Here is a 144,179-nt window from a genome sequence, read left to right as displayed (position 1 = left end):
TAAGTGCAGTCCATGATTTCTCCTGGGGGGTGGGGAGAGTGCAAGCATGGTTAATGAGTGCCTACCTCCCCCAGCTTTGTAGGATACTGAACAAGATGCCCACTTTCTCATCTTATCCAAACTACAATGGTGATTGGTATGGTTTAGTGGTTGGAAGAGAACAGTGACAGGGAAGAGAGGTGGGGATCTAATTTATTGCCCTCTGACTGCATCAGGAAGTGCATCTATAAGGCACTTGGAATACGTTGTGTTTGGACCCCCTGAGCTAGTGCATAGGCCCTCAAAATGTTTGGCACAACTCGCTCCCAAGATTGGTTCCCTAAATGCACCTGTGTGAACAGCAAATGCAAGCATTTCATGCAGATATCTGTATCAGCTATGCAGGATTGGAGGAAGACACACAAATTTGAGCATTTCAGTGCACCACTCTAGAAAATCAAAACAGGAAGCTCTCGGCACTGGCCTAGCTTTGCAAGATTGAGAGAAAGTATATAATTTTAAGCATTTCCCTCCCCCAAAATGGGTAAGATGTGCGGAGTGGGTGAATTCACAGAAAAAGTCTGAGAGAGCCTCATACTCACTAACCAATCTGGTTGGTGAAGGTATTTATAGTAAGCAAAACGGAAGGAGGTTACTCCTCCTTCCAATGGAAAGACAGCAGCAGAAGACTTCAAGAAACATGAACAATCAAGAAAACTTGACACCATCAAAGGAACACAATAATATTCTGGAGACCAATCCCAAAAAAATTGAGATCCACAAATTGCCTGACAAAGAATTCAAAATAACTATTTTAACAAAGCTCCGGGAGCTACAAGAAAACAATTAAATGAAACAGAAAATAGAAATCAACAAAAGAATTCCAAAGAATAGATAGAAATCATGAAAAGGAAACTGAACAGAAATCCTACAGCTGAAGAACACAGTGAATGGAATTCAAAAAATGCAATAAAATCACCAACAGACCTGATCAAACAGAAGAAAGAATCTGTGAACTTGAAGAAAAGTCATTTGAAAATATCCAGTTAGAAAAGGAAAAATTAAAAAAAATAAAATAAAACGGAATGAAGAAAACTGATGAGATTAGTGGAACACCATCAAGACAGCTAACATTGCATTATGGATGTTCTAGAAGAAGAACAAAGACAGAAAAGGGAGAAAGCTTATTTAAAGAAATTATGGCTGAAAACTTCCAAAGTCTGGGAAGAAATCTGGACATTCAGGTATAGAAAGCTTGCAATCGTAATAAGGTTCGATCCAAAGAAGGCCTCACAAGTCACATTACAGGTTGAGCTTCTCTAATCTAAAAACCTGAAATCCAAAATGCTTCAAAATCTGAAACATTTTAAGAACTAAAATGATGCTTAAAGGAAGTGCTCATTGGAACATTTCAGATATCAGATTTTCAAATTAGGGATGCTCAACTGGTAAGTATAATGCAAATATTTCAAAATCTAAAAACAATCTGAAATCTGAAACACTTCTGATTCTAGGCATTTCAGATAAGGGACCCTTGACCTGCATAATGAATTGTCAAAAATCAAAGACATAGAAATTTGAAAGCAACAAGAAAAGAGGCTTGGCACATACAAGCAAACTCTGATAACACTATTAGCAGATTTCTCAGCAGAAGTCTTACAGGCCAGAAGATAGTACAATGATATAGATACATTCAAACTGGTGAAAGAAAGAAAGGTATTGGCAATCAAGAATATTTTACCTAATAAAGTGGTTCTTCAAAACTGGAGAGCTAAAGCCTTCTAAACAAACAAAAGCTGAGGAGTTTACCACTTTAGACCTGCTTTATGAAAAATGCTAGAGTTCTTCAAGATAAAATGAAAGAAAGCTAATTAATAACATGAAAACATATGAAAGTATAAAACTGACACATGTAAGTTTATCAGAATACTCTAATAATACTCTAATAAACTCAGAATACTCTAATACTGTAATGGTGTGCAAATCACTCAAAGTTTAAAAACAAAAGTATTAACAAAACTGTAAATACAACAGTCTATTGGTAGATACGTAATATTAAAAAGATATAAATTTTGACATGATAAACAAAAAATAAGGTGTGTAAAAGTATAGAGATTTTGTATGTGATCAAAGTAAATTTGTTATAAGCTTAAAATAGACTTTTATAACTAAAAGGTGTTTTCTGTAAGCCTCACGGTAACCATAAACCAAAAACCTCTAGTAGATATATAGAAGAAAAAGAGAAAGGAATCAAAACATACCACTTACTACAAAAAAACATCAGTTCACAAAGGAAGATAGCAAGAGAGGATGAAAGGAACAAAGAATCTACAAAGCATCTAGAAACCAATTAACAAATTGGCAATAGTGATTCCTTACTCAATAATTACTTTAAATATAAATTGCTTAAATACTCTAATGATAGACTGCTCAGTGGATTGAACACACAAACACACACACACACACACTATATGGTACCTACAAAGGATTCACTTAAGCTTTAAGAACACACTTAGGGTCAATGTAAGTAAGGAAAAGTTATATTCTATGCAAATGGAAACCAAAAGAGAGTAGGAATAGCTACATTTATACAAAACAAAAGTTAAGTCAAAAACTCTCGTAAGAGACAAAGAAAATCATCATATAATGATAAATAGGTTCAATTCATCAGGGGATATAACAATTTCAAATATATATGCACCCAACATTACAGCACTTAAATTATATAAAGCAAATATTAATTAATCTGAAGGGAGAGACAGACTGGATACAATAATAGCAGAAAACTTTAATACCTCATTTTCAACAATGAACAAATTGTTCAGATAGAAAGTCAATAAGAAAATATTGTAATTGAACTGCATTTTAGACAAAAAAGGGTCTAACAGACATATACAATGCATTCTGTAAAAAAGCAACAGAAGACATATTTTTTCTTGTACATATAAAATTATTTCCAGTTTGCTTTAAATATTAGGCCACAAAACAAGTTTTAACAAATTTAAGACGACTGAAACTGCATCGAGAATATCTTCTGATTACAATGGTATGAAACTAGAAATCAATAAAAAGAAAAACTGGAAAACTCACAAATATAGGCAAATTAAACAACATTCTTCTGAGCAACCAAAGGGTAAGTGGTAAATTTTCCACAAGGGAATTTTTAAAAGATCTTGATACAAATCAAAATGGAAACACAGCATACAAAAACTTATGGGCTAGGCCGGGTGTAGTGGCTCACGCCTTTAATCCCAGCACTTTGGGAGGCAAAGGCAGGCAGATTATCTGAGGTCAAGAGTTTGGGATCTGCCTGGCCAACATGGTGAAACCCTGTCTCCACTAAAAATACAAAAATTAGCTGGGCGTGGTGGCATGGGCCTGTAATCCCATCTACCAGGGAGGCTGAGACAGGAGAATCCCTTGAATGCAGGAGGCAAAAGTTGCAGTGAGCAGAGATCATGCCACTGCATTCCAGACTGAGCAACAGAGCGAGACTCCATCCCAAAAAATAAAATAAAATAAGAAACAAAAACAAACTTATGGGCTAGAGCAAAAGTAATTCTAAGAGGGAAACTTTGAGTGATAAAATCCTACATGATGAAAAAAGAAAGACTAAATAAGTAAGCTAATCTTATACCTCAAACACTAGAAAAAGAAGAACAAAGTCTAATGTTAGAAAGAAGAAGGAAATCTTAAGGATTAGAGCTGAAAAACATGAAGCAGAGACTAGCAACACAACCGAAAAGTAAACTGAGTTTTTTTTTTTAAAGACAAACAAAATTCACCTTTTGCTGGACTAAGATAAAATGTGACAGGACTCAAATACACAAAATCATAAATAAAAGTGGAGACTTTACAACTAATACCACAGAAATAAAAAGGACCATAAGGGACTATGATGAACAATTATATGCCATAAGAAAGATAGCCTAAAAAAGTAGGTAAATTCCTAGGAACTATGTCTTACCAAGTCCGAAGCATGAAGAAATGGAGAAACTAAACATACCAGTAATGATTAATGATATCGATTTGGTTGTTAAAAATCTCCATCAAAAAGAAGTCTATGGGCCAGGAACAGTGGCTCCTGCCTGTAATCCCAGCACTTTGGGAGGCCGAAGCAGGTGGATCACTTGAGGTCAGGAGTTCAAGACCAGCCTGGGCAACATGGTGAAACCCCAACTTTACTAAAAATACAAAAATTAGCCAGGCATGCTGGCAGGCACCTGTAATCCCAGCTACTCAGGAGGCTGAGGCATAAGAATCATATGGCTTCACTACTGAATTCTATCAAGCATTTAAAGAAGAATTAATGTAAGTATATCCCAATTGTTTCCAAAAAAACTGAAGAGGATGGACCACTTCCAAACTCATTTTACTATGCCAGCATTACCCTGATATCAAAGCCAAACCCAGAACACTACAAAAAAGAGAAAATCACAGACCACCAACTCTGATGAAAATAGATCCAAATATCTTCCATAAAAGACTAGAAAACCAAATTCAATATCGCATTGAAATGGCCACAGTTCTGCAGGCTGTACAAGAAGCATGATGCCAGCATCTGCTTCTCCTGAGGGCTTTTGTGCTGTGTCAAAACATGGTGAAGAATGTAAAAGGGGAGGCGGGCATATGTGAAACGAGAACAAACCCAAGGGGTATCCTGGCTTTGTAACACCTACTCAAAGGGGAACTAATTTATTACCCCCAAAACCAATCCAGTCTTGCAAGGTGAGAACTCAGTATTCCAAGATGGCACCAAGCCATTCATGAGACCCCAAACACCTGCCATGAGGCCCTACTTCCCAAGACTACCAAATTGGGGATCAAAATTGAACATAAAATTTAGTGGGGCCAAATAAACCAAATCTATATCACAACTACCATGATGAAGGAGATTTATTCCTGGGATGCAAGAATGATTCAACATACAAAAATCAATAATTGTGATACATCACATTAACAGCATAAAAGATAAACATCATATCATCATCTCAACAGACGCATAAAAAACATTTGACAAAATTTAACATCCTTTCCATGAGGAAAAAACTCTCAAAAATTTAGGTATAGGAAGACTTTTGCTCAGTCGGGCGCAGTGGCTCACGCCTGTAATCCCAGCACTTTGAGAGGCTGAGGTAGGAAGATCGCTTGAGCTCAGGAGTTCAAGACCAGCCTGGGCAACATAGTGAGACCCTATCTCTAGTTAAAACAAACAAACAAACAAATAAATAAAGACACATTTCAACTTAACAACGGCCATTTATGACAACCCCACACCAACATATTTAATGGTAAAAAGCCTTCCCCCTAATACGAAGGACAAGGCAAGGATGCTCATACTAGCCTCCCTTTTTTTTTTCAACATAGTACTAGAGAGAAGTCCTAGCCAAAGTGATTAGGCAACAAGGACCAATACATGGCATACGCATTGGAAAGGAAGGCATATAATTGTGTGTTTGCTGATGTCGTAATCTTCCATACAGGCATACTTCACTTTACTGTGCTTTACTTTATTGTACTCTGTAGATATTGCAGTTTTTCTTTTTTTGTTGTTTTTCATTTGTTTTGTTTTACAATAGAAGGTTTTTGGCACCTCTGCATTAAGCAAGAAGATCACCATTTTTTTCCAACAGCATGTGCTCAACTCATGTTTCTGGGTCACATTTTGGTAATTCTCACAATATTTTGAACACTTTCCATGACTTCAAAACATCAAACTTCCTTCTCAAAAGAAAAGCATCCAATGCACCCAAACACACCACGTCCAGGGTTGTTCTAGGCCTGTTCCCATGTTCTTTCAGGAGCCTAGAATATCTGCTTTTCACCTGTCCTCATCTGACATCTCCAAATCCAGTCTCTTACCTTTCTAGATTTCCCTCAAAGCTGTGGTTCCTTGTTTATTATCTTGTGATGGGAAAATGAAAGGGTTCATGATCTTTAGTACAAACGCTGCCTGACCCATGGAAAAGGTTTAATGTTTTCATGCAGTTTATTCCACCTCAGCTAAACTGCATAAAAACATTAAACTCTCATTCTTTTTCCTTGTTTTGAGAGGGAATCTTGCTCTGTCGCCCAGGCTGGAGTGCAGTGGCGCGATCTCAGCTCACTGCAAGTTCCACCTCCTGGGTTCACACCATTCTCCTGCCTCAGCCTCCTGAGTAGCTGGGACTACAGGTGCCCGCCGCCACACCCGACTAATTTTTTGTATTTTTAGTAGACACAGGGTTTCACCTTGTTAGCCAGGATGGTCTTGATCCCCTGACCTCGTGATCCAACCGCCTCGGCCTCCCAAAGTGCTAGGATTATAGCCGAGAGCCACCACACCCAGCCTAAACTCTCATTCTAATTGGACAATTTTAAGAAGTATTTTTACTCCCAGACTTATAAAACAAGGTTTACAGCCAGGCACAGTGGCACACGCATGTAATACCAGCACTTTGGGAGACCGAGGTGGTGGATAACTTGAGGCTAGGCGTTCAAGACCAGCCTGGGCAACAGAGCGAGACTCGAACTCTACAGAAAATGTGAAAAATTAGCCGAACGTGTGGCACCCACCTGTAGTCCCAGCTACTCAGGAGGACTGCTCGAACCCAGGAGTTCAAGGTTGCAGTGAACCGTGACCACGCTACTGCACTCCAGCCTGGGTGACAGTGAGACCCTGTCTCAAACAAACAAACAAACAAACAACAAGCCTACAACACGACTTCTTTAGTTCTGAAGCACTCTAAAAGTATATTTTACATTAATAATTTCCAAACCAAGAAAATGAAAGCCTAAATTAATTATAAGACCCCAAATAGAAAATATATTTTAAAACAATCAAGACCGTAACATTCACATACCTTCTATTTGGTCAATCCAGAGACACAGATCTTTGTTGCAAAATCTGAATGGAAATGCAAAGCTTCAGAGCCTGAAAACAATTAAAATTATACCCATGACTGACAACTGGCCTAGGCTCAATCTCTTTGGAATTTGCTCTACTAAATTTGCTACCGTTTGAATGTGTTCCCTTCAAAATTCAGGTGTTTCTAATGTGATGATATTGAGAGGCAGGACCTTCAAGAGGTGATTAGGCCAAGAGGGCTCCTTCCTCCTTAATGGTATTAAGGCCCTGATGAATGAGGCTTCACACATGGGACTAGCTTGCTCTCCTGCCCTACCTTGCTCTACCATGTGAGGTTGCAAGAAGAAGGTCCTCAAACACCAAATGTTGGTATTTTCATCTTGAATTTCCCAGTGTCCAGAACTGTCAGAAAATCAATGTCTGTTCTTTATAAATCACCCAGTCTCTGGTATTCTGTTATAGCAGCATAAAACAGACTAACAGAAAATATCTTCATGATTTTTCAACAAGAGACAGGGTCACTACTTCTGGTGAGTAGTTCCTAACATGTTCTCAAATTCTCCTTTTATGCAAACAGAACATTTTTTAAACTTAGTAGTTCCTCTTCCTAAAAATTACCAAATACAGGTTAAGGACTGATTAGTATTAAATATAAATAAAGCTTTGGTGCTAAAAGTTAAGAGCTTTTGTTTTCCAGAAAATCAAACCCAAAGAATTCAGATAAAGCTATTTGCTCAAAGGTGTATCATCAGGTAGAGGTAAAAGAGAGTTGAGAAATTATACGCCATTCCAAATACAATGTGCTTTCAATTTTCCCACATTAATAGTAGTTTACAAAGGAGATTTAGAGAATTCCTCAAATCAAAAATGAGGACATTTATGAAATGTCATTCTTATATAAAATACCTACTTCAGTTGTGTCCTCTTCTTCCTCTTCCTCTGAAGTCACTTCCTCTGTTGTCCCATTCTGAAATAAGAGAAAGAATCTGCCAGGGTTACACAGGCTGAATACAGGCTAAGTCCATTAGAAGACTGGTGCCATAGCTTTAGGGAAAAACTTTCAAACATCTGTCACTGCAGTGCCGCTACCAGAGAGCCTACTAACATTAAATGTTTATTTTTAAATCCAACTTTGATTTGACAAACAACAGTTGTCAGCTTTTAAAAACAAAACAAAAAAATAAAAGATTAGGAATAAAAAAAAGCAATCAGTCAAATATAAAGCAAAACCGAAAAAAATGTTAAAACAGAATCTAATTTAAAATAACACATTTTACTTATATAGCTATGTGTATAAGATCAATGGCTTATCTTGCTTAAAATAAATATCACAAACTATCCATTCCTTAAAATAACTACCTTTTTAACTTTGAAAAGCCTAAATCATTACATAAATTCAATTGCCTTACATTTTAAAAGATCAGATGTCTTATTTATAGACACTTCACAAAACTAAGAATGATGAAATGATTACTACCTTAGTAAAAAGCATATTTTAGTCTTAAAAACATGTTATTTACTACATAATACCTCTCTACAAGACAGAATTTACCACCTGACACAATTTACAATGATCAAGTTTAGAAATGAATTTAATGGGGTTTTAGGAAGGGCCTTCATACCCAGTTTGGGCCGAGTTCAAAAGATAAGCTCATAAGATACTGGCCATGGCACAGTATACAAATGCATCTTTAACCACAAAGGCCAGTACAGGTTAGAACCCAGAATACGTAGAAGATCAAGAAACTAGGATTCGGAGATCCGGTAAGACCAACAAAGGTCTCAGCACTTTCTAAGCATCTGTTCTCGGATACTCTGACGGGGAGTAATACTTAAGAAAAACAAACCCATCATCACAGAGGGTGTTAGAACTCTTCTGGATTTGTGAGCTGGAGAATGCCATGTAGACAAACATACCCATGCAGAATTAACTTGTATTTCCTTTAAATCTGCATCTCTTTAGACATTCTTTGTTTTCTAAAAACTAAATGGAAAAAGGAAGCAAACAGCAGCTTTCAAAATGTAATTCACCCCTTCTTCATTTCCCTAAATTGATACATTCCAAATCAAACTATTCTGGGTATCTAAAGAATATATACTTAGCCTACAAGTCCCAAAGACTTTGGTTGCATCAGTGATTGAAAGAGCATTTTTGAAATGCTCATTTCAAAGCCTACCCAGAGAATCTGTTTTTGTTTATGTTTTTGTTTTTTTGAGACAGAGTCTTGCTCTGTTGCCAGGCTGGAGCGCAGTGGCACGATCTTGGCTCACTGCAACCTCTGCCTCCTAGGTTCAAGCGATTCTCCTGCCTCAGCCTCCCGAGTAGCTGGGACTACATGCACGTGCCACCACGCCCAGCTAATTTTTGTATTTTTAGTAGAGACAAGAGTTTCACCACGTTGGCCAGCATGGTCTCCATCTCTTGACCTCAGGATCTGCCCACCTCGGCCTCCCAAAGTGCTGGAGGGAATCTGTTTTTAAAAAGCTCTCTGAGGTGATTCTGACATGCATCCATGTCTGTAACCATCAGCCCAGTTACTATCTTTCATTTTACAAAGGACAAAGCTGAGCCCCCACCCCTCAAAAAGGGTACGTAATTTAAAACAAAAAAGTGAGTTAGGGTTGTGAAATCCTAAGATGAATTTCATTTCAAGATGTGGCCTGGTCCTCCTTCCAAAATGTGGCCTGGTCTTCCCACCAAAACGACAGTATTTTATTAAAAAGAGTAAGTCTGCCACAGCAGCAAAAAAAATAACAGATACAAGGAGAATACCCTGAGTGAACTAAAACCACAGGGACGTGCTGGAAGACACAAAGCAGATGGAGTCAGACTACTGGGCTTGACAAAGCCACAAACCCAATCCAAATAATGGAGGGACCACTTTTTTCCCAGAAGAATCAAACATTGTTTACTGTACTTGTCTCAACAACAGTTGGTAAGGATCCCTCTCCCATACAGGAAGCCTATCTTGATGGCCTCTTACTATGAGTGTGAAAACCAGAGAGCAAAGACAGAATGTTTTTAATATAACTCAACACAGCAGCAAATCTTAGACCCCATCTCTGCCTTTTAACTCAGGAGCTAGAAAGTTCTCCTGCTAGCACCTCCCCCATCCTCGTGCCCCAGGAGGGGCATGGGTCTGCAAACCAGGAGAGGGAGGCCACAACAGAAAAGAGTGACAATTCTGAAGACACTTGTGATGGTTAATACTAAGTGTCAACTTGATTAGATTGAAGGAATCCCAGCACTTTGGGAGGCAGAGGTGGGTCATTTGAGGTCAGGAGTTTGAGACCAGCCTGGCCAACATGGTGAAACCCCATCTTTTTTTTTTTTTTTTTTTTTTTTTGAGGCGGAGTCTCGCTCTGTCGTCCGGACTGGAGTGCAGTGGCCGGATCTCAGCTCACTGCAAGCTCCGTCTCCCAGGTTTACGCCATTCTCCTGCCTCAGCCTCCCGAGTAGCTGGGATTACAGGCGCCCGCCACCTCGCCCGGCTAGTTTTTGTATTTTTAGTAGAGACGGGGTTTCACCGTGTTAGCCAGGATGGTCTCGATCTCCTGACCTCGTGATCCGCCCGTCTCGGCCTCCCAAAGTGCTGGGATTACAGGCTTGAGCCACCGCGCCCGGCCGAAACCCCATCTTTACTAAAGACATAAAAGTTAGGCAGGCGTGGTGGCAGGAACGGTTTTTTTTTTTTTTTTTTAGAAGTCTCCTTCTTATCCCCCAGGTTTGAGTACAATGGCACCATGTTGGCTCACTGCAACCTCTGCCTTCCGGGTTCAAACGATTCTCCTGCCTCCGCCTCCCAAGTAGCTGGGATTAAGTCGCCTGCCACCACGCCCGGCTAATTTTTGTATATTTTAGTAGAGATGGGGTTTCACCATGTTGGCCAGGCTGGTTTCGAACTCCTGACCGCAAGTGATCCGCCCGCCTCGGCCTCCCAAAGTGCTGGGATTACAGCCGTCGGCCACTACACCCGGCCAAAACCCCGAAAATCTTAAAGACCTTTCCCCTTCCCCGCCTGGGCTCACAACAACGCCGGAGCCGCCCTACCCTGCCCTGTCGCGCTCCCGGGAGCAGGCCGGCTGACCCTGACTGTGGGCGACCATGGGTCCCGAGAGGGCGACGGGGGCCGAGAGAGGCCAGTAGCCCCCAAGCCACCCCCGTGCGAGGAGCCTGAGGACGCGCGCTCCGTCTCCTCCCACCCATGCCTCGCGCAGTCGGGGGCCGGGCTGGGCCAGTTGCGGGAGAAAGGGGCGGGGAACCGGGGCCTCTCCGGGGCAGGTTCCTCTTTGTCCCGGGACTCCGGGCGCCCCTCCCTCTCTGCCCTCGCCCTGCCCCTCGAGGCCGCCGCCGGGCGCCTCACCGTCATGTTGCAGTGGAGCATGAGCCTCCGCTGAGGCTCCTGGTTCTTGTGGAAGATAGACGCCAGCAACTTCAGTTTGGCCTTGAACCCTGACACAGACATCTTCCCCTCGTCTCCCGTAGGAGGGACGGGGAACGGAAGCCGTCTGGAGCTGCTGTCACGGCCACGACCACCCGGCGGGGCCGCCTGGCCCAGGTCTCCTGGCTCCGCCTCTCCCCGCCGCCCAGACCCTCCTAGGAGCATCGCTGGAAAATGGCAAGGGGCAGGAAGGCCTTGGCAGGAGCTGTGTGGCGGCCTAGGGGGCTGCTCCCTTTGTAACCAACTCCACCAACAGGAGGCGTGACTCCTGTCAAGCCGCAGCTTAAAAGGGCAACAGGGCACCAGCACCACTGCCTCCGCCACCGCCTGGGAAAGGGCTGCCCTTCCCCTGCCCCGTCGCCCCTCGCCCCTGGGCGCACCCTTTTTGGAGGGTGCGCAAGTCTACAGCGTGCACGCGCTCCGGGCTGCCCCCTCCTCCCTTGACCCAGCACCTTTCTGCCTGACCCATCTGGTCCCTTCATCACACTCACCGACTGTAGCCTCAGGGTGGCGCAACCACCAACTGTGTGTGTGTGTGTGTGTATATATATGTGTGTGTGTGTGTGTGTGTGTGTTGTGTGTGTGTGTGTGTCCCAAGGGAACAGAACACTGCTGAGTTTAGGCTGATTATTAGCTCGTGGACTGTCAGCAAAATAGGGTCACGAGAAGGCTATGTGCTGTTTTATCTTTTGTGGTGACATCATGTTGCTCATGTTTTATATTTTTCAGTTCATTCGTTTTTTTATTATTATACTTCATGTTCTAGGGTACATGTGCACAACGTGCAGGTTTGTTACATATGTATACATGTGCCATGTTGGTGTGCTGCATCCGTTAACTCATCATTTACATTAGGTATATCTCCTAAAGCTATCCCTCCCCCTTCCCTCCACCCCACAACAGGCCCCAGTGTGTGATGTGCCCCTTCCTGTGTCCAAGTGTTCTCATTGTTCAGTTCCCACCTATGAGTGAGAATATGCGGCGTTTGGTTTTCTGTTCTTGCGATAGTTTGCTGAGAATGATGGTTTCCAGCTGCACCCATGTCCCTACAAAGGACATGAACTCATCCTTTTTTATGGCTGCATAGTATTCCATGGTGTATATGTGCCACATTTTCTTAATCCAGTCTGTCATTGATGGACATTTGGGTTGGTTCCAAGTCTTTGCTATTGTGAATAGTGTCACAGTAAACATAGGTGTGCATGTGTCTTTATAGCAGCATGATTTATGATCTTTTGGGTATATACCCAGTAATGGGATGACTGGGTCATATGGTATTTCTAGTTCTAGATCCTTGAGGAATCGCCACACTGTCTTCCACAATGGTTGAACTAGTTTACAGTCCCACCAACAGTGTAAAAGTGTTCCTATTTCTCCACATCCTCTCCAGCACCTGTTGTTTCCTGACTTTTTAGTGATCACCATTCTAACTGGTGTGAGATGGTATCTCATTGTGGTTTTGATTTGCATTTCTCTGATGGCTAGTGATGATGAGCATCTTTTCATGTGTCTATTGGCTGTATGAATGTCTTCTTTTGAGAAGTGTCTGTTCATATCCCCACATTTTGATGGGGTTGTTTTTTTCATGTAAATTTGTTTGAGTTATTTGTAGGTTCTGGATATTAGCCCTTTGTCAGATGGGTAGATTGCAAAAATTTTCTCCCATTCTGTAGGTTGCCTGTTCACTCTGATGATAGTTTCTTTTGCTGTGCAGAAACTCTTCAGTTTAATTAGATCCCATTTGTCAGTTTTGGCTTTTGTTGCCATTGCTTTTGGTGTTTTAGACATGAAGTCCTTGCCCGTGCCTATGTTCTCAATGGTATTGCCTAGAGTTTCTTCTAGGGTTCTTATGGTTTTAGGTCTAACATTTAAGTCTCTAATCCATCTTGAATTAATTTTTGTACGAGATGTAAGGAAGGGATACATGTTTCAGCTATCTACTTATGGCTAGCCAATTTTCCCAGCACCATTTATTAAATAGGGAATCCTTTCCCCATTTCTTGTTTTTGTCAGGTTTATCAAAGATCAGATGGCTGCAGATGTGTGGTATTATTTCTGAGGGCTCTGTTCTGTTCCATTGGTCTGTATCTCTGTTTTGTTACCAGTACCATGCTGTTTTGGTTACTGTAGCCTTGTAGTATAGTTTGAAGTCAGGTAGTGTGATGCCTCCAGGTTTGTTCTTTTGGCTTAGGATTGTGTTGGCAATGTGGGTTCTTTTTGGGTTCCAAATGAACTTTAGCTTTTTCCAATTCTGTGAAGAAAGTCATTAGTAGCTAGATGGTGATATCCCCTTTACATTTTTTATTGCGTCTATTTGATTCTTCTCTCTTTTCTTCTTTATTAGTCTTGCTAGCGGTCTTTCAATTTTGTTGATCTTTTCAAGAAACCAACTCCTGGATTCATTGGTTTTTTGAAGGGTTTTTTGTGTCTCTATCTCCTTCAGTTCTGCTTTGATCTTAGTTATTTCTTGCCTTCTGCTAGCTTTTGAATGTGTTTGCTCTTGCATCTCTAGTTCTTTTAATTGTGATGTTAGGGTGTCAATTGTAGATCTTTCCTGCTTTCTCTTGTGGGCATTTAGTGCTATAAATTTCCCTCTACACACTACTTTAAATGCGTCCCAGAGATTCTGGTATGTTGTATCTTTGTTCTCATTGGTTTCAAAGAATATCTTTATTTTTGCCTTCATTTCGTTATGTACCCAGTAGTCATTCAGGAGCAGGTTGTTCAGTTTCCATGTACTTGAGCGGTTTTGATTGAGTTTCTTAATCCTGAGTTCTAGTTTGATTGCACTGTGGTCTGAGAGACAGTTTGTTATAATTTCTATTTTTTTACATTTGCTGAGGAGTGCTTTACTTCCAACTATGTGGTCAATTTTGGAATAAGTGTGATGTGGTGCTGAGAAGAATGTATATTCTGTTGATTTGGGGTGGAGAGTTCTGTAGATGTTTGTTAGGTCTGCTTGGTGCAGAGTTGAGTTCAATTCCTGGATATCCTTGTTAACTTTCTGTCTCGTTGATCTGTCTAATGTTGACAATGGGGTGTTAAAGTCTCCCATTATTATTGTATGGGAGTCTAAGTCTCTTTGTAAGTCTCTAAGGACTTGCTTTATGAATCTGGGTGCTCCTGTATTGGGTGCATATATATTTAGGATAGTTAGCTCTTCCTGTTGAATTGATCCCTTTCGCATTATGTAATGGCCTTCTTTGTCTCTTTTGATCTTTGATGGTTTAAAGTCTGTTTTATCAGAGACTAGGATTGTAACCCCTGCCTTTTTTTGTTGCTTTCCATTTGCTTGGTAGATCTTCCTCCATCCCTTTATTTTGAGCCTATGTGTGTCTCTGCACGTGAGACGGGTCTCCTGAATACAGCAAACTGATGGGTCTTGACTCTTCATCTAATTTGCCAGCCTGTGTCTTTTAATTGGAGCATTTAGCCCATTTACATTTAAGGTTAATATTGTTATAGGTGAACTTGATCCTGTCATTATATTAGCTGGTTATTTCCTTGAGCAGTGGTTTGTAAGAGGTCCTTTACATCCCTTGTAAGTTGGATTCCTAGGTATTTTATTCTCTTTGAAGCAATTGTGACTGGGAGTTCACTCGTGATTTGGCTCCTAGGAATGTCATCCTGGGCACGCCGTACCTGTTGTGCAGTCTGAGTCATGCTGCCAGGGCAGGGCATCCAGCTCCCAGCCTGGGAGTGCTGAGAGCCAAATCCACTGCAGAGGAGGGGTGAGAGTCAGGGTCCCACCTCCTCTATCTGTCGGCAATCCAGTGGTGATCTAGGATAAAACCTCGAGAGTCCCATACACACGGTCAACCCACAACACACCTCACAGGCCAGACAGGGACACACGGCCCCGTCCCTCCCTCCCAGGTACCATCATAGCTGCCAGCGTGTGACTGAAGGCAGGGTCCCTGGCCCCCGCTGAAGCACTATCGCCGGCCAGCAGGCTCACGCACCTTGGCCTGTTGCTCCTAGAGGTCGCCTCTGCTATTCAGACAAGGGGACCACCGTGCCTGCTGGCCTGGCTGAGCCCACCCACCTCCCCTGCCATGGACTCTCCCTCTTCTACTTTTCCCAGCAGGAAGGACCCAGCCTCACCTATGCAACCTGCAACCCCCAACAAGCTGAGGCTCCCCTCTTAGACTTACAATTCTATAGCCAGTGGAATCCGGCTGCCTGCCCTCCCTGCCTCCCCCAGGGTCCCTTCAGAGGGTCCCGGGCTTTCTGACCGCCCAGAGCGGGCTCCAGCGATCACTCCAGCCACCCATCCCTTTTAGCTTCATCATCCTGGTTCAAGCAGTGTTCCTTCTCTATCAGGCCTGGTGGCTGTTGCATTGGGTTCCCCAAGGCGAGAGGTGGCCCCGGACCAGGGGTTGGAAGACCGGGTGACCAGAGAAGAGGGAAGCCTGAGGGGGCCGAGCATTGGTCTGAACAGTGGGTGCTCTGCCTGCGTGCCGTGCACGAGGGCAGCGTGTGTGTGGTGGGGAGGGTGACCATAGCCCCCAGGCACTACCTGTGAAGCTCTGGCTCCTCCCTCCATCTTTCTCCCCTTTCCCTTCCAGCCCCGCTTTTCCAGGAACCTTGCCACACCCACCCCTGTGCCCTCTGCTCCCCAATCCTCCCGCAGCTGCGGTGGCACACCTGTGCTCTGCACTTGCCTCACCAGCTCTCTGCTCGCTTTTCTCTCTCCTGTTTTCTCTCTGTTTTCTCTCCAACTGCCAGCCGATCAAGTCAGGCAAGTCCATCCTATTCTGAGAGCCCCAGGCCCTCCTTTGACCTCTAAACAGATCCGTCCTCTTCTCGGAGACCTCCCTTTCCAGGCCTGCCTGGGAGGCTGTTCTGTGACGTGGCAGTGGCTCCCTCAGCCCCAAAGCCAGCCCCCTTCATCTGTGACTTGGTCTGTTGTAGTGGTGAGCTGACACCTCCAGGTGTGACCATTGCTGAAAACTTGTGCCCCCCGCTGTGGTATGCTCCTGCCCTGTTCTATAAATATCTATAAATACACACACACGCACACACACCCCTACACGTGGCCAACCAACTCAGCTCTTGCGCTGGGAATCAGTCACCGTGCTGTCCTTTCGGAGTCTTGTGGCCCTATAAGACAAAGCTGTCCCCTGACATTGCCCCTCCAAAGTGCAGCACCTCCAGTGAGCCTCCCTGACCTGCCCAGCCTATGGACAGGCAGCCCCCGCCATCCCTCCCGCCCCCACCAAGCATGGGAGTGCTGTGCAGGCAGCTGTGTGGCCTGACAGTCTCTACCAGTCCTGCTGTCCCTCAGCTGAGAATCAAACCCATTTCTGGATGGCGGGGAAATGTGTCCTCTGCTGGCTGTGTTCTCTGTGGAGCTCAGGGAGGGGAAAGGCCCAGCCATTTCTAGGGTGCTGTTGGGAGCGGTGAAAAGGCCATACCCTTTCCAAGGTTCACTTTCCTGGAAAGCCCCTGGAGCTTCCCTGGCTCTTATCCTGTGAAGCCGGCTCTGGCCACCAGGGGGCAGGGCCATGAACTCAGCCTGGAGGGAGCCTGCTGGGCAGCTGGCACTCTGGAGGGACAGACAGAAGAGCCCACCAGGTGCAGACAGGAGAGGGAGGCAAGGGGACGGAACGGAAGACGCCTGGGGTGGGTGGAAGTCAGTGCCCTTAGGTGCTGGTGCCTGTCTTCCCGGCCACCGCTAGATCCGGCTTCTGAGCCTGTTGGCTGTCAGGGCCGGACTGCGCCCCATAGGCGCCATGGCAGTCCCCGTGGAATCCCCCAGGAGCCACCAGGCAGCATAGAGGTAACAGGCCTGGAAGGTCCCCAACAGCCTCGCTGGACATGCTCAAGACACTCTGGGGCTCCTCGTTTGGTGGCACAAACTCCGGGACCCAGTGAGGGAAACGGGTACACAGCAGGCCGAGGAGTATGGCTAAATCCGTTTATTCCAAAATAAAAAGCAAAATAAACAGGAGTCGCATCATCAGGGAGCCATGACCCCATCCCCACCTCCTTCTTCTGTCCTATGCTAGCAATAAATAAGTTTCCAGCCACAAATAATCATTAGAACCTCCTCCCCATGTGCCAGTTCCAACCACCACTAGGTCCGATACAGGGGCGGCCCTACCCTCTGGGATATACAAAACGTTACACAGACACAGTATATACAGCAGGGAAGAAGGGCCACCCCAGCAGCCCGTGCTCTCGCCTGGTCCACAGTTAGCCCCACTGTCCTGCCTCAGCTACCTCTCTGAATAAGAAGATGGGAGCCCCCTCGAGGGAAAAGTTGCTATGGTGAGAGAAAGGAGGCCATCAGACCTCCTCCAAACAAACCAACTCCACCAGCCTCTGGCTCTTAAATAACAATCATCGGCCGGGCGCGGTGGCTCAAGCCTGTAATCCCAGCACTTTGGGAGGCCGAGACGGGCGGATCACGAGGTCAGGAGATCGAGACCATCCTGGCTAATACGGTGAAACCCTGTCTCTACTTAAAAATACAAAAAACTAGCCGGGCGAGGTGGCGGGCGCCTGTAGTCCCAGCTACTCGGGAGGCTGAGGCAGGAGAATGGCGTAAACCGGGAGGCGGAGCTTGCAGTGAGCTGAGATCCGGCCACTGCACTCCAGCCTGGGTGGCAGAGCAAGACTCCGTCTCAAAAAAAAAAAAAAAAAAAAAATCATCGTCATCCAGAAATTTAAAGACTCAGCCCTGGTCAAGGTGGCAAAGGGTCTGTTTGTCTTTCCCCATTAGACAGAGGTCTTGTCTTGCTACCTTAATTGTAAAGGGGTGACTGGGAAGGGGTGCCAGGGACATGATGGCGGTGGAGACTCCAGCCCAACTTCTCCAGGGCTTGCTGTCAGGGGCCTGCTTTTAATTTTATTTTTGCCCCATGACTTTAAAATCCCGTAACTTCTTTTTCGTAAGTTTTTTTTATAACTTCCCATAAAACTTTTTTCTCCTTTTTTGCCACAACTTTAAAAATTTTTTATCCCATAACTTTTTCACCCCATAACTTTAATCCCATAACTTTTTATTTTGTGTTCTTTTAATAAACACTTGCAAAGTTATATTACCATTTTGTAAAAATGAAACAGATGATCTCATGCCAAGGATGCCCGGCATTTGCGCACTATCAATACCTTTAATCCTATAGTTTTCAAGACTCGCAAAATAAAATTTTAAGGAAAAAACAGCACTTTGCAACCATTGAATCATTTATTACATTAGAGTAGCATCACATGAGCAGTCAATAATGTCACTTTAGGGAAAAGTCTTTCAGTATTTCCATTATAAATTCTGTTTACAAGAATACATAAATTGGTAAAATTCATTCTAAGAAAACTCGGCAAATAAAGCTTTGGGCTGGAATTGGCATTTCTTTCTCTACTTTTCCTTCCCACCGTTTCGTTCTTTTAAACTACAGCGTTCACATTTTAAAATGTTTTAACTTACTTCAGAACATTAAGATAGCAGTTACATTTTTTTATAGTCATATTATTTTAAAACGACTCTTTAAGATAAAGTTTTAGAGAAACTATACTATGGATAGGGCTGATTTACATTTTCCAATTTTCTAAAAGTCAGCTTAGAAAAGTTTTAGAGCTGAGGTTTTTCCATTTCTGGAAAACCTATCAGGTTTAATCAAATACTTTCCAATTTATTCAGTTGAAATCACATATTAAAATTCTATGTTTCTGATGAACTCTAACCTTCCAATGTTGCCTTCTAAGCAAGTTGAAAGCTGCCTTACACTGAATGAGGAAGAGCACAAATACTTGACTGAATGAGGTATCGCAAAAGACTACGTGCACTTTGAAGGCTTACGTTATTGTCATACCATCTCCATTCTTTTTAGCTTTTACTTAAATATATGACAAATACCTACACAAAGAGTGGTATTTCAGTTAATATAGTAAATTTATTTTCCAGACTGACATTCCGCTGAAATATGCCAGTGTGTGATTTAATCCATAGGCACCTGATGGACACAGTATTGTCAGATTCGGTACAGATGCTAAACACTATCTGAAGGTCATTCCCAGTCACTGATGTTTATCAGGGTAAAAGTGAAGTGATTGCAACGATAAAAGAACCTTTGAAATAATTGATCCATGGATTAGGTAAACCCAGTTTCAGAGTGACAAAGAAAAAACCTTAGACTAAATAATGTGGCTAATTAACAGTGGTCCAATTTCTAGCCTGAGGGTTTAAAATGGACTTAAAGTAACTGTCTTTAAACTGAACTCAAACAATACAAAAGCAGCAAGTTCAGAAAATAAAAGGCAAGAACAGGACTTTAAGTCCATTTTAAACCCCCGGGCTAGAAATTGTACCACTGTTAATTAGTCGCATTATTTGGTCTAACATTTTTTCTTTATCATTCTGAAACTGGGCTTATCTAATACATTGCTACATTCATACAATTTGGAAGAGTCAGTTGAAGTCACAAGGACCCGATATTTACGCTCTTTCAGTGAATGCGGCAAATCTGTTATTCCATCGGTAAAATCGTATTTTGCTCTCCTGTTAGAATGTCATATGTATAAAAGTGTCATAACAATGCCAGATGCTAAAAATGGAGATGGCCTAGTAACTAGAAATCCCCACCCCAGGGAGCACACGTACATTCTCTCTACATCCTAATAATGTGATGTGTTTTGGACACAGACATTAGAACCTCATGAAGTTTTAACTGTTGAGTCTTTCCCAAGCATCAACAAAAGTTATGATTTAGGCAATGTGTGACTGAAATTCATTCATTCATTCCTCGTGCATAGGCACAATCACATAAATATTGCACAAAATATGTCCCTAACTGAAACCGAGAGGTACAAAAACATATTTCAGTCTTCGTAAAGAAGTTTGTGAGGATATATACCTGATTGTACAGACACGTTTCCTGATAATACACTGACATTCACAAACAGTAGATTGTACTGCAGTTTGTAAATATCTTAAGTTGCATAAAGTTCTCCTTGATTTTCAAAGAGAGTATAATACTGTCTACTAAAACTCCTTTTTGTTTCAATTAAGTACTCTCACATATATTAATTTATAATAATATTTGTTATTATTTTTTAAAGTGTTTCCATTCAAGGAAAACAAGTAAATTCCTATGTCAGAGTAACTAAGGTGGTTGAAGAATAGGTATTAGCCAGAGAGGTCTAGATGGTAAAATCAATCTTCAAGCCTCAAAGAATCTCCGTGAACAGACAGGAATGTCAGGTGTTACACGGCTTCCATTCGCTCTAATTCATTCTTGACTAGAGCCTGTATGCCTGTTCCTGGGACATTTATACTCTTAAAGGATTTCTTATGATCTTTACTAAATACATTAAGAAGAATGCCAGCCAGCGTCCTTTTATGAACTGGGACACGTATGTAGTCATGTAATTAAAACAGGTAACATGAACTGGGACTTTAAAATGTATTCCAGATAGAAATGCTCTAAGCTAGGAAAGGTTTTCCACATCCACAGTCAGCGATGGGAGACTTTCATTCCTCAGAAATAATCCCTTTTTAGGTCGTGGAAAAAGAATACAACTGCTGCAGCTCGTGAGGCAGTATCTTCATGAGCCCAGCGCGCACACAAATCCTAAGGGAACTACCATAGTGCTGCGCTCATTCCTGGCACCGGAACCAAGGAAACACGCCCTGTCCCGCACGTACCTGCCGGAGCAGGCCACTGTCCTCTTCCGCGGGATTTAAAAAGCTCCCCCAGAACGTCATTACTCCCATCACCAGCACACAGAAAATGGGGGAAAGGCTGTTTCCAGTTCTCGGCCTTTAAACAACTGTAATGTCAGTACTCATGGTGGCATATTACAAAGTAATCAACAGTGCACACTTAGGGGCAAACCACATATTGAGCTAATGAAGAGCTCACTGTGATTAAGATTGGATCAAATAACAGTAAAACCTAAGCAAATTTTATCTGAATTCTGTAATGAATATACACGCTGCAATAACATTAAAAAAGCATGGCAGCCTATTCCAAACAGTAAGAATAGTTTTGTGCAAATAGTGGGTCTTCGTGTGTTTGAACTCCCACCACGTGAGGGCAAACTCCATATGCATGCTAATGACCTACAATTATGAAATTAAAAAAGAAAAATGCTAAAGGATGCCAGAGTGAACCTCAGTGAAGGCCACAGAGACCCACTCTCTTTTAACTTTTTACAAATAAACTTAAAGTATAAATTAGAAACACAAATAAACATGAATAGCTCTAACATTCCAATGAAGGAAATGGATTGTGTAGCAGATTCACCACATAAGTTTGTTTCTTTTTAAAAAGTTTGTTGACCAGCTCTTTGATGATGGTGATGTTTATCTCCTCCTTCTCCGCAGCCAAGCCCAGCAAAAGAATGGCCCAGAGCGCTTGCTGCCCAAGCCTGGGTGCTCCTGGCGGTCCTGCACGATGGGCTGTGCAGTAGGGTTGTCGTTGGGAGAACCCTCCTTGGCCTCTCCTTGCGCAGGCTCGGCGCTGTCGGTGAGGCTCACCTCACAAAGATCTTTGGAGAGAGGGAGGCGGGGATCTGAGCACAGTGCGAGCGCCCCCTGCTCCTGCCTGCCCGCCCTGCATGGGGGCTCTACTCACCACCACGCTGGTTGGCAGCCCCAAGCTCCTGGGGGGGTGGGGCTCCTGGACTGGGCTCATGAGCAGGGTTCTGGGCAGCGGCCAGGAATTTGCTGTGCTTGTTGTTGAGGTCAGCACAAGCCACAACCGCATCTCCTGCAGCGCCAGCAGCTTCACCTGGAGGGAGGAGTGCTCAGGTGTCACGCTGCTGCCGGCGCCCACCCTCACGCCCACCCCCACCCCCCACAGAGATGTTGCACACCCTACCTTCATCTCCTCCCTGTGCTGGACCAGCCTGATGATGTCCTCCTCCCATTGCTGCATCTTTGGCACTGCCCCCTGCCTCTATTATAAGCTGATGAACATTCCTGCGGGAGGACAGGGCTCAGACGCTGGGGCCCCTCCGAAGGCCCTGCAGCTCCCCCTGCCGTGCCCTGGCCTCCCACTCACTGATGGCATCTCTCTCCCCAGTACTGGATTGATGGAAGTTCCTGTTTCTTCACCAGCTCACTCAGGACCGCCTTCTCTTCCAGGATATCCATAAGGCCGCTCTGGAGCCAAAATAATCGGGTCACAGCTCGGCAGCAACCTGCCCTCAGGTGGCATTTTCAAGTAAGTCATGGAGAAGCTGGAGGTGAGTCCTGGCATGGGCCAGCTTCCCTATGACTTCCTCAGGGCCCGGTGGGTCTCCCCACTCACAGACTCGCCCCCAGTCCCTGGGGCTGGGACCACTGCCTCTGGCGCCTTCTGGGCCGAGGCCACCCAGTGAGCCAGGCGCTGGCAGCACACCCTCTGCTCTTTCACCCGCTCTCATAACCGTGCCTGCTCCTCCTGGGCACTGGCTCCAGCAGAGTTGAAAAATGCCACCTGAGGGCAAGACGTGAGCATTCTTGTAGGGGCAGACGCAGAAGAAATGGGGCAGAGGGGTGGAGCACAGCCCCTTCCCTTGGGGCCTCAGAGAGTGCACCTGTTGCTCACAGGGGAAATGGGGTCTGACCCCTGGCTCTCGGAAGGGGTGAGGGTGCACAGAAATCAGAAGGCAGGGAAACTGAGAGAATAAAGGGGTTCTCGAGGGACCAGAGAGGAAGGTGGCAAAATAGGTGCAGGGGCAGTCAGGCTCACCATGGCCTCCCAGCTCTCCATGTCCTCTGGGATGCTCGGCATGGGCCGAGGTCCCTCCTCCTCCTCCTCACTGTCCAGATGTCCTCCTCCATCTCCTGTGGGGGGTGGCCAGAGGGCTCCTCAGACAACCCAACAAGGCAGGTACTGTGGGCCCAACTCTGCCTCCACCCTCACTATGTAACCCTGAGCCAGCTCTTCCCAGAGAGGAATGAGCTGCTGTTCTTTATTTTTTCTTTTAAGAACCAAGGTCTTGCTATACCGCCCAGGCACAGTCCCACTACCAGTCGGTGTGGGAGTTCTGACCTGCTCCCTTTCTGACCTGGCCCAGTTCAGCCATCCATAGGCAACTTGGTGGCCCCCCGCTCCCAGGAGGTCACCATATTGATGCCGAACTTAGTGCAGGCACCCAGTCGGCACAATGACCAGCTGTTCTAAAGGTCTCTTCCAACTCCTCAATCCTACGCTGCTCACAGTCCCCCCTTCCTCCTGGGGCTCTCTCCTCTTCCTCTGAGCGGTCTCCTGTACCTTCCCCAGGGAGAGCCATGAGGTTCAATGGGGCATTCAGCTGCTGGCTCTGCTGACTGGCAGCTTCCAGGCGCTCCTAAGGGGCCAGGAAAGAGTGAGAAGGCACAGAGTTTGCCAGGTCGTCCCCCTCACAGCCCCGTCTTCAGCAGCTCCCTCCCCTAGGTCTCCTGCAACTTTTGGCGGGCCGTCTTGGCCACCGGTTTGCCCCAAGCTTCCTGCTGCTGCAGTTGGTTCATTAGCTGGGTCTGCTGCAGTAACTGCCTGTGCAGCGCCTCCTTCTCAGAGGTCAGCTGCTGATAGGCGGCCACCTGCTGCTGATAGGTGGCCACGGACTGCTGCAAGTGACCCAGGTAATGGTCTGGCTGCTGCTGCAGACTCTGAGCCTCTTGCCTCTTCAGCTCCACCTACAGGAAGACCCTGGGCGTCAGGGCACCTTGTGGCTGGCTTCCAGATTCTGGGCCCATTAATAGGGTCGCGAGGGCACTGTGGGGCTCTGTCACCTGCCCAGGACCCTCGCCCCTTACTCCAGGCCTAAGTGACTGCCTCCCTTTCCTAGAACACCATGTCTCCTTCCCCAGGCTCAAATCTCATACACTCTTCTCACCATTTAAACTGTAGGCCACAGACTGCTGGAAAAGCAGTGGGAGCCAGCCGCCACCTGCTAAGTGTGCTACAGGCCTAGTGCTTTCCATGTATTATTTCATTTAATCCTCAGCACCTCTGTAAGGAAAATGCTAACTTCCTTTTAAAGTTAAAGAAATAGAAACTTAGAGATGCAAAGTACTTGAATGGTGACCAGTGAAACCAAGGCTGGAATCCAGTTGTAACCTAAGGAGCCTTTTTGTTTTGTTTTGAGACAGAGTGTCACTCTGTGGCCCAGGCTAGAGTGCAGCGGTGCAATCTCAGCTCACTGCAACCTTCACCTCCTGGGCTCAAGAGATTCTCGTGCCTCAGCCTCCTGAGTAGGTGGGATTACAGGCATGCCCCACCATGCCCGTTTTGTTTGTTTGTTTTTGTAATTTTAGTAGAGATGTTACCATGTTGGCCGGGCTGATCTCAAACTCTGGACCTCAAGTGATTCTCCTGCCTCAACCTCCCAAAGTGCTGGGATTATAGGTGTGAGCCACCGTGCCTGGCATAAGGAGCCTCTTATACCACTGTGTCTTCCCCTATGACTGGGGGCTCCATGCCTCTAGCTGGGATGATGATTTCCAGACCTGGGAGTAGCCCAGGGCTACCCACCTCTAAAAGTCAGAAGGCAGGAGGAAGAAGCAGTCACAAGACTGCCCTGGAGGGTGCTGGGGTCACCTGCCCCCCAGGCTGCAGCTGCCTCTGGCCTGGCACACCCCTCCCCAGAGGCTGGTGCCCGCCTCCCAGCCCTTCTTGGATGGGGCAGAGGTTACTGTCTCCTTCACCTTGTCCAGCTTCTCCAGTAGCTCCTCTACTTGCTGCTCCACCTGCAGTGCGCACATGTTCTCGTTGTTCTGGACAGAGAGAAGCAATCAGCAGCCACCCACTGCAGTTGGAGACCCCAGAACTTGGTGTCTGCCTCCCATGGCACCGGGAAGGGTGGAGGCAGGTTAGAAAAATCATCCCCTCTCTCCCACAGCTACCAGAGCAGGGCTCTGGCTCGCAGGTGCCTTTAGAAGTAACATTTCACATGAGGGCTACACTGCCCCATTTTACAAGTTGGGAAACAAAGGCCTGGAGGACTAGGGAGGAGGGCAGGCTCCCCAGCTGGGGCAACGCACCAGCTCCTCGACGCCGCTCTGTGGCTTGGCCAGCTGCTGAAGCCTCTCCTCCTGCTTTCGAAGCCTCTCCTGCTGCTCCTGAAGCCTCTCCTCCTGCTCCCGAAGCTTCTCCTCCTGCTCCTGAAGCCTCTCCTTTTGTGCCTGGTTCAGGAGACTTACGTGCTGATGGTTTTCCACCTGGGCCTGGAGCTCTGCTGACACTCGCTCTAGTTCCTTCCTCAGGTGCTGCAGCTCCTCCTCAGGGGCCACTGCTGGGGGCTCCGGGTGCAGGGGTTCAGCTGAGAGAGGAAGCAGACAATAAGGGCCTCTGGATTCTCAAAAACAAAAACAAAACCAAACAAACAACAACAACAAAAAACACCCTCCTCTTGGTGCAAAGCTCCTCTCAGGCTCCCCACACTTGGCCTCACTGCTAATGATTCCTCGCACCCGGATGGTAGCCAATCTTCCAACCACTTTCAGATGGAGAGCACTGTGGCTGGCTGACAACGGGCCCGCTTCGCTGATGGGGACCCTCAGGCTCATGGAGATAACAAGATTTGCCATCTCCCGGCACAGACCTCTTTCCCTCTGCCTCAAAGCCCTTCCATCCACCCACCTCCGTGGGGCATTCTAAGCCCCCCCACAGCCCTCTGATGCCAGGCCTGCTCCCAGGTCACGCCAGCCCCATCTTACCCATCTGGTTTTTGAGTTGGGACAAGCTCCTCTTCAGCTCCTCCACCCGATGCATACCATCCTTCTTCTCTTTCTTCAAGGTGCAAACCTGCCCAAAGCACAGGGGAAAGGGGCCCTGGAGAGAGGGGCTGGTGGCTGGACAGGCTGCCATCTCCCTCTCTGCCCCCACCTCCACAAAGCCCAGACCCATGACCACCTCTGGCTGTACTACTCCCATGTTACAGATGCCCAGAAAGATCCAGTGACCTATCTAAGATGGGCAGGCTGAATGGTCAGACCTCACCTCCTGCCACATTTTTCTCATCCTCTCCTGCCACCGGGCCCTCTCTCCTTTTAGATGTTGAGCAGATTCATCTCTCTGTAGCTGGGCTTGTTTAAGCGACTCCCTCATCTGCAAGAATGGGCACAGAAGTTAGGAAGGGCTGTCACTGGTCCTCACCTGCTCCTGGCCACTGGGATCATTTTCCTTCCACAGCTCTCCCTCTGCAAAACCTTACCCGTGTCACACGTTCTTTCAGCCGTGCCTTCTCCTGTATGGACTGCTCTAACTGCCTCTCAATAAATGCTTGACTGCGGCTTGAGAACTGGATGGTGAAGAGTGAGAAGTTTCCATCTGGTGAGCCTGGGCCATTCCACACAGTGCCCCTTAAAGGGCTAGGGCTGGGCTCAATATACAACTCGGTCAGTATAGATCAAGGCATTTCCAAGCCCATGGTCTGGTTTTTAAAAGAACTCAGTAAGCTTGGAAGGGACAGGGAAAGAGATCGAATTCACAGCTGGCAAACAGAGGCCCAGAGAGATCAGATAATATTGCTATTGTTATTACTGTTATTACTACCACTGTCTGAAGCTTTATGGACTACTTCACCAGCTACCATGCTAGCAATCCCATTTAATCCTGGCAACCACCATAGGAGACAGTTACTATGATGACCTCTATTGTGTAGATGAAAAAACATGGAGTATTTGAGGTTAAATGCTTGCCTAAGATTACTTAGGCAGAGTTGGGATTTGAACACCCAGCTCTATCCGATTCTCTAAGCCCATTTTTCTTGCTGGGGATGGGGGCACAGATAGGAAGGGGACAATTAATCTTTTGTTTACTTTCTGAAAGGATGATACATTCGTATAGTCCAAAACTCAGAAGGTAAAGAAGGGAAGTATCTCCCAGCCACCCCATTGCTCTCTCCTGAGTTTATTATGAACCTTGCAGACATGTTTTATGTATATTATCATAGTATGTACACACACACACACACAGTTTCCTCTCTACAGAAATGGTAACATACTAAAGGTACTCTTCTGTACCTTCACAGTACAAGTACCCAATACCCCACCTAGGACTTGGCCAAGACCACAGCCAGGTAAGGGCAGGGCAGGCACTTGGCCTCCAAGCTCTGCGTCCAGTGCTCGCTCCCCACCGCACCCCCCAACTCACTCACAGCAGCTGACTCCTCCCCAGGCTGCCTCTAACAACCAGACACAAAAGCAGCAAGAAATGGCCATGATGCCTTCTGGGCAGGACACTCCATCCTGCAGAAGGGACCTTGAGGCTCACTCCTCCATCTGTAAAGCTGGGCTCCCAGGGGACAGGGCAGGTGGTTGAACTCACCCTGATCTTCTTCTCCTGTGTGGCGGGGACAGCAGAGAGAGCCTGCTCTAACTCTCCTATACGCTGCACTGTACGTTGCAGGCGGCCAGACAGATCCTTGGACTCTTCTGTAATGAGAGAGTTGAGATGGGGCCCAAAGGGCTCTCCCTAAAGACCTTTCAGGTTGAAGGATAACAGGGTGCCCAGATTCCCACCTTTAAAGTATCTGAGAGAGCGCTTCGTGTGATACAGGTCTACAGTTAGTTTCCTTTTCTGTCTGTTCAATCTCCAGATTTGAACCTTTGGGAGAAAAGCCAAGCAAGTGCTGAAAGAGAAGGAAAGAAACATTCTCCGGAGGACAGGAGAAAACTTCACACCCTCCACTCACCTCTAGCTGCCTTTCAGTTTTCTGTTTCACGATGTTTGCCTTCTTTTCCTACAGGAAGAGGAAGACAGAGCTCTTACCAGGGGGAGGCAGAGATGGCACAGCAAGAGACATGTCCCAGAATGTCATCAATGCCCCAGGACAGGCCCATCCATGGGACCAGGTTATCAGGGACCCTGTGGGGATGGGGTGGAATCTAAGGGGTGAGCCTTCTTCCCCAGGCTGGGAGTGGGCGAGATGAGACTGGGGCCTCTACATCTGAGTGTCCCCCAAACCCAGCAGTCATGTTGTGAGTAAACAAAGAAATCACGTTACTTCTTCCAGCTGATGTTCCACTTGTTTCTTCTGTTGTTCCTGTGGGGAGAGTCAAATGAAGGTGACGGAGGGTGGCTCCCTCAACTCTATTCCCCAGGCCAGGAAGCAGTAGGCAGGGGCCAGGGATGGATTTTAAAGGTAAAGTTCTCAGACCCAATGGGAACACGAACTGGTCAACTCTCCTCAAGCTCCCAAGGACAGAGGATTTGGGTCTTTGTTGGTTTTTGCCCACAGCCACAGAACTCGAAGTCTGAATGTGGAATCTCTTGAGAGGACAGGAACATAAACCTCTAGAGTTGGAGTTTGAGAAAGGCCCCCGCTTCTGCCCGCTTGTGATTTAGAAAAGTGCGTTCATTCAATAAACATTTACTGTGCACGAACCGGCCAGGTACGGTTCTTCACAGCAGGTATAGGCTAACGGAAAAGGACAGACAGGAGCCCTTGGCCCTGAGGTTTCCATTCTAGGGGGCCTTTAAATCTCAGACTCTCACAGCTAACAGACACCTTTGATACTCACTACCTCCTCTGGAAACACGAGTCCAGAAAGGAGAGGCGACTTGTCCAGAATCAAAGAGCAAATTAGGGACTGAGTCATGGCAGAAATACGGGGCCCCTGACAACCAGTCAGGCTCGCACTCCCCCGAGAGGCCACAACCCCAGGGCGTGTGTAGCCAGGACTCGAGCAGGGGTGTGTGGAGAGGAGAGAGTCGGCAAAGAGGGCAGCAAAAGAACAGCCACACTGCGTGCTCTGGGGTCCCTCCAAGTGAGGTCAGGGTGCCCCAGCTCCCTATTTGCACTTGGCACCAGGGACCCCCAGTCCCTTTCTTCAGGGCCCCAAGCGGAAACCGGAGCCCGGGATTGGCAGCCTGGAATCAGGGGACCCCACTGGACTCTTACCAAAGATTTGATGATGTTATTCAGTTGATTGATTTTGACGGATCTCGAGTCCAGGGCTGCTGGTAGTTCTTGGCACGGGCTCTGAGGTGCATGTAGAGAAGAGGAGGTGGGAGGAGTGGGGGAGAGGTAGAGAGAACAATCATTAGGGCTGGGGTGTGTGGGGCTGTCTCAGCTGGCAGAGGGGCACCCACTCCCCCTGTGGGAGGAGGTTGGAGGGCTGGCCTGCGGGGTCACTGCACCTCCGCCCAGAGCCTCTTACCTCCAGATCCTTGAGGGGTGCAGATGACGTAGGGCCCTCTCCGTCGATACCTGTTGCTGACTACAAGAGATGAGAGTGCACATGGAGATGTTCTGTCCCCCTCAGTGTCTAAGCCCTCTGACTTTCGTTCTTCCCCATCAACTGGCAACATTTTCTTTTCTGCTTATGTTGGACCCTTTGTCCCATAACTCCTTTGTGCCAACTTCTCTCGTGGTTCTTATCTCCCCACCATCCCACCCTGGGGCCCTTTCAGTGACTCCTGACGGCAAGTGGCTGTTCTCATTGTCCTGGCTTCCCCTTGAGACTGGGGATGAGGAAAATTAAACAGCAATGACCATATCCTGGTGTCCTGGGTGTTTACAGCAGGCCATGTACTAGGGATTAACATAAAACACTAACAAATCTCATTTAAACCTCACAAATGGAAGTCAAACAACAATAATCCCACCTCTATTACACAGATGTGCAAAGAGAGGCCCACAGAGCTCAAGCAACTCACCCTAAATCCTATCCCTAGCAGATGGAGAGGCAGGATTCAAACCCAGAATTCTTAACTACTACCCAACAGTTCATCCACAATCTTAACAATTACCCTCTACTGCCCCTTGGGCTCCCTGTCCCCAGGAGCCTGGTCAGCCAAGACTCACATCCGCAGGTGAGTGGCAACCACCAGAAGTGGCTGTCTCAGGGACACTGCCATTTGTTTTCCTGTCCCTCTTTGCTCCTGCTGGACCACCAGTGCTGTTTCTCTGCCAATATTCTTTTAACTGTGGGAAAGAAGAGCAGTAATCCTCATGGAACCATTAGCCCCTACAGCCACATCCTCCTTTACAGTTTTTACAAAATACTCTTATACACCATCTGATTTAATGACACCAACAACTGTATAAGGTGTTGTCACAATCATTTAGTGACTCAGAGGGATTGATATCATGGCTAGGAAAGAAAAAAAAAAAGGAAAGGAAAAGGTGATACTGGAACTTTGAAATCAGTCTTCTGACTCCAAGCTCTGGGGTTTTGAGAAGAATCAGCAGCTGCCTGGGACCAAAACCAGAGGCAGAGGTAGAAAACTAAACATTAAGTAGGCAGGAACTCTGTGCCGTGTGGTTTAGTCATACATCCTGACATGTCTGTTAGTGTGAAGAAGTGCACCAGTACCTCGCAAACTTTTATATCAATGCATCCTCATGGCAGAAGGCAGCCTTTCTGTGAAATCTGGGAATTTCTCAGAAAGAGGACAACCCAAGCCTCATTTCAGAGAGAAGTCTGATATACTCTTGGAAACCTGTGACTGTCATCCCTAAGTACATTCATGTTTTTTCTCCTGATCTCAAGAGAATCAAGGGAAACTGATGCTTCAGAAAAATGTCCCATATTTATCCCGTGGCACTCAAGGTACACCAGGTTGAGATATGAGGAAGACTCAAGCTGTCAAGTTCAGTTTTCCAAGATCTATTCCACAGAAGATGAGCAAATGTCACTTCAGAGAACACTGACTGAAGTGCAGTCTGGTCCCAGAACCATGGAGAATTAGAATATGAGGTGGAGAACTCAGAAAAAAAGTTAAAGTCTCTCTGTTGAGTAGAAACCTGGGAGAAAACCAAACCCAACCCATTCTCCCATTGCCACCCAGAGATACTGTCAACATTTTGAGCTCATAGGCAAAGGGCAGGCTTTTCACACTGTCAATGTCTATGTGACGGGAGTAAGGCAGCCTGAAACCTCTTGCTCCTAGGTCCCACAGTCTCCATTCCCCTTTCAGCTGGAAATTTGGCTGTGACCAACGAGGAAGGAACCAGAAATGGGGTAGAACGCTTAGGGGACTGGGTCATAAGATCAAAGGCCAGTCTTCCAGTAATGACAGTTCCTAGGCAGACTGTGACATCACTACATTCCACTCCTGGTGAGGGGGAGGGACCACATCAGCGCAATGTCCTAGTCACCACTCCACTATGGGGGAGGGAAACACAAGGTTGGGACCCAGGTCCTTGGAGACGCCAGTGCAAAGAGCCCAGGGAGGTCGACCTTGAGGCAGCAGGATGGGAGGGCAGAGTCTGCAGCAGGGAGCCCCAGGAGTCACCAGCCCAAAGTCACCCGGGGATGACTCAGGAGGGCAGGGCCTGGGGCTGGGGGACCAAGGTCCCTAGAGATGCAAGCCCAAAGAGCCCAGGGAGGTCGAGCTTGGGAAGCAGGATTGAGGGCCCCGTAATGCAGCAGGAAGCCCCAGGAGTCACCCGCCCAAAGTCACCCTGGGGTACTTGGCAAGGCAGGGACTGGGCTGCTTGCTAAGGGTTGAGGCTGACTGACAAAACTTTGATGGGGGTAGCCCAGAGGCACCAGGGTTAGCGGGCCCAGTCCGGTGTGCCTCAGGGTGGTATGGACTCTGGCAGTGGTCTTGTTGTCAGAGGGGATCTGTGGCTGGTTGGGGGGCCATGACCTGGTACGTTTTTACCTTTTTCTTGGCCTCAGCCAATATGCTCTGTCGAGTTTCTTCTGCCATTGCAGAGTGGGGAGGGAGGCGGGGTTGGGGCCACATCAGCAAAATCCCAGCGAGCACTGATCAACACCTCCAGTCACCTACCAGGCAGCTGTGTGACTGAGCCAGAGGAGGCGTAACCAGGGTTGCAGTAGAATGCCAAATAGGGGCGTGGCCTTAAGGCTCCGAGCCCATTGGTCAATTAGAAAGATGAAAGGGAAGGGGGCGTGGCTAGACAGCAGTGTGTCCAGAGGGACTCGTGGCTCACAAGGAAAGCTGCCCATGCAACTGCTGTCCCCACCCACTCTAAGAAGGGGAGAGGTTGTCCCTCTGGGAGAATGGAGGGGCTTTAAAAGCTTTAAACTTTAAAAAATATATTGTGTTTGTACTTTATATATGTGTGTCCGTGTGTGTGTCTCATGTTTACTTCCAGAGCTGTCTTCATTACCCAGTTTCCATGCAAGATCTGTGATTTTGGCCTCTATTTTTCATCTTCAAATACAGTACAAAAATTACCAGTATTACCTTGACTGAGATACAGAGCCTATAAAAATGGAAAATCCATAGCATGCTTGATGATTAATGAAGCAGACTATATTATCCAACATTCCAAAAAGAACAAATAATCACAATGATTTCTCTATTTTGGAAAAACGTTTCTCTTCTTCTATGTTATTAAGATTTTTTTTCTTAAACAAGAAACATGTCTAATATCTGTAAAAAGGCAAAGCTTTTGGGTCAGGCGCAGTGGCTCACGCCTGTAATCCCAGCACTTTGGGAGGCTGAGGCAGGTGGATCACGGAGTCAGGAGATCGAGGCCATCCTGGCTAACACGGTGAAACTCCATCTCTACTACAAATACAAAAAATTAGCCAGGCGTGGTGGCAGACGCCTGTAGTCCCAGCTACTTGGGAGGCTGAGGCAGGAGAATGGCATGAAACCTGGAGGCAGAGCTTGCAGTGAGCCAAGATCATGCCACTGCACTCCAGCCTGGGCAACAGAGCAAGGCTCTGTCTCAAATAAATAAATAAATAATTGTTCACTGTACCAGTTGTTCACAAAAATGAACCAACATATCCATTAACAGGGAACTATTTAAATTAATCAAGTTCATTTACACGATGTAATACCATACAACTATTTCAAAGCACCTGGTAAATCAATACACACTGAGATGGAATAGTGCTATTAAAAACAGCAAGTAGTAGAACACTGTGTTGCCTACGACACCATTTTTATTCAACATTTAAGCAAATTTATAACAGCAATATATGAGCAGTGAGAATGGGGTTTATGAGACTTTTCATTTTTATGTGCTTCTATTTTTGTTATGCTTCTGTATATACATCCATTTATTATGGAGTATTATTTTTGAAAAACACAAATGGGCCAGTATTGTTTGGTGTTGCAAAGCGAGAGTATAGCTTCTGATATCAACTTTTGCATATTGCTTCTCATTTTAGGAAAATTACGAACCTCCCTTATTCTAACTAACTTAGACCCAGCATTTCAAACATACAGAATGGATGACAAAAAGAAAGAAAGAAAGAAAGAAAAGACAAGGTGCTTCAGATGACAGTGACTCACACTAAATGATTTATGCTGTAACGCTTGTTAAATAGTGCCATATTCTGGACATACTTGGTATTACAGTCCAACTCCAGTTGATCGCTTTTTACAGAGATGAGGAACAAAGGAAAAAATATTCAAGAAGTGAAAAGTATGGAGTCATGGAAAAATTGCTGTGATGCAAAGCCTATGGTCTTAGGACAAGAAACAAGAGAACTCCAAGCAGCAAGCCACTGCTGTTCTATTAGCATCCAAACCTCCATACTCCTGTCTGCCCCAAGGCTTTTTTAAAAATGGAGACAGGGTCTAACCATTTTGCCCAGGCTGGTCTTGAACTCCTGGACTAAAGCGATCCTCCTGCCTTGGCCTCCCAAAGTGCTGAGATTATAGGCTTGCATCACCTTACCTGGCTATTGAAATTTTCTTAACTCTCCTGCCTGGCCTATAGCCATAAGTGCCTAAATTGTACACGAAAGGCATCCATGGATCAATTACCCCCCCCCTCCCCGGGTGGCCAAAAGAACTGCGCGAACTTCCCTCCTTGGCTGTCTGGATCAAGCTTCCCACTAGGTCCCTTTACTGAGTGCCTCCCTCATCTTTAATTATGGTGAAGTCTGGGATAACAGGATTGGCACAGGGGAGGGGAAAGCTTCCTCCAGAGTCGTTCTACCCTCTCCTCTACCATCCTATCTCCTCACTTCTGTCAGCCAGGGAGTCCAATCTGTCCTGAACTCAGAATGTCAACTTAATGTATAACTTCAAACATCACATCCTTTAATCCAGGATGACATCTTTTAAATTCATCAACATTTGTGTAGATCAGTAGTTACAGTTCTTTTCTTTTGGCACTTGAAAAATACTGTGCCACTTCCTACTTGCCCCCATGGCTTTAGATAAGAAATTCCCTGTCATTCCAGTGGATGTGCCCCTAAAGATAACAAGTCATGTTTCTGTGCCTACTTTCAATATTTTCTTTCTGTCTTTTCAGAAGTTTAGTATGATGTGTCCTGGTGTGTATTTCTCTGGGTTCATACTATTTGGGATATATTAAACTTCTTGAATCTGAGTGTATTTCTTTTACCAAATTTGGGAAATGTTTACCCATTATTTCTTCAAATACTCTTTCAGCCCCACTCACTTTCTCCTCTTCTTCCCCAACTCTGACAATATTAATGTTGGATCTTTTGTTATTGGTATGTGAAGTTCTGTTCATTATTTTCAGTCTATTTCCTCTGTTTTTCAGATTATGGAAATTCTATGCATTTTAAAGTTCACTGATCATATCTCCTGCCTTCCACCCTCTCTTACTGAGCCCACCTAGCAAGCTTTTAATTTCTGTTATCGCATTTATCTGTTTCATGAATGAATTTTGTTTCTTTTTTATAACTCCTATTTCTTTGCTAGGATATTCCATTTTTTCATTTAAGATAATTTTTTTATTACTTGTTGAACCATTTTATGCTGGTTGCTTTGAAATTGTTGTCAGATAATTCTGACATGTGATTTATTTCACTGTTAACATCCGTTGATCGCCTTTTGTCATTTCAATTCCCGTTTCCCTGCGTCTTGCACATTTTATTTTTTTATTTTTTTATTATTATTTTTTTTTTTTTTGAGACGGAGTGTCGCTCTGTCTCCCAGGCTGGAGTGCAGTGGCCGGATCTCAGCTCACTGCAAGCTCCGCCTCCCGGGTTTACGCCATTCTGCTGCCTCAGCCTCCCGAGTAGCTGGGACTACAGGCGCCCGCCAACTCGCCCGGCTAGTTTTTTGTATTTTTTAGTAGAGACGGGGTTTCGCCGTGTTAGCCAGGATGGTCTCGATCTCCTGACCTCGCGATCCACCCGTCTCGGCCTCCCAAAGTGCTGGGATTGTCTTGCACATTTTTTATATGATGTTAGGAAATCTGGGTTCTATTTACATTTTGTTTAATTTTAGTAAGCATTCACCTTTTTGGATTCAGCATGCCAGTCTGGACCTAATTTGAAGGATTTGACTCCTATGACAATTTAATTTTCAGTTTCGCAGAGCTATTTTAGTTGGCTTTTTTAAAAAATATCATTCCACTGGGGCTCCTACTGGTTCCTGATGGAGCTTCCCCAGGATCAGTTGTCTGTATCTCTAAGTGAATGAACGGAGTCTCCGTCCTACAGGGGCAGAGTACTTCCCTGGCCAAGGGCACACTGCAGTGTGAATCCCCCTCCCTGTGCCCTTGGCTGTGCAGTGTCTCTGGTGAAGGAAGTGAGTTGCATTCTTTGTGGGAAAGAACTGGAGAGTTGAATTTTGGCAATTCCACTTGCTAGTGCCCTCAACCAAGTGCTTGGGAACAGGGGTGGAAGGAGAGGAGTACAGAGGTAGAGAAAACGGTGTCTCACACTTGGTGAAGAAGTAGAGCTTTCTGCAGCTTACTGTTAACAGGGCTTCTCATCAACCCATCTCCATTGCTGGTTCTCCTCTGCTTGCCTGCTGTTTCTGGCAGAATTCTCATTTGTTGCAGAAGAATGAGCCTACTTGAGCCACCTTCTATTACTACATTGGGAGTTGGGAATTGCTGAGCCTGGATCACCTCTCTTGTTGGATGGGGGTTGTATTTTGTTCCTCCAGAACTGAGGCCCCGACCAATTCACCTTCCTCTTACCACCTTTCAGAATTCTCCTGTAGCTGTTCCTTTTACTATTCCTAGTATTTATAATTGTACTTAATAGGGAGGGGCAGAGAATGACAAGTCAAGGTGACTTTGTCCACTCTCAAAGTCTTGTCTATTCAAATTTTTAAAAGTGAAGATAGAATCTCTGAATCTGGCAAATATGTATCTGACAGTGGAAGCCTATTGCCCATTTTCCAGGTTTGGTTCAGTTCCACAGATCTGGATGTTGTATGATGAAGGAGAATCCATGTACAGTTAAGAAATGAGTTTGCAGGCCGGGCACAGTGGCTCACGCCTGTAATACCAGCACTTTGGGAGGCCGAGGCAGGTGGATCCCAAGGTCAGGAGATTGGGACCATCCTGGCTAACACGATGAAACCCCGTCTCTACTAAAAATATTTAAAAATTAGCTGGGCGAGGTGGCGGGCACCATTAGTCCCAGCTACTCGGGAGGCTGAGGCAGGAGAATGGCGTGAGCCCAGGAGGCGGAGCTTGCAGTGAGCTGAGATGGCACCACTGCACTCCAGCCTGGGTGACAGAGTAAGACTCTGTATCAATTAAAAAAAAAAAAGAACCAGACCATGGACTAAGTATCATTATATAGCTTGGACAAATGGCAGAGCTTATTGCTTTCATTTATTAAAAAAAAAAATGCATAGAAGTTTTAGAAATTAAAAAATGTTATTCTTGAAACAAAAATCTCAATAGATGGGTTAAATAGCAAAATGGATTCAAGAGTAAATCAGTGAACCAGAATATCATGGTAATTCTCCCAGAATGCAGTGCAAAACAATAAATGGATGCAAAGAATGAACAAAATGTTATGAGACATGAATGACAGATGTAAAAGTTCCACTATCTGCTTAATATGAATTAGAGGAGAGAAGAAAATTAAGGAACGAGAGTACCTAAAACAAGGCAAAAATTTAAGACAATTTCTTAGAAATTGGAAATACTGATATTGAGAGGAACCAGTGAATATTTACAGGAAGAATGTAAAAAGACTGACTTGTAAGTAAATCGTGATGGAATTTCATTCAGGACACTAAGGATAACGAGGAAACTGGGAATGTTTTCAGAATGAAAAAAAATTGTGTGGGATGGAATAAGAATAAGATCGATACCAGATTTTACATTTGCAACATCGTAAGAAAACAGCATAATATCTTTACAGTTTTCTGGTGAAAATACTTGTGGATTTATGATTCTTGTCAAAGTGAACTAAATATGGCCTGAGAAGGACTCTGTACTTCTGTATTTGAGTCCTTGTGGACGAACCATAACCTAACTTAACAGACAAGATTGAAAACCTATCTTAGGAGTACGCATCTGTAACAGCAGCTGAGTCTTGGCCAATCCTAGCAACCATACTTCAATCACTCATACACTGCTGAGCATTCAAACTGTGTTCAAATAAGGCAAATGTCAACCTGTCACCAATCCAGCTGTTTCTTTACCTCACTTTCAATTTCTGCATGTCACTTTCCTTTTTTTGTCTATACATTTGTTCTGACCGTGAGGCATCCCCTGAAGTCCCTCTGAATCTGCTGTGGTTCTGGAGGCTGCCCAACTTGTGAACTGTAATTTTTCTTGCTCAGTTAAACTCCGTTTAATTTGAAATTTTCTTTTAACATTCTTTAACCAGCCAAAATGCAAGTGAATAGGAGGGCATCATAAAGACATTTTAAGACACAAAAATAGATTTAAAAAGTTTATAATTCACTGTCCACATAGACTAACCTTTCTCAACAGGGTACCACCGGCATTTGGGGTGGAACATTCTTCGCTGTGTAAGACTAATCCACACATTGCAGGCTGCATAGTGTCCTTGACCATCATCCACTAAATGCTGGTAGCATTTCTCCTCCCCGTGACAATACACAAAAGACTGATCCACACATTGCAGGTTGCATAGTGTCCTTGACCATCATCCACTAAATGCTGGTAGCATTTTTCCTCCCCGTGACAATACACGACAGCCCCACATTTGGAGACAGTGCTGTATCACCTCTGGTTGAGAAACCACGGTGTAGAAAATATAGTCAAAAAGAAAATAAATCTGGGGGGAAAAAAGGGATATAAGAAGCACAGGTGAGCAAGAGAATCAGTAAAGTTTACTTTTAAGTCTAAATAAATTATAAGAATAAACCTGGCCAGGCGCGGTGGCTCAAGCCTGTAATCCCAGCACTTTGGGAGGCCGAGACGGGCGGATCATGAGGTCAGGAGCTCGAGACCATCCTGGCTAACACGGTGAAACCCCGTCTCTACTAAAAATACAAAAAACTAGCCGGGCGAGGTGGCGGGCGCCTGTAGTCCCAGCTACTCCGGAGGCTGAGGCAGGAGAATGGCATGAACCCGGGAGGCGGAGCTTGCAGTGAGCTGAGATCCGGCCACCGCACTCCAGCCTGGGCGACAGAGCAAGACTCCGTCTCAAAAAAAAAAAAAAAAAAAAAAAAAAAGAATAAACCTATAATAATAAACTAAAATCTGAGATCACTCAGGATGGAAAGTTATGAAGTCTGGAAAGGAGGTAGGAGAGAGAAGTAAAAGCATGCTAGGAGTCCCATTTTATCTACACAATTAGCTCTGGATATCAATTAATATGTGTAGCTATGTGTATAAAAATATAAAGATACAGGAACTAAACATATACTTTTCAAGTCATTAGAAGAAAAATTAGTTGGGAACAAGTAAAATGCCAGCAGCTAACCGAAGATCAGGGATGAAAAAGAAACACAAAAACAGCATATAAAATAGAAAGCACAGGCCGGGCGCGGTGGCTCAAGCCTGTAATCCCAGCACTTTGGGAGGCCGAGACGGGCGGATCACGAGGTCAGGAGATCGAGACCATCCTGGCGAACACGGTGAAACCCCGTCTCTACTAAAAATACAAAAACTAGCCGGGCGAGGTGGCGGGCGCCTGTAGTCCCAGCTACTCAGGAGGCTGAGGCAGGAGAATGGCGTAAACCCGGGAGGCGGAGCTTGCAGTGAGCTGAGATCTGGCCACTGCACTCCAGCCCGGCGACACAGCGAGACTCCGCCTCAAAAAAAAAAAAAAAAAAAAAGAAAGCACAGCCGGGCCCGGTGGCTCACTCCTGTAATCCTAACACTTTGGGAGGCCGAGGCAGGTGGATCACAAGGTCAGGAGCTCGAGACCAGCCTGGCCAATATGGTGAAATCCCATCTCTAATGAAAATACAAAAATTAGCTGGGCATGGTGGCGGATGCCTATAGTCCCAGCTACTCAGGAGGCTGAGGCAGGAGAATTGCTTGAATCCAGGAGGCGGAGACAGAGCGAGGCACTCTGAAAAAAAAAAAAAAAAAGAAAGCACAAGGTAAATTGGTAGAAAATGTGCAAATATATCAGTAACCATAATAAATATGACTATGTCAAATTCGCTGCTAACAGACAGAGACTTTTGAATTGAGTTTAAAAAGAGCTGAACCATGTGTTGTTGTATAAGAGACAGCAAAGCAGAGTAATACAGAAAGACTGAAAGTACAGAGATGGAAAAGGTAGCTGGGAAAACGCCAGAAAAAGGAAAGCAAGTGGTACAAGCAATCTTACCATTCGACAAAACGGATTTTAAGGCAAAAATAATCATTGTTATTCAAAAAGACAAAAAATAATGTTTCGTAGGAATAAAATACTCAATCTACTAATAAATTTAGCCTTATGCTTGTATGTATCTAGTAACACAGGATTGAAATATATAATACAAAAACTGAGAATTATAAGGAGAAAACAAATCCATGGCTTTGTGGGAAACTTTACCTTTAGAAATCTACAGAACAAGCAGTCAAAAATCAAGTAAGAAACATGAAGATCTAGTACCACGATCAACAAGTTACTATTATTATTACTGTTTATTACTATTTTATTTTATTTATTACTATTGTTCTACCACTCAGGCTGGAGTGCAGTGGTGTGATCTCACTGAAGCCTCAACTTCCCAGTCTCCAGCGATCCTCCCATCTCAGCCTCCCAAGTAGCTGGGACCACAAGTGCACACCACCATGCCTGGCTAATTTTTGTATTTTTGGTAGAAACGGGGTTTCATCATGTTGCCCAGGCTGGTCTCAAACTCCTGAACTTGAGAGATTTACCCACCTTGGCCTCTCAAAGTGCTGAAATCACAGACATGAGCCACTGCACCCAGTCCACCAAGTTTAATCAAATAAATTTATATAGAGATAAATGTTTACACTTTTCTTTTTTTCTTTTTATCTTATTTTGAGATGGAGTCTCTTTCTGTCGCCTAGGCTGGGGTGCAGTGGTGCAACCTCGGCTTACTGCAAGTTCCGCCTCCTGGGTTCATGCCATTCTCCTGCCTCAGCCTCCCAAGTAGCTGGGACTCCAGGTGCCCACCACCAAGCCCAGCTAAGTTTTTGTATTTTTTAGTATAGATGGGGTTTCGCTGTGATAGCCAGGAAGGTCTCCGTCTCCTGACCTCGTGATCCACCCACCTCAGCCTCCCAGGGTGCTGGTATTACAGGCATGAGCCACCGTGCCCGGCCATGTTTGCCCTTTTCAAACACACATGATAACTTTATAAAAATTGTCCTGACTTGAAATAATAGTTTTTTTCCTTTTAACCTTTTCTTTCCTCTTTTCTCCAGTGATACTGCCTGCTTCTCCTCTTCCCAGGTAAAATTGCTAGCAGAGTGACTGTATCCATCTATATCTTTCTTCATGCTCTTAAAATCATATCTCTATATATACATATATGTAGATTTTTCTTCCTATAGCTTACAAAAATAGGACCATAAGGCGGGGCGTGGTGGCTCAAGCCTGTAATCCCAGCACTTTGGGAGGCCGAGACGGGTGGATCAGGAGTTCGAGACCATCCTGGCTAACACGGTGAAACCCCGTCTCTACTAAAGAATACAAAAAACTAGCCGGGCGAGGTGGCGGGCGCTTGTAGTCCCAGCTACTCGGGAGGCTGAGGCAGAAGAATGGCGTAAACCCGGGAGGCGGAGCTTGCAGTGAGCTGAGATCCGGCCACTGCACTCCAGCCGGGGCGACAGAGCGAGACTCCGTCTCAAAAAACAAACAAACAAACAAACAAAAAAAACAAAACAAAACAAAAATAGGACCATAGTTTATAAATTTCTCTGCATCTTTCAGAAATGTAAGATGGAAGTGCTCTCAAGTCAGTTGACAGAAGTTATAAGTTATTTCTATTTTTTATCTATTTTTTTTTGTGAGATGGAGTCTTGCTCTGTGGCCCAGGCTGGAGTGCAGTGGTGCCATCTCGGCTCACTGCAAGCTCTGCCTCCCGGGTTCACGCCATTCTCCTCCCTCTGCCTCCCGAGTAGCTGGGACTAATGGCACTGCCACCACGCCCTGCTAATTTTTTAATATTTTTAGTAAAGACGGGGTTTCACCATGTTAGCCAGGATGGTCTCCATCTCCTGACCTCGTGATCCGCCCGCCTCGTCCTCCCTAAGTACTGGGATTACAGGCATGAGCCACTGCACCTGGCTAAAATATGATAAATTTTATAATTTGACAGCTCTTATTATTGTCTCTCCTACTCTATTTGTATTCCATTTCTCTCATTCTACTTCAAAGGAAAATGGAGAAAAACAATTGATCAGTAAATATTACTGATTCTGAATTTAAATAACAATAGTTTCTGGTAGAAACTGTAAACGTGAAGTTTTGGGAAAGTTGGTAGTTAAGTAGTCTATAATAACAGAAAATCTTGCTTTGGCTGGACGCAGTGGCTTACCCCTTTAATCTCAGCACTTTGGGAGACCGAGGCAGGCAGATCGCGAGGTCACAAGATCGAGACCATTCTGGCTAACACGGTGAAACCCCGTCTTTACTAAAAATACCAAAAATTAGCCGGGCGTGGTAGCAGGTGCCTGTAGTCCCAGCTAGTCGAGAGTCTAAGGCAGGAGAATGGTGGGAACCTGGGAGGCGGAGCTTGCAGTGAGCTGAGATACTGCCACTGCACTCCAGCCTGGGCAACAGAGCCAGACTCCGTCTCAAAAAAAAAAAGAAAAGAAAAGAAAAGAAAAAGAAAATCTTGCTTTAGCGGAGCATGGTGGCTTATGCCTGTAATCCCAGCACTTTCGGAGGCTGAGGTGGGCAGATTACCAGAGGTCACGAATTGAAGACTAACCTGGCCAACATGATGAAACCTCGTCTCTACTGAAAATACAAAAATTAGCCCTGCGTGGTGGCACATGCCTGTAATCCCAGCTACTTGGGAGCCTGAGGCAGGAAAATCACTTGAACCTGGGAGGTGGAAGTTGCATCGAGGCAAGATCACACCACTGCACTCCAGCCTGGGTGAAAGAGTGAGACTCCGTCAAAAAAAAAAAAAAAAAAAGGAAAAGGAAAAAGAAAAGAAAATCTTGCTTTGTGGGTAATAAGAGGTCCTGTCTTAGAAAAAAAAAATGTAATTAGCATAATCAGAAAATAAATCCTTAATAAATTAAAATTCTTCTGAAAGAAATTTCAGATAACGAAGTAAAAATTTGTCATACACTTGTTAATAAAGTGAAATCCAATTAATTATAAGGGAAATAGAAGTTAATTCAGAATAAAATATTATTTTACTTTTATCCTTTTGATGAATATGCAAAATCAATGAATAAAATATGAAGAAAAGTGTCTGCAAAGATGGGGAGCAGGAGAAACTGTCATTTCTGGTGAGAATATGAATTGGTACAATAGCTTTGCAAAGCAGGTTCACATACCTAGTAAGGCTGAACATAGGCATCTTTTGTTTTGTGGCACTGCCAGGCTACTTCTAAGATATCCTGCATGCTCTTGCACATGTATAGCAAGAGATACTTTCCAGATGGTTTAGAACATTGTTCATATCATCCCAAATGCCATTGACTGATATCAACTCCATTATTCATCAACCATAAAATACATACATAAGTGGGCTATGTATTCATAAATTAGTATACTTTGGAAAAAGGAAATGAGGGCTGGGTGTGGTGGCTCATGCCTGTAATTGCAGCACTTTGGAAGGCTGAGGTAGGTGGATCACTTGAGGTCGGGAGTTTGAAACCAGCCTAGCCACCATGGTGAAACCTTGTCTCTACTAAAGTACAAAAAATACAAAAATTAGCTGGGCGTGGTGGCACATGCCTATAAATCCCAGCTACTTGGGAGGCTGAGGCAGGAGAATTGCTTGAGCCTGGGAGGCAGAAGTTGCAGCGAGCCGAGATTGCGCCACTGCACTCCAGCCTGGGAGGCAGAGAAAGACTCCATCTCAAAAAAATAATAATAATAATAAGGAGAAAAGTATAGTAAATATGAGTAAATACATATAAAAGTTTGCATAAAGATGATATATATGAGCTTCCTTTTCTGTCAGAAAAAATTAAATTTCTTAGTGTTATCTTTTTATGTATTCATGGATTTTTAAAAATTAAGAAAAAATCACCAAATATAAGGCCTGAGGTTAGCTGAATATTGTTATCTGTAATTGTTTTGTGTACTGAATAATTTACAGTAAAATATATTTAGAATTATTATAGTTGTTTATTAGAAATAGAGTTTCTACCTATTGTGTTTTTAAAGTACCTGTGCTCCAGGGGCCATGGCTCACACCTGTAATCCCAGCACTTTGGGAGGCCAAGGTGGGCGGATCACTCAAGGTCAGGAGTTCAAGACCAGCCTAGCCAACATGAGGAAACCCCGTCTCTACAAAATATACAAAATTTAGCTGCACGTGGTGGCACATGCCTGTAAACCCAGCTACAATCACTTGAACCTAGGAGGCGGAAGTTGCAGTGAGCCAAGATCATGCCTCTGCACTCTAGCCTGGGTGACAGAGCAAGACTCTGTCTCAAAAAAATAAAAATAAAGTTCCTGTGTATGCAATGGGCATTCAGCAAATAGTTGTTGAATGAATAAATTAAAAGCTTGAGATTTGCTAAATGCTTAAATCCCAAAAGAAATAAATAATATTTTTAAGAAAAATATTTAAAAGCATTTTAATTATAGCCATAGATAAGTACATAAGCACACAAAAAATTAATCACTGTGATGGTAAAAACCTTATTTCAATACCTCTTTATCCTTCATACAATAATAAATCTCTGGAAGAGAAAAGAAAGCCGCTCTGAGCGTCCCTACCTTTCTACTCCTGAGAGAGGCTCTTTCAGCACAGATCCTGCCCTGTTTAGACTCCAGCTGCTGGCACTGCCTTCTGAGTTCTTTCACTTCCAAATTCTTATCGTCCTGCAGCCCCACCACACACTCAATGACTTTAAGTTCCTCTGGACTTTCACATGGATTGTCATAGACAACTTCATCTTGTTTTTCTAAAAATGTATTAATGGTTGTTTAAAACATATTTTATTATTTTTAAAAAATGCATTGAATTTTTTTCAATGTAAGGAAAATACAGATCACTTATAATACTACCACTGAAAAGCACTAACATATATAAAAATATGTATATACAGGTAATATACATATACACATGTATACATACATGACTATACATGTAAGTTGCATGTACGTGTATATACATGTAAGCAGTGTATGCATGTATATACATGTGTATCTATAGACATATGTATATATACATATGCACACACACATACACATACTACTTACATGGCTACACGTATCAATGGAGTTCTAAAAGAACATTTTCCATGGGATGGAAATAAAGTTTTAGGCCAGGCACGGTGGCTCACGCCTGTAATCCCAGCACTTTGGGAGGCCAGGGCAGGCAGAACGCCTGAGGTCAGGAGTTCAAGACCAGCCTGGTGGCAAAACCCCATATCTACTAAAAATACAAAAATTAGTTGGGCACGGTGGCGCATGCCTTTAATCCCAGCTACTCAGGAGGCTGAGGCAGGAGAACAGCACGAACCTGGGAGGCAGAGGTTGCAGTGAGCCGAGATCGTGCCATGGCACTCCAGCCTGGGCAACAGAGCAAAGACTTCATCTCCAAAAATAAAAAAAAAAATTTTTTTTTAAAGATAAATTTCAATGGCAGCATAGTATTCTCTAATGTAAGCAATCCAGGTAGTTAGGCTGTTCCAATGTTCCATTATTATTCATTTCACTGTGATGAACATCTCTGTATAAATCTTTGTGTACACTTGTTATCACTTCTTTAGCAGATAAATATTTAAGGATCTTGATACCCGTTGCCAAATTGCCCTCCAGAAAAGCAACTTATATTCTACCAGCAATATATTAAGATGCCTTAGTGATATTTAATCTTGATTACATATTGATGTTTTTAAAGTCATGCTTCCTGTAACAAATTCAAACCTTCCAGAAGTACATAAAATAAACAGCGAAATTCTCTTGCTCCTTCCCCAAACCTTCTGAGTCATTTTCAGATGAAAAACATTATGAACAATTTGGCATGCATCCTTCCAGATTAACTTCTTTTTTTAATGTAATTTTTTTCCTAAATATGTTAAATGCTTATAACCTGAAATTACTGCAAAGAATTCTGAATACTTAGGATTAAACTAAAAGTTCAGGATCTATGTGAAGAAATTTATTAAACTTGGAGGAACTTTAGGAAAAAAGATATAAATAAATGGAAAGAGACAGACCATGTTCTTTGGTAGGAAGATTCAAAATTGCAAAGACCACTATTCTTCCCAAAGTAATCTCTAATTTTAAGCAAAATCACAATCAAAATTCCAACGAGTTTTTGTTGTGAACTTGATTCTAAATTTCATCTGGAAGAATAAAGGAGTGAAAATAGTCACAAAACTTGTGGAGAAGTAATGGGGGGGTACTTGCCTTACCAGACCCTAAAATGTGCCTCCAAGGTGTAGTCATGGGAACAGTATGGAGCCAGCAGCAGAAGCCACTCACAAACCAATGGAGGAGAACAACTCAGAAACAGATCAAAGTCAATCTAATGTTTAACTTGAGAAATGTTAAACATTTAGGGAAAATGTTTTTAAAATCAGTGATTGGGACTGCTTAACAATTTGAGGGAAAGGTTCAATTCCTACCACAATCAGAATAATTTACCCCTGGACTAAAGAATTAAACATTTTAAAAAGCAACATCATAAACATATGAAAAGAAAACATAAGTATATATTGACATAATTTGGGGATAGGAGAATATTGCCAGACATAACACTAAAAGAAGAAGCCATAGGGGAAAAAATGGATAAATGCGACTTCATAAAAATTAAATATTTCTGAAAGGCAAGGAAATGCAAATGACAAGGAGAGATTATTTGCAACATATGACAGACAATAGAGGATATTATTCTTAATGTGGAAAGGAAATATTCCAAAGAAAAATGGACAAAGACTATGAATAGGTATTTCATAAAATAAGTACAAATGGCTTGCAAACACACAAAATTTTGTTCAATGTTCACTCATAATTAAATGAATGAAAATTGGAAGACTGCCATTTTCTGTCAAGTAAGCAAAAATGCAAAAGAATGGCATGAGTCTGGGAAACATACACACTCATATTCTGCTGATGGGAGCATCTTTTCTATTTTTTGAGACAGAGTCTTACTCTGTCACCCAGGCTGGAGTGCAGTGGTGCCATCTCTGCTCACTGCAATCTCGAACTCCCAGGTTCAAGCAATTCTTCTGCCTCAGCCTCCCAGGTAGCTGGGATTACAGGCGCCTGCCACCATGCCCAGCTAATTTTTGTATTTTTAGTAGAGACAGGGTTTCACCATGTTGGCCAAGCTGGTCTTGAACTCCTGACCTCAAGTTATCTGTCCCCTTCAGCCTCCCAAAGTGCTGAGATTACAGGCGTAAGCCACCACACCCAGCCTGGGAGCGTCATTTTAAATGTACGAACTATCGAGGCCATTATGTAGTATGAAATTTAGAAATCAGAAAATAATACAGAAATGGGGAAAAATGTATCTCAATTGATTGTTGTATTGTCATGTATCAAAATATAAAATATACATTGCTCTTGACCCAATAATTCCATCCTTAGAAACTTATTCTGAGGACATAATCTGTCCTATACTCAAAGACATGTGTAAAGGAAAGTTCACTACACTACTGTTCAAAACAGCGGAAATTTGGAAATCACAGTATATCCATATAATGGAATACTATGGAGTCATTAAAATTTTGATACTTTTATTATTTACTGAAATAGAAAGACAGTTATTATGTATTAAATGAAAAAGAGACTCTTATGCATTGCATGCCTGTGTCAAAATATCTCATGTAACCCATGAATATATATATCTACTATGTACCCATAAAAATTAAAAAAAATTTTTAAAAGATGTTACTGAACTGGTTATGTAGTTTTGGTTTAAAATTTATATTTTTATATATCAGCATATTTTATTTTATTTTTATTGTTATTGTTATTGTTATTTTTTTGAGACCGAGTCTTACTCTGTCACCCAGGCTGGAGTGCAGTGGTACAATCTTGGCTCACTGCAAGCTCCACCTCCCCGGTACACGCCATTCTCCTGCCTCAGCCTCCCGAGTAGCTGGGACTACAGGGGCCTGCCACTACGCCCGGCTAATTTTTTGTATTTTTAGTAGAGACGGGGTTTCACTGTATGAGCCAGGAGGGTCTCGATCTCCTGACCTTGTGATCCGCCTGACTCAGCCTCCCAAACTGCTGGGATTACAGGCGTGAGCCACCGCACTTGGCCTCCCCCCTTGTTTTTTCATCCTCACAAAGATGACTTATTTTATCCACTCTTACCCCACTACCTGTGTAATGATTTCTAAATGGTGATGCTGAGCTAGTAACAATTTCTTCAAGAATTTAGGTAAATATATAGATTTCTGGGTCATATGAGACAGTTTGAGTTGAGGCTCACAAGTCCGAATTTAAATAAAACAAACAAACACAAGTAATTTTAATGAAGAGTTGGACTAATGAAGCCATGTTCAGGGAACAAATGTAAACATACTGGGACACATTCTACTGTATATTAATTTCTTGCCACCAACATCCTGGAATATAACTCTAGTCATTGCTCTGGCTCCTTTGGTAGCTTCTAACATCCTAAGTGAGGATACAGCCTCTCAACTCTCAACAGAGAGACTTACTTTTCATTATTATGATGATTTATAAACTAAATAATTTTGCTTTCTTTTTCCCTTTCCTCCCTATGTCATTCTTACCACAGATACTCAAAAGGGTTAGTAGAGTGACAAGATTATATTTTAAGTGAACCTTGTTTTAAGGTAGAAGTGCTCAATATTAAAAGACAAACAGGCCTGGCGCGGTGGCTCACACCTGTAATCCCAGCATTTTGGGAGGCCAAGGGGGGGCGGATCATGAGGTCAGGAGATCGAGACCATCCTGGCTAACACAGTGAAACCCAGTCTCTACTAAAAAGTAAAAATACAAAAAAAATTAGCTGGGCATGGTGGCGGGTGCCTGTAGTCCTAGCTACTCGGGAGGCTGAGGCAGGAGAATGGCTTAAACCTGGGAGGCGGAGCCAAGATCGTGCCACTGCACTCCAGCCTGGGCGACAGAGCGAGTCTCCATCTCAAAAAAAAAAAAAAAAAAAGGCAAAGAAACAAAATACAAACATAAAATATGAAGTAAACGTTAGGCTGAAATCCGAAGCCAAATAAAGCACATGATAAATGATTCAGTGAAATTACCCAGCACAAATACATTTTAAATTCTCTTTCAGAAGAAACCCACTGAATTCAACAATTAGAAATTAATTTGGGAGACAGTCACCTGAAGTTAAAAGAAAATTATTCAGCATAATAGCAATTTAAGAACTAGTTTGCCCCTCCCCACAGAAGCACAGCACTCTAACAGAAATATAAATGATGTAGCAGATAGCATTTGAATCCAGTTACTAAGGTCCATATGCTATATGATATTTAAACAGCTGGACCTGCTGTTTCTATATTAAATAATTAATTTGGTTTATAATTTATAGTAGTGTTACTGATTTAATGAGTCATAAGTTCGTTTTCATCTGGCGAGATTCCCCCTCCCATGCAAGCAGGTATCAACTATTTAAAAAATGTTAATCATCATATAATGTTTGGTTTTCAAACACAGATTATAATAGAAAGTCAGCCAAGCATCTCTACTTATCACTAGGAATGCACCTGCAGTCTGTAGTTGTTTTTTCCTCCAAATTGACACCTAACATTATTGACACTTACTTTTTACTAACATCTGTATTTCAAAAGAAATTCGAGGAGTTAGTTCAATTCCAGTTTTGTTATTAGTCATGTCCATTTTGATGAAAAATATTTTGCATATCGATGTTTTAGGTGGGAAGGGATAAGGCATATTGGCATTTGGTGGGGAAGGAAGGTAGTCTTGTCGCTGAATCAGTGACCCTTGTGTGCAGTGTTGGATCTGCCACCTACTCCTTACTGGTTATCTCAGGGACGTCCATTCACTGCTTTTATTCATCTATTATGTTGTTAAGTGAATCGGTAAGTTTTGTGCCTTTGCAATGAGAAATTGTGGAAATTCCCTTGAAAAAGTCTGGAAAGTGGTGGCAGATGGTTAAAAATGAAATAAGTTAAAGGTATTCAGATTCACTCCTTTCAACTGTTAAGTAGCTGTTATAATCCCTACGCCAGAGACTTACAGAGACATTGTGGAAATGAAGTTAGATAATATGATAAAATGCTTGTGAAATCACCTTGTACATTTCAAACACTGAACAGAATGTCCTCACTGAAGGTTCTTGAAAACCGTCACTTTAGCCAAAACACTGTACAGCAGGGCCTCAAATAGTATAATTTCCTTCAATATTATCATTTCATTATAATTTTGATGAGAAAAAAATTGGTTTCGTTTCACATCACTTTGCTTAAAGTCAGTTTCCAAGAACTTATCAACAACGTTAAGTGAGAACATAATGTACAGTGTACAGGCAGTTTACCCTTTAACTAAAAATCGCATATGTGGAAATTAAAACCACCAAAAAGTGTTTTATTTCATTGATATTTCTATAATTCCTTTATTTCACTTTTCTCCTAAAACGAAATTATGTACTTATTAATGTTGGAGATAAAACATCAGATATGACTCAATTATTTTCACATGAATCCTTCATGATTTCAACAAAGACTTGTTTTACAGTTTAATTCATTGTTGACTGTAAAATCCAGTCCATTTTGCTTAGGTTACTGCAGTGCTGGCAGTCAGCTGTGAAGATAGTGGCAGGCTATGCACTGATCATTCAAATACATACTTAAGTGAAATTCTTAGGAAGTTCTGTTAAAATTACTAAATACCCATGGAATCAAAACAAATCACTTGACACCTAGCCATCTGAAATTTTTAGACTCATAGTTTTGAAACATGTTGATAGAATGAATCTTTGTTATGGACACAGAGATAGTTTTTCTATTTCAGCTCCAAAAATGTGGTAAGCTATATTTATCTAGTCACCAATATAATGTCTCCAACTAATATCAGTTTTCACCAATAATAATTTTTCATTAATCCTGATAAGAACAAAGGTATTTTTAACAATATATTCTCATTAGATCTTACGACTGGCAACACTGGAGTAGGTATGCTTAAGAAAAATAAAGTATCAATATAATTCAATTGTAAAATAGGATAATATTTCTATAAGGTAGCTAGACCTCATTATTTGCATGGCTATAGTCACTCAGATCCTGCAAATTCTATGATTAATGATTCAATTAAATATCTTCTTGGCCTGCTGCTTAGCTCAATACAAAAAAAAAAAAGAAGAAAAAAATCTCTTATTTTGTAAGATATCTTTGAGTAGTGTCTACATTTACCATAGTGAAAGTATTGAGAACTCTGTTTTGCTCATAATTTACTTTAAAAAAAAAGTCTGGTTTTGGACTTAGGAATGTATAATCTAATACATATGTTGCAAAATATGCAAAGATATGAATATATAAAGAAACCATGCATTATTAATAAATAACTTGCATATGTTATGAATAAAAATATCTGAATAAAATTTTTGTTCCCAAGATAATATGTATTACTTCTCTAGAAAAACAAGGATTTAGAATACTTTAAGAAGGAAAGACAGGTATGCTGGAAAAACATTCTTAGTTCTTTAATCCCCTTGTCTTTATTTACAAGAAATCATTTCTGTTACAATTCTACCTCCTGCGCGGAAGTGCTGTGGAAGTACTGTTTATACTTAGAGCTCATTCAAATCTGTCCAGGATCCAGTATTTTATTGCAATAATTATCTTAAAATTATTTTTTTCACATGAATTTCGATTCAAAACAGCCCAAGAACCAAGACATTCACAAACATTGACTCCAGGACAGAATTTTCTATGTCACCTATGAAAATGTATGTATACACCAATGCTTCAGATAATTTTAAAAATAATGATTTAACTGTGCGTTACCAGAAATATCAAGGATCATACTGACTTATGGTTGTATATAAAGAGATAACTATCTATAATAATAAATAAAACCAAGACTTATAATGGACATGCGTATGCTACTCCATAGACGATAGCAGTGTCTCATGGACAAAAAGGGTACACAATCCCTCTCCCTGTACATGCACTGGGCAAGTGCTGACATGGTTGGGCCTATTCTTTGAGATCCTTACCTTTATTTCATAGTTTATACTACATGACCTGCAGCAAGCCAGACCCCAGCATCAGCTTCACTGACTACTTCTGATGTGGAATTCTCACTACTTTGTCCCCTCATCTGCTTACGAGCTGAAGGACTTTCTCCATCAGCTGAGCATGAGGAAGTGAAGGGAAGAAAACGAATGAAAAACAAATTTTAGACAGTTCCTTTCCTCCTTCTGAAAGTTTTAGTCTTTGTGTCCACAGAAGTGTTCTGGAGGAGAGGTCGGGGTGGAAGAGAAGAGAAAAAAAGAGTCACTTGAGAAGCCTCATCTTTGTCTTTTGTTCTTGAGACCTATGTAGTCTTGGGGAAAACTGTCCAACTATAAATTCAGAATCTTAATTAGAATTTAAACTCAAATATAACAATAAATAATAGAGTGAAGCAGCCATATTCTGGCCAAAGGGAGGCTTAAAGAGAAAAAGAAACAAAAAAAAAAAAGGGGGAGGCAAAAATACGGTAAGTGAAGACAGTATCAGAGGAAAGGGTAGAGATTAGTTCCTAAATACCTTTGCCACCGAAGGTTTCACTTTAGAAAGGCTGTTTCTGATGTATGATGACAGGGAATAGATCTGAGTAAGCATGATGACTTTCAACTCTATTCACGAATTTCATAAAATCCTAAGGCATCATAAACTGGCAGCTGCTTGTGAAAATGAAATGCTAATGTTCACAATTATAATTTTTATACCCATGGCCATAAATTTTTTAAAGATACGAGGTTCTTGGCCGGGCGCGGTGGCTCAAGCCTGTAATCCCAGCACTTTGGGAGGCCGAGACAGGCGGATCACGAGGTCAGGAGATCGAGACCATCCTGGCTAACACGGTGAAACCCCATCTCTACTAAAAAAATACAAAAAACTAGCCGGGCGAGGTGGCGGGCGCCTGTAGTCCCAGCTACTTGGAGGCTGAGGCAGGAGAATGGCGTAAACCCGGGAGGCGGAGCTTGCAGTGAGCTGAGAACCGGCCACTGCACTCCAGCCCGGGGGACAGAGCGAGACTCCGTCAAAAAAAAAAAAAAAAAAAAAAAAATATATATATATATATACATATGAGGTTCTTTTCTAAGGCAATACATGTATGATTTATGTGTATTACAGCAGATTAATTCTTCTGAGGTAAGAGGGGAAAAAAAAACCACCAATAAGTATGTATTCGGTCATTTGAAATACACCTCCACAGTTTCATCTCAAAGGTTCTTAAGTAGATAAACACCTATTTGGAGGTAAGCATAAGAGGAGTATTTTACCTGAAGCAAGAATCTTAATACACCACTCTAAAGAAAGAGAGTCATGACGGTATTGCATGCTGCCGAAATTTTAAACAATGTGGGATAAGAATAGAAACAGTTTTACTTGTTAAGAAAGTTTATTATAGCTCATGGTGATATATTAAAAAGCCTTTTTAAAGGAAAGAAATAGGGGGAAGTGGGGGAAGCACCAGTGTGGTAAGAGATGAAGGGAGAGAGGTCTGGAGAATGACCACAACAGTACCATGAATAAATGTATTTCCATTGGTAGTAAATTATCATAGGATAGAGAACTAGAAATCATTAATGTTTGTTTCTGGATCCAAATAGAAGAGCCATGCCAATATACGTGTTTAAACACTGAAAATACATAAAACAAAAAGAAAGTTTCCTACAAGAGGGCTAGAGGCTAATACCAGTGAAAATGGATGGATTCACAGGACTGTGCAATCAAATCAAAGAAGAAAGCATGGCCCTCTTTCTGAAATTAAATGTTGATTCATTAATTTATTAAGCACTGTAATTGACGCTTACGGGTCTGGGACTCAGAATCAGAATATAGACTTAAATTCTGGCCCTACCATTTAAGACATATATAATCCTGTGGAAATCATTTCACTTTCTTAAACCATGCTTTTCATTTGTGAAATGGGTATAATAATGTCACCTCATAGGATGTCTGTGGGAATTAAATCAACTTAAGTTTTAAAACAATTCACGAAGTACCTGGAATTTATTGTCAATAAATGACTTGATTCTACTTATTGAGTAAATACTATATAAACAAGTCTTGAGGATAATTTTGAAAGGCTTCATGTAAAATGGGGCTATTTTCTTTTTTTTTTTTTTTTTTTTTTTGAGGCGGAGTCTCACTCTGTCGCCCAGGCTGGAGTGCAGTGGCCGGATCTCAGCTCACTGCAAGCTCCGCCTCCCGGGTTTACGCCATTCTCCTGCCTCAGCCTCCCCAGTAGCTGGGACTACAGGCGCCCGCCATCTCGCCCGGCTAGTTTTTTTTTGTATTTTTAGTAGAGACGGGGTTTCACCGTGTTAGCCAGGATGGTCTCGATCAATGAGGGCTATTTTCTAAGACTGACTAAAATGGTTTGAGGATACTAAATAGATCAATACAAAAATATATTTTTATTGATAAATACACTTGATTAAAATACATGTATAAGTGTGTGTGTGTGTGTGTGTGTGTGTGTGTTCCCAGCAAAGGATCATTTTTAAGGAAAAACAGATCTAAGTTTCAATCAAAATATCATAGACACAACAAGTATGGAATCTCAATCTTGGCTGAATAACTCCAAAATCATAATAAAATGTAAGTGCTTCTCATTTGCTGAGAATAACAGCAAATAACAGTTTTATGCATTTATAGTATAAAATGTTCAAGTTCATTTAATGAACCATGATATTCCTGAATACGCCTAGTGAACACAAATGTGACCATTATATTTTAAGCAATTTTGTATATATAGCATTAATATTTCTTGACAGATGAGGAAAGTTACATGTAGAATGAACAAATAAAAATTGTACTGGAAACATTATTTTTAGGATCCTTTTGCTTAACTTCTGTTTAATGACTTCTTCCAATCATTCATGATGTAATTTGATTTGAGACAACATAGAAAAAATTGACCCAGATCCTAACAAGAAATCTCAAGTAAATAGAGGAAACTGAGAAAGAAATATATTCATGTAATGTGCAGACACATGAAACTTTCTTGGAAATTTCAACTCTCATCACTTCGCTTATTCTGAAACATTTCTGAGACACTGTCAGGTGTTGTAATAGGCACTGAGAGAGTTTAAAGTAAGTGAAACACAAGTCAAACATTTTATTCATTGTACTATTAAATAAACACAGAGAACAGTATCTTATGAAAATACAGTGTTATACTCTGTATAAAAAAGTACTAAATTAAAAATTAATTGAAACAGAGCATTCCTCTTTCGTAATTTGTTTAATAATGAACAAATATTTGAGTATTTACTATTATCATACACTTATTTTTAAGACCTCATTTGCCCTTATTTATATCAAGGATGTTATTTTACATTCTATAAAGGAACGATAATAAATTATTATCTCACACCCACAGATTCATTGCCTTTTAAAGTCATTGTTTCATATTTGGGGCTGATTTTGAAAATTCTAGTTTTATTTTTTAAAGCGGTAGATATGAAAAGATATAAACTAAGCACTCTTTTATCTTTAAAAATAACTACAGGTCTTAATATTTTATTATTTAATTTTTGATTAAAAAATGTATTCAGGGCTGGGCTAGGTGGCTCACGCCTGTATCCCAGCACTTTGGGAGGTTGAGGTGAGTGGATCACGAGGTCAGGAGATCGAAACCATCCTGGCTAACACAGTGAAACCCCATCTCTACTAAAAATACAAAAAGTTAGCCAGGTGTGGTGGCAGGTGCCTGCAGTCCCAGCTACTTGGGAGGCTGAGGCAGGAGAATGGCGTGAACCCGGGAGGCGGAGCTTGCAGTAAGCCAAGATCGCACCACTGCACTCCAGCCTGGGCCACAGAGCGAGACTGTCTCAAAAAAACAAAAATAAAAAAAAAATAAGTTGATGCATTAGGAATGTAATGCCTCATACATTCTGTGGATTAAAATTAGGTACTTTACCGTGATGACCTTTTCAATACTCTGTCATTTGTTTGACTGATCCTGGAGCTGTCTTGTGTTTACAGCATCATTGACCTCCACAAAATGCACACAGAACAAATAGATAAACACACTAAACTCTGCAAGGGAAACGTGCAAATGAGGGTCCCCATACTAGCCATGTCAATCTGGCAGGTAAATGAGGCTGTTGTCCTTTTCCCTGGTATTAAGCATTTGGAGGTGAAGTTCAGCAAATAAGGCTTTTGCTGTCTGAGGAGCAAGAGCACTCACATTCAAAAGGCCCTAGAGAAGAGTTTTAGTGGCACTGTACATGGTACACACAGTATAGGCTTTCTCTCACCTTTCAGCATTTCACCAGCTGTCAACATTTCCGAGGGCTGAGACCTCTGACTTTGTACCAGCTAAAAGTATCTATAATAAAAATAGTTAACGTGTATTGCAGTGTTTGATACCGAGGTGGCTGAGAATAACATGATCTAAGTAAGAATATTATACGGTTCATGTGATTCAAATAACAACTCTTTGAGATAGATACCTTACTAATTTCCATTTTACAGCTGATGAATTTGGGGCTCCGACAAATTAGATAATTTTTCCACACTTGAGTGGTAGAACTAGAATTCAAACCCAGGTCATCTGACTTCATTCCCCATGGCGGCCATAAAAAAATGTACCAGTCAGATTTCCTGCTGCAAGGAGCATCGTTGACTGAAAGACCTAGCTGCTCGTCTCGGGATCCATCACTGCCTTTGCATTCTGGGCTGTCCCCAGTCAATGACTGAGGGTTACTAGTGCTGGTCCATTCGATGCAGAACTCTAACGTGGGACTTTGGTGGGGAATTCTCTATCAACTTGTCCAAAATGTCTTAGAAGGATGCTGTAGTTTGAGGTTCAATCCTCCTTCCTTCCCTTCTCTTTTCAGAGATGTCAGAGCTACATCTGATCAAGTCAGAGTTGACTGTTCACAAGTCCTGGCCTATCATTTTGGATGCCAGAACAGCTTACAAGGCAACCTCAAGAGTAAGAGAAACCCCTGTTACCTGAGGAGACTAGAATATCGAAAATTATCTAGTCAGATAATCAAGTTTCTCCTCTGGATGCTTTCTACTTTTTGTTTGTTTAATTTGCATATTATAAAGCACAACAAAACATTGCTTGGTTTCTCCACCTAATAAGCCAGAGTAAGAAACATTTTTGAACTTAGGCCATTATCTTTTGAGCCTATACCAGGTCTTCTTAAATCTTGATGTACAAAATTTTTTTGAGAATCATAAAAATGCAGATCCTGATTCAGTAGGTCTAGGGTGGGGCCCGAGTTACTTCTTTTCATGCACCACATAGCAATGTTTTGGTCAACAATGGACCATATAAATACATCACTGTCTTCCACCTCCACATTCTGTCCCACTGGAAGGTCTTCAGGCGCAATAACACACAAGGAGCTATCATCTCCTATGATAACAATGCCTTCTTCTGGAATACCTCCCCACAGACCACCACAAATACATGAGGATTGCACTGTGCTACAGTGATGCTACTACAGCAACATCATCACTAGGCAATAGGAATATTCCAACTCCATTATAATCTTACGGGACCAGCGGATATGGATGATCCTGACCCTGCCTAGGCCCAGGTTAATGTGTGAGTTGGTATCTTCATTTTGGTTTTGTTTTTGAGACAGGGTCTCACTCTTATCGCCCAGGCTGGAGTGCAGTGGTGCAATCTCAGCTCACTGCAACCTGTGCCTCCCAGGTTCAGGCAATCCTTCCACCTCAGCCTCCCAAGTAGCTGAGACTACAGGTGCGTGTCACTACGCCTGGCTATTTTTCATATTTTTTTGTAAAGGCAGCGTTTCGTCATGTTGTCTAGGCTGGTCTCAAACGCCTGGACTCCAGCAATCCACCCACCTCGGCCTCCCAAAGTGCTGAGATTTTAAGTGTGAGCCAACACGCCCAGCCCTCTTAGTTTTTTTGTTTGTTTCTTTGTTTTTGAGACAGAGTTTCGCTCTGTTGTCCAGGCTGGAGTGCAGTGGCGCAATCTCGGCTCACTGCAAGCTCTGCCTCTGGGGTTCACACCATTCTCCTGCCTCAGCCTCCGGAGTAGCTGGGGCTACAGGCGCCCGCCACCATGCCCAGCTAATTTTTTGTATTTTTAGAAGAGATGGGGTTTCACCGTGGTAGCCAGGATGGTCTCCATCTCCTGACCTCGTGATCCACCCACCTTGGCCTCCCAAAGTGCTGGGATTACAGGCGTGAGCCACTGCGCCCGGGCCTATGTCTTAGTTTTTAACAAACAAGTTTAAAACATACAAATAATAGAAAAAATCTTATAGAACATGGATAGAAAGAAAATATTTTTGTACAGCTGTACAATGTGTTTGTGTTTTGAGCTGTTACTACAAGAGTCAAAAGTTAAAAAATTTAAAAGTTGATGAAATTAAAAAGTTATAGTAAGCTAAGGTTAATTTATTACTGAAATAAAAAATTTTAATAAACTTAGTGTAGCCTAAGTATACACTGTTTATAAAGTCCATAACAATGTACAGTAAGGTCCTAGGCCTTCATATTCACTCACCACTCACTGACTCACACAGAGTAACTTCCAGTCCTGCAAGCTCGGTCGTCTCAGCTGCTCCTTCAGGAAGCTCTAGAGCTAGGAGGTCCTTCAGTTGTCTTGATAAGGGGGCCAGGCCTATGAAACCCCATATTAAGCAGGCATGGAATGTAGACTGCCCAAGGGAAGGCGTCACTTGGGGTGAGGCAGGTCCTTTCCATGGAGCAGCTCTCAGAGGGGGACTTAGCTGTGAGCCATGAGGAGCCAGCACTCCTGTAAGCGGGGCCAACGAGCACTTCAGCCTGGAGGGGGATCTAGGTGAAGTACCAGTGTCTACTACTCTGGTGCTAGCCCCAGTGACCTCAGGAAATCACTGTCCTGTTTTCCATCTTGGTCCACATTTAGGACAGAATATGATAGACATTTCTTCAAACATTTCTGTTTTAATAATAAATGGGACAATGTGTCTGTGGAACGTGCCAGGCCCTAGAGGCAAGTGATTCTAGGAACAGTCATTCTGGTTTTACAGAAAAAAAACTCTGACCTAATTTGAAAGTTGCACAAATCATCTTATTTCAAGCAGGGATGCCGGTAAAAGGTTCAGGAAGGCCCTTTGGCAGATACTTCATGTATTGATTTCACAGAAATGAAAGCTAGGTGAGCTAATATCTGAGGAAAAGAATGTGTGTCATCTAGTGGCACTAAAAGCAAAGCCTAATGCTTAAGGGAAGATTTCCCTTTTCATTCTCAGGGAACTCAGTGAGGTTTTCAGTAGTGTTTTCCTACTTAAAAGAACGTTTCCTCCTTAAAACTCATTCATTGGGCAAATATTCATTTAGTCCCTGGCACTATTTGGTAATGGGAATACAGGAGTGCATATGGCAGATAAAGTTACGTTGCTGCCCTTACCGAGTTGAGTGGGGGTGAGATGTGGTGTTAGTAAATGCATACTATATTGTCTGTATTTAAATCGAGTCCAAATCTCCCGCTCTAAATCTCGCCTTGGGATATTTCTTACATCTCCAGAAACAGAGTATTTTGACGGGATCGCTGATGTTTCAGAATGCAAAAGTTTGCAGTCGTGCAAGTCAACAAGATAACCGTCTGAACCGAAAGCTGGGTTCCTCCGGGTCTCCTAACTCCAAATCCAACTCCAAGCTTCTGCAGCTGCCACCTCCCATAGACTTCTCATTTCTTCCGCACTCTCCTCTCACGACGGGTCTTCTTTGTTGTACTTAATTTCCTATGCAATAAGATTTCAGCATCACCATCAGTCCCCCAAAGACCAGTTCTCATAGAGCCGAAGTTCCCACCAAGGGCTGTGTGGGTAAGGGTTACTGAAATCAGCGTTTATGAATCCTGTCTCAAGTTGTCTCACCTGGGGTTCCGTAGAACGGTTTCTTCGTAAGAGGTCCTTCAGCGACAGCCGAGCTCGGGGAAAAAAACGGGAACAAGGTGTCTTTTACATTTCCTCAAATACCGTGTGTGGTCTGAGGCGCAGGCCAGGTGTATTTAAATATCCTTTAAACAGTACTCCCCCGCCCCAAAAACTGGCCTTGAAGGAACAAGTGAAACTCATCCTGCTTTTCATGTTTGCTGGGTTTGCCCGTTACACCCCTTCCCCCCGCACCTACCAAGACAGGCAGTTCTCGGCCACCCTCCGGGGCCCTGATTTTGAAAAGAGGAGTGGACCAATCAGATGTGGAGCGCTGTTTGGCGCTGCAGTTTGAGCCTGGGCTGAAACTGCGGGTGTGACTGCCGCGGTGGCTCGGGGTGTCTGCGGAGGAGGTGGGGGCGGAAGCATGAGGCTAACGGCTTGGCTTCAGTGATCCCACCGGGATGTGCAGGCCGGGAGCTAGAGGCAGGCTGATGGGGGAGGGAACGAGCAGCCTGTGAGACGGGGTGACTGCGGCGACCAGCCCGGGCGGGCACCGGGACTGGAAGAGTTGCCTGAGCAGCCGGCTGGTCCGGCGGCCAGACTGGGGCGGGGGCGAGCGCCCAGTTGAGCCTGCTGGGGCTGGAGGAGCGAGAAGGGTCCTCTTCACATTTCAGAGCGAACCAGACGGGAACAGTAAGGTTTGGAGGAAGGGGGGATCGTTGGAAGCAGTCGGAAGTGGTGAGAATCTGGCAATAGGCGAGAAACGGGAAGAGTCAAAAAGAAGCGAAGTCTATGTGAGTATCTGAAAGGATTGGGTGACCAGAAAGAAGGTCGGTGTAAGTGAAGGAAGAGTGAGGTGTGGCTGGATCAAAGGGCTAAGAGAAGAGGGTCTGTGTAAGTAGATGTGAGTGAGGATCAAGGAAAAGCCGTGGAAGTGGCCGGGGTTCGGGGCCGCAGGAGTGCCAGACGGGGCCGGAAGGCAGCCGAGCGGAGTTCAGATTTGAGAGCGTTTGGAAATTGGAAGACTTGGTGGCGAACGAGGGTCAGGACCTGCATCCTGCCTCAGAGAGCGATCGACGTGTCCGGAATGTGGGATCAGAGGCTGGTGAGGTTGGCCCTGTTGCAGCATCTGCGGGCCTTCTATGGTATTAAGGTGAAGGGTGTCCGTAGGCAGTGCGATCGCAGGAGACACGAAACAGCAGCCACGGAAATAGGGGTAAGTTCTGTGAAAAGGGATTTAGGTTTGAAAGAAAGGGCACACCCTTTATCATCACTTACTACCAGATCGTGCTAAAATGTTCACTCTGTGTATCACAAAGAATGGTTAGGTGTGTAATTCAGTTCAGATGGTTGATTGCTGATATTTAAAAAGGGACCTTCTTGGTTTTTGGTGTTTTTTTTTTCCCGTAAGGATTTTTGATCATTGAGAGAAAGTTGCAGGATTTTCCAACTTCAGCACTATTGACATTTTGGATTAGATAATTTTTGTTAGGGGAAGAGGAAATGCTGTTCTGTGAATTGTGGGATGTCTGTCTTTTACCCACTAGATGCTGGTAGCATCTCTCGGTTGTGACAATTAAAAATGTCTCCAGATATTGCCAGCTTACTGTATTTGGAACAGGTAGTACGTTGGGAGGGACAAAAACTCTACCCCTCCACCCTTGTTTTAGAGTAAGGTTGTAGAGGGACAAGGGAAACCAGTGCATTTTCTAGAAGAATCCATAGATGAAGAAGTATGAGAGAACATTAGAAATAGGCTTCAAATGATAACTGCATATTCACCAATTTGAGAAATAAGTTTGCTGCTTGGCCATGTCATACTTTTGAGACAGCAATTTTTTTTTTTTTTTTTAATTTGGGTAAATTGAGAAGCCAGAGTGGAATAATTGAAAAGTTGTTGATGTTTTGGTGGTTGAGGTAAAGGGATTTTGAATGAGATTTTAATAGCTCTGCCACATCATCAAGAATTCCATTGTGAAAAATAAGCTGAATGTAAAGCATTTTATTTTAAATTTATGTGCCTAATTTATATGGCACTTCCTAGTACTTGGAGACAAGCTAATAAAATTAATATACATTGCTCTTAATAGTTTATGGTTTCTTTAAAAAAGTACTTGGAGAAGAAAACCACTAACAAAACTAATATGTGTACCTCTTAGTCGCTGATAAACTTTGGAGAAGTTATTTTTGTTGGTAGCAAATTAATGGCAATACATGTACTTACATTTAAAAAGCTACAGTGATTTCTGATTGTAAAACTGGTTTTCCAAGATCTCAAATGTAGCTGATTTTGTAAGTATATGGAAGTTTGTATATGGACTTTTTTTCACCCCTTTACCCCTTTTCTTTATTTCTTTCTTTCTTTTCTTTTCTTTTCTTTTTTTTTTTTTTTTTGAGACGGAGTCTCACTCTGTGGCCCAGGCTACAGTGCAGTGGCGCGATCTTGGCTCACTGTAAGCTCCGCCTCCCGGGTTCACACCATTCTCCTGCCTCAGCTTCCCGAGTAGCTGGGACCACAGGCGCCGCCACCACACCTGGCTAATTTTTTGTATTTTTAGTAGAGACGGGGTTTCACAGTGTTAGCCAGGATGGTGTCGATCTCCTTACCTCTCTCCTTACCTCGTGATCCGCCCGCCTCGGCCTCCCAAAGTGCTGGGATTACAGTCGTGAGCCACCGCGCCCGGCCTTTTCACCCTTTAACAAGAAAAACTGATGCCTGCTTTCAGAGTCAAGCAGACCTGAGTTTGAGTCCTGTTCTACCCCTGCTACATCTGTAAACTTGGGCTGCTTGTTTGATTTCCCTAAGCTTCAGTTTTCTGTCTATAAAGTGGAAACAGTAGTATTTCTCCTTGAATTGTTTAGGGATTTTTAAAAAGTGAAGCTCTTTATGTAGGCCTCACACAGTGCGTGTCACGTGCCACTTCTTCATCTAATGATAGTTGTCATATCAATGGTCTGCCTCCTAATTGGTAATCATGCCATATAAATTCAGCTAGAAACACTTACAAGAATATTCTAATGAAGCAATATAGATCATTGTGTTATGAGATCTAATGGGATAGGTAGGTTGTTTGAAAACAATTTCTGTAGCCCACTGTGTTTGTTAGCTATTTGTAGTTTTTGAGCTTTTAAAGAAAAGTACTATAAATCTTTTTTAAAATGATACTATAGGTGAGATTCTAATACATAAAGTTTTAAAAACATTTTATGAGATTAAATTATAGTGGTTACTTGTGAAGCCAGTTATTCTAAATAATAAGACTTAAGGAAGAAAACACGCTGAATTCTAGTTATATATAACAGAAGTAGACTTACCAGCTTAAGTATCTGGTTTATTTTTACATTTGGTTTGGCTGCACAGTATCAAGAAAATTCTGATTTACCCAATAAAGGGGTTGCCCATACTAACATTTTTTAAATAGCTCAGCTTAAAATGATGATCATAATATTAACAAATACGTTTTGAATGCTTATTCTGTGTCAGACAGTGATACAAGTGTTTTGTATGTTTTAATTTATTTAATTCTTCCTACACCTCTATGACTTAGGATCTGTATGAGGATACTGAGGAACAGAACGTTAATTTGATCTAGGTCACTCAGCTGATAAGTAAGATTTAAAACCTGGCATTTAAAACCTGGCATTTAAATCTTAAGTCAAGATTTAAAACCTGGCATTTTTGTGGGCGCAGTGGCTCACACCTTAAATCCCAGCGTTTTGGGAGGCCGAGGCGGGTGGATCACAAGATCAGGAGATCAAGACCATCCTGGCTAACACGGTGAAACCCAGTCTTTACTAAAAATACAAAAAATTAGCCGGGCATGGTGGCGGGCGCCTGTAGTCCCAGCTACTTGGGAGGCTAAGGCAGGAGAATGGGTGAACCCGGGAGGCGGAGCTTGCAGAGAGCTGAGATTGCACTCCAGCCTGGGCAACAGAGCAAGACTTTGTCTCCAAAAAAAAAAAACAAAACAAAACCTGGCTTTTTTGCCTTTAGGAGCCTACTCTCTTAAGCACTCACTATACCATACTGTCTTTTCAGCTTAAAACATTTGTAAATTAATTGGAGCCAGGCACTTGAAAGGGAATTAGTAAAATTTTGTTACTGTGTTGTGTCATTAACAATGCTGAGTGATTTTTATTGTAAATATAAAGTTAAATTTAATGCTCTTAAAACATAAATGCTACTTGCTTGATAACTTGTGATATCTAAAAAAAAGTACTTTAGCAGCATTCACAGAGCAGATGCATGTAAACTAAATTAACATGTGAGATTATATACCCACTTAATTTTGAATAACCAGACATTTACAGACTTGAATTTACCTTTCAGTGCTATGGAAAGCAACACATTTTTAAGAGGTTCGAATGCATGCACAAAGATAGTGGCAGATTCTTTATCCTTCAGTGTGCAAAAACATTCAAGTTAATAACACACAGCTTTACTCTCGGGATCTTCAATGTATTAAAATTTGAATGTGAGGTTTTAAAAATGGGTTTCCAGCTAGTTAAATGAAGTTTGACTTAAATATTTGCACACCCCTGCCTTGCTTACCTCAGGGCATGGTTTGAAAAGCACTCTTCTGTAGAAGGTGGAAAATGGTTTAGGTATAAAAATAACCTCTTCTGATATAATTTTAGGAAGACTCAATGAAGGACAGGAATTACTGTTTTGCTTTTCAGTTAACTTAGTCTTTTGTGTGTTTATAAGGTGAGCAAAAGAAAGTATCTAGTCAGTATTTATAAGGTCATTAAAGGAACCTATAGTATTTTTGGGGTAAATGTTAGTGTTTTGGTCCAAATTCTGTTTTAAGAATTTACTAAGCACTAACCCAATTATTTTTTATGATCAGATTGGAAACTTGAGTTTACTAGATTATTTGAGGGGAATGACATTATCTTGGCCATCTTTGTACTCCCGGCACTTAGCATCCTGTCTAATATAGTAATTATTTGTTATCGAATGCACTTGAAATGATTGTTTTTTTCTTGATTGACAGTTTATCATTTATTTCTGATTCTTTTTAATTTCCCGAGGTCTTTAATTTGCCTAAAGTTTAAGAAAACTGATATTATGCCTAATATTTGTGTTAGAGTAACTGAATTTGTCATTTTAGGGTAAAATATTTGGAGTACCTTTTAATGCACTGCCCCATTCTACTGTACCAGAATATGGACACATTCCAAGGTAAGCAGAGTTTGAAATAAAGAAGGCCGGGCACAGTGGCACATGCCTGTAACCCCCACATTTTGAGAGGCCAAGGTGGGCAGATCACTTGAGTCCAGGAGCTCAAGACCAGCCTGGGCAACATTGTGAGACCTTGTTGCAAAAGATTCAAGGATTAGCTGGGCGGAGCACACTTGTAGTCCCAGCTAGGCAGGGGACTGAGTTGGGAGGATTGCTTGAGCCCAGGAGGTCGAGGCTGCAGTGAGCCTTCTAGCCAGGCAAATGAAGAAGAGAGTAAACATTTCAAACTGGTTTTAGAGAGTTTAAAAGAAATAGTTGATTAAAACATACTTGTTTCAAACCAGCAAATGATTTCATCTCTCATTAGCTAATGTTAAAAAAAATTTTTTGGCCGGGCGCGGTGGCTCAAGCCTGTAATCCCAGCACTTTGGGAGGCCGAGACAGGCGGATCACCAGGTCAGGAGATCGAGACCATCCTGGCTAACATAGTGAAACCCCGTCTCTACTAAAAAATACAAAAAAAAACGGCCGGGCGAGGTGGCGGGCGCCTGTAGTCCCCGCTACTCGGGAGCCTGAGGCAGGAGAATGGCGTAAACCCGGGAGGCGGAGCTTGCAGTGAGCTGAGATCCGGCCACTGCACTCCAGCCCAGGCGACAGAGTGAGACTCCGTCTCAAAAAAAAATTTTTTAACTTTTACGTATTTTAAATTGATAATTTGTACCCCTTCCCAGGATTGGATTTTAAAGTCCAGTAATAAGTAAATGTTAGAAATCACACAAAAAAAATTTTGTTCTGTTAAAGTCACTTTTCAGTTCTATATGAATTCTTTTGCCACAACTCAGATTAAGTAATATACCGAATTACCAATTCAGTAATAATTTTGACTTCTTGTTTGTTTGTTTAAAAAATATTGGCCACGCATAGTAGCTCATGCTTATAATCCCAGCACTTTGAGGGCCGAGGCAGGAGGATAGCTTGAGCCCAGGATTTTGAGACCAGTCTGGGCAACAAAGCAAGATTCCATCTATAAAAAAATTTTAGGCCGGGCGCGGTGGCTCAAGCCTGTAATCCCAGCACTTTGGGAGGCCGAGACGGGCGGATCACGAGGTCAGGAGATCGAGACCATCCTGGCTAACACGGTGAAACCCCGTCTCTACTAAAAATACAAAAACTAGCCGGGCGAGGTGGCGGGCGCCTGTAGTCCCAGCTGCTCGGGAGGCTGAGGCAGGAGAATGGCGTAAACCTGGGAGGCGGAGCTTGCAGTGAGCTGAGATCTGGCCACTGCACTCCAGTCCGGGCGACAGCGTGAGACTCCGCCTCAAAAAAAAAAAAAAAAAAAATTTTAAAGAAAAATCAGCTGGGCAAGGTGGTGTGCACCTGTAGTCCCAGCTACTCCTGAAGCTGAGGCAGAGGATTGTGTGACCCTGGGAGTTTGAGGCTGCAGTGAGCTATGACCATTGCCACTGCACTCCAGCGTTGGCAACAGAGTGAGACCCTGGCTCTTGCAAAGAAATATTGGATAAAAGAATATTTAAGCTAAGATATTAGAGTATTTGTGAAAATGTATTATGTATCACTTAGCTTTTCTATGCCACTTACTATTTATAAATAACCTTTTTTTTTTTTTTAAACAGTTTCACCCTTGTCACCCAGGCTGGAGTGCAATGGCATGATCTCGGCTCACTGCAACCTCTACCTCCTGGGTTCAAGTGATTCTCCTGCCTCACCCTCCCGAGTAGCTGGGATTAAAGGTGTCCACCACCACGCTTAGCTAATTTTTGTATTTTAGTAGAGATGGGGTTTTACCATGTTGGCCAGGCTGGTCTCAAACTCCTGACCTCAGGTCATCTACCCTCCTCGGCCTCCCAAAGTGCTGGGATTACCAGGCATGCATCACTGTGCTGGCCTATTCTAACTGCATCAGAAATTACTAGGAAAGTTTATGTTTTAAGAATATAATTTTAAAATGCATATGATGAAACTTATCTCTTAATGCATTTCCCCTCCATCTAAAGTAGGGTTCCTTTTGGCTACTATAGACCAATAATCTAGGTTTTAATTGACATGTCATCCAAAAGCAATTATTGAACACCTTGTTGCTTTAGGACAGTTTCCCCCCATTCATCCTATAGGTGTAGATTCACAGTCTTCTTAGGTAACCGCTTAACCATTATGCTCTTTAAACGTCCTATGAAAGGCTTGATTTTCTTATAATAAACACTTATAATGATTTTCAACAGGCTGGGCACAGGAGCTCATGCCTGTTATCCCAGCACTTAGGGAGGCCCAGGTGGTGGATTGCTTGAGCCCAGGAGTTCAAGACCAGCCAGCGCGACATGGTGAAACCTTGTCTCTACAAAAAAATAGAAAAATTAGCTGGGCGTAGTGATGTGTGCCTGTAGTCCCAGCTAGTCGGGAGGCTGAGGTGGGAGGATCACTTGTGCCCAGGAGGCAAAGGTTGCAGTGAGCAGTGATAGCACCACTCCAGCCTGGGTGACAGAGCAAGACCCTGTCTCAAAATAAAAACTGAAAGAAAAAAAAATTAAAAAAAAAAAAACAGATTTTCAGCATCTGGAATTGCAAAGTCATATTCCCAGGAATAATGACTAAATCTTCATTGTAATTTCATTACCTACTTTTTATTTAATTAAAAGACTGTTTTGTCAGTTACCATCTATAAATAAGGCTGACATTCAGCCACTGCACCAGTATGAGAAGATCACCCATGGAGAGATAGTAGACAAAAGAAGAAGGTGTTGGACAGAGCTCTGGGTTGTTCCAGCATGTAGACGTCTGGCATGAGAGGAATGAGAAAAGGAGTTTGAGAAGGAGCAGTCAGGGAGACAGCAGGAAAAGTAACAGAGCAGTGAAAAAGTATTTTTGAGATGAACAGGGAAGCGGTCAGGTGTGTCAGATGGTGATACATCAAGCAATATGAGGACAACATACTGACCCTGGATTTGGCAAGGCAGAGGCTGTTAGTGAGCTTGAAGACAGCTATTTCTTTGGAGTTATGAGGTATGAGAATGATTGGAGAAGGGTGAGTGGAGACTGAGATATGAAGAAGTAGAAGCAGTAAAAAAAGACACGTCTCATGTCCTGAAGGGAAACAGAAATGAAGTAGGACTGAGAAAGATAAAATTTAGTGTGCACATTGGAGTTGTTATGAGTGAAAAGATGGGCCTTGGAAAAGAATTTAGGAAGCACGTAGACAACTAAAAGTAACATTTTATCTCAAAGACTACAGAGATTTGTGACTTTAGAGCTTCTGAAAGTTATGTAGTGCTTGGCCTGCTCATGTGTGTTAGCAGAGGAATAGGATTTGATAAGATGTATACCTAGCCAACTGAAGAAACGTCTCTTTCAGCTTTCTTGTGGATGCTTGCACATCTTTAGAAGAACATATTCATACCGAAGGGCTTTTTCGGAAATCAGGATCTGTTATTCGCCTAAAAGCGCTAAAGGTAAGCATATTGTTGAACTATAATTTTTCATTTGAACCATTTTCTGATTTGGTTTTTAAAACTGAAATATTTAGAACTATTAATACAAATAGTTGACAGAAATTGAATTTGCATTTTTTTCATGGCAGAATAATTTTTTTCCCAAAAGAAATGGTGTATTATTTCTATCGTGCTTTAAAAATTTAATAACTTTTAAATTCATGGTTCTTATTTCTATCAACTATTACATAAAATGAAAAAATTTGTTAAACTGTATTGTTGTTAGCCTTCTAGAAGGAGTGATACAGCTGAGTGTGGTGGCACATGCTTGTAGTCCCAGCTACTTGCAAGGCTGAGGCAGGAAGATTGCTTGAGCCTGAGAATTTGAAGCCAACCCAAGCCACAAAATCTGCACCACATTTCTATAAAAATAAAAATAAATTTAAAAATCGTTAAAAATAAAGTAGTGACATATTTTAAAATAAGAGTTAAGAGAAATTTATTAAATAAAACTCTTATTAGAGTATAACAAAAGATACTTTATTTGCAATAAACTCTTAAGTTGCCAAAATACTCAAGATTATTATATTTATTTCAGAATAAACTGGATCATGGTGAAGGCTGTCTATCTTCTGCACCTCCTTGTGATGTTGCCGGCCTTCTTAAGCAGTTTTTTAGGGAATTGCCAGAGCCCATTCTCCCAGCTAATTTGCATGAAGCACTTTTGAAAGCTCAACAGTTAGGCACAGAGGAAAAGAATAAAGCTACACTGTTGCTCTCCTGTCTTCTGGCTGACCACACAGTTCATGTATTAAGATACTTCTTTAACTTCCTCAGGAATGTTTCTCTTAGGTAAGTGGTAATTAAAACTCTTGGCAAGTAATAGTTGAATTTTTCAACTAACTAATGTTTAATGCTTGTAGATATGTTCCATTTCATTTGGAATGGAAATTTTTCTTTAAAAATTATATATTTCTTTACTATGAGGAGTATACTCTGTAATTTAAGAAACAGCATACCAAATGATTTAATATTTCCTTATCTTAAAGTCATCATCATGAATGCCTTAATGGTTCATTGCTGTTTATAAGATTCATTGTCCACTGAAAGGTTTTGTTTAAATATTTCTGTTTCGCTTTTCAAAATTTTCCTCTCCCTGCTCTCAGTGAGCCTACTTATTCTAGACATACTTGCTGCCTTCTGATACTTCCAACTTTTTATGTGTAGGTTTGAAAATCAGATAAAGATGTTCAATTCGTGTGGTAAAGCAAAGTATGAAGTCTAAGATTAGCATGATTTTTATAATACATATTTAAATATAGAGAGGCTATATATTTCTGGTTCTTTTTTGTGTTCAAGCCAATCATGTACATGAAGGGTAACTGTTTTGCCTTGTGTATGACTGATAGTAAGAGGTCTTCAAAATGTACTACCTACGTTATTTTAACTGTTCTATATTTTTACCTTGGACTCCATCTAATAAAGCCTTTATTCACTTAAGATCCAGTGAGAATAAGATGGATAGCAGCAATCTTGCAGTAATATTTGCACCAAATCTTCTTCAGACAAATGAAGGACATGAAAAGATGTCTTCTAACACAGAAAAAAAGCTACGATTACAGGCTGCAGTAGTACAGACTCTTATCGATTATGCTTCAGATATTGGTAAGATGTAGTTGCATTATTAACAGGATTTGTTTAAATGAGGAAAATCTCTGTTTCTTCCAAAGGAACTATGAAGGCAACTATTAGAAAGTTGGTATATTACTGATTTCACCCCCACCCCACAGTACCGGCCCCTCCTGCAAAGACAAAAAGAAAAGAAATTGGTATATTACTATCTCAACATTTTTGGGGAAGAGTGGAGGAAGAATAATAATTGTCTTATTTGTGAACATTTTCATTTAGGGCGTGTACCAGATTTTATCCTGGAAAAGATACCAGCTATGTTGGGTATTGATGGGCTCTGTGCTACTCCATCACTGGAAGGCTTTGAAGAAGGTGAATATGAAACTCCTGGTGAATATAAGAGAAAGAGAAGACAAAGTGTAGGAGGTAAGTGGCAGTCCCATTTTATGGAGGTACAGTGATGTGCTTTAATTGAAAGTACATTTCACATAAAGAAGCATGAATTGTGGTATGTGCCTTTTTGATGCTTATAGCACAGCTGGAAAGATAGGACGTATGGATGTAAAAAGTTAAAGCGATAGCACAATCTAATGTTAAGTGCTAAATCTTTAGCATAAACATAAGATGTATTAAAAGGAGAAAGTTCCCTGGGTTGTAACAATCAGGAACTTGTCAAAGAGGAGTCAAACTGAACCTTCTTGAATAATGGGTAGAATTTAGTGGGATTGGGTGGAGGATTAGAATACTTGTATCCTATTCTAGATGAGAAGGATGCTATGAAGAAAGGTTTGTGTAGGGAAGAAGTAACCTATGTCTAATGTAAATAGAGCAGTATGACTTGAGTGAAGTGTTCAGCATAAGGATGAAGGATGGTATTATGGTAAACTTAATGCCAGGCTAAAGAATTAGAATATTAATTAACCTGGGTGTTGGTGAATCATTGAAGATTTATGATGTGAGGTATGATATGATTAAAAAATTTTAGAAAATTACCTGATTTGAAGAATTGAGACTTGGAAGTAGGGAGAATGGTCACCAATGTGTGTCAGTAATCCAGGCACGAGATTATTGTTTGAACTTGTTAGTGACATGGATTAGTTAGGAGTACAAACTAAATAATGAAGGAAATATTATCAAGGAAGAATCAGAAAGACCAAAAGTTTTGTGATGGTGGAGTTGGTAATAAAACTTGCAATCTCCTTGATCAAGAAATCAGAGGCCATTCTTCTTCCAATTACTTTAGGAAATTTATCTTTTGAATATCAGAACCAGATGCTACTAACTGTCCCATTCCCTTTCTCATCTTTTGGCTTATTTGTTATGGCATGCTTGTGTTTCTTCTTTACCTCCTTTGTAGATAGGATAATATTGATGACTTATGTATCATTTTCCTAGGGCTACTGTAGCAAAGTACTACAAACTAGGTGGCTTAAACCAACAGGAATTTGTCTCACTGTTCTGGAGGCTAGAAGTCTGAAATCAAGGTGTTGGCAGAATGCCTGAAACCTGCAGGGGAGAATCCTTTCTTGCCTCTTTCTGGCTCCTGGTAGTGGCTGTCAGTCCTTAGCATTCCTTGGCTTGCAGCTGTGTCACTCCAGTCCCTGCCTATGTCGTCCCGTGGTGTTGCTCTGTATCAGAACTTCCCTCTTATAGGACACATTGGATTAGGGCGCACCTGAATGACCTCATTTTAACTCGAGTACATCTGTAAAGATAGTAATTCCAAGTATGGTCACCTTCATAGGTACTGGGGGTTAGGACTTAAACATAGGTTTTTTGGAGAACACACTGCAACCCATAAAACTTCCTATCTCAAATGGACATATTTCCCAGATGCAGATCGTCTTTATCGCCCTCTTCCCCAGTCCTGTAGGTGCAGTTATCACATCTAAATAGATAACCATCACAGCTGTACCACCGTTATCTTGAAAATGTCAGTTCTGCTTTACTAACGGCCTGCTAGGCAGACCTCATCACATCTGCTTTTCATTGGTGTTTTAAGCTTAACATTTTGAAATGACCATCTTCATCCTCTTTAACCCGGTTCTGTGTGAATTCCATTTTCTTCTAACAGCACCACTATTCCCTAGATACTCAGGCTTTAACCATGGGTTCCACCTCGTCCTCTACCATCTATAATCAGACAGTTTTCATGTCATATAAGATTCTATCTTTGTAGTGTTTATTGCATCGTTACTGTAAGAATCTTCCTGGCCGGGTGCGGGGGCTCACACCTGTAATCCCAGCACTTTGGGAGGCCAAGGTGGGCAGATCACGAGGTCAGGAGATGGAAACCATCCTGGCTAACACGGTGATAACCTGTCTCTACTAAGAATATAAAAAAATTAGCCGGGTGTGGTGGCGGGCGCCTGTGGTCCCAGCTACTTGGAAGGCTCAGGCAGGAGAATGGTATGAACCTGGGAGGCGGAGGTTGCAGTGAGCTGAGATCGTGCCACTGCACTCTAGCCTGGGTGGCAGAGCGAGACTCCATCTCAAAAAAATAAATTAATTAAAAATAAAAATAAAAAAAAGAATCTTGGTCTTTATGCTTCCTCCTTGAATCTTCCCTATGTATTGCTATTAAGGCTCACTTTTTTTTTTTTTTTTTTTTTTTGACTGAGTCTCTCTTTGTCACCCAGGCTGGAGTGCAGTGATGCTATCTTGGTTCACTGCAGCCTCCACCTCCTGGGTTCAAGTGATTCTCTTGCCTCGGTCTCCGAAGTAGCTGGGATTACAAGTGCACACTACCACACCTGGCTAAGTTTTGTATATGTAGTAGAAACAAGGTTTCACCATGTTGGCCAGGCTGGTCTCTAACTCCTGACATCAAGTAATCTGCTTGCCTCGGCCTCCCAAAATGCTCGGATTACAGGTGTGAGCCACTGCACCTGGCCAAGGCTTACATTTTAAATGTATAACTCTACTCAAGTATCTCACATACATACCCTTCAGGAATTTTAATTGATAATAGTGATATTTATAGCTTGGCATTCAAGGTCTTTCGTAGGATTGCTCTAGCATACCTACTGTTTCCTGTCTTTGAGCAACTTTAGTCAAACTATGTTATTTATTGTTTTCCAGACACTTTTATTCATTTGCTTACATTATTTATTGATACAATATTTTTACTTCCATCTCTACTGATCTTTTAAATATCTTTATTCGTGCCTCCATTTCCATGGTTCTTGCCTCAGTTCAGACCTTCATCATTTGCCTTAACATGTAATGATTTCTTCTTCCCTACCCTTACTGTACCTTACGTGTATTTGTATTACATTTCTTTCTGTATCATGTCTTTTTTTTTTTTTTCTTTTTTTAGGGATATGGAAGTATAAGTGGGGAATGAATAAAAATATATCCTTTAGTGTTTTTCCTATTTTGAAATAATTCCTCTTAAATAACTTAAAATTTATAAGCCGATATAAAGTTACATGTTGAACGAAAACCGCAAATATTAATATGAATTATTGGTGAAAGACAAGTAAATGTTAAGTTGTAATTGCTTATGCCTTGCATTTCAGATTTTGTTAGTGGAGCACTAAATAAATTTAAATCTAACAGAACACCTTCTGTTACACCTCAACAAGAAAGAATTGGTAGGTATTTATTATATGCATTTATTTTAATTAAAACTTGTATAATATTCTATAAACTATAGTTACGATAATAATTATCTAACTTAGTTAATCAAATTTAATCAAATCAAATATTTTTAATAGACATACTGTACTATATATACTATGTTGTGACATTGCTAATTACATAGGCTATAATGAACCCAGAATTGTAGGCAAAAATTTTTTCAGTCTGTTATGTCTTTAGTCTTCTTAATCATGCTTTTCTGTTTGTAATTTAGATGCTATTGAGCATGTGAAAATAGTTCAACCTCATTTTTATCTTAGGACTAGAAGTTCATTATTGTGTATTTCAACTTTTTATCCTAATTTGCTTGTGGCTGCAATTATTCAGCCAGTAAGAGGCAATATGATCTTTTGTTTTCTAGAATGAAGAAATGAACTGGTTAATACTCAACTATGATGAAAAGCAAAAATAATATTTAGATTAGTTTTTGTTTCAACTCCTTGATTGTAATGTCTTCCTTAAATTAATATTTTTTAATATATATCATATGCATCTTTTAGTCTGTTAGATTTAAGTAACTGCTGTCTCTTAAGAGTCCTGCCTCTGCGACTTCCTTATTTTCATTTAAGGAATTGCAGAGTGTTTTAGTTAAACAACATCTGTTTAACTGATAATGTAAATATATCCTCATTTTTTGTTTAGCTTTAAGTAATATTTTTATAAGAAGAAATTAATGTAAAGCTTTTATATGTTGTCAACTCTGCAGTAGAAACAAGTTGGTTTTGTTTTGATATTTTTTCAGCGCAGCTGTCTGTATCACCAGTGATTCTTACACCAAATGCTAAACGTAAATTGCCAGTAGATTCTTCTCATGGTTTCTCAAGTAAGAAAAGGAAGTCCATCAAGCATAATTTTAACTTTGAGCTGTTGCCAAGTAATCTCTTCAATAGCAGTTCTACACCAGTATCAGGTAGCAAATAGAATTTATATAAATGAATTGTAAACATTAAAATGGGTGCCTATTCCAGGCACAGTGCAATTTCATATGAATAATACCACCCTAAGGAACTACAACTTTTTTCTGTGTTTTATCAAATTTATGAATTTTTATAAAACCCCCTGCCTTTAAAATAGACACTGTTTCAATATAGTGTGTGTGTATATCTGTGTGTGTTATGACCACATCTCTTGAAAGTTATGATAACCCAGAGTAGTAGTTTGGGCTTCTGGTGATAGCATTGATGCTTAGGTTTTATGTGATTAGACATCCTGAATCCTGCTACAGGTACTTCTGGGTCTATAGCTGTGGCTTTATTGCTGTCCTTTGTTGAATTGAGGTTGCCAGATGTTTGATTATCTCTGATTCCCAAGTGGGAGTGTTACAATTGCAGGTTATGGTTTGAAAATGAGGGTATTTTTAAAGTTTTAGACTCAAGTACCTTTTGTAAAAGCTTTAGAACTTTGTTGACGCTGTTCCTTGTGCCATGGCTTCCAGATCCCTTACCAGCCCAGCCATTTTCTTCCAAATTAACAACAAGTTCTAATGTGGCCAACCAGAGCCTTCAGAGAATAATAGAGTATGATCACACTAATCCGAAGATTAGTCTGGGTCTTAGATTGAATTGGCTCTTTTAGCATATACAGAATTCAAGTTGGCTTATATTAACCTTATGATCAACCAAAAATGAAATGAAACTCTAAACCCAGGGTCCTCCATCTCATTTATTTTACATTTAGTCAAAATGTGAGTGATCTCTGATTATTTTAGATTTTTATTTTGTTGGTTTCAGACAATGTTAAGTTTCATTTTTAATTCATTATCTGAGTTATATGAGTTCTTCCCCAAAGCCTCTCTTTTTTCTGTTGTCCAGAAGGGTTCTTATTTGTTTTATTGAGAAGTTGAACAGAATAGCAACTTGAGATTTTCCAGAAGAAACCACTTCTTCACAGGTTCTCTAGGGCTCATTGAAATGTGATGATAGTAACTCTGAAGCTTATGTCTATAGCTTTTGCAGTGTTCACAGGTTGGAGACTTAAACTTTTTTAAGTCACATAGTTCAATTTTTTTTTTTTTGAATATTTAAGAGGCTTTGCAGTTTGGAGGACTTTTTCCAAATGGCAAATGGGAATTGTAGTTCTACCTGCCTTTGCTTATTAGCATTACATCTTCCCCAAGATGAACATATTGATTCCTTCTTCTCCTCCTCCAAGCTCCGAAAACAGAGGTTAAACAGTCTGTGCTATTTTTAGTTTGAGCTTGCCTAATCAGTGAATTTTCTTTATAAAAAAATAAAAAATTCAACAACAGTAATTCTATTATTTTTACACCATTTTTCTTTGACCCTACTTTCTCAGCCACAATTCAACAAATTCCATATGCAAAATTGAAAATAGATTGATTTCTATGTTTAGATTGTAACAAATATGATGCTTTTTAAAATATATAAAGGCAACATTAGTCTGTAATCCATAGAGTATCTATTCATAATTTTTTTTTTTTTTTTTTTTGAGACAGAGTTTTGCTCTTGTTGCCCAGGCTAGAGTGCAATGGCACGATCTCAGCTCATTGCAGCCACCACCTCCCAGGTTCAAGCAATTCTCCAGCCTCAGCCTCCCAAGTAGCTGGGATTATAGGTGCCCGCCACCACACCTGGCTGATTTTCTTTTGTATTTTTAGTAGAGACGGGGTTCTACCACATAAGGCCAGGCTGGTCTTGAACTCCTGACATCAGCTGATCCACCTGCCTTGGTCTTCCAAAGTGCTGGGATTACAGGTGTGATCCACCATGCCTGGCCATAATTTTCTTATATATGTGATAAATTTGCATTGTTCCATATATTCTGACTGTGCCTTCTGCGACCATTGACACATTTTTTATTTTTATTTTTTGAGACGGGGTTCTCGCTCTGTCTCCCAGACTGGAGTACAGTGGCATGATCTTAGCTCACTACAACGTCCACCTCCCACGTTCAAGCAATTCTTGTGCCTCAGCTTCCCGAGTAGTTGGGATTACAGGCATGCACCATCATGCCCAGCTAATTTTTGTATTTTTAGTAGAGACGGGATTTCACCATGCTGGCCAGGCTAGTTTGAACTCCTGGCCTCAAGCAATCCGCCCACCTCAGCTTCCCAAAATACTGGGATTATAGAAGTGAGCCACTGTGCCTGGCTGGACACATTTTTAAAGTGACTAGACTGCAGCCCTAGAATAAAGCTACTTATGTCACTTTAGATGTATAATACTGGCTTCCAAAATTTTCTTTCGCTAAATGTACCCAAAAGTTACTATGATAGTCGTATTTTTTCTGTTTTCATAATTGAAAAAATGTGAATGTCTCTGTTTGGGAAACTTTGTGAATTCTTTATTAATAACTCAGATGAATTGAGAGGGTTCATGTTTGTTGAATGTGTCCCGGGTACGATTCAAACATAAGTCAAGTGTATATGGAGCCTTTGTTCATAACTATTTTACTTCTTTCATAACTGTTTACTGTAGTTGATTTCATAATATAAATGGTGTTAAATAATTAAATCGAGCTTCTGTTGTACCAGTAATTATTTGAATGGAACACAGCAGCAGCCAAGTGATTAGGCATGTTATAGAATAATTAGTTTTTGTTTACTTGCCAAAAATATTGAACAAATTACATTCTGGAGTCAGGTGGGTAGCAGTTGGCCAGCAGGTGTATCTCAAATATTCAGATTCCAACTTGTTTGCCAATAGCTTATTTTTTATAATACCATTAATTAGTATTATGTACTGGATACTTACTAAATATTTTATATAGATAACAGTAATATTCATTATAGAAGTCCATTTTCAGAGCCTAAAGCCATTTAGTAAGTGATGGAGCAAACTCAAGCCTGTCTCCAAATCTTGTTTTTTTCCAGTCTGCAATGGTGCCTATCCCTGCCTTGTATTATTAAAAGAGTTTAAAGAAAAGCTCTAATATAAAAGTAATGCTTAATCTGACCTTTAATTGGCAAGTCAAAAGTAAGAAATGAATGCTTTCTCTTAGCTGATTTGGGTTATTTGACACTTGAAGTTTCTAACCAGAAATTAAGTGATTTCAGTTGTTGCTTGGTATAGAAATTAAAGCTTTGAATCTAATTGTAGCTATTACTATTTTATACTTTAAAAGGAAAATAGGTATGCGTGGTATATTACATGTGGTTATTTTTGTAGTTCACATCGATACAAACTCAGAAGGGTCATCTCAGAGTTCACTCTCTCCTGTACCCAGTGGTGGAAACCATTTGATCACTGCAAGTGCGCCAAGGCGAAGTAAAAGAATTGCAGGCAAAAAAGTTTGCAGGTACTTTATCCAGGACATTTTGTTTTCATCAGATAAATATTTGGTATACACATAGTTAATAAAATGTTTTATCTTTCTGTTAAGCATCATATTTGAGTCATAATTTTAAAAAATCCCTTCTGGCTTTATAGTCTTATTGATCAATTGCCTTTTCAATACTCACCAGAGAAAAATTACTAATTTGAGTCCACTGTGCTTGCTTAAAATCCTATTTTATGTCGATGGTGTAAGTTTAAAATTTCCTGTTAGAGGCTGGGCACGGTGGCTTATGCCTGTAATCCTAGCACTTTGGGAGGCCGAGGTGGGTGGAGCACTGGAGCTCAGGAGTTCAAGACCAGCCTGGGCAATGTGGCAAAACCTCATCTCTATAAAAAGTACAAAAAATAGCCAGGCATGGTGCCACACACCTGTAGTCCCAGCTACCTGGGAGGCTGAGGTGAGAGGATCATCTGAGTCCAGGGATGTCAAGGCTACCGTGAGCTGTGATTATGCCATTATACTCCAGCCTGGGCCACAGAGTCAGACCCTGTCTCAAGAAAAACAAACAAAAAAATTCCTGTTAGGTTAAAAAGCTAGCCTATTCTAACAATTCTGATTTATAACTGATTACATAACTTTTAAGATTAACAGATCATTTTTATATGCAAATACAATGTGTTCATATATGGTATCTTAAAGTTGAACTGTTTTTAAAGAATTATTAACCCACCCAATTATTATCAGTATGATTTGCTGTGGACTTTATTTCAAATTTTATATTTCAGGTATTTCTCTGGTGTTTATACTATAAACTGACATTTTTAATTCCACTTCTAGAGTAGAATCAGGAAAAGCAGGCTGCTTTTCTCCTAAACTCAGCCATAAAGAAAAGGTTCGAAGATCTCTTCGTCTGAAATTCAATCTAGGGAAAAATGGCAGAGATGTAGTAAGTTTCTTACCATTTTATTAATCTTTATATTAGCATAATGCTATAAACTTGATACTAAAAAACACTCATAACCCTGCCTTCCCTCCAGTGACAGTCACATTCTGTTCTTTTTATACAAAACTCATATACTTGAGTTGATACCAAATTTCCTTGCATTGGAATACCCAAAGCTTAGTCCTTGGACTTCTCTTTTTTCTCTCCACTCACTCAAGGCGATCATCAGTTTTAAACATTATATACAGGTTGAGTAGCTTGAGACCAGAGGTATTTCAGATTCCCCATTTTTGGGGTGAATTACGGAATATTTACATTATTTTTGTCAGTTCAACATCCCTAATCTGAAAATCTGGAATGCTCCAGTGAGCATTTTCTTTGAGCATCATGTCAAATGCTTAAAAGCTTTGGATTTTGGAGCATCCACAATTTTGGCTTTTCAGATTTGGAATGCCCAACTTGTATTTACTTAAAACTTCCAAGTTTATGTTCTCTAATCCCAAATACTCTTCTGAACGACTTGACTGTTTCTTAACATCTGCTTTTTTGACTCTCCTACTTGGATATCTAATCCAATAGGCATTTCAAATGTAACCTGTCCCAAGCAGGTGCATTTCTTTGCTGCTGCTATCCCCTGCACCAAACAACACTTTTACCTGTGGTTTTCCCTGTCTCAGTTATGGCAAATCATTCTTCCAGTCACTTAAGCCAAAAACCATGGTCACATCCTTGATTCCTCACTTTCTCCGACACACCATGTCTAAACCATTAGAGAATATTGTCTAACTTCTGCTTTTAGCTTATGTCCAAACTGACCAGTTCTCACTATTACTACTTTTCCCACTTTCTCTAAGTTCTGTCATCTTTCTGCTGGATTACTCTAGTAAATTCCTATTAATAGTTCTACCTTCTCCTACCTTTGCTGCAGTTCTGAAATTGCTCTTTTAAAATCTGTTAGCTTATGTAGTCTCTGCTCAGAACTCTCCAGTGATTCCTCATTTCACTATGAATAAAAGCCACAGTTCTCACGTTGACCTGCAATGCCTCACGTGATCTGTTCTAAGGCTGCATTTCTGAGCTCTTCTCCCAGTCCCCCTTGCTCACTCTGCTCCAGTTTCAGAGACTGCACTGGCATTCTGCTCTTACTGTAATGTTCTTCCCCCTGAAATCTTCGTGGCTCTCGCCTTTGTTTTGTTTTACTCCCAAATCATCTTCTCGTCACCCTATTTTAAACTAAACCTCCATTCTTCACCACTCCATATCCTTTTTACCCTGTTTTACTTTTCTCCATAGCACTTTTCACCTTGTGTATTGTATTTATGCAATATAATTTACTGTTTATCTTATTTAAGTCTAAATTTCCCCATCTAAATAGAGTGTAAATTACATAAGGATAAGATTTTGGTCTAGGTACCCCACTGCCCCAACTATTTGTGAACAGGCCCTAGCACAGAGTCAGAACACACACAAAAATTATTTTAATTAATATGTCAAACTGTTTTAAAAGTAGATCATAAAATACCAACTAATAGCAAAATCAAATGATCACAGTTTTCATTAGCAGGCAAGAATATTTGTCATTGTTAAGAATTGTTTCTCAATTATATATCCCTTTTTAAATCAGCTAAAGATTTTGATAACTACAAAAAAATTATTCTATCTTTATATTTTCAGTTAACTAGGCTTATTTCTTAACTAAAACTTTTTTTTTTCCGTACAGAATGGATGTTCTGGTGTCAGTAGATATGAAAGTGTTGGTCAGCGACTTGCAAATCAACAAAGTTTAAAAAATCGAATTGAATCTGTAAAAACAGGTTTGCTTTTTAGCCCAGATGTTGATGAAAAGTTACCAAAGAAAGGTACATTTACATACTACTGTTAAGAGTTTTACCTAAAAATCCTGCTTTAGTTGCTTTTTAAATGATAAAATATATTAATTAATTTACTGTTCTAGAGATTAGAAGTTCATGTTTGAATAGTGAAAATATTAGAATTGACAGTGTATTTTTATATCAACAATTGGGAAATGCTTATACATATAAATATGAAAATGTTTGACATTCTTATGTTAAAAATTATTTCTTATAACACAAATACTTTATTAGAATTAAATACTTAGTGACTTATTTGCCATGTGCTTGGATATTATTTCAAAACAAGGTTAAATACAAAGGATTAAGCACTGAACTGCTTTATTTTAGGTTCACAAAAGATCAGTAAGTCTGAGGAAAACTTACTAACTCCAGAGCGACTAGTTGGAACAAATTACCGGATGTCTTGGACAGGACCTAATAATTCAAGTTTTCAAGAAGTAGATACAAATGAAGCTTCTTCAATGGTGGAAAATCTTGAGGTAGAAAACTCTTTGGAGCCTGATGTTATGGTTGAAAAGTCACCTGCTACTTCATGTGACCTCATCCCTTCCAATTTAAACAGTAAGCATAATAGCAACATAACAAGTAGCCCTCTTAGTGGGGATGAAAATAATGTGACCAAAGAGACTTTGGTGAAAGTTCAGAAAGCATTTTCTGAATCTGGAAGTAATCTTCATGCATTGATGAATCACAGGCAGTCATCAGTACCTAATGTGGGGAAAGTAAAATTAACTGAACCATCTTATTTAGAAGATAGCCCAGAGGAAAATCTATTTGAAACTAATGATTTGACTGTAGTAGAATCAAAGGAGAAATATGAACACCACACTGGTAAAGGTGAAAAATGTTTTTCAGAGAGGGACTTTTCACCCCTTAAAACTCAAACATTTGATAGAGAAGCAACTATAAAATGTTATTCAACTCAGATGAAGATGGAACATGAAAAAGACATTCATTCAAATATGCCAAAAGATTATTTAAGCAAGGAAGAATTCCCCAGTGATGAACAAATAAAGAAACAGCAGTCCCCAAAGGATAAACTGAATAATAAATTAAAGGAGAATGAGAATATGATTGAAGGTAACTTACCAAAGTGTTCAGCACATAGCAAGGACAAGACTAGATCCTCTTTCTCACAGCAGAGTACATGTGTTATAACAAACTTGTCAAAACCTAGGCCTATGAGAATTGCTAAACAGCAGTCATTGGAAACATGTGAGAAAATAGTTTATGAAAGTTTACAAATGACAGAACATAGAAAGGTTTCAGATCACATACAGTGGTTTAACAAGCTTTCTTTAAATGAACCAAATAGAACAAAAGTCAAGTCACCTCTTAAGTTTCAGCGTACTCCTGTTCGTCAGTCTGTCAGAAGAATTAATTCTTTGTTGGAGTATAGCAGACAGCCTGTAGGGCATAAATTGGCGAGTCTTGGTGATACAGCTTCTCCTCTGGTCAAATCAGTGAGCTGTGATGGTGCTCTTTCCTCTTGTATGGAAAGTACATCAAACGATTCCTCTGTTTCATGTATCGAATCACGTCTTAAAGAACGGAAGTCCATGTCATGTGAAGAGTCAAATATTGATGCAATTTCAAAGTCAAGCATGGAGTTACCTTCGAAATCTTTCTTAAAGATGAAGAAGCACCCAGATTCAGTGAATGCTTCTCTTGAGTCTACTACAGTTTGTAAACAGAAGATGTTATCTGATGGCCAAGTTAAGCTTCCCTTGGATGATCTGACTAATCATGATATATTAAAACCGGTTGTAAATAACAATATAGGCATTTCTTCTGGGATACATAACAGGGTCCTTAGGAGACCATCAGAAAGAGAAAGGGCCTGGTACAAAGGTTCTCCAAAACATCCTATCGGAAAAACTCAATTACTACCAACAAGTAAACCTGTAGACTTGTAATTGGTAAATGTTATGCTTGTCATTAATGTAAATAAAGTGAGCAGTTGATGGTATGACTTGCAGGATTATCTACGTGTTAGTTTGTAGCTCAGGACGATTATTAAGCAAGAGATTTGCTCTGAAACGTTTTTATTTCACTGTACAAGCAACTTGGATTTTTATTTGTACAAATTCTTTGTTTTTCTTAATGATGCCAATTTTTAAACTTTAATTTTATTGTGATCTCTTAAAGCAGAGATTAGACTTTACCTTTCTAAAGAAATTGTTGACTGGATTTATAAGAAGTTAATTTTTGAAAATTACATGATATTTTTGTGTGATAGGAAGAATGGAGCAAGTTGTGTCTATTTCCTCAAGTCAGATAAGGTTTCTAAAATAAATTTCTAGCATGTAAAGGGTAGAGATAAACCCTGCAAATCTTATGTCTGGAATTATATTAATGTTGATTGTCCTTGCCAAAATTCCTAGAAATTAATGTCCTTCAATAGCATCCTAATATTCTATTTTTGTTTGGGGCAGAGTAATTTCATTTATGTTGCCTGTAGGTGTACCATGTGTTCACTTGAACAAAGAACAAATGGCTGAGATGGAGTAATGACTAAAGTATGTTCATATATTATGATGCGGAAATAATTGATAACTTTTAAGCCATACTACGATTTTAAAGACAATTTGCACAAATACATTTGTATCTGTTTTGTCCAATATAGATTTGGCAATTATTTAAAGAGTGATAATCTTGAAAAAAATTAATCAAGGTGATTTCTTATATGCAGATGCTTGATTTTGGAATTTGAAATAGTAGATGCACCTCTTTCACCTTTTTTACTTGGATAAAAACCTATGATGATTTTGTCCTGTGTGTAAATGTTATTTATTTAGCATAGACATTAAAGATAACTCTCTGGAAAATGACTTGACTAAGGCTGTCATGAAATTCAAAGTGCCATTTAGAACATGCACCAAATTGTCAGGCAAATCTGTCTACATTTATATTTTAAATTATTACAAATTACACATCTTTGAGGAAGGAGTATTATGAACAATAGAACATATTCTCTAGGTTGTACAGGAAGGAATAAGCAGACAGAATCAACACTAAAGATCGTTTTTCAGATCAGTTGTTAGAATGTCATGTTTAGATGTTGGAGCAGATTAGAGCAGCATTCATGCCATTCGGAGCAGCCAGACTTACAGCATAAGTATGGATGAGGAATTTCAAATCATCGGATGTGTGCTTGGCTAGGTTCTACTTTGTTTATTTGATATCAAATAGGTTTGTAGATGTTTATGGTATTTCTAATTGTAAGCAGAGACAAAATATTCATATACTCAGATATATGTTGTCTGCTTTAAACAATTTTTAAATTTTAAAAATGCATTAATGTCTTTTTATATCCATCAAGGGAAGGATGAAATGTTGAATTTGAAGACTAGTTCAGTAAGAAGTCCTAGGGGTTTAACTGTACATACTACCTGAACTGGCTTTTCTGAGAGATGAATCAATAATGAAAAATGTCTGTTTAAAAAAAAAAAACTGCCACATGTGACTACTATTTTTGTTAGTTGAAAGCTGCAATACAAAGTATTACAGGAACATAAAGGTGAATAGCTTGAAGATATGGTAACTAGAGAGTCAGAAAAGTTTTGTTTTAGACTTGATTTAATGTGTTTTTATTTTGTCTTACACAAAATAGAGATAATGTTGCTAACTTCATGGGATATTTGAAGAAATGATATAAATACACTTTACAAAGTTAAAAGTGTCTGGACATGTGCAGTAACTGCATGGGTTCTTTTCTGTGTCTTATTAATGTAAATAAAGATCTAATATTAATTTGGTTATCTAATAAGCAACAAACAACTTAATACATAGAACTTAATAGACTGCTCAACCACATTTTATAATACGATCACTAAGAAATTGATGTAGGATTTTAATAATTTTTTTAAATTGTGGCAGAATTTAAACCTTAATTTTGTGATCTGGTTTTTTTTATTTGTTTTGTTGAGTTTTTTTTTGAGGCAGAGTCTCACTCTGTCGCCCAGGGTGGAGTGCAGTGGCACAATCTCGGCTCAATGCAACCTCCATCCCCTGGGTTCAATCGATTCTTCTGCCTCAGCCTCCGGAGTAGTTGGGATTACAGGCACGCATCACCACACCTGGCTAATTTTTGTATTTTTAGTAGAGACAAGGTTTCGCCACATTGGCCAGGCTGATCTTGAACTCCTGACCTCGTGATCCGCCCGCCTTGGCCTCCCGAAGTGCTGAGATTACAGGCCTGAGCCACCGCACCCGGCCTCTGTGATCTCTTAAATATATATGAAGTTATATTTTTGAAATACCAAATTTCGGCCAGGCGCGGCGGCTCACGCCTGTAATCCCAGCACTTTGGGAGGCTGAGGTGGGCGGATCATGAGGTCAGGAGATGGAGACCATCCTGGCTAACACGGTGAAACCCTGTTTCTACTAAAAATACAAAAAAATTAGTCAGGCGTGGTGGCCAGCGCTTGTAGTCCCAGCTACTTGGGAGGCTGAGGCAGGAGAATGGCATGAACCCGGGAGGCGGAGCTTGCAGTGAGCCCAGATCGCACCACTGCACTCCAGTCTGGGGGACAGAGCGAGACTGTCTCAAAAAAGAAAAAAAAAATTCAGATGAAGCATAGGCATTTTGGTGTATTTCAATTAAATTCAGCATAAAACCAGTAAATTGTAGTGACTTCATTTTTTCCAACCACAAAATGAAGATAACAATTGAACAGAGCTAAAGTAAATTCAGAATTGAAAAAAGTCACTATGCATCAATAATGAATACTAACTCCAGCATGGCCAGTGAGCCTAGAGCCATTTAATGGATAGTGTTTGTCCTGTTGAGTTTAGCATGCATTGAAACAAAATGCAAGAAGCAGAAGAGCATCCATGGAAGAAAAAATACTGGGAAAGAGACTTGACTTCAAAATGAAAGGCCACGTGTCACATAATTGAATTTTGCCAGCCTCTATTCACTGCATAAAATTGCTGTGGATGACAATGGATTTGCTGTCTAGAGCTAAGATAAATAGATCTGGATTCTAACCTCATCAGGTTTCTTATTTTGAGACCCCTCCCTCCCAGGTACTTTACTCATCCTCCGTCTTGATGAAATTTGCAGTGCCATATTTATTGTATGGCTTTATATTTTGATTTTAGTATTTGAACAAATTTCAGTGTTCAACAGTGCACATAGTAGGTGCTCCATAAACCCTCATTTAAGAATCTGGGACTAGCTGGACATACTTCTACAGTATGCTGGGAGTATGGTTTTTCTTCAGGCCAAAGTGGAATTTTACTTGATGGTTTGTATGGAAGTTTAGAAATAACGCTCAGAGCTGGTATTTCTACAGATGTTCAAGTTTATCACTTTAATGAAAGTTTCTAGCTTCCTGTATTAAATGTCCTCACAGTATTCCTGATCAGTAAGCGGCCCCTCAGAGCAGGGTATACCTTATCATAGCCACCAGTAAAAGTTTTTAGGACTTCATCTTCTGTCCCTCTACCATTCATTGCCTCTTCCCTCTTGAAGCTAAAAGACTTTAAAAACAAAAAAAACACGTTCTAGAAGTTGGCAAAATTAAAAGGGTGCTATAAGTGGTGATCTGGCACATTGTAATTGAGATTGAGAAAGGAGGTGAATGACTTCCACAGAGGTCGATGGAGCTGGAGGAAATGTAGTCAAGAGGTTTGTATGAAGAATGTGTGGGTTGAAGAGCTGTGCGGCTCCTGGTGAGAGGCACACTTATCTGGGATGCAGTCTGGGGAGGCCTGGCGAGACAACTTCCACCTGCTGGAGGAGGGGCCGGGGCGGAGCTAAGATGCGGAGGAAGGTGACGCACGAGCTCTCCAGTTCGCCCGCTCCTGGCCTGGCCCCCACCAAGGCCCATACCGCAGTCGGCTCCTCGGGCTGCTCCTCGGTGAGTACAGCTTTGATGTCGACTCGGCCGCCTGCTGCCAACCCGAGATTTGGTATCGCCAGTGGGGGAGGGCGTCCTGCTAAAATCCTCGAGGTGGAGGCTGGGATCAGACAAAGGATGGGTCGGGGATTAGACTGTTTGGCTATCAGTAAGGGGAACGGAGTACTGAGGGAGGAGATTGGGCAGTTTATCAAATCAGAGCGGCTTTTGCTGGAATGGAAGTGAAAGACTGCATTCAGAGTGAGCAAGGGAAAGATGGAGATGGAGAGCCTCGTGCCTGCCTCCAGCCTTTTCCATTAGAATTGCAGATTTTGCTGTTAGAACAGCTACTCTCAGCTCTTTGGAGAGCGAGGATTTGTATCTACTGACTAGAAATAGGCCTTTTTTTTTTTTTTTTTTTTGCAGAAAAAGAAATTGGAGGGTATAAAAATTTTAGTTTCAATAAGGGAAATGCACAATTTTGCCGCCTCCCATCTCTCCATCCCCCATCCCCCATCCCCAGTAGAAGAATGATTAGAAGGAGGATTTGCGCAGGGCATGGTGACTCACGCCTGTAATCCTAGCGCTTTGGAAGGCCGAGGAGGGGTGGATCACCTGAGGTCAGGAGTTCGAGACCAGCCTGACCAATATGGTGAAACCCCGCCTCTATTAAAAATACAAAAATTAGCCGGGTGTGGTTGTGGGCGCCTGTAATCCCAGGTAGGAAGGATGAAGTAGGAGAATCGCTTGAACCCGGGAGGTGGAGGTTGCAGTGAGTGCAACAAGGGTGTAAAAAAAAAAAAGGCATTTGCAAGGCTGCTGCCTGAAGCATCCATCCCAACAGGTTAAGCAGCTGTCGGGCAAGCTGCAAGGATAATGTTCCCTTGTTTTGCAGTCATACCCATAGAAACTAACATTTAGGACAGGCTGACCCTCAGGCTAGTTTTCTCCCTCTGACCACCACTACCTCCCTGAATTCTAACCTCCAGAACTGTAAGGCAATGTTACCAACATAATAGCAATATAAGGGTTCATTCTGTGCCTGGCATTGTCCTAAACACTCTTAACATGTATCACAACAACCCTATAAGGTAAATGCTTTTATTATCTCCGTTTTGCAGAGGAGGAAACAGGGATTTGCCCATGATCTCTCAGCATGTGGCTGAGTAAACATACCTCAAACTACCCCAGCAGATTGCAGGGCAGGGTCTAAGCAACATTTTCCTTCCTTTCAGGATCTCAAACGTATTAGATGTTTGCTAAACTAAAATGTTTTCCTGCCACCACTCCCAACCTGCCTGAGCTTCGTTACCATTTGTGCCTTCCTGACTCCCTCCTGTTAGCCTTTCTTCCCTGAGACTGGGAAAACTCAAGATGCCACTATCTCTTTCTCAAAATTGAGGCAAGTTTGGTTTCTATGTTTTAGTAAGAGAGGGAGAGAGTGATGAAGTTAGGAGTAACGCAGAACTTTCAGGGAGCTACAAGGAGGATAAAAATTATGAGTAAGAACCGCCATTCCAGCCTAGCGTTCCCAAGAATGCAAACAGAGGGAATTGGATACCTGCAACTGTTTTAATACCTTTCTGCAATGATGTTCTGCCTAGCATGGAAACTTAAGACAGAAGCAACCTCCTAAGGATTTTTTAATTACATCCTGTGGTCCTTGAACCACAGCCTGGAGTAGTTGCATCATTATAATTGTATTATCACAATTGCTGATTGTAGCCAGTCAGTATACATTTGGTCTTTTATCTGCAGGTTAAAAATGGTCTCCAGGATGGTCTCTACCATGCTATCTGGCTTACTGTTTTGGCTGGCATCGGGATGGACTCCAGCATTTGCCTACAGCCCCCGGACCCCTGACAGGGTCTCAGAAACAGATATCCAGAGGCTGCTTCATGGCGTTATGGAGCAATTGGGCATTGCCAGGCCCCGAGTGGAATATCCAGCTCACCAGGCCATGAATCTTGTGGGCCCCCAGAGCATTGAAGGTATTTACTGTGTTCTGATGGCTTGAAGTTTCCATGAGCATTTTAAATAATATATTTGCGCACTTCTCCTCACAACAACCTTATAAGTAGATGCTTTTATTATCCCATTTTTTTTCAGAGGAGGAAGCGAATTTTTAAGAGACTCTACTTTCTCATGGTTTTCCCTTTCTTCCTCCACACAGTGTCTACATACTTACCTATACACACCCACATGAGAATGTAAGTCCTGTGAGATGTGGGACCTTATCTATCTCATTGACAGTTGTAGCCCTAGCCCCTAGCACAACATCTGGTACGCAATAGGTGCTCAATTCATGTTTGTTGAATGAATGAAGGAGCATCTAGTGTTATTGCTAAAGACAGGTTAGAACCCAGACCTGATGTTTTCTCCTCACTGCTGATCTGACTGAAATTGTGTCGTCAGATAGCTGCCTTTTGAGCCAATGCCAGCCAGGACTTGTAAAAGAGCTTCAAAATGCAGAGCCTACAGGATCTGACTTGATTCCTAGGAATGACTCCAGTATACCTGAGAGGAGACAAAAGAGGTACTGACATTAAGAGTTTACACCGAAGGCTTTTGAAAATATTTAAGAATATAACAATTTTATTAAATAATAAATTAAGAATAGTTAAATTGTTTTAAGGTGGCAAGACCATTTCCCCCCTGAAGTTTTCCAAGTTTCTGGCAATGTGGTCATAATACTTGTATTAGTAAGCAGTACCTCATTTGTTTGTTGTTTAATGATCTGTTTATAAAGAGAATCTAGCGCCTATGAGCTGGTGATGCAGCATTAGACAGGTGCCTTATTTCCATGCCTTGATTTTTATCCTCTGATTCTAATGATCTCCTTCTCCACTAAGGCAGAATCCTAAAGAGGTAGCATGGTTAATTTCAGTTGAATGCAAGGGAGCATTTCCTTATAGTTCAAGGATTTGCCCATGGAGTAGTTCCGAAGGAAAATGAGAATTATCTCTAAAAACATACCAAACAAATGCTGTTTGTTCCCTGCAGATTGATTATGCACTATTTTGCCTGAGTCTGTGATTTTCTAAAAATGCTGTCTGCCCCAGGGTTCTGTGAATGCCATGAATATTGTTGATAGATGATTCTCATTTTTGTTTTGTTACCCATAGTTTTAAGCCATTGAGTAAAACTAATTCTGTGAGATTGTAGTCTGTTTAGGTTGACATCTGATTTCAGGAGTGGATTAACACAAATGCGTTGACTCAGCAAGCATGCAAACCTAGCACATGGCTTGAATGAGAACAAATCAGATAGAGCTTCCTGTCATCCCTCTTGGGGAGAATCTCAATCCTTCTCAGCATCTGTCACCTGTTACTTCAACCACACCTATATATTTCAGGCCAGCTCTTTGGAGACAAACAATAAATAGCTACCTTTTTAAGGCAGGAAGTGCTTGGTTATTCACCTAAGCTGTTGTCATGGAGAAGGCTCTCTGAGTTTCCACTAATACCTGAGGCCTGATCAGCTGTGTTGAAAAAGAAACATCAAAAGCCTATGTTTATCCAGAGACTCCATTCCCTCCACTATCCAACTATTTAGTACCCACTGTATACCAGGCACTAGGCAGGAGACTGGTGCAGCTCTGCCCTAAAGATTCACAATCTGAGTGGAGAGGGAAGTGGGGATACACATCAAAAGTGATGACAGTGCACCCCAGCAGGTGTTTTGATAGATGTACACACAAGCTGCTGTCGTGGAAGCAAAAAAGGAGTAATTTAGTCTGCTCAGGAGTGGATGGGGTGGCTATAAGGAAATGCTGCTTTGAAGAAGCAACATTTGACCTGAGTTTTGAAGTTTGAGTAAGAGTTCATCAGGGAACCATAAGTGTAAAGGCATGGAGGTACAACTATTATGTACCCACAAAAACTAAAAAAATAAAGAAAAGACATAGAGACATGAAAGATCATGGATTAGGACAATTCAGAATTAAAAACTCGGTTTCTCTTATTACCCTTGGAATAATGTGCTAACATAGTAATCTTCAGTCTTCCCTGTCAGTGTCTGTGGAAGGGATGCATACTGACTTGAATTTTAGTTTTCTATTACTGTATAATAAATTACCACAGATTTAGCAGTTTTACACAGCACTCATTTATTATTTGAGTTTTCCACTGCTCAGGTGTTTGGTGTGGGTTAGTGTTCAGGTGCTGACCAGAGGTGTTGTCTTGGCTGCGGTTTGGGTCCTCTTCCAAGCTTGTTAAGGCTGCTGGCAGAATTCCATTTGAATTATATTGTAGGACTGAGTTCCCTTTCTCTTGCTGGCTGTCAGCCAACCAAAGCCCCTCTCAGCTCCTAGAGGCCGCCTCAGGTTGTAAGCTACATGCCTTCGCATAGCTGGAAGGAGAATATCTCTTTAGTCTTCTGATTATAATGTAATATGATCTTGGGAGTGACTATCCCATGACCTTTTTCGTATAACGAGGGACTGATACTCATTATATTCCCAGCAGGTGGGAATCTTGGGAGTCGTCCTAGAATTGTCTACTATAGCTAGGATGAAAACTAACAAAGAGAATAGTCCAAAGATACTTCGGGCAAAAACAACAAAATAAGAAGCCTGGGTTTTTCCCAGTCTGGAACCTTGGCATTGAACTTGTTGGGTGGTCTGATCATTTATTCATGTGAGTTAGTTATTGTTTCACCTCATCCATTTATTTGCATTATCTTTGCTCACACTCCCTGATGCTAATTCCCTTTGACAGACACATGAAGTATTTTCCATACCCTTCCAACATTGATTTTAGGATTTTATTATGAAGAACCAAGTTGGGGAAGTTGATTTTTAATTGTTACAGAAAGAATATACATAATATAGTATTATATTGTATAGTAATACCGTATTCTGGTGTGAATTTCAAATACATTTAACATGGTGCTATGAGCACAAACCATTGTCAGAGACACCCGAATTTGAATGCCACCTTCATCATTTATTACTAATGTGACCTTGGGCAAGTTACTTAACTCCTATAATCTTCCGTTTAGCTTAGGGGTAGGATTTAAATTCACTTACTTGTAAGCAGGTAATGTTCCAGTCCAGAGAAGCAAAAATAAAGTTTTAGCATGGATAACCGCACTACCAGGAAATCACTTCTAAACGAGTCATCATCATCATCATCGCTTTAGATAATTACTGGGGGTTAAGTTCCTTGCAGGCAGAGTTGTTCACTGCCCAACACGTGGTACATAGAAGACAAATATCTATCATGTCTACTTTAATAAATTAATTGTGTGATCAATGGATTTTAACAAATGTGTATATTTGCTCTCAAATATAGAATTATAAATTGGTCTTTTAGTATAGGAATATAGTATCAGTATAAATTAATGTTAGGTCAGGGAGGTATCATACATCCCATTAAAAAATTTTTTCTTCTTTGATTCCATATCCCTTCTAGTTACTGTTCCAATTTTCTGCTGCCTTTCACAGCAACCTTTCCTCACATGCTGATTGTACTTCTTCACCTCTCATTCTCTCCTGGTCCATTGTAGCCCACTGTTCTCACCACTCATTCATCAAACCAACTAGTATTTATTGAGTGCCAGGCACTGTTTTAGGTGCTGAGGAAATAAATGTGAACAGCAAAGTAGCAGGGCAAGGAAATGTAGTCCTTAAATAAACAAATAAGTATTGGGCTTTCCTTTTTTCCTTTACCTGTTTGTTAGTTTCATTTACAGTTTTCTCTGGCGGCCTTTAAATGTTAAGTTCTCCAGGGCTCAGTGCTGGGTCCACTTCTCTTATTTTCCTCAATTCTCTATCTACTTGATCTCATTCATTCTCTTGACTCTCAATCCATTTCTTGGCTCGTGAATCCGGGGTTTGTATTTCAGCCCACACTTCTTTCTTGTATATCCATAGGCTTACACTAATTGCTAAATTGCCAGGTTTCAATCCTGATTTCTCAAACCACCACCTTCCCAACCTGTTTATATCAGTCTTTTTTTTTTTTTTTTTTTTGAGACGGAGTCTCGCTCTGTCGCCCAGGCTGGAATGCAGTGGCCGGATCTCAGCTCACTGCAAGCTCCGCCTCCCGGGTTCCCGCCATTCTCCTGCCTCAGCCTCCCGAGTAGCTGGGACTACAGGCGCCCGCCACCTCGCTCGGCTAGTTTTTTGTATTTTTTTTAGTAGAGACGGGGTTTCACAGTGTTAGCCAGGATGGTCTCGATCTCCTGACCTCGTGATCCGCCCGTCTCGGCCTCCCAAAGTGCTGGGATTACAGGCTTGAGCCACCACACCCGGCCTATATCAGTATTCTCTGGCTAAATGAGTAGCGCCGCTGCTTAGCCATGTATGCAAACTAAATACCTACGGTAATCCTTGATTTTCTCCATCACTCTTCATGCCTCAATTTTAAGTAATTTATTTCATTTTTATTTCTAAAATCCATGTGCAATTTGCCTGTCTGCTTCTCTCTAGCTCTACTCCAAATACCCTGGTCCAAGATACCATCGTGTCTAGCATGGAGTTTTGAAATCGCCTCCTAACTCATTTTCCTGCTTTTATTCTTGATCCCTTTTCAATTATTCTTCACAGGAAGGGCAGAGTTAAACTTGAAAAGTTTAAACCATATTAGTGCCACCTCCATAGTTACAGTTCCACTGATGGCTTCCCATTGCACCCTGAGTAAAAATAACCTTTCTTGCCATGACCTACGGGGATCCACAGCTCCGGTCAGTTGTACCCCTGACTTGGTTCCACGCATTCTGGCCCTGAGTCACACCGGCCTCTGCCCACCTCAAGGCTATCAACACAGGTTGTTCCTCCCACTCCTTGTGTAGCAAGTTTCAAAGTCACCCACTCAGAGAGGCCTGCCTGACTGCCCTGTCTGAGTAGCACCCCCCTCCATTCTCTGTTGCAGTATCTTTTTTTTTTTTTTAAGCTCCATAGCATTTTTTGTCATTTATAATCATTGTTTGTTTTCTTGCTTATTGTTTCTCTCTCCACTGGAATGTAAGCTCCATGAGGCTATATCTGTTTATTAACTGCAATATATTCTAGGCACATAGTAAGCATTCAGTAAATATTTGAGGAATTAATATATAATATTGGGGAAAATAAATATATCTAATGGCAATAAGTATGTAAATACTGTTTTACATCTGGATCTGTCAAGACTTTCTTCCTTTTAGTTCAAGGAAAATATTCCATTTCTATTCTGTGTTTTTAAAAATCTCTGCCTAGAAGTTCTTGCCATGAGCTCAGTGATAATGTGCTGAGCAAAAATATCTGTTATCTAGAATTGACTGTGACTGTGATCACCGTGGTGCAAGGTTTGTATCCTTTGTACAGCGCCTCCCAAGGAGCTAGAAGGACTTTTTGCAGTCCTGGGACTAAACCAGCAGAGGGCCATCTAGACTAGAAGTTTCTTTTGGAGGATTCCTGAACCCTGGTAGCCAGCCTCCTGGTCGTTAATAGCTTTAAATGGTCACTGGGGTAGAAGCATTTGCCAAAACATCCAGAGAGGATTGGGGGTTATGTTTAACTTCTCCATGGGTGCCTTAAAAACAGCTCGGTAAGGAGCATCTTTCAAATGTGTAAATTCTTAGTCCAAAGCAAATAGAAACACAAAGACAAACAGGGACCTACTTGGCATTACATGAAGAAAAGAGTGTGTATGTTTATGGCAGATAACTGGGGTTAAGCCGTGGCCATGCTATTTTCTAGCTATGTATAATCTTGGCAACTTTCTAAGCCTCCTTCTGTCAAATAAAATGGGCCCAAATAAAATGGGCTTATCTGGTTCGAGTTGGTGTTTGAAAAATAAAAATAAAATAAAATGGAGTTTCCAGCCCACTCTTACGTGTAATCAGTGGGTGCTGTTAGCAACTGAATTGCAGGCCTTCCTCCTCTCACTTTATGGATTATCGACAACATGTTTTCAACCTTTAATGGCTTGCCCCGATCTTATTTATTTATTTATTTATTTATTTATCTTTTTTTGAGACGGAGTCTTGCACTGTCGCTCAGGCCGGAGTGTAGTGGCGCGATCTCCGCTCACCACAAGCTCTGCCTTCTGGGTTCACACCATTCTCCTGCTTCAGCCTCCCGAGTAGCTGGGACTACAGGCTCCCGCCACCACGCCTGGCTAATTTTTTTTTCGTATTTTTAGTAGAGACGGGGTTTCACTGTATTAGCCAGGATGGTCTCGATCTCCTGACCTCGTGATCTCTCTACGTCGGCCACCCGAAGTGCTGGGATTACAGGCCTGAGGCACCGCACCCGGCGCCCCGATCTTATTTTTGATTACTCATCAGTTAGCAATACAGTTCAGATATGCTTCAGTGCACCATGTATTTCAGCAGTAACCATATTCTCCCAAGCCCACGGTTGCTCACTGGTCTCCAAGACATAGCTAAATGGCTACTGTTGTTGTATTATCCCCAGAAACAAATAAAGCCACCAGCTGTCCAAGGGACTGCTTCAGAGAACCATGTGCTGTGAAATGGGAGCTCTTGGGAGTCAGAACTGGTTGTGCCAGCTGACACTGATGATGGCCTTGGATGGCCTTGGATGAATCCAACCAGAAAATGTGCTTTCGTTTTCAGAACATTAACAGCCTCAGAGCCGGGCGCGGTGGCTCAAGCCTGTAATCCCAGCACTTTGGGAGGCCGAGACGGGCGGATCACGAGGTCAGGAGATGGAGACCATCCTGGCTAACACGGTGAAACCCCGTCTCTACTAAAAAATACAAAAACTAGCCGGGCGAGGTGGCGGGCGCCTGTAGTCCCAGCTACTCGGAGGCTGAGGCAGGAGAATGGCGTAAACCCGGGAGGCGGAGCTTGCAGTGAGCTGAGATCCGGCCACTGCACTCCAGCCTGGGCGACAGAGCGAGACTCCGTCTCAAAAAAACAAACAAACAAACAAACAAAAAAAAACAGCCTCAGGTAAAAGATGGCTCCTCAGTGCCAGCTGTTCATTTTCCCCACAGTTCTAGACCACCAGATATCTAGCACTGTGATAACACCAGATATCTAGCCATTAAGATAGAAATGTATAAACGTTCACATTTGATGGCTCTGAATAATTTTAAATCTATATTGTCAAACATTAAAATACCCATGTTCTGCCAGGCGCAATGGCTCACACCTGTAATCCCAACAATTTGGGAGGCCAAGGCGGGCAGATCACCTGAGGTCCGAAGTTCGAGACCAGCCTGGCCAACATGGTGAAACCCCATTTCTACTAAATATACAAAAAATTAGCTGGGTATGGTGGCGGGCACCTGTCATCCCAGCTGCTCGGGAGGCTGAGGCAGGAGAATCGCTTGAACTCAAAAGGTAGAGGTTGTGGTGAGCCGAGATCGCACCATTGCCCTCCAGCGTGGGCAGCAAGAGCAAAACTCCATCTCAGGAAAAAAAAAAAATCCTTTTTTGTAACACTGACTGTTGGACTTCAAATTTTTCACTTAGAAATAGAGACCCAAGGTTATTTTCTTAATAAATATCAAGTGGAGAAAGAGTCCTATGGATGATAGGCTCCTTGAAGAGGCAGATTCTAGGAGCCTCTACTCTGACAAGCTTTGGCTTTGGTGAAGGAGCGGCAGTGCCTCTGCTTTACCACAGGGTGGCAACAGTTGCTTCCCATTTGAGGATAGGAGGGTGCAGCAAACCTTGAACAGTAGGGGACCCTCCGTTTCTGGCTAGTCGCTCTCTGCAGTTGGAGAAAGCAGTGCAGCTGACTCTTACGTATCTTGACTAAAATCTGTTTCTAGGTCATCCTCACCCTGGAGGAACCAATGAGAACATTGGGTTTGTAGGCCATCTCTGAATGGACTGGGAGCCCCCCCATTGCACCCATGCCTTTGGAGTTACATTTTGTCCACCTTGAACTTCAATCCTTAAAGTCTCTGGATGATTTTCAGTTTTCTCTGTTGAGCAATTGCATGTTTAGTAATGAGAAATTCAAAAGAAACAGGGGGAGGTTGTTTTTGGGAGGGGGACAGGATAGGAAAGATGAACATGATGACATGTTTGTGTGTGTTTAAGGTGCTCTGGGTATCCAGAAGGCACTTAGATGTGTATGGCACAGGAGAGACGTCTGGGAAAGGAAGGGTTTCAGAGTCATCCCTGTGTTGGTGGTGGCTGATGCTGTAGGAATGGATGGGGTCACCCTGGGTGGGTATCGAGAACAGCAGGGCACCTAAGACAAAGGCCAGGTAGATGAAGAAGAAAACACAAAGGAAACTGGGATAAATTGGCCAGAAAGGAGAAGAACCAGAAAGATAGACGTAATGAAAACAAGGAAATAGTGTTCCGAGAAGGGGCAGTGGTTACCTCTGTCAGGATGAGCGGAGAGGTCACATGAAATAATAAAAACCACTGGATGTCAAGTGTTCACTGCAGGTAGCAACACAGAAGTTACTACTTTGTGGGGCCTTTGGGCAGAGCTGGCTCTGGGGAGTAGTGGGGGCCCACTGCAGGCCGCAGTGCATTGAGGGGATAATAGGAAACAAGGAAGAAGATACAATGTATAAATGTGTTCCCAGAATGTCAGATAAAGGGGAGATGAGTAATAGCTGTGGAAGGATTGGGGGAAGGGTGAATGATTTAGAGCTGAGGAAGGTTTCTGTTAAGGTTGCTTTAGGATGTGAGAAATTGAACTTGCTGAAGTGCTAATTGCCAAGAACCAGCAGAGAGGGAGAGTTGAAGATGTGGGATGGGGAGGCAGCAACTGGGGAGGTGGGAGAGGATGAGGATGAGGACTGGAGCACAGGCGTTGGCCTGCGTCTTAGGTCGTTCCTTCCTCCATTGGGGAAAAAGGAAAGCGGCAAAGGTGTGCTGGGATACAGAGCGTGGGAGGTTTTGACCTCAGGTGTTTGCAAGCACTGTACTAATTCTAGCCACCTGCTCAATTAAAATAAGAATATAAGAATGAAATGCATGCAGTCTCCCAAATCTCTTTTCTTTGCCAGCTTATACATTTCATACACCACACTGATAATGTCTTTCGATGTTTTAAAATTTTGGACGGTGCTATTTTTAACTTTTATAGCTATAACTATTAGTTATTTACTAGTTATAATATAAACTTTTAATATTTACTTTTTATAACTCCTAGATACCTTGTAGATCAAAAGATCTAAAGTGTCATCTTTGTCTATTTTATATCTTGCTTAATAGTAATAGATGTTTTAGTGAAGCATATACCTAGAACAAAATAGAAAATAATCTTTTTTTTTTTTTTTTTGAGATGGAGTCTCTCTCTGTCGCCCGGGCTGGAATGCAGTGGCCGGATCTCAGCTCACTGCAAGCTCCTCCTCCTCCTGGGTTTTCGCCATTCTCCTGCCTCAGCCTCCCGAGTAGCTGGGACTACAGGCGCCCGCCACCTCGCCCGGCTAGTTTTTTGTATTTTTTAGTAGAGACGGGGTTTCACCGTGTTAGCCAGGATGGTCTCGATCTCCTGACCTCGTGATCCGCCCGTCTCGGCCTCCCAAAGTGCTGGAATTATAGGCTTGAGCCACCGCGCCTGGCAGAAAATAATCTTAATAGGGTGTTGGGGAATTTTATGTGAGCACTTCATGTGTCTTTGAAACAGTACAATGTAAAAAATTAGTACAGTCTTCTTGCATGCACAAAATGTGAAATAATGTGAATCTTTCCCAAATAACAATTTGTGAAGAATCACAATTTCAAAGTAGTAGGCTTAGTAATTCTAAACAGTGATCAGCAGAATTTGTCATCATCCTCAGTTAGGATTGTTCTTGAATTTTGTGAATTTTCAATCACATGAGTGAGATCTTTAGTCCATTCCTTAAATAAAATGTGACTATCTTAGAATGTCAAAGAGGGACACAGAAAACCAGATAACAACTTCTGAAACTGAGTTTACTGTATGGCAACTACTGATTGCTCTGCCAGTTGTCTGACTACAGAATAATCCTTGTGAAATGTTCACTTCTATATGGGTTGGAACCTGGGCAGGTCTGAGGCCCAATGTATGGAAGTCACTAGAACCAGATGTAAATCCTGGGTTCTCTAGAGAAACAGAGAAACAGAATCAATAGAATATATAGAGAGACAGAGAGAGAGTTATTTTAAAGAGTTGGCTCATATAATTGTGGGGGCTGGCAAGTTGAAAATTTGTGACACAGACTGGAGACTTGGGCAAGAGTTGACAATTTTGAGTCTGAAGACAGTCTAGAGGCAGAATTCTTTCCTTTTCACGGGACCTCAGTCTTTTCTCTTTAGGTCTTCAACTGATTGGATGAAGTCCACCCACATTATGGAGGGTAATCTGCTTTTCTTGAAGTCCACTGACTTAAACGTTACTCACTTTAATACCGTCACAGAAAAATCTAGTGTTTGGCTCATGTTCATACAACTGGGTACTATAACCTAGGCAGTCTGACACATGAAATTAATAGGGTGTTGGGGAATAAAATTAAGTAACACAATTGTCATCAAGCCCCCATTTTCTAAGGAAAATTATTATAATCCACATAAATATGTTATTTTGCTTTTGAATCTCTCTAATAGAGTCTGGGTCTCAAATTGTCTTCATGCACAGTGTCATGCTTACCCTCACAATCACTGGAGGCAGGCAAGGAGGGTGAGTATTCCTTGCCACCTTTTACAAATGTGGAAAAAGAAACTCAGAGATGTGACTTATCTAGGGATACAGCTTGCCTTCTGGTCTGTTCAGGCTGCTATAACAAACATTCCACAAACTAGGTGGCTTAAATAACAGATTTATTTCACAGTTCTGGAGGCTGGGAAGTCAAAACCAAGGTGCTGGCGGATTCCGTGCCTGGGGAGAGACTGCGTCCTGATTCATAAGTGGCTGACTTTCACTGTGGGCTCACGTGGCAGAAGAGATGAGGGAGCTCTCTGGGGCCTCTTTGATTGCCGTCACATTGGGGATTAGGCTTCAACATGTAAATTTTAAGGGGAACACAAACATTCCATCCATAGCCCAGCTAGTATTTGTGGGATCAGAGCCTGAGCTGGACCCTGGTGTTTTTCTGTTCTCTCTGTCCAGCACATCACACGGCTTCTTTGGCTAGTTGATCCAGTTGATTATAGGTACTGCACAGATGCAGAAAGGGTTAAACCTCGACCACATTGTGGTCTGTAGTGCCTAGACAAGGCCAGGCAAATAACACCCACTAAATATTTGTTGAAACAACCTTGCCATATTTGCTCCCTTGAAACAGCCATTGACCTCTGAGACACCAGCAAGTAGGACTCGTGTTATTCCAGTCAAGATTATCCAGCCTTCACAACCCGTAAATACATCTGGAGCATTTTGACGGTAATAACGTAAACGTCACTGGCTTTTCTCATACTTGGTCACTTAGGACTGCAATTTCCTGGAAAGTGCTCTACGTATTTCTGGAGATCATAGAGCATACACCATATATGATCCTGGGCATAATGCACTGGTCCACTTCCGTGGGACAGTTGCCCATTTTTCCCTTTTCCTCCCCTTGTCCCCTTAAGTTTGGCACCACCATGCCCTTCAGCTATGATTGTTTCCCATTACAGCTGGTGGGTGCCCCCAAGCTCTGCAGCCTCAGAGTGTTCTGTTGTCGTGGGTGCTGACTTGGGAGGGCAATGGGAAATCCCTTCCGTGTATGCTACAGTCTGAATGTTTGTGTCCCCTGCAAATTGATATGTTGATACCTAATCCCCACTGCAATCGTATTAGAAGACAGGGTCTTTAGGGGTGATGAGGTGATGAGGGCTTCACCCTTACAAATGGGATCCATGCCCTTGTGAAAGAGGCCAGAGGGAGCTTGTTCGCCCTTTCCACCATGGAAGAACACAGTGAGAAGGAGCCATCTGTGAGGAACAGGCCCTCACGAGACACAGCATCTGCAGGCACTTTTGATCTTGGACTTCCCAGCCCCCACAGCTGTGAGCAACACATTTCAGCTATTTGCAAATCACCTGGTCTAAGGTATTTTTTCACAGCAGCCTGAATGAACCAAGACAGTGTGCCTTGACATCCCTAAATACTAGAGAGTTTTTAGGGAAACATAGCTTTATTTTTTTTGCCCCTCTGCCCCACAACTTTCTGTAGGATTCACATGTTGGGGGTTGGACATGGAGACAAAGCCAAGCACTGGAAACCATAGGTTCTGAAACATCCCGTCCTTCCCGTTGACCACTAAGGCATTATTGATTGCCTGCTGCCTTGGGGTTGGCAAGCCAGACTCCTCTTTCCTTCAGTGTGAGCTTTCTCCAGGAGCTTTCTTCACGCAAATAGACTTCTGGCAGATGTCCTCCCAGACCTATCTGTTCAAAACTCAGAGTGTTCAAGCCGGGACCCTGTTTCATGTCACCTGAGGCATGCCATCTGGGAAAAGGGGGAGGCAACAGGAAGCCTGCTGAGTCACCAGGGAAGCCACAATCAACAATTTCCCACAGGTAATTGACAAAGTGCATCAGGCACATGTAGGAAGTGGAACTGTGGTAACTAAATGGTATATATTTTATGGTTTGCAGAAATACTTTTCTATATTCTGTCTCATAGGATGCAGCCTTTAAAAAGGTTAAAAAAGTTTAACATTGCCCACAATCACACCGCTTGAGCTTTACGAGTTAAATGTGCTGTTGGCAGGACAGCTGTGTTAGGTTTAAATGCGTCGCCCCAACCAGCTGTCTTCTATCCTGGTAGACTAGTACAATCCTGTGATATTTAACTGAGAAACTATAACGATGCTGGGAGTCGTGGTAAACCACATGTGGATTTGAGTGGATGGTGTTTCAGGGACATGCCGCTTCTGGAAGCAAATTTTCTAACAAACTGCCCTCTTGGAACCAATTGGTGCAAATACCTTGGGCACCACAGTTGGTAAAGAAAACTATTGAAGGTGGCTGGGAGGGTTTAGCAGACCACAATTTCACACCACAAATAGAACTGAGCATGCACTTTTGACCATGGTGTGCTGGGTGATGTTAGTAGAGGAAGGGGCACTGGCGGTGGAGGCTGGGGGGACTGGGTTTGCACAGCATGCAGGAAGAGCACTGAGGCAGGATGCCCAGGGATTCTAGTCGTAGCTCAGACCAGCTGCGTGGCACTGAACAAGTCCCTTCAGTCCCGCAGAGTTCAGCTTCCCGATATAAAAATGGAGATAAACTGTCCAGTCCATCTCACAGGGTTGATAGGGCAGAGAAAGTAAATAATATATATAAAAGTATTTTGGAAAGTATAAAATGGTACACAGGTGCAAAGCATCATTCTCATGGCCCTTAATTCTTTCATCCATATATATATATATATATATATATATTTCCAGGTGTAATTGGCTTTGGGATTTGGAAGATCGCCATGTCTTTCTATCTTAGGTTCCCTGTGTCCTTCACGTGGCCTCAGAAAACTGCCCCCAGTAGTTGCCTGTTAAACTTTGCCAGAATCAATTTCCCACCTGGCTTTAAGTGCTCTGCTCTGTGTTGGTGTTAACCTTAGGAGTGAGAAACACGTGACTCTAATGAGGATGGATGCTTTCTAAAAACTCTCATAAATAGCAACTTTTCATACTCAAATTTGCTCTGTTCCATTCTTGCCCTTGTGACTTTACAAATGTCGTATTCTGCCGTGAAATAGGTTATAGAAGCAGGTTTAAAGGGAAGGAGACTATGCTGCCAAACTAAAAGTGAAATCTGTCCATGTGGATGTAACAGATGTCAGTGGAAGAAAGGTGTGCAGAATTGAAAAGCTTGCTCTCCATGGTTTGGGAACACACTGTCCTCTTGTGGTCATCTGTGGCAGCCCATGATCAGTACACTTCCTTGAACCAAATAGCCTATCAAAATATTAACTAGTACATTTCCACTTGTATTTACTCAATAATGACTGAGTGCCTACTACATGCCAGGAACTGTGGTTCTGATATGTTTCAAAACCCATAAACATGCATCTAACTTGTTTATATAGGATCTCTATCAGACACTATCGTCTTTAACCTTTCCAGTGAAGGTTAAACTGTGACCAGAGGAATTGAGTGTGTTTGCAGAAAATCAGAGATGGAACAGAATTAGACTGCTTTTCCCCTTACTTTCCCATTCCCTTACAGCATGTTCCATTGGTACTTGAGTCTGGAGGCATCCAGAGGTGTAAGAATAACAAAACACAACAAAGATTAGGAGTAACGAAGTGTTTTCATGCAGTGCCTCACCCCAGTGAGGTGGGCCGGCTAAAAGGATGTGATACAAACTGATATCCAGGGAAGGGCAAAGAGGAGTACCTGGGCCTGTCCATCATCTCTTATCATGACTCACAGCCCTTGTTTAAGGAACTTGAAGTCTAGGTGGGGGAGAGGGACATCAAACTTAAAATGCACAGCTGCAACCTACTAGATAGAAGCTGAGAACCCTGTATGTGGATCAGAGAGACAGTCACCACTGGAGTTCAGGAAGGGGATAGGGCATTGGCTCCCAGAGAAGACGTCACAGATCAAACTTGAGCTAGACTTCCTTGAGGAGGGGTAGATGATAAAGGTTCAGCTTCAGGCAAGAAGACCATCTGGGCACAGTGCACATGGTCTGTATTACTCAGGCCCTGAGTTCACTGGGAAGCTGCAGCCTCCCTTCTGCGCCTTGCCCACAGAACGTTCTGTCACACCTCTCTGTCCCTGCAGATAAAATGCTGCCCCAAGTCTAGCGATACCCTCGATGGCAGCAGGGGTGGTAGCGGTGTTATTGGATGGGATGGTGGGTTGGATATTTCCCTTTGTATTGCTCAAATACATGCACAGATGGCACCAACACCATTGGGATCTCTGGAGACTGAGGTAGGTATTTCTTCAGTCACTCAGCACGAACAACTGTCAGAGAGGGCTGGGCGCGGTGGCTCACACCTGTAATCCCAGCACTTTGGGAGGCCGAAGCGGGTGGATCACGAGGTTAGGAGATCGAGACCATCCTGGCTAACACAGTGAAACCCCATCTCTACTAAAAATACAAAAAAAATTAGCCAGGCATGGTGGTGGGCGCCTGTAGTCCCAGCTACTTGGGAGGCTGAGGCAGGAGAACGGCGTAAACCTGGGAGGCAGAGCTTGCGGTGAGCCGAGATCGCACCACTGCACGTCCTGTACTTGCACTGCACAGCATGTGCCAGATAATCTGTGAAATGGATCTTTCCTCTAGGAGCTCCACCTTTTCCAGGTGATTGTTTGCTTGGACATACTTGATTATAAGCTCCCAGAGTGTCAGACACGGACCTCTCATGGCAAGTTAGACCATCCCAGGTGCTCAGGTGGCAGTGCAGTGAGTGGCAGGAGGAAGAGTTTCCTGCTGGCTTTTGGTCTGACCAAGACAGAGGGATACTGATCCAGAGCCTAAAATGACTATGGCAATAGGCCTTGCCAGAGGGATCTGTGGCAGGCTCCTGGCACTGCTGATCATTTCCCTCAGTGGCCTGTTCCAATTTTTCTTTGCATGAGACAGAGATTATGGCTGAGGAAACAGCCAGGCCAGAAGGCTCCCTGCTCTGCAGAAGCCCAGGGGACCTTCCTGATGCCATCTTTCTGGTACGACAGCTCAGCAGGCCTGTGTCAACAAGCCCTGCACGCTTTGGACAAGAGGTGCGTGACTAAGGTTTTCCTCCGGAGCAGCAGGAATGGATGGGCCTGCTGGGAAGAATCCCTGTGCTGTAAACTACCTAAGACCCCTGTCTCCTGGATTGAACCAGCGGGTCCCTTCTCTGTATCTTGCTTGCTTTCCTAAAAAAAAATATATATATAATAATATATATAAATATTCAGCAGATGATGGGAGGAACTATTTGCTGAGTTTGTCCAGGCTCTGAATAGCCTTTGGTCACTGAAGTGTGCAAAAACATGGCAACACTGCAGTTGCTGTGGTCTGAAATGTTTGCAAAGGAAGAGAGGAAAGAGCAGTTATTCTGACAGTAAATGATGCATAATACTAATATTGGAAGGATTATTTTTTCCCTATGTGGTCAGTGAACAGAATTTTTGGCAGTCGTCTATCATTTAACTAGGTCTGTATGCAGCACACTGGAGCTTGGTAAGGTCTCTGGCTTTTTTTACAGTCAGAGTTTTGGTGCCTAGGGGTCTGGGCTGTGGACAGGCAAAATGTACCTGCAGGCAGGGGTGGTCAGCTTACTCCCAGCTTGCCAGATCCGTGGCTCTGATGAGAGAGTTATCAGTACCTACAGAGCTTCCTCCTGCAGCCTGCCTACCCACCCAGGCCATCTTCTGACACTGCCTCAATGTGTCCGTGCTCCCGGGCAGATCAGATCACCTCCCTCACCTAGTTTGGACATTAAGGAGACTGCGTGAATGACCATCAGCCTCTCTTCAGTATACCCAAACGTATCAAGTATCCAGCACTATTCTGATGGAGAAGCAGTAAGAATGAGCCTACCTTAGATCTATTAATAGAGCTCATTCAGCAGAGGAAAAAGATCCAGCTAACCCAGATGACTGCATGAGCCCTAGGTCATTCACATGTAGCTTTGGTGTGTAATGAGAGATGCACACATGATACACAAGCTGCTGTCCTTTGGTGCCCTGCACCCCTCTCAGGTGCTCTCCAGACTCAGCCCTCTGACTGCAGGGCAGACCCCAAAAGGAGATCAGCATTTCACCTCGATTACTCCTAGTACTTAAGACATTTGCCTTCATGAGTTTTGGGTAATCAATATTGTACAGCCATCAATTTAATTTTTTCATGGTATCAACCTGACATTAAAGCTCTAGAATCTGGGAAGAGCACCACAAATCTTACCTGACTGACTCCACAATTATATTTGAAATGGATAATTGAGATATAATTTAAAGAGTAGAATATATTTTTTCCATAATTGCAAAAGTTTGCTATAACTAGCAAAAGGAAATACAAAATTGAGTAATTGAGTAATAGTGTTGTAGGAGAAGGAAGCAAATACTTATTTTGTATCTACTATGAGCCAAACACTTGTTATTTTGCCCTCAGAAATCATATGCAGATGATTCTATTTTACAAGGGAAAGTTGAGGTTTAGAGCAGGTGAGCAACATGCCAAGATGGAACAGAAGGGGCATAGGACCTGGATTCAAGTCAGAGCAGGGTTTACACCCTTGGCACCATTTACATGTGGGTCAGAGAATTCTCTGTGGTGGAGGCTGCATCCCCAGCCTCTACCCACTAGCTGCCAGTAGCATTTCCTCGATTTGTGACAACAGAAAATATCTCCAGGCCAGGCACGGTGGCTCCCCCCTGTCATCCCGCACTTTGGGAGGCCGAGGTGGGCGGATCACCTGAGGTCAGGAGTTCAAGACCAGCCTGACCAACATGGAGAAACCCCGTCTCTACTAAAAATACAAAATTAGCCAGACGTGGTGGCACATGCCTGTAATCCCAGCTACTAGGGAGGCTGAGGCAGGAGAATCACTTGAACCTGGGAGACAGAGGTTGCAGTGAGGCGAGATTGCACTATTGTACTCCAGCCTGGGCAACAAGAGCGAAACTCCATCTCAAAAAAAAAAAAGAAAAGAAAATGTCTCCAGACATTGTCAGATGTCCTCTGAGGGTCAAAATCAGACCCCTGTGGAGACCTGTGGCTCTAGAGGCTGTGTTTTTTCTGCCATCGCATGCTCGGAGGGAAATTTTGGGGTACCTTTAAGGATGCTATACGGATTACTTATGTTTCAGTATTTTTTTCTTATGAAGATAATAAAAGCTGTTGTGGATCATTTAGAAAATAAAATAAAGATTGTTTATAATCTTACCACCTAGAGATACTCACTTTCAACATTTGGCTATGTTTTCTTCCAGTCTGTTTTCTGTGCACACATAGGTAGTTTTTAAAATCATACAGTAAATCTTTTATCTGTATTTTTATACTTAATATTATATCAAGAGCCTATCCCTACATTAAAATAAATGTAATTATTTTTAGTAGCTGCATTATATCCTATTATATGTTTTTGCCTCAATTTACCCAAGCATTTTTCCAAATGGCCATTTAGAGTTTTTCCAGTTTATCCCATCATAAACACAGCTTTAATGAACATATTTGTGTATAAACTTTTGTGTCCAGTCTTGATAAATTCTCTGGGGTATGTATTTCTATGAAAAGAAGAAGAATTGAGTCAAGCTCTGTACCTATTGTTTAGGCCCCATTTCCTACATGCTGTCAGGTTGCTTTCTGTAAGTGTTGGACTTACATGGCTGTGCTCTCTCTCTCTCTCGTGCGTGGGTGTCTTGTCTCACTTGTTAACTATGAGTATTACCTTTTTAAAGTATTTTAATTTGATAGGCCAAAATGGCATCTCATTGTTTTATTTGTGTTTATTTGATTACCAATGAAACAGAATATCTCTTCCTATTATATAGCTATTTGTTTTTCTTAGTCTCTGAAATATTTGTTAATACGATGCATTGCTTCATTAGATCTAATTTGTGTCTATCCACTTCAAGATTTGTTTCTTTCCATTTTCACACGTAGACTTAAAACTACAGTTCTTTAAGCTGTTTAGCAGCTGTAGAGGAAGACTTGAGGCAAGAATTTGGAGGAGAGATGAAAGGGAGTGCTTTTGTATAAATTGGAGATCACCTCAACTATAGAATTAACTGAGCCCTGAAGTTGGAAGAAGAGGGAAGAATGGCAAAAGAGTGCAGAGATGTCCGGTCAGGATTTCCTGTAGTGGCCACCAGGTGGTGCCATCTGCCCGGGATGATTTGATGTCTCTGGTGCTGGAGAGCTGGAGAGCTGGGGAGAGTATTAATAAGGTGGTCTCAAGTGAGATGGTTGGAGTGCCATTCATACATGTGGGACGTTAGTTGGGCCTCTGTAATTAACCTGTCAGTGATCGTGAGTTAGTGCACGTGTGTTTGTGTGTAGAGCGGGGAAGAGAAGATTAGGGCTGTTACTTTTTTTTTTTTTTTTTTGAGACGGAGTCTCGCTGTCACCCAGGCTGGAGTACAGTGGCCGGATCTCAGCTCACTGCAAGCTCCGCCTCCCGGGTTCACGCCATTCTCCTGCCTCAGCCTCCCGAGTAGCTGGGACTACAGGCGCCGGCCACCACGCCCGGCTAGTTTTTTTGTATTTTTTAGTAGAGACGGGGTTTCACCGTGTTAGCCAGGATGGTCTCAATCTCCTGACCTCGTGATCCGCCCGTCTCGGCCTCCCAAAGTGCTGGGATTACAGGCTTGAGCCACCGCGCCCGGCCCGATTAGGGCTGTTAAAAAAAAAAAAAGAAAAAATATATAAAATATACATATATAATATATACATATTATATAATACGTATATATGAATGGCAGGTTTATTGAGATATAATTCACATACTATACAATTCAACAATTTGAAGTGTACAATGTAATGGTTTTTAGTATATTCACATAGTACAGTCAATTTTAGATTTTTTATTGCCCCAGAAGGAACCCCGTTCCCCTTATCCATTCCCCCCATCTCAGCCTCCTTACTCCTTCCCTCAGCCTCCTTTCCCCAGGCACTGGAAACCACTACTCTACTTTCTATGTCTGTGAATTTGCCTCTTCTGGACATTTCATATAAATGGAGTCATAGACTAGGTGGTCTTTTATGGCAGTCACTGCTTGTCCTAGGCAATGCTACACTAGCTTGACTTTGTGGCAGGAGGCATCAGAGTATCCAGATAGACTTCACTGTTTTAAAAGAGGCAGCATTTCCAGGCTGGCCAGGACAGAGAAAACTACCTAGGACAATACTTTTCCTACCTGGTGGATCATCACAGTTACCTGGGAAGCTTAAAATGAAAGATTCCTGGCCCCTAATCTCTCCAGGAATTCAAATATGGTAGTTCCAGGGAGTCTGAGCTGCCTGGGCTTTTTTCATTGCCACCAGTGGTTTAACGATTGCCTAGCTGTAAGCGGTGGGACTCAAGGTTTGAACAGAGGCATGAGACGAAAATGGTATTTCCCTGCAGATGGGCTGTACCAGCTGCAGCTTCAAGTCCGGTGCCTCTTGTGGGAAAGGAACCACACCCTCGTCATTTGCCACATCTACACTACAACACTGGTTCGTCTCAGACTATCATCTTTGACGAGGCATGACAACAGTGCATATTTGAAGGCCATCAAACCAATGATATTAGCCTTGTTTACTGTTCATCTGGAAAACATCTGCCATGTGGTATGAGTAAGAAGAGCACTGAATTTGAACTCTGAATCTCACCAGAGTGTTCCACTGACTAGTCTCAGGGCTACTGTGAGCACCCAGTGAAGTGACCGTGAGAGGTGACACACGGCACAAGTCAGGGCACTGGAATCATGGGACAAGATGGGACTTTAGAGAATGTCTTGTCCACCTGCTTCATTTCATAGTAGAGAAAATGAGGCCCTGAGAGGTCAAGTTCTTCACTGAGGGTCATATGCCAGCTATTAGTAGTGTAGCCAGCACCAGGGTGACCAGCCTCTGCCTCCTTCTGTTTCTGTGTGCCCTTCTTCCCTACGTTGCTCTCTTTTGGAATCGGAGGAATCACATTCAATCACTTTTCATTTTCAGAAATGAGGAAACCCAGGCCTCATTTGTCCATGGCTACAAGGCTAATTGATTTATGTTTGCTTTGGATGACTAGGAGTTAAAATAATGACAGATGAAAAATCCAAGATGGCATTTGTATACCGCTTTTAAGAGCAATCCACAACAGATTCAAATTTTGTGAGGCCTGAAACTCATGCAATTCGAAAACTTTTTTCAAGAAAAATAAAACACAATTGCAAATGAAAAGGTAGGTTCCAGGCCTTAGAAGCAGTCTGCGCCCATGAGGGGCCCTCATTCACTTCACTGTAAATCCACCTCCAGGAGCAGTAATAAGGAGATCCCTACTCACATGTGTGCTGCTAGGTTATTCTGTTTGTATAAGTAGCATGTGACCTGCTAAGTCACCTCCACTCTTACAGAATGGAGGCCATGCGGTCAACAAATATGTATTGAACCTCTGCTATCTGTAAGGAATACTGAAGGAAACCAAGAGAGGAAAATAAGCTACCATCTCTAAGTCAGGAGATGAGACACAAAGGCAGAAAGGAGAAATTCCTTCCCTGCTGTGGTCTGGGCCAGGGCGCCCATGGGAGCCCAGCCTCTCGTAGGTTTCCAGTTTTGGTCTCGGAGAATCTTCCTCTCATAGTCATTCTTCTCTCTCTGCCTATCAAATGGGGAAGCGGATGTTGACATGAGTAAACCCTTTGGGGTTTTTGGATGAAAAATTTTTCAAGATTTACAAGACATTTTTGGGGTTGTGCCTACCCAAAAAAGTCTCACATCTCACATCACTGCCTTGAAATGGATTACAGGTGCATTTATCCATCAGGGTCACATTCCCCTAAATGCACCTAATGGCACTGAAACAGTTAGAATAACATAGGCATCCTGAATAATCCATGCCTCTTCTCAAGAAATTTTTTTCTATTTTTATTTTTGTAAAACAACTTCTTTATTCAGTTGTGTTTAGTTTATTTAAATGATCACAACAGCATTAGGTTCTGATTTGGGGTGGTTTTTTTTTTTTATGTGTTCGTTTGTTTTAAGTCTAGTTTCTGACCCTTTCTGAAAGATACAACATGGAGATAGGCCAGGAGGGAAATTAGTTTTAGGGTGTTCTCATTACATTCATTTTATGTCATTTTTAATTATTAGGTTTACATTATTGAATTCCTGTGGGGAAGGAGGAGTCAGAGCTGTGAAGAAGTCAGGAGTGCCTGTAGGTAAAATCAAGTACTATTTGTCTCTAATCAAAATTGCCCTTTCCATTGATAGGAGAAACGACTGGGCCTCCTTATCATCCAGAGTTCATTTTGTTTTTCGTGGCAGTTTCACTGTCTTTGGGAATTGAGCTTTTTGACATGTTAAAGCGTGAGGGGCATGAACACCTTGGCAGGGTTTGCAGTATCTCCCTTGAGTGCAGGATGGAGGGCTCCAGAGCTGGCAATTTGAGGAATGGCTGGTGGCTTCTGATGTCGCAACCAATCCTGCCACTCATGTGTCCCTCCCTGTTTTGAATCATGGATCTCAAACATCCTCAAAAGCTCTTCCATGGTAATTTCAAAACTCTGAACAAATCAATCCTAAGAAAAAATAGACATACAGAGGGGCAGAAGGATATATAGGGTATGGTTCTAATTAAAATTTTTAAGTTTTCCTTTTCAGAATCCTGTATGAGATATTAAATATGAAAAAACAAACTTCTGAGTAGGAAAGCAACAAAGGCCATTACCCTTAGAGATTTTGAATCTTATAATAAACAAATAGGTCTTCTTTTCCCCGAATGTTTCTTCTTATCCACACAAGGGAGTTGAGTGATGGCTATAGCTCTAAAATACTGAACATGGCTGCCTACTGAATTCAGCGTCCATAGGTAGGGATATGTTACATAAGATGCACATACGGGCCGGGCGCGGTGGCTCAAGCCTGTAATCCCAGCACTTTGGGAGGCCGAGACGGGCGGATCACGAGGTCAGGAGATCGAGACCATCCTGGCGAACACGGTGAAACCCCGTCTCTATTAAAAAATACAAAAAACTAGCCGGGCGAGGTGGCGGGCGCCTGTAGTGCCAGCCACTCGGCAGGCTGAGGCAGGAGAATGGCGTGAACCCGGGAGGCGGAGCTTGCAGTGAGCTGAGATCCAGCCACTGCACTCCAGCCTGGGCGACAGAACGAGACTCTGACTCAAAAAAAATAAAATAAAATAAAATAAAGATGCACATACATGCTTTGTTTCTATTAGCCTGTGAAACAGTGAACATGCCTGCTCTTATAAAGCGTCTAGTAAAGGAACTACAAAACACACACATCTACTGGGCACTCTCACACTGGCTGAGGTAGGTTGGAACCATCTGGATGCTTGCCTGTGCCATAGTTAACCTCGTGACTATGCAGTTTGCCAGTTATCCAGGCCCATTTACCTCTGGTCCCACTCAGCGAGTCCTTTGGCTATTTCTCTGTTCATTGGCACCTAAAGTCAAGGAGAAAGAAACGAACATGTATTAAGTGCTATGGTTTGTAGCAGTTAATCTTCTCAGTGAAGTATTATCATCACCCTGTTTTACAGAGAAGGAAACTAATATTCAAAGAGGTAAGATAACTTGTTCAGGACCACGTATGTTTTTTAAGTATCGAGCTCATGCATTATAAAGTGACCACACTAGCTAGCATTTTTGAAGCACAATATTTGCCAGAATTCTTGCAAAAAGCCTTACAAGGACTATTTTATTTTATCCTCATACCAACGGCATAAGGATGGTATTACCTAAATATTCTTTTTTTACAGATGAGGTCATATAGCTAATGTGATGGAGCCAATATTCAAACTCAAGCATCTGGATTGCAGGCTGCACTTTTGATCGCCATGCCTAGCTTCCTCCATACACCTGCTCTGACCGATTGGGTATTCACAGGCCCATGAGGCTACTGAACCCCTGAAATATGGCCGGCTCGAGTTGTGATGTGCTCTAAGTATAAACTACACACCCTATTTGGGAGACAGTATGCCAAAAAGAATATAAAAAGTCTCGTTGGCAATTGTTTATATCAATTACATGTTGAAATGATAATTTGGATAGATTGGGATAAAAATTATTAAATTTAATTTCACTATATTTACTTTTTGAAGTGAGAAGACTAGACAATTTAAAATTACAAATGTAGTTCATATTCTGTTTCTATAGAACAGCACTGCTATATAGTAATTTAAAATAATATATAAAGGGGACTGGAACCGACTCAGGCCAACGTTATTTTTCATCAGTAGTTCTAGTTAAAAATTTGGTTGGAGTGGGTGGATGGGAAGGTTGAAGCCATTTTTAAAGATAAGTTTCGGTGGCTCAAGCCTGTAATCCCAGCACTTTGGGAGGCCGAGGCGGGCGGATCACAAAGTCAGGAGATCGAGACCATCCTGGCTAACACGGTGAAACCCTGTCTCTACTAAGAAAAATACAAAAACTAGCTGGGCGAGGTAGTGGGCGCCTGTAGTCCCAGCTACTCGGGAGGCTGAGGCAGGAGAATGGCATGAACCCGGGAGGCGGAGCTTGCAGTGAGCTGAGATCTGGCCAGTGCACTCCAGCTTGGGTGACAGAGCGAGACTCCGTCTCAACCAAAAAAAAAAAAAAAAAAAAAGATTGGTGTTTTTATGAATTTGAGTTATGTGTGCTTTCTTCACCCCTTTTACCATGTGTGGGTAAGAGACTTGCCATTTTTAAGGATGAAAAGAATTCTGTGAGGTGTATTCCAGTGTCTGTGTGTAGTGCTGCAGCTGTCTGAGCGTATCGCCAGAGGCATCTCCTTTGGCCTGTAAGGCACGAATCGCTCACCACTGTCCACACAGCTTTGTGACCGCCTTTGAGTCTTTCTCTTCTAACATAACATTGGCTTCTGGCTCCAGGTGTGGTTCCTGGCACAAAGCTGATAATAAGCAGTGAATACTGTTTTGTTTGGTTTGTCGTAGTTTTATTATTTATTTATTTATTTTGAGACAAAGTCTCACTCTGTCGCCCCAGCTTGAGAGCAGTGAGTGGCGCGATCTCGGCTCAGTGCAGCCTCCACCTCCTGGGTTCAAGTGGTTCTCCTGCCTCAGCCTTTCAAGTAACTGGGACTACAGGCACACACCAGCACGCCTGGATAATTTTTTTGTATTTTTATTACAGATGGGGTTTCACCATGTTGGCCAGGCGGGTCTCAAACTCCTGACCTCAAGTGAGCCGCCTGCTTTGGCCTCCCAAACTTACGGGATTACAGGCGTGAGCCACTGGGCCCACTTTATTCTTAATACCTATTGCCAGGCAGAGGTTGCATGGATATAAAAGAGAGAAATTGGGAATATTTGTATGAGATGGGAAACCACAGGCCAGGAAAGCATTACCAAAGGGTTGTAGAGGATTTAGTCTGAGCCCTGTCCCCCTCCCCAACACACACACCACATGCCGTCCCGAGGCTAGAATGAACCCCCGCTCCGCCAACAGCAGCCACCGACAAATAGTAATAACTGCCAGGAACTCAGAAACAGAAAATAATTTCTACGAGATTACTGTCCAAAACAAATATTTATTCTAGCCATTTATAAAGAACACTTATGGATTTACAGCAGTTTAGGATAGAGAAAAAGAAGTAGGGGAATGGTAATTCATGCAGGTACAAATTTGTAAGGCCAAGTGAGAATCACGTTCCTTGTCGTGGCCCAAAAGGCCTTGTCAGACCCAAAGGGAGTCTCCTCGTTTTAGTCAACAGACACATGGAGGGAAGTGGCATGATAGAATAATTACATTCGCAAGCCATGTACCCCCAACTGTGCTAGGGCCACTCCCCTGGCCAGTTGGTGGAAGGGGCTCTGAATGGGCACAGCGCTGCCAGACCCTGCCACTCCCCCTTCATCCCATCCAGAATAGGCCCAACACAGTTCCTGCTTCCCCTTATTGACATCCCCCCAACCATAGTCCCCAGTGACCTACTTCCTCTGTGAAGCCCAGGCTGACTGGAAGGTGAGCCTCAACAGAAAACAGCAGAGAGCTTTGGGTCTGGGGCGGAGGGTCACCTCCACTATCACGGTATCTTGGTGTTAATGTCATCTGTTGGCTCAGCCATTCTTTGCTTCCGTCTTCCCTAAGCTCCTGCAGATCTCCTTTACTTGTTGCTTTCATGTGGGAAGCTATCTCCTTGGACACTGGGTCACTAATTACAAACTCCCTGTGCGTTTACCTGGCTCTGCTTTGGCCCCTAATGACTTTATTTCTGCCTGCAGGATTGTCATTGTCATTGCCCCTTCTCCTCACCTGGGAACCTGACATACTCTGCTTATCCCTTGAGCTGGCACACCAGGGGGTCTGGAATTCCTGTTGGTGAAGACACTACTTTAAGAGAATAATCCCAGAAATCCTCTAAGTTGCAAATATATCATACAGGAGCAGAGTACCACATGTGAATTAGCACTCATTATCATGTTAGTAGAGAAGCTTACCCAAAACGATGATACATAGGACCTGCTATGTCATTGAGAACAGAGAGGTGGGGCTCAGGTTCTGGACAAATGATGTCATAAGTAACTATAGTTTCAGAAAGGAAGATGAAGTGGGAGCATTAGATCATTGGTGGTGGTAGGCCTGTATATGGAACCAGATGCTGGAGGGCCCACGTCCATATTTTTACTTTACAGTTTTGTGTCCATATCCTCACCTACTCCCAACCACCACCACAGTTCTGTATCCCATTATTTTTTCAATATAACTGGTCCTCAACTCAAGCTCCACTCTGACCCTCAGCTCAGCCATATAATTTCAGCAAAGATTATAAAATAAAGATTTTAAAGGACAAGCATGAGCCTTGCCTTAGTATAAAGACATGCTTAGCCTTCATACAAGTTGTCAAGTTGAGACTTCATTTCAGACAGCAAATAAAAGTTACATGAAGGAGCTCAAAGTACTACCGCAAATTACCTATTTGAAATGGCTTTTTCGAAACCTGCTAACTTCACAGCTCTCCTAAAAAGGCTGCATTTCCAGGTTATTTTATTTTGGGGTTTTGTGTGTATGTGTTAGAGGGGGTGGGGTTTGTGGTGACTACAGAAAAATTAGTTAAATTCATAGGATAAAATTTGAACTTTTGCAAATAAGTAAACAGCCAAAACAAACACCACTTCAGAAAAAAAAAAAATACATTTTCTCCTTTTGAAAAGCAAGCAATGCTTAAGCAAAATACCTTAAAAGTGAACTAAAAAGCTTTTCTAAAATAAACAACTCTGCTTGTGATCCTAAATTGGGACCACATGTAGATGTGAAAGCTACAAATGCAGTGTGTTCAGAATTTGCGTCTCTGCCTTCACTGTTTGCGTGCCCCTGAGTACATGATGATAATGTTGCCTTTGGTCCCCAAGGAGCCTGAGTTTTTTAGATCCTAGTATGAGGGCGAAAAGCAGAAGAAGAAAGGAAAGGAATGAAAACAAATGCCTTTCAAGACAAAATATCCGAATGGGTTTCACTTTGCTTATCTGCCAACAGGCTCAACCCAATTTAGATCTCTCCTACAAGGACAGGATAGTGCCAGCCGGGGTGTCTGCCCTTGCCGTCTACGTGGGGCAGTCCCTGTGAGGGACCAGGCTCAATTCAGAGCAGAAGGATCACTCTAGCAAACTGCCTGGGCCAGCCGTCTGCCCTGAGGCAAGTCCATGAATAAGCCAGTTCAGCAGAGATAGAATCATTCCTTTGTTTTTCTCAATTACCAAATGCTGTGTGCTTTGGGGTCACTTGTGTGAGTTTAGAGAATGTGGATATTGCAACATAAACCCTCGCCGTTCTAAACAGCTTAAACTCAATTCTGTTCCCAGGGAGGAGAGCTGAGGTGATAATACCCATTTCTAAGTATAAACTATCGTGTGTTCATTTTCTTATTCCAGGAGACAAATTTCTCTTCTCTGCTAGTGCTGCTGGTCTCTTCCAGCAAGCACAAACATCAGATATGTGTTTATGTGGACATATTTTGTCCCCTATTACTGGAGAGCAAGCTCCTTGAGAGAAGGGATTATGCTGCCCGGATAAGTAACTTTTGTTAGGCAAAGCATGACTTTATTTAGTTTTGAATTGATAAGGAGGCACTGATGTTAGTAAAAAGCTCAAATGTTCTGAGCCCTGTTGCTCAATACCTCAAACACAGGACCATGATCACCACAATGAAAAATATGTAGGATCATTCATTTCAGCTCTGTTAATTGTGCGATTAGGAAATGTTGACCAGATAGTAAAAGCAGCTAGCATTCACAGAGTGCTTATTCCATACCAGGTACTGAGGTAAGCATTTTACATCCAGTATCTGATTTGATCCTCCCACAAGCATGTTATCCCCAGGTTAAAAGGGGAGAAATGGAGGTCCAGTGAGATTGGGAGGTTATGGGAGGTTATCCCACAGTGTGTGGCAGAATGTGGACTTGAACTCAGGGCCCTGACAACAGGAAGCTAAAAAAGCCTCTTTGTATAAACAGTGCTCTCGTTTCTGCGGGTCCTCTGGAAATGAAAATAGTTGCTTTTCGTAAATCGGTTTGAATGTTGGAACCCTCGTTTCTCAGCAGGAGTCAAGGCCGAAAGGTCTTAATACATAGAGTGGATTTTGAGAAAGGATGTGTGGAAATGACTCTGTTCTTTTCATTTCTTTTTATCTCACCTCAATTACTTGGGTTGCAGGAAGCAGAAACATGGGGGTCAGACATCTAAAATGTGAAGTTCCGCCCTCATGTTGGCCACTTCTTTCAGGCTCCTTTCCCCATCGTAGGGGCCAATCTGTTGGTCCCTCTCCTGCCCTTTCTCCTTGCCGCTATCTTCTTTCCGGTGGAGACACAACGTGTGGTGGAACTGCCTGGGTGCTTACTGAGAGGGGGAAACCCAAGCGCAGATTGTACAGAAGCTGACTGATGAGCCCTCTGGTTGTGGACAAGTGATTGTGCTTTTTTGTGAAATTGTGTGTTTACTTCAAGTTGTGAAAAAACAAAACAAAACTTTTGGGGCAAGTTGGACCTTAGGAAGGAGATTTCTGGGTCTGTGACTTCTCTTAGCCTCCAGTGCCTGGTGCCTGCGGCCGGTGTCGCCTCAGGGAGTCCAGGCTGTTCTGTGGCCTCCAGAAGGAGCCACCCCGCCCCTTCCTCGCCCCACTCCACTTTGCCTTCCCTTAGCCTGGGGAGGCTTGCCGCCCTCCGCCTTCTCTCCTGGTCTTGGGCGCTGCTGCGCTCCAACCTTCAGCTCTGTCCCAGTCTGAGTGGCGGAAACCAAAGGAAGCCAGGCGGTGTCTGGAGTGCCCCATCCCACTGCTTCAGGCTCCCAGACCGCTGACAAAAGGAAAACTGGTCGGTCGCTTTCTGAACGATGTATCGAGACCGCAGTGTATTTTTAGCATCTGCTGTTTGTGGTAACATAAGTGAAAACTGCTGGACCCGTTCCCTTCAGCTGAATGGCTGGTATTCAGGGCAGTGTGCCCACTCCCTGCCAGACGCTCCTCATGGAACTCCCTTTTTACGAGGTGGGCGACTGGCTCCCTGGCACCAGGCTGCCCCACCAAAATTCTCCTTTATTGCCCAGCGCCAGTGCCCTGTTGCCTGAGTCCCCAGGGCTGCAGGCAGGGTGAGGGGTTGGAATGGGACGACGCTGACTGCGGGCTTGTCAGGGTGTTCCCAAGTTGTGTGGCAGAGTCTGGAGGGCAGGGGTTGTCTGGATGTTCCAAACCTCCAGCGTGAGATGGGCACTCAGGTGCGAAGGAACCTTGGTGGCGAGGCTGACAGGTGGCGTCCCATTTCAGAGCCATTTGGCCCGTGCCTGGCTCTGCAGGGGTCACGGATGCCGAAGATCCCCTGAGTGACCTGGAAACTATGAGAGACGCCAGTTACCCCCACAGGTCATTCTACTAACGGTGGCTGTGGAGCTCCAGCTCATCTTTGGAAGATGGAAATGCACTGGAAAGGGGACGAATGGACGCAGAAGGCCTAGTCGGGGCTCTCCCAGTGCCACTGTAGAGTGGACGCAGGGCTGGAATCCAGAATAGCACCAACTTGCTGAGTGGCTTTAGGCAAGAAACCTTTCCCCAGGACTCACTTTCTCACTTAGAATTAGGAATAGTGATTCTTGTCTACTGACCTCACTAGGGTATTTTTAATAAGGATGAAAGCACTTTGAACTGCTGAAACCATAACATTATGGGGGAAGAAAAAAAAAGAGTGACCAAGTAGCGCAGGTCCCATCTATGTTCTTCATTTCTGACCAACCTTAACGTCCATCAAAACTGTCCCCACTAGCCCCAGCCAGGAGAGCCCTTGCATCGTGGTGGGACATCATCAGGCTCTGCAAAAGACATCACTGATACCATGAGAACTCACTTTCAGGAGAGGTGTTTACCTCGGATTCTCATAGAATTAGCGTAAGAAATGGGGCAGCAGGATCCTTTCCTTGCAAAGTGTGAGCAAGTGCCTCTGTAGAGTAAAACCTTAAGTAAAAGGACTACAACTGCAGTGACAGCTCCTTTATCTGAAACCACAGACTTTTAAGAAGGTTCTTAGCAGCCACACCGATGTCACAAATTCCATAAAGCAAGATCGCCTAGGCACACTCTCGGAGCTAATTTTCTCTCATTTTAAATATAATTCGAATAGGCCTGGCTCTTTCATTTTCTAGCCCCTTGTTACTGAAAATGTGGCTCATGGACCAGCAGTGTCTGCACTACCTGGGAGCTCGTGAGGAATGCAGAACCTCAGGCCCCACCCCTTCACCTTGGATCAGAATCCACATCGGGATAAGATCCCCGTGTGCGTGTGCGTATGTGCGTGTGCGTGCGCATATGTGCTGGCGTGAGTGCATGTGCGTGCGTGTGTGGTGTGTGAGTGCGTGTGTGTGCGTGCGTGTGCGTGCATGCGCGTATGTGCTTGTGTGCGTGCGTGTGCGTTGTGTGGTGTGGGCATGTGTAGTGCATGTGTGCGTGCGTGTGTGTGCGCGCGCGTGCGTGTGTGTTTGTGGGGGGAGGGTAAAATTAGAAGAGATTTGCAGGGCCTAGGTGCACTCTCAATTTATTGTGTTTCATTATGGAAAGGATTTGGGATGACTACAATTAATAACTTGGAGTGAGGTGACAACATTAAAAACGATTGCATCTGGGACCATTTAATATAGTGTTGTTTTTGTTTTTGTTTTTTTGACACTGTCTCACTTTGCCGCCCAGGCTGGAGTGCAGTGGCGTGATCTCGGCTCACTGCAACCTCCGTCCCCCGAGTTCAAGTGATTCTCCTGCCTCAGCCTCCTGAGTAGTTGGGACTACAGGCACCTGCCTGTAATTGTATTTTTAGTAGACATGGGGTTTCACCATCTTGGCCAGGCTGATCTTGAACTCTTAACCTCGTGATCCACCCGCCTCCACTTCCCAAAGTGTTGGGATTATAGGCGTGAGCCACCGCGCCCGACCCATTTAATATAGTATTATACCCAAATGCCCTTTAATCCTCTGAGAATACAGTTACAGTACTGTATAGTCATTGATATTCCCAGTAATAGTCCCAAATTATCAAGAACAGAAAAGTCATATTCCCCTGCTGTTTATTTACCTAATATTTGCAGTGGAAAATTTTCCTTTAAAATTGTTAAATAAATCTTGATCTTAAACCGATGCTTCAGTGATCTGAACACTACATGAAACAGCGCGTTCTCTCTAAAGAGATAAGATATTCCCTATAATGGGAAACCTCAGTTAACTCAGATTTTTTGTTTTTGTTTTTGTTTTCTTTTTTTTTTTTTGAGACGGAGTCTCGCTCTATCGCCCAGGCTGGAGTGCAGTGGCCGGATCTCAGCTCACTGCAAGCTCCGCCTGCCGGGTTTACACCATTCTCCTGCCTCAGCCTCCCCAGTAGCTGAGACTACAGGCGCCGCCACCTCACCTGGCTAGTTTTTTGTATTTGTTAGTAGAGACGGGGTTTCACCGGATTAGCCAAGATGGTCTGATCTCCTGACCTCGTGATCCACCCGTCTTGGCCTCCCAAAGTGCTGGGATTACAGGCTCGAGCCACTGCACCCAGCCAGATTTTGTTTTTTATGCACAACATTTTGGAGAGTCAAATGATACCAAGATAAGATGTGATAACAGAGATTTACTCTAACATTAAACAATGAAAAAAACTCTACCAGTGCAACAAAAAGGCCATGACTGTTTAGAGCCAGGTAAAACTTTGGGGATCAGAAGGTATTTAATTTACATATTTCCGTTTACTGGGTACTAACAACTGATCTTCAAAATCATGGAGACAGGAAAATGGATTTGAAACCCAAGGGAGTTTTTAAGTAACCGGAAATGTTAGTGCCCTGTTCTGGACAAGCAATCATTGGAGTTGTTAGACTCCAGCTGGTGGTCCCTGGGAGTGCTGTTGGGGGCTCTGTCGACACCAAACGAGACCATGAGTGGCAAAGCCTGGAGCTGTGGTTGATCAGATCTCCAAGGCCAGGGAGAGACTGAAACCAACCAGGTCAACTTGCCAGCTGAATTGCCAGCCTCAAAGGGATACCTACAGGAGGGAGAATTGGAGGCACATAGCAGAGGGTGAGAATGCAGAGAAGAGCAGGATGCGGGCAAAAGATTGGCAGATTTTTATGGAGGGTTCCAGCACAGGCCAAGAAAGAGATTTAAGGGCTCTGACTCAAATAAGACCAACTCTCCTTCTTTCTCCCTCCTTTGATAATTACATCTGAGTGCAACTTTATTACCATGGCAATACAAAGAAAGTCTACCAATGATTTGATATCTAGAGCTTGGAAATAAACAGCTGCATGGTACCAATTTTATTATATAAAGCAAAGTTTATATAAACGCAACTGGACTTAAAACTCATTTGGCAAGAATTAAACATTTTCCATTTATTCTAGAGACATTTGTAGAGTACCATGGCTGTGGTGGAAACAGAAATAAAGCATCATCACAGGACGGGATTAATTAATTGCCTGAAATAATTTCAAAGCTGTCAGTGAAAGATCCTGTCTTTATGAATGGTATTCTTTTCTCGAATCAGCAGATTTTGAAATCTCACAAGCTTTTGACTCATCTCTCTCCTGTGCACTGCTAGAAATCGTATTTAACTCATGTTGCAGCCACCCTAATTCCAATCCTTGTCATTTCCCTCCTGAGTGTCAGCAACACTCTTACAGCAGAATTTAATTTCTCTCCAACCTAGCTTTGTACAGTGGTCTGGTCTCTATACCACCATCTATTGTCTATACCACAATACATTACGTTGGGCATATATCTTATTCTGTACTACTGGCTTATTGTGTTAGTCATGAGCAACCAACTAGAATGAAGAACGAACTAGAGAACAGGAACTATGTCTTTCACATGTATATCTTCTATAGCACCTAACATAATTATTGCTACACAGTATGTTGCTACAGGAAGTCTTCCATGACCTAGAGCTGGGCTAGATACTTCTCCGCTACACAACTGTGACACACTGCCGTACCCCGGTTACATTATCCGTGCATTACAACTGGCTGTATTACGTTTGTTTCTTTTTGTTTCTCTGTGAACCATGAGAGCAGAGCCTACATTTATCTGGTTCATCACTGACCCTCTAGTACCTAGTCCAGGTTTTAATTATATATTACGTGCTCAATACATATTTTTAGATCGAGTGAGTTATTTGTTGTTGGTTGTTAGTGCAGTAAGACAGTGAAGGAGGCTGGGATGAATAGACCAAATGGCATCCATAGCATCGTATTATTTTGTTTGACTTGGCTTCAGGTACGATAGATCAACAGAGCCTAAATATTCTGGTGAACCAGATAACTGGCATTTGGCTGTATTTGCAACTGTATAATGTTACAATTATTTTATTTTTTATACCTGTTTACTTGTCTATAACATTCTAGCTCCTGGAGCGCAAAGGACAGCATTTTTTACTTCTGCCTATCTCCCTCAGTTCCTGCCTCAGTGAGTGTTTCTTGATTTGACATCATTGAATGCAGTTTAAAAAGAGTCTGTGTTCTAATCTATCCGCCTCGTGCTAAACATCTGTTGCTTCCTAACAAGTGCTGCATTCATTTTAATGGCACTGGTGCACAGAGGTAAACAGAGCCTTGGCAGGCCTTCCATAAGGGAAACTGCTTCCTTCATTAATTACTAATGGAGCATTAAGACACGCATTCCTCCTTGAGCCAAGTTGGATAATTCCTGGCACTTAATGCTAGAGTGCTTTCAAAAGTTGAGACATGTATTGACACACCAGACAGCCTGCCCTCTAGCAAGCACAGTGGTGGCTGTAGTGCCAACATTATATAAAGCTTCAAGTCTATCAATACCAAGTGTACTGATATGTCTAACCTTTGCAGCTATTGGGTTAATGTGGAATAATATGCATCCCTGCACTAGCTCTGAAGGTAGCTATCACTGGTGAACTGGATGAATCATCAGAAAGATACAGAAAGGTTAAAAATAAAAGGATAATCAAAGATTTACCAATTAAACACAAATAGAGTGAGAGTGGCAAACTAATAGAACTATAAATCAACATATGATTTATCAGTTTATATTTAGCAGCCAATTACCAACACAATTAAAGTGACACATTTATACCCTTGGATATGCTAACTAGTATAGCATCAAAATGATAAAAACAGTAAGAAATAAGAGAATGACAGTCACTTGTTGTTAGTAGTAGAGTTTAACGTATAATCATCAGATTATGATAGACGAGATAAAATGTGAATATGGATATAAAAAGAATATAATTAAAATGTTGATAAATTGGCTATATTTAGATGTTTATGGGTTATATAATTATGTATCTTATATTACATATTCACATGGAAAATTTCCAAAAATAATACGGTAGTTTACAAAAGAAATTCTTTTTTTTTTTTTTTTTGAGACAGAGTCTTGCTCTGTCTCCCAGGCTGGAGTGCAGTGGCCCGATCTCAGCTCACTACAACCTCCGCCTCCCAGGTTCAAGTGATTCTCCTGCCTCAGCCTCCCAAGTAACTGGGACTACGGGTGTCCGCCGCCACTCCTGGCTAATTTTTGTATTTTTTTTTAACTAGAGACGGGGTTTCACCATATTGGCCAGGCTGGTCTCAAACTCCTGACCTTGTTATCTGCCCGCCTCAGCCTCCCAAAGTGCTGGGATTACAGGCGTGAGCCACCGCACCCGACCACCTTTTTTTTTTTTTTAAAGTGCAGAAATTTTACAGTTTCTGTCATTACAAAACAGTGACCTAGATCTGGGCTAGATACTTCTCATCATTCTCGTCACAAGGCAATGAAATATAATATAAATGTAAACAAAACAACAAACAACCACTTGATTTTGCCTGACTTTGGGGGCTAGAGGAATCAGCAGAGGTAAGATTGTCCTTTTAAGGTTAAACTTGAATCAACGCAGCACACAAAGACAGAGTGATGCAATGTCACTTCAAGGAGACAATATGATCCCCAGGGCACTGAGATCTAGTCCTGATTCTACTGAATATATTCACATTTCCAAGGGGGGAAAAAGAAGTGTGAATCCAAGGAAGAGCTGGTTCAGCCAAAACAACAAAGGCAAGTGCTCGTTCGTGTTCATCCAGGGACAAGGGAGCCTCATTCAACCAGACTCAACTAATCTCAGCCTGTGGCAGGATCCTCCTTCGGGAGAAGATGGAAGCATGGTGTTATTTTTGCCTGATTTTGCTCAAATTTCATGCCCACCAAGACACCTTTTGATTGTAAACCAGCCTCTCCTGTACAGGTCTGCGTACACCATGACTGTGCATTAAGGGAACGGAGTGTGAGGCTCCTGTGTCCCCATGGAGTCGGTAAGTATGAAATCCTGCCAAGAAATGATCTGCTGTGGTGCTGGACAAGGAAGCTTCATGAGCCTTATAGATTGTTAAGGCTACAAGAAAAGAAAGTCCAGAAATTCACATGCGTTCATATGTTAACTTGGTAACTTGGTAAAACAAGTTATGGAGTATAAGTTGTTCTTAACTCACTGCTGTGTTTTGGTTCTCAGAGTAGGTTTGAGTATGTATGAGACACTTAAGTATTTGTTAAAGACATGAAACAAGTAGGAAAGGACAGAATTATTTAGCAAATGCTGGTGGGATAATTGGTTAACTATTTTACATACACTAAAATAAATAACATGGATTAAAGAGTTCACTCACAAATGGAAAAATTGAAAGAATTATCCAAATGTCAGTAGTACTTCTGAAGGGGCAATGATTTTGTACATTTAGAAGGATAAGAAGAAATCAAAAAGGAGAATAAAAATGAGAAATCTGGGCCGGGCGCGGTGGCTCAAGCCTGTAATCCCAGCACTTTGGGAGGCCGAGACGGGCGGATCACGAGGTCAGGAGATCGAGACCATCCTGGCTAATATGGTGAAACCCCGTCTCTACTAAAAATACAAAAACTAGCCGGGCGAGGTGGCGGGCGCCTGTAGTCCCAGCTACTTGGGAGGCTGAGGCAGGAGAATGGCGGAAACCCAGGAGGCGGAGCTTGCAGTGAGCTGAGATCTGGCCACTGCACTCCAGTCCGGGCGACAGAGCGAGACTCCGCCTCAAAAAAAAAAAAAAAAAAAAAAATGAGAAATCTGACTACATAAATATTAAAAACGTATGTTAGCAAAATACTATAATAGTAACCAGAATTCAGAGTCAGACAACATGGGAAAATATTTGCAGAAAAGGCGACAGCCAGAGGCCTTGTATCTGATTATGTAAAATGTTCATACAAATTGATAAGAAAAACATTGAAATTCCAAGAGCATAAACAAACAGCTCACATAAAAGAAATTAAAATGAGTAAACATATGGGAAGATATTTGACCAAGCTGGTAATCAAAGACATTCAAAATAAAACGGTAATTTTAAAAAATTTGAATTAGCAAAGAAAATATAAAAATTGATTTTCATAAAACCCAATGCTGGTGAGAATGTTGCAAAAGTTGTATTTCATATTTTGCTGGTGATGGCTTGTAAATTGGTACCTCCTTTTTGGAAAACAGTTTGACAATACAATATCAAAAGTCGTTAAAATGTTTTATAGCCTTTGACCCAGTAATTTGACTTCTGGGAATCTATCCTGAGGAAAATTAATCCAAAATATGGAAAACATTAAATGTCTAAAATGAATTGGGAAGCACTAATTGTCTCGCAATAGGGGAGTGGTTAATATGCTGTAGTACAGCCATTGGACTAAAAACCACATAGCCGTTTATAATTACAGGAATAGAGACCATGCAGCCAAATGGAAAGATGCTTGTGCTTTAATATTAAATAAAAATGAATATATCCTTTGTATAAAGAGATACATAGCAACAATTGGAGTAAGTACACTAAATTTTAAGTGGCTGAGCTAAAATAGCAGGATAACAGTGACTTTATCTTTTTTCATAATGTGCTTTCAGCCTGTATATCTGGATGGCAATTGCCTTCCTTTCTTGCCCCAAGTCCTGCCCAAGCTCCATGCCCAGCTTCCAGAGCCCTACCTGTGTTGGTGCCACTCAATTTCCAGCTTTTCCAAGAAGCCCTCCCATCCCATCAGCCAAATGGAACTCTCCCTTTCCCATGCTCTCTCTCTTTTTTTTTTTTTTGAAACAGAGTTTTGCTCTGTCGCTCAGGCTGGAGTGCAGTGGCATGATCTTGGCTCACTGCAACTTCCACTTCTCGGGTTCAAGTGATTCTCCTGCCTCAGCCTCTTGTTTAGCTGGGATTACAGGCACCTGCCACCATGCCCTGCTAGTTTTGTAATTTTTTTTTTTTTAGTAGAGACGGGCTTTCATTATGTTGGCCAGGCTGGTTGTGCACTCCCGACCTCAGGTGATTCGCCTGCCTTGGCTTCCCAAAGTGCTGCAGTTACAGGCGTGAGCCACCATGCCTGGCCCCTCTCCCATGCTCTTGTGATGCTGTATTCGCATTTATTTTACAGGACAGTATACAATTTGCCTTGTATGGAAATCATATGTGTACAGTATGCGTCTGTTTCTGCAACTAAATTTCTAAACCCCTAGAGGATAAGAACCATTTCATTTATTTTTCTCTCCCCGCAGCAGAAGGCACAGGGCTTCTCCTGTTTGATATGCTTGAAGAAATATTAGTTGAAATTAATTTAATTGCACTGCAATGAACTACTTCTGATTCCCTTGCAGGTGGAGCTCATGAAGGACTCCAGCATTTGGGTCCTTTTGGCAACATCCCCAACATCGTGGCAGAGTTGACTGGAGACAACATTCCCAAGGACTTCAGTGAGGATCAGGGGTACCCAGACCCTCCAAATCCCTGTCCTGTTGGAAAAACAGGTAACGGACATGCCCTTGGGTTTCCATGGAAAGTTGGGGCTTTGGAAGGAAATGAGAAATTCTAACATCAGCTACAAATATTCCCAGAAATTGTTATTTCCATTCTGATGAGCCCATGCATATTTGTAAATAGATGGGAAGGGGAAATTTATTCTAGAATTTTTGTGTGAGCTCTGTGTTCAGACACACCCACATAGGATCTTCCCCTGCTAAGGCTTTACTTTCTTTCTGTGTCTCTCCTTCTTTGGGAATTGATGTACTTTTCTGCACTTGCTACTCTTTTAATGAAAAGGGGGAACATTTTTTTTTCCTTTTCCATGATACAACTGCTGCTGATTTTTAATGTCTTTGGAACTAGTTATTTTGTGGATTATCCATGCCTGTTTGTTTTCCTCCCTCCTCATGACAGTCAACATTCTAACAGTGTCATGTGTCAACACTGAGTTAGCATCTATCCTAAAATCCTGTTTATTTGGGGGCCAGGAGGTGGCATGAGACAGAAAAGGTTCAGGAAGAAGTTGGTTAAGGAAGAAGGTTGAAATTCTCCATGTTGTTCACGCATCCCACCCACTTTCCTACCTGCTAATGCCAAAGAGAATGGTGAGTGGGCTTCACTTACATCGTGCTTTGAGCAGCTGACCTTGGTGGTTAAGAGTAGTGGCTCTAGACTCTGACTACCTAAGTTCAAACTCCAGGTCAACCTGTGTGACCTTAAGTTAATTAATCACTTTCTACCTCAATTTCCTTATTTGCAAAATGGAGGTCATTGTGGCAATTAAATAAAATTATCCATGTAAAGCATTTTAGCACAGCACCTAGCACAGAGTAAGGACTCTTTAAATGTCATCCTGATTATAATTAGCTTTGCTGCCCCTAGTAAATAATGCACCTCTTACCTTGGGCTTGTGTTAGCTTCTAGCACCAGAGTATTCTTCTCCTGCAAGCCTAATAATAATAATAGTTGGGATTTATCAGGTTGGTGCAAAAATAATTGCAGTTTCTGCCATTGCTTTCAATGGGAAAAACTGCAATTACTTTTGCACCAATCTAATATTATTTCTACTTTATATTAGGAAAACAGAAGCTTAGAGAGTAACTTGCGTAAGGTTATCCAGGTAACAAGTAGCTGAACCAAGACTCAAACCCAAGTCTACCTGATTAAGGACTGTGTACCTCAACCACCAGGACATACTGCCTTGCTCTGAAAATTGTGATAACATTAACTACTCAACTCTTTTTCTTTTTCTTCTTCTTTTTTTTTTTTTTTTTTTTTGGGGGGGATAGGGTCTTACTTTGTTGCCCAGGTGGGGGTGCAGTGGCACAATTATAGTAATTCTCTGCCTCATTCTCCCGAGTAGCTGGGACAACCGGTGTGCACCACCATGCCCAGCTAATTTTTAAATTTTTTGTAAAGGTGGGGTCTCATGTTGCCCAGGCTAAGCTCAAACTCCAGAGCTCAGACGATCCTCCCACCTTGGCCCTCCAAGGTCCTGGGATTATGGGTGTGAGCTACCACACCCAGACTTTGTTTTCTTATGATGCCCATAACTGGTCTGACCTCACCTTTTCTTAAACACAAGCAGGCTGTCTCTTAAAGAGACTGTCTTAAAAAAAAGATGCTCCTCCTTTCGTTTCAGGTGAGGCCTCTGTTTTCCATGGGGCACAAAGCTTGCATCTTGAGGCAGAACAACCAAAGTAGTTGGATGTGACCAAGCCAGTGTGTGGCTGCTGGGCCAGGAAGGCAGGAAAACCTGAATCACTGCCCGGCTCTAATCATTTCAGCCACCTTTTACTTGCTTGTAGGGTTTTGGATGGATAGGAAGAAAGACTAGATCAGAGTTTAGAAAGCGACAGTCTCCATTGTGAAATCCACTGGATGTGGTATAGTGCAGTGGTTCTTAAATCCCAGGACCACAACCAGCAGCAGCAGCACCTGCAAACTTGCTAAAAATGCAACTTCTCAGTCCCTCCTCTGATTCAACCTATTGAATCAGAAAATTCTGGGGGTAGGACATAGGAATTTGTTGTATGTTACCAGTCCTCCTCATGGTTCTAGTGCACACTGAAGTTGGAGAATATTATAGGAGAATGGAAAGAGGTCCAGAGTTTGAACCAAGAGATCTGAGCTCTAGTGTTGACTGTAGTATATGCCACTTTCACTTTCTTGAGCCTTAATCTCTTTACCTATGGAGGGAAGACATAGACAGTGCCTTCAAAGAGCATACAATGTAGTTCTAGCTTGTCTGAAAACAAAAACAATAAAAACACAAAACCGTACAGACCTATGGAATCAAGCTCAAGTCTGTGCACTTAGGAGCTCTGGGAGGAGAGCAAGCTGGCCCAGTAGAATTGGACAAAATCCAAATCCAGACACTTTCTTGTCACAGGTTGTCTGCCATTTCCTTTGCTATCCTTCCATGAAACTAACATATTCCCTCACTCTTCATTCTGCACAATCTGCATTCCAAGAATGAAATCGCTTGCTAAATTTAGGCATTATTTGTGAGGAATTGCTTGAATCATGACACAGCAGAGCACAGTTGAACAATCCAAGAATAAAACCTTGACTTCTCCTTTCATGCCATGCTCCCCTCTGAATCATGGCCCACTCACCCCAGATAGAGCAGCAGAGCTCAAAGAGTCCATCTCAGCTTCAGAGATAGGAAGTGAATTTAAGGCACATTTTCAGGCCCGGAGACACCTTCGGTTCCCAGAGCAGGCTTTATCTGCATCTCAGTCAGGGCTCACTCAGAGGTACACCAGAAACCATTATGAAAGCTTATGAAGGTGCCGTATGCAGATTGCCTGAACTGTCTTGAATTGGTATATTTTCCTACATGTTAATTGCTATATAGTGTATAAGTTAGGTAAATAGCTCACGGAAAAGTGGAGAGCCGCGATAGGGGTTTGTTCAGAATGCTGATGGCTTCCACACTAGCTGCATGCTGCTAAGAGCTGAGAGACTGTGTGCTGAAAGCTGCTAAGAGCAGCTTAAGAGCAGTGTCAAGAGCTAGACATCCTGGCTAATTGTAAATAGCCCCCTTTCAGCACTGCCTTTGATGTCTCATTATGTCTTTAAAATGAGACCCTCCTTCCTCCTCCTAACCCTGCAAAAAATTCACAATCCCTCCTCTGTCCCCCTTTTTATTGCTGTTGTCTAAAATATATTAGACATGGGGAAAATGACTCATTTTTAGAGCATCACGCCTAATAATGATAGAATTTACATAAAAGCAGCATCTGGAGGGTAATCTGGGGCAATCTACGGCCAGGTGAAATCTGGGAACCTCAGGTCCTGGTCTGCGCCAGCTCCCAGTGCGCCTCATCGCCATGCCTCAGAAAATCGAGGAAATCAAGGACTTTCTGCTCACAGCCTGACAAAAGGATGCCAAATCTGTCAAGATCAAGAAAAATAAGGACAAGGTGAAGTTTAAAGTTCAATGCAGCAGATACCTTTACACCCTGGTCATCACTGACAAAGAGAAAGCAGAGAAACTGAGGCAGTCCCTGCCCCCCGGTTTGGCAGTGAAGGAACTGAAATGAGCCAGACACACTGATTTGAACTGTATTAAAATACTAAACCCCCCACCCCAAAAAAACAGCAGCATCTGAGAGACATAGCCTTCTTTCTTTGGTTTGAATGGAAAACTTGCTTGATTTCAAAGGGCAGTCGTAGTATAAACTGTCAGTTAATGGGAGATGATGGGAAGGGAACTAAAGCATATTGCAAACCTGTTATGTGCCGGGTGCTCTAAATATAATCATCTCTATTCCTCACAGCAATCCTGTAAGTAAGTATTTGATTATTTGCATCTCACAAATACATGAATGAACTTGGAGAGACCAAGTTAACTTTCCAAAGGAACTAAGCCTATCTGTATCTTAGGAGCTGGGATTTGATCCATGAGCTCTGTTCTTGTCTGACTGCAAAGCTTAAGTTATCACAATAAAACACAACAGCAAGTGATGAAGTGCTGTGTGGAGGTTGTTGTTGCTGTGTAATGTACTTTCTCCAGGAAGCCAAAGTAGTTTCTAAACCACTTGCTCAAGACAAAACAGAGTGGGTCATGTGCAATAGAAGTATGTTACTTAAGGGAACACTTGCTGTTGTAACAGATAAAAAAATTTTATGACTCCATGCAATAGAAGTTTATTTTTCACCCGTGTGAAGTCCTGCCAGAGGTGGGTGAGGCTGTGGTGCGGTGGATGGTTCAGCACCCCAGACTGCCATGTTTACACTTGACACCCACAGTTGCCCTGGCAACATGTAACAGGCTGACCAGGAGATGGGGATGGGAGATGAGGAGAAGTAGAGCATGGTATGAGAGGTTTTTATGCTTTTCGGTGATGTATTTCACTTCCAGACCTGGGAATGGAGTACATCACTTGTGCCCACATTCTACTGGCCTCAACTCAAGCAAATGACTCCACGTGATTGCAAAGCAAGGCTGGGAAATTAGTCTAGCTGGGTGCTGAGGAGGAAAGGGAAGTGGGCTTGGTGAACAGCCAGTGGGTCTCTGCACAGGAGTGGGAGTTTGAGGTGAGCAGTCCTATCTAACTGGATCTTAGAGGGAAGGTGGCTTCTAGTGTTCTAAGTTACTACTGTTGTGAACAGATTCTGACCTGTGGATGCTAGTTGTTTTGGTAAATTAACTCTTAGAGTAATGATAAATGTCTTGGCTGTTCCTCACAAACCTTTGGCTGTTTGCAGTAGATGATGGATGTCTAGAAAACACCCCGGACACCGCAGAGTTCAGTCGAGAGTTCCAGTTGCATCAGCATCTGTTTGATCCGGAACATGACTATCCAGGCTTGGGCAAGTGGGTAAGTCCTATCTCAATTGTTAGTAGATTTTGCACTACAGTACTCTGAAGGTGCTGATGGCAGGGATAAGCAATATGGGCAGGAGAGAAGAAAAAGTATTTAGAAGCAAATTTTTCAGAAATCTCTGGTTGACAGACCTTCAAGTCATTACTATTCAAAACCACACTTATGTGTCCAGGCAGCAGTATACCAAATCCATCTAAAGAGACACAACCTAACATTGACTGTAGTCTCCAGAGGCTTCTACTCTGGTCTACTTCATAGCCTGTATCATATACATCCTAAATATCACCAGTGTTTCATTCATCTCTATAGGGTTTTATCAAAGGATATGATTTTTTTTTAAAGTGACACAGAAAATTTGCAAATTTGATCTCTACACTAAGGGAGATGATCTCTGTGGAATCAAGGGAATCAAGATACCAGAGCTTAGAAACAGACATATATAATTCTGCTTTATAGAAAGAGAAAAAAATACATTCCAAGATGTGTAGCAGTGAGATTGCTGTTGGTCCTAGGTAAGTGCGTATAGCTGTCAGTTAAGGGAGTTGTTTATAAGCACTTGGAAAGAGAAATCGTGACCATTTGGCATTGGTGTGCTAAAAGCAAATCTTGCCAATCCAAGTACATTCTTCCATTTGCCAGCATTATTCATTTATTTGCTAGCTTGATGAGGGAAATGAAGTGGGCATGGTACATTTGGACTTTTGCAAAGCATTTGACAAGATTGTTTTATGTTCCCCTATTGAAAGAGGTGGAGAGATATAGCCTAGGCAACAGAATATCACCAAAATGGGGCTTGTTAAAGAGTCCGTGTACATAGGAAGGGAGATTTCACATGGTATTCTGTGTGTCTTAGCACTACCCAACTTCACATTTTTATCAATGTTTGTAATAAAAATATAGAACATGTACTTGTCAGATTCCCAGAGGATGACATGAAGTTGGAAGAGATACCATCAGATGACAGAGTTGGGATTCAAGGAGATCCCAGCAGACTAGAACAATGAGCCAAACAAGATCAGAACTGAGAGGGGATATGTCTGTGTTTCTGTGGTTGGGCTTATGTAAGCAGATGCTGAAGCCATGGCAGAAAAGTGGGGAAATACCTAGGAGTGTTCATTCACATGTAACAGTAGGTGGCCAATACGTCTGTGGAATGAATGAGTGAGTGAATGAACAAGTATCCCAACTCCCTCAGCCCTTCTCAAGTCCTCATCTCTTCTCAGCTCATTATTGGCAGATGGCCTTGCTTACTACTTCACTGGGAATACTGAAATTTCAAAACTAAATTCCCTGCCTTCCTTCTACATTGTTTTAGAGAAATCTTCATTAATGACCACATTTATTTTTTTTAGCATCTTGCTTTAACATGCATTGTCAGTTCCCTCTGTCTTCAACATGCAACATTTCCTGTCTTAAAACAACAAAACAACAACGTTCCTGAGTTAATTTTGCTTCTTCCAATTTGCATTATTCCATTTCCTTCTTTTTCATAAACAGTTCTGTTTGGAAGAACTGGTTTGCAGAGCCACTTTCCAGCCTACTAGTAGAGCTTAAACATGTTGAATGAAATAGAAAAACAACTTTAGGTTCTTGAATAGGAGACTGAAATAATAAAAGCCTTCTATAAAAGAAGTTATTTTGGTGGCGTATTAAAGGATGAAGTAAAAGGAGAAGGGACTGATCCTAGACAGAAAGAAAATATGGGAGTCATTTCAGTTATGATGACTGTGAACACAGTGAAGAAGGGTGAGAATCCAAGACATTTTAAAGGGGGAAAAACTATCTAGAATTGGTATATGGAATAAATATAGCATGAAGAGGAAAGAAGAGATATGTCAGGTTTGTGTGAAATGGACAATATGAACTTTTTCTTTGAGTGCATTTTAGAAAGAAAGAAGAGAGGAATAGAGGGAGGAAGGATGTAAAAAAGAGAAGAGAGAGTGAGGGAAACAGTAGATTACTGAGGAGTACTGGGAAGGGATCCACAAGAGGTGATCAAAGCATTACCAAACAGAAGAAAAAGCCAGCTTCAATAAGGCACAAAGAGAACATATTGAGCCCGCTGTTTTCCAGGCACTGTGCTAGATGCTCAGTATACAGGAGTCATCAGGAGATGGTACTGGTCTTCAGAGAGCTTATAGTCCTGTGGTTGAGATAAATTGCATGAAATGAAATGAACCCAACTTAGCACCACTCAGCTTCATGTTTTGTCTGTATTCTGAGGGCCAGGGGCAATTATTAGGGAAGATGGAAGACAAGGGTAGAGGAAGAGCCAGAACTGAGGACTGGTGTGACTGATTGGGATAGCAGCCATGAAGAAAGTCAAAGGTACTAAGGAGGGCAGCACGGAAGTTTCAGGTGGGAAGGTCTTCAGCTTCACTGGTAGGCTAGAAATGAGACAAAGAAAGGAGGGAGACTGAGTCAAGGTGTGAGTGAAGGCAAGGAGCCCAGTTGGTGGCATGATGAGGTGGGAGGGATGAAAACATCTCTTTTCAGCTTTCCTCATCTCTTCTTGAAAATCTTCACCGATTTCTCTCACCAAATTCCACTCACTTCCGGTGCCCCAGCATGAGGCCAACCACTGTTCTTCATTCTCTGTGCTTCCTTCTCGAAACACTGACTCGAGTTTCTCTCAGGCTTTCCTATTCTTTGTCCACATTAGAGCTAAAGACTAGAATCTAGGACCAAATGTAAAAGGAAAATATTAGAGATCAATGACCAGGAACAATATTTAGATACCTTTTATCATCTGCAATTATGTGTTTACTTAAACTTAGGTTTCCTTGTTTATTTTCTCATTACCACCTACCAGGAAAACATTATTTTCTTGGTTTTCACACGGAAGTGTGAATTGAGTATGTCTTGACTTTCTAAACTGGGAACCACAAACCTTCCTCAGTGCTTATATGGAATGACAGTCTCAAGCTTGTCTTCAGCCCGACCATCCTTTAAGTTAACAGAGTCACCATCTTTCGTGATAGAACAGCACAAAGACCCTGCTTCCTTATCTGCTAATAATGCTTCCTTGTTTTTGACACTAGCTGGAGCTGAGCTGCATCTTTAACAATGATTCACATGACACATTTCAGTGTCTACCTTGTTTCCTGCATTTCTCCCTCTTTGTTAGTGCATCAAGACACATTTATTAACGGCACGTCATATGCCTTGCTGGCCCTGTGTTAGGTAATGGGAATGCAAAGATGACTAATAATAGTAATTGTGTTACATAACACATAATACTATAATACATAGTAAATAGTAATGTTTATTGAGCACATACTGTATGCCAGACACCTTTCTAAGTAATCAGTCATCTTATTCCATCTGGCCATCCTTGTCATTCTCACTTTCCAGATGAGAAAATGCAGGCTTGGAGACTGAGGAGACTGCTCAGCATGCAGAGCTGGGATTTGAACCCCATCATCTGACTCCAGAGTACTTTACAAGCTGGATACGTTCCCTACCTTTTCATGGCTCATTGCTCCTAATGTGTCCTGTGTGGTAGTCCTATGGAGTCCTATCAAGGGCTGGCTGCCTTCCAGACAATGGGTGTGACTACACCAGTGGTGACCACACCAAAGGCTGGCTACTGTGCATGCCGGCTACCCACTATCCCTTTACACATTAACTGCTGAGTGTTATTTACTTATGAAAAAGTTGTCTCAAAAAGCAAATCTTTCTCCTTTCCAAATGTTTTCACACCTTTTCATCAGCAGCTGATCACAGCCAGTGCCTGAGCCACAGAGATATGAGGGACCAGGCCCCTCCCTGACTTGCTTTGTCGTTCCTGACCTTAACATGTTTGATGAGTTGAATGCTCTTCAGTGTGGATTTGACTCAGGTTTTTCCACGTGATTAGACCTGCTTCGTATTTTATGTGCTACTTAGTACTTTACATCAGGAAGCACATGATGTCAGTCTGTCTCTTGGCTGGCAGTGTTAACTTTGTTCAATTTGTTAAAGTCCTGCCCTCCAAGTTTCTCTGGTGTAAAATTCCCTTAGAAATTAATAGTTAATCTGTGAGAAGACGTTTTGGGGCTGTGTAAATATTCTGCTCCCCATTCGACTTTTAACCAACAAACATAACATCCATTGATGATGCTTACCAGATTCAATGATAACGATGATAGCTGCAAAATGATGATTTTCTTACTCCACTATTCTTTCTGCATTTACTAGTTGACATTCTATTCTAAGCAAGAGTTTCCCCTGCTTCTCTATTTATTTATGTATAAATATGTTTATTTATGTAAGTATGGATTCATGGATTCCATAATGCATATTATGTATTTTGGTGTTCTAACTGTCTGAAATTTGGCCAGTGGGAGTCTCCTCAGGCTGGCTTTTCTTTCCTTTTGACAAGACCCCATCATTTTTTTGAGCACTTCTTTACTTTCTGACCTAATTAGATATTCCATCTTCACCCATCCTTGTACTTTCCTTTCTAGCCCTGGAATTAGACGTTTCTCCAGGAAGCCCCCTGGTTCTATTTAAGAGAGTAATTTGAAACCAGGATCTGGACAGTTGTCCAAAATCTTGATGGCACCATGGAAAGCCCTTTTAATGAACTTGAACCTGCTACTCACATGGAAAACAGGACTCACCTCTCCCCAAGGAATCAACAAGGAATGGGTGTGAGGAGAGATAGCTGATTTCTTTTCTTTCCATTTGTATGCTTGTCTTACCCATACCATACCTGCAATGCCTTCAAGTCCATACAATAACGAAGCTAATTAAGAATGTCCCAGACACTTTCATGCAGGGGTAGGGAAGCATTATCCTGCTAATCCTAACCCTAGCTATTAAGGAGACACGGGGACCATCTTTGAGAGGAAGATTAGCCAGGCCTTTTGCATTTCTTTTTGAATGAAGACTCTTATGGGTATGACCTGCCCCAGGATCTCCTAAATAATTAAATGATGCTGCCTTTACCTGGCTGATGGCACAGTGGAGCTCTGCCAGGGCTGGCTGACAGTCCCACCCCATGGTAGTAGCTCTCAGGTTCTTCCACACTCCATCCAGCTCAGGCAGCTGAAAACAATGGTGCACATGAACAAGCCATTGTCCTCACCCCTTCCCGCCCTTCCCAGCTCTAACACCAGCTCTTCGGACATTCTGTGCCTCAGGAGTTTTTACATTCACAGAAAGGCAACCACAGACTGTAGAGAATGAGCCTCACAACAATATCCTCATTGCTCAAGAAAATGATCTGCAAGTCTGCCTTTTCTCCCTTCTGATATTCAATTGATTCATTCCCCAAGTAAGCAGGAGATAGAGGCCACAGCCGGCACTGGCGTTTTTGGCAGTAGAAGCTCCTTTACTCTGGCACCGCCTCCCTGCATAGTTGAGGTTGGGCAAGAGATACGCATTGTAAATTGCAGGTGGGGTAGATTTTAATGAACATGAAAAATGATGAAGCTCATTCTTGGCATTGGTCATTTTCAATCCCAAATCTACCACTCAAAATAAATCTTTATAAGTGGACAGCTCAGAGGATACATATTGTATAAACTTGTTCCTTAGCAGAACTCTGTCGTTGTCTTTTTTTTTTTTTTTTTCTTAATGTCAGGGTATTTTATTTAGAACAAAATGAATCACCTCTTTTATACATTATTTTCCTCCAGATAAAAAAATCAAATACATAAAACAACACAAGTAAAGCCCCCCACCCCAAATCCCCTTCTCCCTTTCTGCCTTCAGGTTAAGTGTTCTGTCTTTTATAATCTCAATAGAAGGGAAATCTGTTGAGCATGTGTCTGATATTCTAGAGCTCATTTAAGCCCACTATGTGTTTGAAATACAGCAATATGTGGAAACACTTATACAAACTGTGGTAACGGAGCCCTGCCCCCCAACCCAAATAACTTTCCTTTCTGCCAAGAAGTTTTTTGGCAGTTTTTAAAAGGTTCACTCTATTAAAAATGTTACAGACCAAATGGTTTTCCAATTGTCTTGACTGGGGGCACTGACTTACGCCACAGACGAAATGGTTGCAGAAGTCAGAATGTCTCATTTATTTACACGAGGGATTGTTGGTAATAGTCAGACACGACTCTGGAGAGCAGTTCATGTGTACAGTTTATAAAAAGGGAGTTAGATAGAAAAACACATGAGATAAAATGATTTGTTTTAAACAAAGGCTGTTCAAAGTGAGGAGATGGGTTTCCAGCACCCCTCATGTTTTAAAATGTCGTATTTCCCTGTTTATGTGATTGTTGATGACACTGCTGTGCCTCAGGGCATTGCAGAGGACTTTATTAAAAGCTGAACCACCACCAGCTTTTCTCTTGTGGTCTATCTTTCTGACACGACATTCCTTTCATCTAGTTTTGTTTCCAAAATATGTGTATGCAAATATCTAGGGGACACACCAAGTATTGCTTTTAAAATAGGCATTCACCAAATTTGATCCATACTTCTGCATTTTTGTTTTCTTTTCTCCCCATTCTAGAACAAGAAGCTCCTTTATGAGAAGATGAAGGGAGGAGAGAGACGAAAGCGGAGGGTAATACGCGGCTGGCTGGGTTGTTGCTGGGATGCTTGGAGCTTTCTGAGTGGGGCAGTGAACAGGCTGAAACCCTCGCTTGCTGGGAAGTCACAGAATCCTCCCTTGTGTAGTCCTGAGAAACACTGGTCCGTGTGACGAGGGCCACACCCAGAAAGTCTGTCCTTGGTTTCTGCGATGGCTTCCCCAAGCTTTAGCAGATGATTTTTAGTGGAACGCCTAGTTTGTGGTGATTCTATTAGCTCTATTCTGTTCAGGAAATAGATTGTGTATTGCTTCCCCCATCAGTGTGGGACATAGCTGGGGGGACATGAGGGTCTGTCTGCCCTCCCAGGGTCTGTAGGCCAGTGGGGAAAACTGATCACACATCTGCATCAATTCTATAAAAACACAGGACAGGCAGGGCGCAGTGGCTCATGCCTGTAATCCCAGCACTTTGGGAGGCTGAGGCAAGCAGATCACGAGGTCGGGAGATCGAGACCATCCTGGCTAACACGGTGAAACCCCGTCTCTACTAAAAATACAAAAACTTAGCTGGGCCTGGTGGCGGGCACCTGTAGTCCCAGCTACTTGGGAGGCTGAGGCAGGAGAATGGCGTGAACCCGGGAGGCGGAGCTTACAGTGAGCCGAGATCGCGCCACTGCACTCCAGCCTGGGCGACGGAGTGAGACTCCGTCTCAAAAAAAAAAAAAAAAAGCGCAGGACAGAAACAGGGAAGTGCTAAACTCATGCTCCAGGAAATAATTTTGAAGGAATTTGGGAGCAACCGATGAGATGAACAAACCTAATTTCTCCTATATATCTTTTTTGCTTGCTGTCTGTTGAATTTACTGCAGGCTTAGTTTTTAACCATCCCAGGGCTGCCCAAAGTAGGAATTTGGTCTAGGTACTCCGCATTTAGCTACTTCATATACAGTGTTGCCTCACATAAAACTCAGTGTCACATTTGCTTTGGCTTTCCAGAGTATTTTATAGCATCAAGACTTCATTACTGATCAAGTTCCATTCTGCTAATCCACTGGTACCTTACTAGTCAGAAGGGCCTGGCCACCTGCCTCTTTTTTGATCAGATGATGGTGGGAGAAAAACAGCGCCACTGTTACATGGTAAAATGCTATGAGATAGCGACCATTTTAGTTAAAACATACAAACCTAAGCATGTACTCAAAACCACTGACTATTCAGAAGAGCAAGTGCCTGGATCCTCTCAAAATTTGGGAATCTGGGCAATGGTAATTGTGGCCATTCTGAAGGGTTTTGCCAAATATAGTCAGAGAGAGTTTTAAGAGGTGTGGATTTTCTGGCCTCAGCATCAGTCCTCAGGCCCCCACAACAGAAGGTTCCAAGCCCCTGTGCTGCCTGACAAAACACAGAAGACATACAGCAATTTTCTGTGCAAGAAGTAGAAAATTTTTACCTCTGGAAAGAAATCTTTTTTGAGGCGAGTTAACAGAGTTATTAAGAGTTTTTCAGGCCGGGCGCGGTGGCTCAAGCCTGTAATCCCAGCACTTTGGGAGGCCGAGACGGGCGGATCACGAGGTCAGGAGATCGAGACCATCCTGGCGAACACGGTGAAACCCCGTCTCTACTAAAAAATACAAAAACTAGCCGGGCGACGTGGCGGGCGCCTGTAGTCCCAGCTACTCGGGAGGCTGAGGCAGGAGAATGGCGTAAACCCGGAGGCGGAGCTTGCAGTGAGCTGAGATCCGGCCACTGCACTCCAGCCTGGGCGACAGAGTGAGACTCCGCCTCAAAAAAAAAAAAAAAAAAAAAGAGTTTTTCTTGGTGATTACAGCTTCCAATAGCAGATGGTGACAGAAAGGGTCCAAAGGGTATAATGTGGTCTTGAGGGAGCATCAAGAAATTCCATTCTAGGAGCTCAAAATACACATAATTTACTGGTAACATGGCTTGAATATCTCCCTACAACACAACAAGAACATTTCCCAATAAGAGTAATGACTGACTTACAATGAATAAGTTAGCTTGAAGCTTTAATTGTCTCTACTTCCTGGCCCACCATTCCTTCTGCCCTGACTCAGTGAATGACCATGAGGCATGACTTAGGTCATTTTTCCATGAGACTAGTGATTACCAAAACTCAGCATGTTGGCTAAGACGCATGTTATAAAGGATTTTACTTTAGCCTCAATTTCCTCCACATAGGAAAAGCTTAGAATTTAGGAAAAGAAGGGTCACTTTGACCCAGAGATATCAAATTCTTCCTATTCTTGGGCATCTACGAAGACCCATTCTCATGCCATAAACCGTGGGCCTCTCTGGATTGATAAGGAAGCATGTTGGTCCTGCCCATCATCAGGTCTCAGATACTGTTCCCATCTTGATTGAAGACCTTAACACTGCCCCCACACCACCCCCAGTGCATGAATCAATATAAAGAAACTATAAGCTTTCTTTTTTGAACAATGAAGTCTTCCTCCAATGAAACTCAGCATCTGCTGTGAGTTGCAGAGGACATCGTAAGCAAAGATCCAATCCCAGTGGTTCTTCCAGTTTTGAAATGGGAATCATGTTCTCTGTGTGCCCTACCCAGTCTCTTGCCCAAATGAGAGAAGATAAATACAGAAGTGCCCTGAGTTTTCAGAGCACAATCAAAGCCAAGCCTCAGCTGGGTGCAGTGGCTCATGCCTGTAATCCCACCACTTTGGGAGGCAGAAGCAGGTGGATCACCTGAGGTCAGTAGTTCAAGACCAGCCTGGTCAACATGAAACCCCGTCTCTACTAAAAATACAAAAATTAGCCAGGCATGGCGGCACGCTCCTGTAATCTCAGGTACTCGGGAGGCTGAGGCCAGGAGAATCATTTGAACCTGGGAGGTGGAGGTTGCAGTGAGCCGAGATCATGCCACTGCACTCCAGCTTGGATGATGGAGTGAGACTCTCAAAACAAAAAAACAAAACAAACCAAAGCTCATTATTATTATTCCTAAGTGCTGGATTCAATACTCAGTTAAATATTTATCAAAACAGTTCACGTGATTCCTCTTTTTACTTCCTCATTAATTTTTCCCCTCCCCTCCAACCTTTGCATGTTGTGGGTCTGGGCAGGACTTCTCCCATGAGAGAGAGATTCTCCTCCAAGTTGCAACCAAGCCCCGTATGGCTTTGTGCAACTTTATGTACTCACCCAAATCCAATTGAATTCCTCATTGCTTCACAAATAAAAGGTCAATCTACTTTTAAATGACTATGAAGTTTTAAACTCTTAAGCTGTTTCTTGTTAATATGTGAGCTCTACCATTTATCTTACTTAAACAGCTTATGAACTTTTTAATCTCATGTTTGATAAACGTGAACCTCTCATGTCCTCCTTTGACATATTAGAATTTTTGGAATAAGTATTACTAAACAAAATGTTTATGATACTGAATAGACTTTTTCAGTCCACACCTGCTCCACTTACCCAAAGATTCTGATATGATCCTCTGGGGTAGGCCAAACCACTGTAATTGATAAAAGGAATTTTTATTATTTTAAATATTTCTAAGATGAATTCTCAGCAAGGGGCTCTCTTGTGACGCGTCACTTTTCAAATGTCTGAGGACATTGCTCACTTTGTAATTCTCACCTACTTTGTGATGCATCTTTGCAGAGTGAGTCAGACCTTTCACGATTCATGCGTTTAGCAGCCAGAATGTGAAAGAACATTTGTAAATGCTAAACTCAGGTTTCATTCCTTTTCTTTTGAAGAATGTCTGTTCACCTTTCAGGAGTCATGGCGGGCCATGTCATGGACCAGAGAGCTCCCCTGTGAACAGCCTCCATTCATTTGTACGCAGGGATTGAGCATGCAACATGTTGCTGCTCAATTGCTGATCATTTGTAACTACAGCTTTTTTTTTTGAGGTGGAGTCTCGCTCTGTTGCCCAGGCTACAGTGCAACCGCGCCATCTCAATCTGGGCTCACTGCAAGCTCCGCCTCCCGGGTCCACGCCATTCTCCTGCCTCAGCCTCCCGAGTAGCTGGGACTACAGGTGCCTGCCACCACGCCTGGCTAATTTTTATATATTTTTAGTAGAGACGGGTTTTCACCATGTTAGCCAGGATGGTCTCGATCTCCTGACCTTGTGATCCACCCGCCTCAGCCTCCCAAAGTGCTGGGATTACAGGCATGAGTCAGTGCACTCGGCTACCGCTTCTTTCTTATATTTTTGTTCCATTGTCGGAAGGCAACTTCAATAAACAAACATCTTCCAAATATTTTGAATTTTTTTTCTGCTTGTTAAATACTATTTTGTAAAGTTTCAATTACTAGTTCAAATCCAAACCTCAAAAAATAGATATGTATTAGAGAAGGAATGGAAAAATATTTACTCATTAAGAATATCAACACATGAAAGTGATTTCAGAGTACGGAGTCTTCAGTCAAAAACAAAGGAGCCTTCCAGCCCTTTCAGGAAGCTTCCTTTTTTGCTTCAGTTTTTGAATTTGACTGAGGGAAGGTGGAAGTGATCGCTTGAGCCCCTGATGAGTTCTCCTTAGTAAAATACTAGCAAGGAAGAATCAGTCCCAGCAGCAGGATGATCTGGGACCAGTCTTCAGATGCTAATTCCCACTTGGCCCTACTCTTCTCCTTTAGAACATTTTGCATGCAAAATATAATTTAATGCATTTCAGATTTCCCCTCCTACCTAAATAGGGCCATAGAATAATAATTATCTTTCTTATGCGTCTTGGTCCCTAACTTAGTAGCAAGGACTTATGAGCTGGTTTGCCCCAAATCTTTGTGCCAAAAATACTGATTTTTAAAAAGAGCACATTGCATCTGATAATGGGCTATATAGTTGTGTGAAAAACACAGTTAGAGCTATCTATCAGTCAGAAAATGTTTCATAGGCCACTGAGGTATTAATTCGTACACTGGAGTAGTTGTTTGGTGGTTGGTAGGTGCCACTGATACATTGTTGTTAACCCAATAGGCCAGAAACAATTCTTGTTCATTTCTTTTCTGAGCTGTCTGTATCTGATGTTCACATATAACACCAAACCACATGGTTTTTGTTTGTTTGTTCGTTTTTCAGAGTGTCAATCCATATCTACAAGGACAGAGACTGGATAATGTTGTTGCAAAGAAGTCTGTCCCCCATTTTTCAGATGAGGATAAGGACCCAGAGTGAAGAGAAGATGCTGGATGAAAACCCACATTACCTGTTAGGCCTCAGCATGGCTTATGTGCACGTGTTAACGGATCCTCTGTGAATGACAGCATGTCTCTTACATAGATAATTATGGATACAAAGCAGCTGTATGTTGATAGTGTATTGTCTTCACACCGACGACTCTGCTTTCTGCTAAATTAGAATAAGAGCTTTTTTGTGTTTTGGGTTTTTAAAATGTGAATCTGCAATGATCATAAAAAAAATTAAAACGTGAATGTCAACAATAAAAAGCAAGATTATGAAAGGCTCAGATTTCTTGCAGTTTAAAATGGTGTCTGAGGTCGTACTATGTTGGCCAAGTCTGTAAAAAGCTGGCATTCGATTTTGATTATGAAGTTCATCCAGCCCTTGAGCATTGTTCTACACCAATAAAGAAGGCTGTACTCAAGAGGAGGAGCTGACACATTTCACTTGGCTGCGTCTTAATAAACATGTATGCAAGCATTGGCATATGAAGTTTTCTTTTTAAAGCATGATAAAGAACAATTTCTTTGCGTAATAGAACAGCCTGATCTACATACATGATAGCATATGACCCTAACAATAATACTGTGAACTTAATGGGTCTGGTGTTATCCCCATTTTACAGATGGCAGAACTGAGATGCATTCAACACACTGAGATACATTCAACACACCATTGGGAATCGGCAGCAAAATCTAGCATGAAGAGACTCTACAGGATAAGTAGCCTAGCTTTTTCCAACAAATAAATGGGAGGAGGGAAAAGTGGGGTACTGTCATAGATTTTAAAAGGCTTAAGAGACATGAGCCAAATACAATGTGTGTGGGTCTTATTTGCATCCTGACTCAAATCAAATCAAGAAAAGTATTGATCAGACAATCAGGGAAGTTTGAGTAGTGTCTGAATATTTTGGTATGATTTAAGTGTTACATAGTATTTATATTATGGCTATTTTTTTAAAAGAGCCCTTATCTCTTAGGGATAAATACTGAATTATTATTATTGTTGTTATTATTATTATTATTATTATTATTTTATTTTTATTTTTTGAGATGGAGTCTCGCTCTGTTGCCCAGGCTGGAGTGCAGTGGCACGATCTCAGCTCACTGCAAGCTCCGCCTCCCAGGTTCACACCATTCTCCCGCCTCAACCTCTGGCGTTGCTGGGATTACAGGCGCCCACCACCACGCCTGGCTAATTTTTTATGTATTTTTAGTAAAGACGGGGTTTCACCGTTTTAGCCAGGATGGTCTCGATCTCCTGACCTTGTGATTCGCCCACCCCTCAGTCTCCCAAAGTGTTGGGATTACAGGCGTGAGCCACTGCGCCCGACAATATTGAATTATTTACAGATGAAATGATATGATGTCTTGGATTTGCTTTAAAATAATCCAGTGGTAGTGATGAGGTAGAGGGCCAGGAGGGAATGCGGATATAGATAATCAAGACTGGGCCATACACTGATAACTGTTGAAGCTAGGTCAAGGATACTTGGGAGTTAATTGTACTTCTTATTTCTTTTTTCTTTTCTTTTCTTTTTTCTTTTTCTTTTCTTTTCTTTTTTTTTTTTTTTTTTTTGAGACAGAATCTCACTGTGTCACCCAGGCTGGAGTGCAGTGGCGTGATCTCAGCTTACTGCAACCTCCACCTCCCGGGTTCAAGCGATTCTCCTGCCTCAGCCTCCGGAGTAGCTGGGATTACAGGTACCCACCATCACCATTAGCCCTGCTAATTTTTGTATTTTTAGTAGCGACTTGGTGTCATCGTCTTGGCCAGGATGCTC

At 42.3% G+C, this 144,179-nt stretch overlaps 3 protein-coding genes and 1 pseudogene across 10 annotated transcripts; 3 read left to right on the top strand and 1 right to left on the bottom strand.

The window, feature by feature from the left end:
• Positions 1-21,172: 21,172 nt before the first annotated feature.
• Positions 21,173-31,985, bottom strand: LOC117070940 (golgin subfamily A member 8S-like). Its single transcript, XM_033190703.1, has 19 exons — positions 31,797-31,985; positions 29,992-30,111; positions 29,345-29,404; positions 29,086-29,166; positions 28,189-28,227; positions 27,877-27,924; positions 27,704-27,788; positions 27,510-27,616; positions 26,395-26,481; positions 26,181-26,288; positions 25,898-25,985; positions 25,223-25,500; positions 24,887-24,955; positions 23,472-23,547; positions 22,947-23,041; positions 22,275-22,375; positions 22,092-22,192; positions 21,846-22,001; positions 21,173-21,759 (listed from the first exon to the last, which is right to left on the bottom strand). The coding sequence occupies exons 1-19, from the start codon at positions 31,878-31,880 to the stop codon at positions 21,575-21,577; spliced, it is 1,968 nt and encodes a 655-aa protein (XP_033046594.1). The 5' UTR covers positions 31,881-31,985; the 3' UTR covers positions 21,173-21,574.
• A 26,572-nt stretch (positions 31,986-58,557) lies between these two features.
• ARHGAP11A (Rho GTPase activating protein 11A) lies at positions 58,558-83,798 on the top strand. Of its 4 annotated transcripts, none has more exons than XM_033190696.1 (12): positions 58,799-60,621; positions 64,520-64,590; positions 67,958-68,054; positions 68,632-68,885; positions 69,535-69,698; positions 69,942-70,088; positions 73,184-73,258; positions 74,047-74,127; positions 77,432-77,561; positions 78,378-78,486; positions 80,204-80,342; positions 80,685-83,798. In XM_033190696.1, the coding sequence occupies exons 1-12, from the start codon at positions 60,493-60,495 to the stop codon at positions 82,271-82,273; spliced, it is 2,985 nt and encodes a 994-aa protein (XP_033046587.1). In that variant the 5' UTR covers positions 58,799-60,492; the 3' UTR covers positions 82,274-83,798. The 4 variants fall into 4 exon arrangements, with proteins under 4 accessions (XP_033046589.1, XP_033046587.1, XP_033046586.1 ...); XM_033190695.1 differs by having other exon boundaries at positions 74,047-74,214; XM_033190697.1 differs by having other exon boundaries at positions 59,924-60,199; positions 74,047-74,214.
• Positions 83,799-86,001: 2,203 nt separating this feature from the next.
• LOC117070937 (neuroendocrine protein 7B2) lies at positions 86,002-142,882 on the top strand. 4 transcript variants are annotated; one of them, XM_033190700.1, is made up of 6 exons: positions 86,002-86,224; positions 87,962-88,194; positions 125,769-125,918; positions 130,633-130,742; positions 137,200-137,253; positions 142,295-142,882. In XM_033190700.1, the coding sequence occupies exons 2-6, from the start codon at positions 87,969-87,971 to the stop codon at positions 142,388-142,390; spliced, it is 636 nt and encodes a 211-aa protein (XP_033046591.1). In that variant the 5' UTR covers positions 86,002-86,224; positions 87,962-87,968; the 3' UTR covers positions 142,391-142,882. The 4 variants fall into 4 exon arrangements, with proteins under 4 accessions (XP_033046591.1, XP_033046590.1, XP_033046593.1 ...); XM_033190699.1 differs by having other exon boundaries at positions 130,630-130,742; XM_033190702.1 differs by lacking the exons at positions 137,200-137,253; positions 142,295-142,882 and adding an exon at positions 134,103-134,144.
• On the top strand, positions 127,361-129,499 carry LOC117070939 (annotated as a pseudogene). Its single transcript, XR_004432103.1, has one exon. The product of XR_004432103.1 is annotated as a 60S ribosomal protein L38-like (transcript).
• Positions 142,883-144,179: the final 1,297 nt, after the last annotated feature.

Source organism: Trachypithecus francoisi, unplaced genomic scaffold (genome assembly GCF_009764315.1).
Source record: "Trachypithecus francoisi isolate TF-2019V2 unplaced genomic scaffold, Tfra_2.0 Lachesis_group3, whole genome shotgun sequence".
In the NCBI taxonomy this organism is placed as follows: Eukaryota; Metazoa; Chordata; class Mammalia; order Primates; family Cercopithecidae; genus Trachypithecus; species Trachypithecus francoisi.
The sequence above is the reverse complement of the archived record's forward strand: the minus strand, read 5'-3'. Positions and strand labels throughout refer to the sequence as shown.

Excerpts from the sequence above, each read along its gene's own strand:
- LOC117070937 (XM_033190699.1), top strand. The coding sequence starts at position 87,969 with ATGGTCTCCAGGATGGTCTCTACCATGCTATCTGGCTTACTGTTTTGG. Across the intron at positions 125,919-130,629 it reads CTGTCCTGTTGGAAAAACAG|TAGATGATGGATGTCTAGAA; the intron begins GTAACGGACATG and ends GGCTGTTTGCAG. Across the intron at positions 137,254-142,294 it reads GAGAGAGACGAAAGCGGAGG|AGTGTCAATCCATATCTACA; the intron begins GTAATACGCGGC and ends TTCGTTTTTCAG.
- ARHGAP11A (XM_033190695.1), top strand. The coding sequence starts at position 60,493 with ATGTGGGATCAGAGGCTGGTGAGGTTGGCCCTGTTGCAGCATCTGCGG. Across the intron at positions 60,622-64,519 it reads CAGCAGCCACGGAAATAGGG|GGTAAAATATTTGGAGTACC; the intron begins GTAAGTTCTGTG and ends TTGTCATTTTAG. Across the intron at positions 74,215-77,431 it reads CAGTTCTACACCAGTATCAG|TTCACATCGATACAAACTCA; the intron begins GTAGCAAATAGA and ends TTATTTTTGTAG.
- LOC117070940 (XM_033190703.1), bottom strand. The coding sequence starts at position 31,880 with ATGTGGCCCCAACCCCGCCTCCCTCCCCACTCTGCAATGGCAGAAGAA. Across the intron at positions 29,167-29,344 it reads CACCCCTCAAGGATCTGGAG|AGCCCGTGCCAAGAACTACC; the intron begins GTAAGAGGCTCT and ends CATGCACCTCAG. Across the intron at positions 21,760-21,845 it reads GGCTGCCAACCAGCGTGGTG|ATCTTTGTGAGGTGAGCCTC; the intron begins GTGAGTAGAGCC and ends CTCTCTCCAAAG.